This window comes from Setaria italica, chromosome III (assembly GCF_000263155.2).
Source record: "Setaria italica strain Yugu1 chromosome III, Setaria_italica_v2.0, whole genome shotgun sequence".
Lineage (NCBI taxonomy): Eukaryota > Viridiplantae > Streptophyta > Magnoliopsida > Poales > Poaceae > Setaria > Setaria italica.
This window is the reverse complement of record NC_028452.1, coordinates 48,106,952-48,242,807: the sequence shown is the minus strand read 5'-3', so window position 1 is coordinate 48,242,807 and position 135,856 is coordinate 48,106,952. Positions and strand designations below refer to the sequence as shown.

Genomic DNA, 135,856 nt, shown 5'->3' with positions numbered 1-135,856 from the left:
TTACTGTTCTGAGGGTAGGAGATCTCCAAGCAACGCTAAGGAACTCTTCAACCTTAGGCACTCATCCCTCCGCACCACAGTTGAGAGGGCTTTTGGGGCACTTAAGTGCAGATTTCGCATGCTAGATAATAAGACTTATCATTCATATCCCTCACAAATTAAAGTTGTAATTGCTTGTTGCATTCTGCATAACTGGATTTTTGGTTTTGGGGTAGATGAAGTTATTCGGGGGAGGATTTCTCACCACCTCCTACACAATCACAGCCTGCACCCACACAAGCTGCAATGTCACAGGAAGCACGTGCCTGGGCTATTTAGAGGGATGAGTGGGCTTTGGCTATGTGGCAGAACAAGGGGTCATCTAGGGTTTAGTTTCCTGTGTGGTGTAGTGGAACTGTAAGGAACCATGGTGTGGCAGTGATGTGATGAATGCGGCAACTAGCTGAGACAAATATTGTACTAAATATTATTTGCTTTCATCTTGCTTTTCATGTTTCTAGTTGGCTGTTATTTCCTGAACATTTGCTTCCACTGCTGTTTTACTCTACATCTGCTGTTGTTTGCATCCTCGAATCTGCAAATTTAATGATTCCTTGGGAAATAAAGGGCTGCAATGACATAACCCATCATGTGTGCTATAATTAATTGTCGCAATTCCATCTGTGCTATTGGTTACCTAGGCCAATGGCTGAGGAGGACATGTTCTTTGGTTCTACTACTGCTGGGTTGGCAGTGCTGGTCAGGTTGCTGTTGGAGCTGCATCTGGCTTGGGTCAGGGTGTTGGTGGTGTGGTGTGGGTGCTAGTGTTCCTGCTATGGGTGCTGCTGGTGGTGTTGGTGCTCTTGGTGCTGTTGCTCAGGCCCTGGGGGGTGGTGGTGGTGGTGCTCAGGGGCTGGGGGTGGTGCTGGTGCTAGTCGTGGTCTTGGACAGGGGGTGGTGCTGGCGGAGGTCTTCCTTGTCCTTGTATAAGGTGGACCGCTGCCACCTCCAGGTTTGTGCTGCGGCGCATGTGTGAGCTGATTGGCACTGGTGTGAGGCATGAGAAGGGATTCAAGGAGGTTCATGTGAACAAGGTGGCCAAGGCCCTGCGGGACTGGGCTGGGGAGCATGTCACTGCCACTCAGGTGTACAACCACCTGCGTAAGTGGCGGCAGAGGTTGAGTAGGGTGTGCAACCTCAGGGACCTCAGTGGTGCTCTCTGGGATAGTGACACATGTAGCATAATTCTTGAGAAGGAGCACTACCTAGGCCATTGCAAGGTGAGTGGTTTCATCATAAATTATTTTTTGTTAGTACTTGTCATAAATTTCGTTTGCTAACTGCTGTCAATTGTTATTTTTTTGTATCTGTTTTGTAGGATCATCCTAAGGACGTTGAGCTGCTCAACAAGCCTATTGAGCTCTACGCATAGATGGAAATCATCTTTGGGGGGGGGCATGGCAACAGGACGCTGGGCTATGGGTTCTGGAGAGGCGCTAGGGGTGTTCTCTGGGTTTGGGGGGACAACAGAGAAGAAGGTGGACAAGCAGCAGCTGGTAGACCTGACTTTGATTGAGCAGCAGGTGGACCAGAAGATAGTCACTAAGGCTGTTGCCTCTGGAGAGGGTTCAAAGGTCTCTGCATGTTGCGCTGGAAGCAAGAGGAACATGGCTGCTATGTCCAAGGAGGAGGTACTTGTCCTTACCAACATGACATGCTGACCCCTGGCTTCTCCGAGGAGGCCCTCATCGTTACTTTTAACCATCTCCTAGACAACAAGTCCTAGGGCAATGCATTTGTCAAGATGGGCGACAGCCACCGCACCCTCTGGCTTAGGACCTAGCTGGGCAAGCACTACTAATGACCATGTGGTAGCTGCTGGTGCCTTCTAGCTCAAGGAAAACAGTTAAGCATGTCTCCATCCCTGACCACTCCCTTCTCTTTTCACATATCTCTGTATACGTAGGTCTGACCTGTTACGGTGTAGCCTCACTTGCACCTATCCTTTTGTGGTGGTTTTTGATTCACATGTACTAATTAAGTTTTATGGCAGCATGGCAAGGTTAAGAACTTTGGTACTAAGTATTTGCTAAGAAACTGCATGGTAAGTATTGTAATATGATGGATCTAGTACTGCTATATGCCTGTGATGCTTGTGATGTGATGCCATGTATGCCTGTTTACATTACATGCAAGTTTGCTTTACTTAAGTATTTTGCCATGTGGACATGTTGCTATTCTGCTTTAGTCTTAAGTATTTTATTGGTTTGCATTCTGTTGCTGTTCTTTACCTCCTTATTTGCCATGTTGACATGTTCTTCCTATTCTTTATTTTGCTATTTAACTTGTGATCATGTTCTTCCTTGTTACCTCTGTTGATTTCCTGTCTTTTGGTCTGTGATGATTACCCTTGGGTAGGACAATGATGAAGTGGCACTTGTCTTCTGATTCTTATACATGCTGTTCTTTGTTTGGTGTCTTTTCAGCTTAATTGCCTCTGTTCTACTCTTTCTTTCTGCTCTTCTACTGCCACTTTTGAGTCCACCTGTCTGTATGGCAATTGGAGATTTCACTAGTAATCTGAGGCTCAACATACATATTTTCATACCTGTGATGCACTTGTACTAAGGCATTCATGTTGGCTGTTGTGAATTCTTATTTGCATATTTGGGGATGATGAGCTTAGGGGATGCTCAGACCCATCACATTCCTCTTCTAACCTTGTGGTTTTTCTTATCCAAATGCAGTTGGCACAATGCTAGTGTTTGAGGCATGATGAGAGAAAGGTGATGCATCTGATTTCCATGTGTGAGGCCTCTATTTTTCTTGTCTTCTGATTTGAATTTCTCAATTATGTATGCGGATGATGAAAGGGTCGCGAGTGTTGAGCTTAGGTTGTATTCCCCAAGCTTGATGTGGACCTTGATTAAGTTGCTGTATGGTGACATGATGAACATCCACTCGAGCTTGGCAAGTATGACCTTTCAGTAGGACACAAGCAACCCTCTCTGATGCCTTATGTGATTTCAAATGGCGATGATGTAAAGGTGGTAGCATGCATGCCGCAAGATGCTGCCTACATACTGAGGCAAACGAGGTATACCTTGCCTCAATTGCCTCACTATTAGGCAGCTCCTTGGTGCGTGCATCAGCACCTGAGCTGAGCCTAAAGAAGAACCCACTTGTCTCTTATGTTGCTGCCTTCTTCATTTGCTTTACACTAGTCTTGTTTCTGTGGATTGCGATGATGATGACGATGCTCACACCGGCTACCAAACGCACCCCTTAGGACCCTAGCAGATGTTAGCTCCTAGTGATGCGATTAGGGGTTCCTCTGACTGCCTAGGAGGCAACTCCTACCTTTATCCTATTTCTTAGGCAAGTACTACACTTGATCTGAGCCATGCATCAGTTATTTGCCGATGATGACTGATCAAATGGGTTATGTCTGAGGCTTTTGTTCACTCTTATCTGATTTTCCTAACTTGAGTGTACTTTTGTTGCCCATGTTGATGCTTTTCCTTGGTGGCAATGAGGCTTGGGGATGTTATTGGCTGCTAAGGCATATGGGAACCTTCTACGTTCTTCTGCTTATTTAGAGCCTGAGCCATTTTGATGTGATGATTACTTGGTTTTACGCAATTCTGATAAATTGGTTCCCATTTTTTTCTCAATCCTGACCAATTTCTTGTTCACATTGTAGATTTATAGCTTGGTGCTCATGCTTTGATATTAAATTTGTTGTCATTGTGGTTCTCCTTGCTCTCTTGATCCATGTTGGCTTCTGCTAGTGACTATTGTCCTCCCTGCTCCATTTTACTTGCAACTGTCATGCAAGAAAGGCCCTAATTATATTATGTTGGATGCTAATTACCTTATGAAGTTGATGTAAATACGTTCCCATGTAAATCTAGTTTACATTTGTACCGTTGACATCCCTATTTAGTTGTGAATTAATTCAATTTTAAGTGTACATCATTTGTTCAGTATGTTTCTGGGTGCCTGAGGAGGAGGGGTAACTTTCACCAGCGCCTGCGTGTGATGAGGGAACCTCTCCCGCTACCAAACGCCATCTTTAGATGGCAGTTTGGGTTTGTTAGGGAGGGCCCACCTCCTAGCCCAGCTAGCACCATGGGTTGTAGATTTGCCAATTAACATCTCTGCACCTCATGGGCTTAGACCGTCTGGTTGGAGCCTGGCTCACGTGCCCGGCTGAGGCAGCCCAGGCTCCCAAACGCACCCTAAATGTTCTGCTCATACTCTGAGTTCCGAAAGCAAGCTGATGGGTTAATTTTCCTCACACTTCACAAGCTCATTTGATTTGTTTTCCTCCAGTTTCTCACTGTGACATATTGTGTAGTATACCGTAGAGATGGTATAAGTATTCAGTACCACATGACAAAATTTACAGCATTCATGTGGATTTGAGGCTAATACTTGAATTGGATAAATACTTACTCTGATCTTTATATATGATTCCAAGTTCATCTATGATATATGATGGGCATGCCAAGCTTCATGCATGACATATGATGGGCATGCCATATTTCCCCGTTTTCATGCATTTTGTTCAATGCTATACACTGCCTTTCATGCACTTCTCCTTTATTTTATAAATTTGGTAGGTTCGATCAAACTTCCTCCCATACAGCTAAAAAAGCATTAAAGATCAAGATCATTGTTGATCATTTAGACTCTCGAACTACCATTCTTTCTGTGTTTCTTTTTAAATTACTACAGTAGTTTGTGTTGATCAAGAAGACAAGCTGCAGCTGCTTCCACAACTGTTATGAGTATGTACTAGTACAACTGCCATCCTCGTGTAACGTCAGAAGGCTTCCATGCACACTGTGAATAAATTATGAAGTTAAAGCCTTGGATCACTTGTGGTTGCAAACTGCTATTCCGCTATACATAAAAGAATGTTTAGACTTCAAGTGCCTGAAGGCATGCTCAGAACTCTTCTCGTTTTTCAGAGTAAAAACACCCACTGTCAGCCGTGGGAGAGCTCAGCTTGCCTTAATTGTAACCTTAAGGTGAAAACTGGTGATTTATAGAGATACCTAGTATGGATGTATAATAATTAGTGCTTTTACATGTTCCCCCAACATTGGTGCTGTCCAAACATAACATGCTTGATAATTATCCTCACATTTTGCGACCTCATAACATGCTTGATAGTTATCCTCACATTTTGCGACCTCATACTAGGTAGATAGGAGAGCTGCGATTATATTAAACAGAAGAAGAAAAACAAGCGCAGAAACAACAACATTACAACTAATGCAATATCCCCACACTGCAGCACTGCTCAGTGCCGCGCACCACTCAACCACCACAAACTCTACAACTCAAAAGACCCACCATCGGCCGCCACAACAACACAACACTGCCAGCATCCGCTGCCACCCGCACTGCATTCCTCCACCGCCGAGCGATACGTAGGACGGGCCAACCGCCATCACGACAAAGTCGTTGTCGACCTCAGATCACACGCACGTAGTCACCGAAACTTGGGCTTCATGTCGTCAACAAAGGATAGAGAAGCATACCACACCACACCACACCACACCCTTGATAATTCGGTGATGCATGGAAGAACAAGCTAATTAAGGAACCTAATTAAGAACCACTATCCCTCACGACCCACATCCTATGTGATCTTAATTTGGTGTGCAGAAATAACAAGGGAATGTGGCTTATGTTCATCCTTTTTCAAATAACTATCTATATTAATTCCCATGCATGAATACAATAGACTAGAGTACCGCCCTCACAACATTTCAGAGCACTCACTAAGAAATCTAAGGATGGGCTGTTCCGATCCATGACGGCCTTCCGTCCGGCTTGTACATGTGGGTTGCATGTAGTCCTAGTAGAAGAAACGCTAGCTCCGGGTTGGGACACAGGCTGCACTGCACTTTGCCTTTGCCATCCTCCTCCCTGTCCAACGCTCCGTCATCCGACCATTAAGCATATCCACAATATGTGTTTTCATTTTTCAGTCGACACCGCCGTATTCTGCTGATTGATTTCTTTCCTTTTGGTTGCCTTTTCCAGTACTGGAGCGGCACATCACGGCGTGTACGTAATTGCGGCCAAAATTTATGAATCAGGAGGTTTAATTTTGACCGAGGGTGGTCATGCATACATGTAATTAATTGAATATATATGCGTGCATTCAGATTCTTTGTGAGAGCCGTGTTGTGCGTGTTGCTCACCGTGTTGACGAGGCTGTCGCAATGGGCATAGTTGCTCATCGAGATCCGCAACTGCTTGCAGCCCTTCGTGGGCACCGTGTTCACGAGTACCTTGCACACGCCCAGCTCGGCGGCGTTTCACACCATCAGGGATCTCATCGATAACCTTATTGCTCAAGGCCATCATCTGTTGCATATATAGTCGTGGCCACACGAGAAGGCGATGAGCGCTACAAGTCCTCCAGGTCCCGTTCCTTGATCATTTCATGTCTCAACAGCCTCCTCAACTGATCAATTTGGTTGCCGAGTGAAGGTGGTTCAAGTCCCCAAGGTCCACGATAAGTGTAATCGAAGGCTATGGCTGAAAAGGAATCACTAAACACCTCCGACTACCACCAAACCTTCGTCTACTCCATCGATGTTCGGAGCCTTGGAGGTGACACATATGCAGCTTCCGCGATCCCCAACAGAAGAACTAACGGGCTGGCCTGGAGTAAGTAGCACACTTCCATGAAACCTATATGGGCCAAACTGCCTGCATGTTCTATTCTAGCGAAAATCCAAAAACACGGTGTCCTCTCCTTTATCTCTTTTCATTTCAATTAAACTAGCGTATCTGCGCTTGACCATGCTCCATTACTATCCTCACTTTCTGTTGGAACATGCTCCATGCATATACCACAAAGTGCAGGATCAACTGGTCCTATTAACAAAAATTAAGGAACAGATGCGCCCATCATGATGTCGTATCGGTCGACTATTCTGTCCTTGCTGAATTCGTAGCAGCAAGTAATTAGCTACGGTCTGAAGATGCTCCTCCTGAAGTCTATGCACTTTGCGGTTTGCATTTACAAACTTCTTTTAGCAACATATTGCTTTTACAAACCTACAATTTTTATGAACAGGAGGTCAGGGAAGGAGCAAGTATATTGAGAGTTCAGACAAGAGAAATGTGAAACCCTGATTGCAATGCAGAAATTTCATGAGAAATGGTCACATGGGCACAGTCAGAAAGGGAAAACATTGAGGCAGCTCCATTAGATAACTGTGTAAGCCATATAGATGAACAATATTTTCCTATTGGGTTTAACACATTTCATCGGGTCTATTTATTAAGTTGCATGCACTGAGTCAATTCATGCTCCCTCAGGTCTCAACATGGAAATATGAGTTGGTTGCAATTATTTTATTTATCGTGCCAATATTCAAACTCGAGATCTCTAATCCTGCTATGCTATATTGAATTGCATGCACCGAACAATTAATTATTTCAAAGAAAAAACTTAATTTATAGGGAAATGAAGACGGTTCATTTATACTTCAACACAGTCGATCCTGGTGCTATAAGGCAGATTCACCATTGATCATGAATACGAATAGGGGAGTATCTTGCTTATCTTTATGAATGGCATGTCACGACAAATATGCAGCCTCCGTTGAGGACTTTGCCTACTTTCTTCAACTATAACTTTTATTGCCTTTCTTTTTTCAAGGGTTGTTTCTCCTAATTCTTTTCTTTTAAAGTTCTATTTTCTTTTTCAGCACTTACATTGCTTTTCTTTCCAACCATGCATAGTAGTATTTTTGTAGCAGAGGTGCGAAGCAGCACTCACTTGGGTCACTGAAACTGCTTCAGCGCAGATGATCAAAGTTTACGAGGTTTTGACTTGCAACAATTTTAACTGGGTTTATATTTGTGGTATCATATTATAGTAGCAGAATACATGCATGCGCAGGTAACAAACAACGGCTATGGTCATACTCTTTTTAGGCAAAATGGCAGGTGCCCTGCCTTCTCTTTCTTTCTTTCCCTTCCCCCTTTTTTTACGAAACCCTCCCTTCTCATTTCAGAAATGAGATCAGCCTCACTAAGCTAAAGGATATTGCAAAAGGTACTGTACCTACTAACTAGCTTTAGAAAATGGAAGTGTTCCTTCCTATGCAAAAGAGCACACAACGTTCTGGTTTTACAAACTGCAGCTGCGCTCAGCTTATGAAAAATAAGGGGAAAAGAGCACACAAAAATCAGGAAATAAAATTAAAAGCAAAATATATTATTGCTTCTCCATTCATTCTTGGCAAAAATATCCAAAGCAACAATCTCCAATGCCCTGCTTGCCAAAGTGATGGTATCTCTTGTGTCCTCACACTGCAACAGTGCCCAAAGGCACAACCAATACGTCCCCGTGAAGGTAGCCTGCATAAATGAGGTAAAACCGTTTTTTCTCAAATATTAGATCATTGCGAGTGCACCAAATTGCCCATAAAAAAGGCTATTATGGGGCATATGTTCCTTTTTCTAAAGAAAAAGCATATGAGGTATCTATTCCTCTGAGTAGTACTCTAACCAATTCTGTCCACTAGTTTTATTCTCTATTACCTTTATTATGACACCTAGACAAACTATAATATTACAAAGCCACTTTTTCAGTCAAGGTGCAAATATGAGCTTTCTATTAAAAACATATCTAGTGTTATATTCGTGTAAAAAATATATCCATAGTGTTAGGTTCGTGCTGAGTGTGTGTGATGTTACGTGCGTGCTTTCATCATTGCTGTGATAGTAAGAATTGGAATAATAATCGCTTTCTTTGCACATTAGGAGATAATGGGCAGGATAGGTGTCCTTTCTAAATTATGTTTTTGTCTAAGCCGATGGTATTGCATTGTCCTTTTCTCAATCAAATTTTATATCTCAATATAGTTTTGGATGTTGAAACTCTATATATATAGTTGAGAACACCTAAAGACAAAAAAAATAAGAAAAGATGTTATATGTGTGTATGCTTATTCTCTTCAAATTAAAATTTTGTCTGGAATAACAGCCCATTCGGAGATAAAGTGATCTATGAACCAAGCGTAGATTAGTTGCTCATGTTCCTTCGGTGGAAATTGTCCTCCCAGGTTGGAACCTATAACCCATACCATGTTTTTAGGATTGGAGAAAAAAGAAGAAGAAAACAAAGTAGTTTAAACAGAACTGAAAATGGACAATCCCTTACCATATACTCATCTTGTGCTATACGGCGAAATCTTGTGAGTACCATTTGTTTTATCCCTGTACTATATACTCATTAAATTACTTCTTGGTCTCCCAATAACGCATATATACTGGTCAAGGAAGAAATAAAGTATTACTAAATTAGATAGATGCTGTCGTAATTATTTCTTGAAATCTTTCAAGGATAAAAAAATAAACATCTTCAACCAATGCAGAGGATAAACGAAAATAGAAGAATATCACATGGTGCAAGCCTTGGTCTTGTGGGGCCACCTACTCAGAGGAACAGCAAGGGCTATTTATACCAGACGATCCGGAGCCAAGAACCACGCAACCAGAGCTTAGAACAAGCCAAGACGACCAATACCAAATTCAAGCATGCATCCATCAACACTCCTCCTGATTGTGGTGGTTTCCGCCGGCGCCGCCGTGGTGCTCGGTCACCCTGCCACCACTAACACTCTGGCGGCACAGTTCTGGCAGAAGGCCCTCCCGGGCACGACGATGCCAGACGCCATTGCAGATCTTGTCAAGAATGGTATATTGACGTATTGTAATTGGTCGCCATGTGTTGACAAAAGGACATGAAAAAAATTTCCCTAATCATCATTGCTCTAATAATTTGTTTTCCTGAACCTGAAGGCATTGACCACTCGCCACTTGTGGAGCACTACTCTGCACCGCCCAGTATCAGTGTATGCATAATGTTCAACTCCGCTTGCAATCCACTGACCGTCGCGGAGACCGGCATCTTCTTCCACGAGGCGCAGCTGCGTCCTGGCAGCGCCATGACGCTCTCCTTCCCGGCGGAGGCAGAGACAGCTATCCTCCCCCACGGCGTCGCCGAGAAGGTCCCCTTCGGAAACCTAGGCGACGTCCTCGCCACCTTCAACATCCCGGCGGGCTCCGCCGAGGCAACCCAGGTGAGGGACACCCTGAGCAGGTGCCAGGAGCCGCCTGTCGCGGGCGAGGTCAAGTCCTGCACCACGTCCCTGGAGAGCACCGTGCGTAGCGCCATGGACATGCTTGGCACCGTTGTCAACGACGGCGGCCAGCAGGGCGTGTGGGCGGCCACGTCGGAGCTCCCCCGCGGGGGGCTGCCACGTCAGCCCTACGTGGTCCAGGGTGTCGCCCCGCTGGACGGCGAACGCTACGTGTCCTGCCACAAGGTGCCGTTCCCGTACGCCGTCTACCAGTGCCACAGTGCAGGGACGATGGGGTACAGAGCCTACGTGGTCTCGCTTAGCGGCCTCCGCGGCGGCGGCCGGCCGGCGGCTTCCATGCTGGCGTTCTGCCACGTCGACACCTCCAGCTGGAACCCGGCGCACCCGGCTTTCGAGATACTGAACACCCGCCCCGGTGGCTCGCCGGTGTGCCACTTCATGCCGTACGGTGATCTGGCCTTCGTTAAGAAGGCTGGACGAGCCTATTAACTTGCTATGCTCAATCTACGTATTGTCATAAAAGGTATAAAGTATAACGGCAACCTCTATATTATCCTCACGCTTTGGATATCGACATGGTCTTTAATTATTCACGCACTATACAAGTATATATGCATGACCTTGTGCATTTGAGGGTGTGGCGTCCTATAAAATAAAAGGCGTCTAGGTTTATTGTTTGGATCTTAAATGGTTGCTAGTAGTGTTTGTACAAGTCTTGTTTGCTATAACATATTGTATCTTGTTTGTTTGTGTGTGTGTGTGTGTATTATGCCTCTTGAATGTGCAAACAGTCCCTTTCGTCACCATTACTGTGACATACAATGCTATCAATGGCATCATTTTAATTCCACAAGAGATAATGTGAAATGATGCCTTGATAGCATATCAAGAGAGGACTTTATACCTTGTTCATCTATTGTACTACGGTTAGTATAACAAACCTAGAGAGTTGCCTTTACAAACCGATTGTTTAACTGAATCCATTTACACTGTTCATTCTCCATGAAGATACCAACTATATAAATGCCATTTTCCCAGTGTCTTTTAAACTACCAGCATCTTTTGAAGTAGCTAGAGGATGCCCCAGATAAACTACCCACCTTGCAGTGTCCCGCCCCAGATTCAAGCTTGGATGTTGATAAACTACTAAACTATTAGACACATAGTCAAACAAGGTAAAACGAAGTCCTAACTTACACCACACTCACCCTTAATGTAATCAGAGACTGAAATAAGCAGCGAAAAATTGATGGGAGCTTATCCAAGGACGACACACTCCAATAGGCAACTCATGCCTTTGGGCGGGCCTAATTACGCACAACTGAGGGCGCTACAATGACAAAGCACTTTAACGGGCTGGCTTGGGCCTAGTTGAATGCATAATCTTTGTCAAGCAGACACTCACGGATGTGGGATTCCTTTTGCGGGGGTAAGGATTTGGATTTATTATTAAGGTTAAAAAATTAATCCATCTGTCCTAAATTATAGGTTATTCTTGCATTTCTAGGTTCATAGCTAGATGTATATTATGTCTAAATACTAGCTATGAATATAAAAATGCTAAAACGACCTGCAATTTGGGACGGATGGACTATCTCTCAGGCCACGCCTTCTGCATTCTTTGCAAATTAAGCTCATAGTAGTAACGAGATACATCTTGTTTTCATTTTAAAGGATTAAATAACTAGTCATTATTATTTAGTCCTTGCATTATCATGCATGCAGCGGCACTGTTCCAGGTTTTTGCTGGTTTGCTTGAACGTAGCTCTCGCCCGTAGCTGAAGATCTTGCATTTGATCGATATCCATTTGCACGTCCAAGATCGATGATGCCAACTAAAATCAGTGGCTGCCACAATTAATGGGTCGTAGTACTGGCGCCAATGTTTCCAGCGGAAGTTTTGTACACCAGCTGTATGATGGGAGCGTTGAACAAGGAACAGTAGAGATAAACCATACACGCAACTTGGGCGAGCATGGGGCCAGGTTATGCAAGTGGTTGTCCGGCTTCTATGGCCATGCATCTATGTCGCTCCAGCGAGCGAGCAGCAGCACAAGGGACGAAAACCTAGCCGCCGCTGCCGCTTCATTGCCGATCAGTTGGTCGTTTATTTGCAGGTGTTCAGTTCTTCTCGGCGCAGATTATTGGTGTGCATTAACGCTGCCTAATAGTTTTCTTTTCAAATTACTAAAGTACAACTCATTTGGTTAGGTTACTTTCGCGCGGTGGAACGGTTCGAGTCCCTAGCTCCAGCACGAGTGCTCGGACTTTTATATTTCTTTAGAAGTTAGCAATATATTTTTTCAGTGATAGGAGCGGTGTGCTGTTGATGCTTATGATAACTTCGTTAATATTAAGATCTGCCTGTTCCGCTTCTGGGATATGCTCATATGATATATTTGCATGCGTGTATTTTTATAGGGTCAGGTTTGTGCACGTGTACGTGTCTATTCTCTATATATTTTGTGAAAAAATAAGATCGTCAACGGAAAAGAAACATAGCTACATGGGCAGACCGGTCTGCCACCGCCTCAGCTAAGGGTTGTGACTTTGACGGCCACCACCGTCATGGCCGCCGCTCAAGCTTATGCTGGCATGCTTGGGCAGCGGTCGTGATATTTGTAGGTCGCTCGAAGAATGACATTATAGAATGGCCCAAAGTATAGCACGGCATGATAAATTTTAGGCTATGCCGGCACGGCACGAATATGAGGGGCGTGCCGTGCTTAGAATTTTGGCACGACGGGTGGCACGGCACGGCACGAAAATGATCCATTAGCACATCTATAAGTTATATCATCACAACACCATTCGTTCTATGTGTTATATAGCCTAACATAACTACTACTGTTGACGCTGGTTTTTGATCAGTCAACCGCTGTGGATAAGGTTCTATAGCCGATGAAGGGGAGAGAAAGAGACTGTTGGTAACTTCGTGTTGACCAAGACCAGCAGTAGTTGACCAGGGTTCCAGAAGCCGGTAGAAGACTTGATGGGCCCAGTCCGAGACGAAATCGACTCCACCAAATAAGCGAAAACGTTGAGATTTACCTTTAGTAGTTTTTAGAAATAGCTGTAATAATTCATGTCGTATTTGACTAGGATTTTAGGTTGCTCCAGGGTATAAATATTAACCCGTGAGCCTTGTAACAAATAATGATCAATCAATCAATACAACCTTTTGGCGCCATGCCGCAAAAATCCTAGGAGTAGGAGTAGAGTAGATTCGTCGAGTTCCTTCCTGCCCGCACGGCTGCATCGGCTTCAATGTCAAGCAAGCTTGTAAGTACCATCACCCAGTGCCTCTATCATAACTTTCTAAGTTAAGTCTTATATTCTGATATTCAGTTGTGTGGCTAGTTATCAAGTTATCTTAGATTGTAAGTAAAAATTCCTAGGCTTTGTCCAATATTCTGCTTGTCTTCGACGGTTGCTAATAGTTATCGAGTTTGCTTAGATCATCTAGGTTGTCTTTATCAGCTCTTTGGTTGTTCCTAAGCACTTACAGTTATCGAACGCCTTAGATCTGGTTGGTTGCTTTCATCGGCTCCCTTGCCTTGTTTAAATGTTCACAGTTATTAGATCGTATCGGCTGGTAGATCTTGCATGCTTTTACTACTTTATATATGTTTATCTTTACTCTTGCCCCACATATTGCTAACTGTCGGGCTCTTGACGTCCGCATGCTAAGTGGTAGGTAAAAGGTTGTATTAATTGATTGATCATTATTCATTACAAGGCAGATGAGTTTATATTTATACCCTGGAGCAAGGTAAAATCCTAGTCGATACAACATGAACTATTACAACTATTTCTAAAAACTACTAAAGATAAATATTCACGTTTTCCTATATTTGGTGGAGTCGATTTCGCATAGGACTAGCCCTATCAAGTCTTCTATCGGCTTCTGGAACCCTGGTCAACTGTGACCGGTCTTGGTCAACGTGAAGTTACCAACATTTCTTTCTCTCTCCTTCATCGGCTATAGAACCTTATCCACAATGGTTGACTCCGGTAAAAAACCAGCATAACCATATGCCTCCCAATTTTGGAGTATAAATGTATAATATTATGTTCCAAAATTCTCTTCTTTTGCCAGCACCTTCACAGGTCCCGCGCCAATATTCTTCCAACCGAAAAAGTTGTTGCTGCAATTATGATCTCATTCCTCCGGATTTTTATGAAAGCATTTCCTAATTTTTCAAAATTCATCCTGAAAAATCACTATATAACTACACCCTGTAAAGATCGGAAAGAGGACCTCAAAGACATCATCGGAAAGTATTTATAGGTCGGGTTGGAGTTCGGATTTATTTTCCTCCTTTTATAATTTTGGAAATTAATTTCGGATTGGAAAATAATTCCAAAAAATCCGAAAATCGTAATTAAATAAAAAAAATACTCTGAAAACTTCAAAAAATTCAGGAAAATTCCTGGAAATGATTTGAGAAATGAGGAATCCAAATAAAATACTTGGAGCTCCTGGAAGGACTTGTAGAACCATCCAAAAATTGGATTAAGCTCTAGAAAAATGAGAATAAATTCGGGAAAATCTGGAAAAAATCACAGAGAAACCTAATCATCATCTAAATGCAATTTTAAACTTTTTCACACTCAAGGAATAAGAAGTGCAACCAGCATGAATGCAACACACATAATTTGAGAACTGCACAATCAAGGCAAAAGAGCTATGCTGATACCCGTCGTAGGGAATTGACCGTTGAAGTAGGTGATTATGTATATTTGAATGTGTCACCTATAAGAGGATTACGGAGATTCAAGGTCAAAGGCAAGTTGCACCTCACTACATTAGCCCATTCAAGGTATTGGAAAGAAGAGGAGAAGTCGCATATCAGTTAGAGTAATCTCAAAAAATTCTAGAGGAACCTAATCATCGTCTAAATGCAATTTTAAACTTTTCCACACTCAAGGAATAAGAAATGCAACCAACATGAATGCAACACACGTAAACTTATGGTTCATTAAGTTAATTTTAGAAAAAAATTTAATGTCTAATAAATTCACAAAGAAACCATAAGGCCTTAAATGAACTCAAAAAAATTCTAGAGAAATTTTAATTAATTTTTGTTAACTCGCAAATGATGAAAATTAGGGTGTTACACGTCTCCTGATGAAACTGTTCGACTCATCACTCATGTGCGCACGTTAACTGTCCCCGGCGCCCGCCAGCCGCGGCGGCCAATTGGACGTGGGTCTCGACTCTTGACCTTCCGGCGGCGGCCTCTCGCATGTCCCGGCCTGTCTGGAATCTGCCGTCTCGTCCTACTGCATGAACCCGCTGCGAGCTTGCGAGGGTGGGGCGCTTGGGTCGCCCAGCGCCTGTCCGACGAAATGCCTCTGCAGCAATCGTCTGGCAGATCATTGTTGCGATACATAGGAGCTTTAGATAATTTGTTTCTCTTGGTTCTTAGCGTAGCCTTGCTGTGCAGGGCAGGTTCACTTTAGCCTTCTAAAAAGACAGGAGCTTTCTTGAGTCCCTCGTCTTTCCAAAGTGTACATACATAGGGAGGATCGATCTTGGACTCCGGCACAAGCCATCAGAAAACCACGATCCCTTCTTTTCCTTAAAGTGCACTATAATCTATACTTTGCCCAAGGATCTAATTATGCTTGCTGCTTCCCATGATTTAGCGTACTGATGAAGATTCAAGTGCTGCAGAGTAATGCATTCCACTCAAGGTATCGATGCGAAGCCGTTCCCAGGTGGAAAAGACAACCTTAATTACATACATATGCAGGGCGCGCGGGAAATTGAGATCAAGAACACCAGTCATCCACCGAACAAGCGCCCACACAAACTGCAGCGGCCACCACCATCCTGCATCCATTGTGAGTGCATCTGGTTGGCAGCGGCCGCAAGATGGCAACTGCCGTTGCCGAGCTGATCGCCGGCAAGCTTGCCGGGCTTGTCTGGGACGAGGCCACCCTGATGTGGAGCTTCAAGGACGATGTGGACGCCTTGAGTTGGACCATGGTCAAGATGAAAGCACTGATGCGTGATGCCGACCGGAGGGCGAGCCAGGATGAAGGACGGAGAGGACGAGAGATCGTTCAAGTTCTGATGAAGGATTTCAAGTCCGCTGCCTACGACGTTGAGGACTTGCTGGATGAGTTCGAGGCTATTGAACTCATTAAGAAGAGCCAATCCAAGGTACTGATGTTAAACTTTAATACTCTCTTTTTTCCACCAAAGTGAGGGTGGACCCATAGGAATGCAAATAGCCAAATTAGTTCCTTAAATAAATTGAATAGGAAGACCTCGCTAGCCCTAAATTAAAAGCAACGAAATAGATTTTAGGTGAAAAGAAAGGAGCACGACCTAGTAGTACTATATTACAATCGTTTATGTTAACTAAATTTCTTAATTTGCATAACGTACAAGTCTTTAAATGTAGATACCATAATCACATACTGATTCTTTTTTTCGAATCACAACTCACATACACGTACACACACTTGCCTCTATGAACACACGCTCGTAACCTACCCCTATGAGCACAGTCGAGAACTCGAACCTGAACAGGTTCCATCACAAGAAAACTTACCAGTTGAGCTACGCTCAGTTCGTAATCACATACTAATTCTGGCACACTTTTAACCATCTTAATCAATCATCTCAGCTAGTTCTACTCCCTCCGTTCTTAAAACAAGTCATTCCGTGATTCAAAATTTGTCCCACAATTATTATCATTGTTATCCCATTTAATATTCCATGTATACATATACGACATTCAATTAGGTCTAAATATCGCTAATAAATAGGGGCAAATAAAATTGTACATCTTTGTTAATCCGTTCTAAAATTCCTAGAATAACTTTTTTTAGATGGAAGGACTAAGTTAGTCAACACAAGATCTTTGCTCATAAGGTGGAGAGAGAACCACTGGGAGCAATAAACGGTACTATAAAATACTAGATATCACACTCCAGTGTCCTTACACTTTGTTACATGTTGATATATATATATATATATATATATATATATATATATATATATAATGTTATAACCGGACTATTTCAAGATGTTATCCATAGTGCTAACTATATATGACATGTATCACTCGTATAAAATAGCAAGTATATAAAATGGCATTGGTGGCGCGGTCGGTGGGAGACCCCTATCTTCCATCTTCCTCTTTCATCCACCGTTATACTCTCCATTCGAAACCCAATAGAAGCTAGAGAACATCCCATTCTTTCATGATAGAGCCTAATAAGCGGTGGGAGATCAGTGGATGGGCATTGAACCCCAGCATCACAATGGAGGCATACTGCACAACCATTGGGAGAGGAGTGAGAGCGAGAGAGCAAAGAAGCAAGAGACTTCTATTATCTTGTTTAATCAAAGCAAACCAATCACGCACCTATATATAGCCGAATCATTTGAATGTGCTTGTTACCAAACTCAAACAATCCCTAAACCAAGAGGATGCAACTCAGTTACAGAGCTGAGCTTTATCCAGTGTGATCCCAAGCCATTTAAGTGTATCATTATAAGATTTCCATGATTTTCTAAAGTGTTTTTTATGAATGTCCGATAGTTATTACTCTTCATCATTTTCTCAAATATCTAATATTTTTTTCAAATTAACTGAGGGAATCTTAAAGGGTTATTAATAAATTGGCTGATGGTTTTTTTTTGGAAAAATTGTTTCGGGATTCTTGTATTTTAATTTGTCTCCCTCTCAGAAAATGTCCAAATTCAATACGAAGATCCTTGACCACTTGATAACAAAATTGAGAAGGAGAACAATATCCCTCGATAATTTGAAAAGAATACTTTTTTTTTTGACATCACATAATATCTTGGCACATGTTTTGGAAAACAAGGTCAAAAGAACATTTCATGTCTGGTTCCTTGCTCAGTATCTCAACCAGCTTCAGTTTATGTATGTGTGATATTATCTACTATACAAGGAATATCAATGAACCCCATTCTTGTAATTTCGATTTCCTCATTATTGAAAATTCTCTAGTGTTTCAACTTCACTGCAACAAAAGTTTTACATCATCTGTAGGTTCTAATCCTTCAAACTAGATAGTCTTCCTAGAGATGAAGAAATTAAAGGGCAATAAATAAGTCTAGAGTGCGAGAGGTAGATATTTCAAACTCGTTGCTACAACTTTTTTTGGAGGTACCAGAGATTTGATGTAGTTTCCGCTAGCCCGCATCGAAGCCCTTGCAAGGTATACACTCACGTGACAGTTTGACGGGTAGGTTAACACTCCTCTGACAGTTTGATGGTGAGGGCTGGACACACAACTCATAACAAACCAACAATGACATCACTGTGGCAAGCAAGGAAAATCTTGCTCTCACGAGTGAGATAGCTAGGCAAGGGGTTGAAGAGGCTACCGAATGACGCATCCTTTCACAGCAAGCTGAAGTAGTTCCCAACTAAGAATCAAAAGATGCTATAAATTACCCACCTTGGTGGTTGATCGAGTAAATAGATATAGTTCATACACAGTCATGCAATTAGAAAAAAAAACAGGGATAAGGAACAGCGCAAGATTTTAATGATAGAGTGTTGTGGTGAACTTCATTGATTCTCTAGAAGAATATCCCTAAGATCAACAGGTTTGCATGGACAAAAGTCGCTAGCTAGCTAGGCTTATAGTTTTACCAAACTTGAGAGCAAAGCTAGGGCACATCCCTCTCCCCAGACAGTTCTTTCCCAAATTAGAAGCTACTAAATTAGCCATAATAAGAGCATTTAAAATTGCGCATTGTTTAAGCTTACCTCGAAGGTTGAATTTTTTTCTCTATTAAAAATTTCATACAAACATATTCTCAATTGGTTGAACATCAGGTTTTACATAAAATTCTTTGTCTTTTGAATAACTTGTATCAAGCTTGAAGTTGAGTTTCTTAGGTAATAATACTACATAGATTGCACTATCAGTTTCTTTTCTAATTGTCCATGTTAATTTGGTGCAAACCAAATAGTTGATTCCTTGTTGTGGGAGGCCATTACTCTATTTATACTTGTCATATCATAGATACCAACAAACATAATATAATTTATTTCTAACACAAATAGGTTTGTCTTTGCATCCAGATTTGTTTTGTCTAACAGGTAATAAGCATAGGAGTATTGTAAACTACTACAATACATAGTAAAAAATATATAAAACTAAATTTTACTTATGAATTTTCTTTTTCTCTTACAGTTTAAGTTATTATTCTCATCCTACAATCCACTCCTGCTGCGGTTCAAAATAGCTCACAAAATGAAGAAGGTAAAGGAAGCTTTAAACAACATAGAGAAAGGGGGTCAGGCCCTTCATCTGGTGCCTGAAGACACCCCAATGTGGGCTGTGCTGGGTACCAATCAAGCTACCATTGCATCCACCAATGGGGACATAGACATTGGAATGGTCGGAAGAGACACCGAAAAGGAAAAGATAATTAAGATGTTATTGAAAAGTGAAGCTGAGGAGGTTATCTCAATCATTCCTATTGTTGGACTTGGTGGCATGGGGAAGACAACATTGGCCCAAGCTTGTTTTTCAGACAAGAGAACCACAACCTTTGATGTAAGAGTATGGGTATATGTGTCTAAGAAGCTTGATCTGCAAAGAATTGGTGAAATAATCTTAACAACAGTGCATAGAAGTACTAGTAATGAGTCAAATGAAAGGTATATCCCCCCAAAAGATGGTGATCTGCAATCCATTATAGAAATATTGAAAACTATGCTCTCTAACAAAAAGTATCTGATTGTCTTGGACGATATGTGGGAGGATGGTGGTGATAATTTAGAAAAATTGAAGCAAATTCTACGACATGGTAGAAAGGGAAGCAAGATCATATTAACTACACGAATGCAACATGTAGTGGATAAATTGGATGTTGGTGCTCTAGCGGATCAAGGAATAATCCGCCCTGTGTGCAAGAGTGACCAGATCAATTTGAGCCTTTTATCAGAGGATGACTGTTGGAATGTGATGCGACAAATGGCATTCAGGCGAGATGAGGATCAAAGTGGATTAGAAGCAATTGGAAGACAAATCGCCAAGAAGTGTGCTGGTCTACCTCTACTAGCACGATCTCTTGGATATTTGATATCGCAATATAAGTCCACGGAGGCATGGGAAGATATAAGAGACAAGAAGATTGTTTTGGGTTTGGAAGAAGACATTAATCTACAAGAGCCTTTGGAGCGTCTGATGATGAGCTATTACTACATGCCGTTGAAATTCAAGTTGTGCTTCACATATTGTGCAGTTTTTCCAAAGGGCTTTGCAATTGCTATTGACCACCTCATCCATCAATGGAGAGCCCTTGGATACATTCAACCAATTGATGGCCATCATTGTATCAACTATTTGTTGGGAATGTCTTTTCTTCAAATTTCCAAGTCTTCTCAGGTTAGTGTAATCATCTCTGCTGGAATGTTGTTAACCTCCATGATTACGAATGGTTCATTGTTTGGACATAGCTATGAATTGAGTGGTATGGTGGCATGTTCTTCAATCTAACTTTGAACTGTAAAAAATATTGTACATGGTTAAAAATTAACTAACACTCGCTACCAGAAAAACATTCCCATGTTGACTTATCTGTGTCAGTGCAAGTGCCGGCAGGAATAGGTCATCGATGTTGGCTATAATAGAAGCTAGCATGCATGGATAAGTCTCTCGAGTGTTATCACTGGCACAGGTACCTAGGATAAGTCCCCCAAGTAGTCTAGGTGTCAAAAAAAAAATTAAGCATATGCCAACTCTAATTATGTGTCGGCATCAATACTATTTCAGTATTTGTAATTTGAATTCTAGCTTATTTAAAAAAATACTTTTTCATACATATTCTGAGACAAACTTTATATAAAAATTATATATTTTGATGAGATCTGTAACTTTCTCACTACTGGGGATGTTTTGTGCTTTTTCCTATCAGTATTTTGTATTTCCATATCGGTTTTGTCAACCACAAGGGAATTTGAGTTTCCAGTAGTGTCTAATTGTTTTCTCTAATTTGAAGTTATTTCAACATCGTCCACAAAGTTAATCAAAGTTTATGCTACAAGAGTCAAAAGGAACAAAACTCCTGACTGCATTAGCCATGCTCCAACTAACCGTGAGTCACATATTGGAATTGACACGTGCCCGCATTAGCCTTGTTCATCCTTTTTCCTACCATACTATGCCTGATCTCTTACGTTGTAGTCTCCTGCAGCCTTGGCCAACTAGATTACTTCGGTACCACATCACAGTCTATACTTAATTCCACTTTAGCCCTTGAAGCTTCTTCATCCCCTTGATCCAAAGTTTAGAACCCCGCACATGCAATTTGAATTGATCAGCAACCTTACTAATTTGGAAGCATGCAAACTCCTCCCATTCAAACCTGCATCTTGAGCTTGTGTCGCGTGTTGCCATGCTATAGAGAAGAAATCAACCTTCACACTCCTATGTCGCCATCGCTGATCATGTCATCACCTCTTACCCACATTCTGACTAGCTTGTCACCACTGGTCGCTCCGTTGTGCACCATGGTATCTTACCCTCCAAGTAAATTGTCTGCTAGCCATTCTAAATTATGTGCAGTGTGTTTTGAGAACTAGATCACCAATGATCTACTCCACACGTCGACCATGTCAGCCTAACACCTAATTCCGTCGCTCCTAAGCACCTATTGAACAGTCGACTTTCATGGCACCACTGAACACTATTATGGCATCTGCTCGTTGCCAATAAGGTGCAACACCGACCTAAGGTCTAGTCTGCCGAACGATACGTCTCCTCATTCACATGCTACGCCATGTCGCGCTAGTAGCTTCGCTGTGTGCACACCACACTTTCACTATACACCTATATGATCAATGTGACTTGCCAATCTCCACACTATCCACCTTACCGTAGACTATCAGATTCATTGCTCAACTCTCCGTCATCATCGAAACTTTTGCCAATCATCGAACATCTTAGCTAGCCTGCAACTGACTATCCTTGCTGAGCCTACCACATGTGTAAGCTAATTCATTTCCTCGCCACATATGCATTGACAGATCTCTGTGCTTATTTATGCTCCCGTGATCTGACCCTTCTCCATGTCGAGAGGGCACACACCATAAAAATTTTATTATAGCCACCGACACGCTGCCAATCAACATTACCTTGCGCCAAAGAGGAAAGAAAAACCGTAAACAAAAGCAACTTGTGCAGGTCATCTCGACTTGCCATGCATATTTGTATCCTCGTTCCACGTAGAATTGTCTCCATGTTTTTGGGAAGATGAGGATCAACAACTTCATTAGGCCTTGTTTGGTTAATCCCCTTCCTAAGGGATTGAGGGGATTGGAAGGGGAATGAGGGAGATTTTGACTTGCCCTCAAATCCTCTCTAAATCACATTCAACCGAAAAAGTTCTAAGTGGGGTAAGAGAACAAATTGGGATTTGTTTCCATGCTTAGCATAAGTGTGCTTGAGCTTAGCGGGCTGCCTCTATTAAGCCAACAATTGGAGTCAGCTAGTTAAGCCATTAGGATGGATGGGACAAATTATTTCTTTGTTTATTTGTGAATTTGCACGAGGTTTAATACAATTTGATAATGATGGATTTTATTTCACTATTTAGCCGTAAAAGTTGTTTTGTCTGCAGAGTGCCCCAGGGGATGCCGAAGCTCCCATCAAAGTGACCATGCATGACTTGGTGTATGATCTTGCGCAGATAATACTTGACAAAGAGTTAATTTCTATAGATGCTTCAGAACAAATGAGTCAGAGTAACCTTGAAAATCATTATAGCCGACATATGCAGCTCATCAATTATCAGAAGCAGTCTATTAGTCTCAAAGAATTTCCAAAAAAAATTAGATCTCTCCACTTTACAAAGTGCAGTAAATTGCAACTCCAAGATAAGTCATTCTCCAAATCCAAGTATTTGCGTGTCTTGGACATAAGTGGATGTTCCATCAACGGGAAACCTGTCCCAAGCAGCATATTGCTACCATCCTCCATTCAACATCTACTGCTTCTAAGGTACTTGGATGCCACGGGCTTGCCAATCACAGCACTTCCAAAATCTTTACATAAACTTCAAAATATGCAAACTCTACTTCTGTCCAACTGTGAACTTGAAACCTTGCCTGATAGTATAGGCTGCCTTCTTAACCTTTGCTATTTGGACCTATCTAGCAATACCAACCTTAACAAGTTACCCATGTCATTTGGGGAGCTCTCTACACTATCGTTCCTCAAACTATCGAAGTGTTCTAAGCTGAAAGAGTTGCCTAAATCAATTCACAAGCTTAAAAGCTTACGGCACCTAGACATGTCTGGCTGTTGTGCGCTTCAAAATCTCCCTGATGAGTTTGGTAGCCTTCCAAAACTCTTATTCCTAAACTTGTCAAATTGTTCCAAATTAGTCAAACTACCTAACAGTGTTAGCCTCAAGTCTTTAGAACGTCTAAACCTATCAAATTGCCATCAACTACAAAGCCTGCCAGAAGATTTTGGAAATCTTGACAAACTCAAGTTCTTAAACCTTTCTGATTGCTATAAACAACAAGTGTTACCAAAGTCCTTTTGCCAACTGAAGCATTTAAAAGACCTAGATCTTTCAGACTGCCACGATCTCAAAGAACTCCCTGAATGCTTTGGTAGCCTTTCTGAGCTTCATTATCTAAACCTATCAAGTTGTTCTAAGCTGAAAACGTTGCCTGAGTCATTTGGTGATTTGTCAAAGTTGAAGCATCTCAATTTATCTTATTGTATAAGGTTTGAAAAGCATCCTTCCACATTTTGTAACCTGAAGCTTCAAACACTGTACATGAATTCGTTGCAGAGTCTCTGGGACATGCCGGATGGTATTGGCAACATGTCTAGTCTCACTTTATTTGAAGTTAGCACTGCAAGCTACTTTATAAATAATATGAAGGCTCCTTGCATTTTGAGCCGTCTGAAGTTGCAAGAAACGATAGTACACAATGTACATGATGTACAGGAGGAGGATTATGGATGGTGTAGCAGTATAGTGAGTCTTGGGGAGTTGACTTGCCAACGCCTACAAATTGAAGGCCTTCATAATGTCAAGCGTCCAGAAGATGCTGAGGTAGCTAAGCTGCGAGATAATCCAGATCTTCGCGAGCTAATCCTTACCTGGTATGATGCAAGAGGTACAGAGAACAGGAGAGATGCAGAGGTGTTGGAGAACCTTGTACCTCCTCGGACTCTTGAGGGATTTGAACTACGTGGCTATATGAGCAGGAACTTCCCTAATTGGATGGTTGACATTTCCTCATATCTTCCTTATCTCACCTCCATCCATCTCCGTGGTTTAGAAGCATGCGATTCTCTTCCTCCATTGGGGAGGCTGCCAAATGTCAGGTTATTGCATATGGAGCTCATTCCCAACATCAGGAAAATTGGAAAGGAATTCTATGGAGAGGAAGGAACCTGCAAAAAGTTAAGAATTATTCAGTTAAAAGGCTTATCGAACTTGGACGAGTGGTGGACAACACGGTCAGGTGATGAAGACGACGAGTTCTTAATCCCAAATCTGCACCGTTTGGAAGTACACTCCTGCCCAAGGTTGAAGTTCCTGCCATGTCCCCCCAAAAGTATGTATTGGGAATTGCACGGCAGCGATGAGGTGTTGCCAGTACATGGATTTGGATGGATTTCATCTTCCACTCTTCCTTTTCGTGCTGAAATCCAGAGCACCGATTTCTCTCATGATAAATGGGGTCGGCTTCAGCACCTTACCACCCTCGAGGAACTATGGGTCATGGACTCTGGCAGCTTCTCGACCTTCCCGGAGGCCAGTCCATGCTTCCCCTCTCTCAGATATCTGAGGATGTCCTTAGCCAACCTGGAGATGCTGCCGGAATGGTTGGGGCAGCTCACTACCCTTAAACAATTGGTCATCTATGACTGCCCCAACTTGACATCTTTGCCTGCAAGCATACGGAACCTTACCACCTTGAAGACACTGGAAATTTGGAGCTGTCCAAGACTGATTGAGAGGTGCAAGGGGGAGGATGCCCACAAGATTTCTCACATCCCAGATGTCCGACTTGGTCATCCGCTGGAAGCTTACCTTTTTTCCGGACAACCCATAGAAAGATCAGAGGTAAGAAAACTCCCAAAAGCCAAGTAAATCTCTGCTTTATACATCTATAACTACATTGCCTTCAGTTGATCTTGGAACTCATTGATTGGAAAAAAGAAAGAAATTGTTTCTCTTCGATACCTTTGGCGTACATGACCGGTACATTTTTTTTTGTACCTGTACATGCTTTATATATCTCAAGTCTCTTCTTTCTTTACTGTGACACCCGGCCAAATTTGGTTGGCCCAGTATGGCCAATTAGCGTAGGTGCGCATGTTTAGTACCACATTGCTAGTTTAGCAAGGGTGGAGGCAACTTATAAGCCTTCGTCAACCAACCATAGCACCTTCGGGTTAACCCTTTTACACGAAGCGAGGACAAAAGTGTAAGCAGGGTGCTATGTGTACGCGTGCCCGCCCCTCAGAAGGGTTGGGCGGTGCGGCTTTGGAGGACGGGGTGTTACAAATGGTATCAGAGCCGACCCTTACGGTTGCGCGTACGGATCAGTGTGCGGGCATATGGCACATGGCGCATGTGGGCCTGAGATGGGACACGGCATGGCATATTGCGCCGGCACTGGACGTACGGTTGTGCGCTTAGAGGGAACGTTCCTGGACATTTTCCCATGCATGGGTGAGTTGGACCGACGAGGACGTCGGGTTCTTTGAGGGAGGGTGAATGTGACACCCGGCCCAATTTGGTTGGCCCAGTGTGGCCCATTAGCGCAGGTGCGCATGTTTAGTACCACATTGCTAGTTTAGCAAGGATGGAGGCAACTTATAAGCCTTCGTCAACCAGCCATAGCACCTTCGGATTAACCCTTTTACACGAAGCGAGGACGAAAGTGTAAGCAAGGTGCTATGTGTACGCGTGCCCGCCCCTCGGAAGGGTTGGGCGGTGCGGCTTTGGAGGACGGGGTGTTACATTTACTCATTTTGAGTATATACTTTATATATCTCAAGCCTCTGCTTTCTTGATTTATTTGAGTTATGTTTTATCTACAAACTTTCTTAAATATGAGTTCTTAGTTAATTTGATCTCAACTTGTGCCATTTTCAACACAAGAACTGATTAATACGTTGTGCCAAAATTTTTAGAGTGATTCACAAGCAAACTTGAGCGAACCAAAATCAGACTCGCAATCAGAATCAGACTCACAGAGCCAACTGGAACAAGACCTGAAGGAATCAGAGCGCGAATTGCAGAGTGAAAGAGTTGTGTAGAGCAAATCAAACGGACCCAAATTTACCATATATGAACCAAGTCAGCCTCGACAAGAAGTAGGGAAGCAAAATGTTCCGGTCCCTGCAACTACTAAAGGTTTCATCTGAAGACTAAAGGCAAGTCACAATATGTACTTAGTGACTCAGTCTCATCTTATCCCGTGTAAGAAAGGCCTTTCATAATCTCTTCTATTTTATTTGAGGCATATTCTGTATTGTCAACTTCACTTACTATGCCTCAAAAAAGAAAAATAATCATGAGCTAAATGAATGAAAGCTCTACTTAAAATCTTACTTATTTCTTTATTGCAGTGATGTATCATATTAGAAAATTTTCCACCATAGGGATACTAGACAAAATATATGAACCTGATGCAGATTCTTATCTTCCTAAGATGGATTGGCGTGGCTGAGGAGGCTATACATGAACCTTTCTCTTCCCATGAAAAGAACTATAGATGCATAGTTCTGCTTCACTCGATTCTGACGGCTTCTAGGCATTTCATCTCAAGGTAAGTCAAATTATTCACTATCCTTTTCAGTGTTGTGCATTTACGAAGATTTAAGTGCAAATCCAGTATCCATGTGATCCGGTAAAGGATCAACCTGTCGTAGGATGGTGTGTATCCCATTATGAGTGCAGCATGTGGTTAAGTGAGAAAATGAAACCATATAAATATGTTATATAGATTCATTTAGGATTATCTTTGTGTGTATCTGAGGTGACAGTGCCTCTTGCTACGGACTAAAATTGACTCATGAGCCTCTAGGTATCCATCTTCTTCTCCTAATCCAAGTTGAAATAATATTCGCGATTACATAGGAACAATTTCACAAATAAAAATGTCTTTTTGTTCATGCACATCTTCAACTACAGTCTCAACCTATTTTGCTGATACAAATTTAGTCATAGCAAAGAGAGGTAGCAAAACGAGCTCCATGCCAATGTTAACACAAGCCTAAAGAAGTGTGCATTCATGTTTCTTAGCATCAATAAGCCTAAGAAGTGCAAAAGAGTCAAGATTTGCAATTTTAAACGTTACAACTCTGCTCATCATAGAGTTATCTTTACAGATTATGTCACCTATCGGCAGTAGCTTCAGGATATTCGAATGTTGGTGCGGTATCATGTACTAAACCTCCATGGATTCTCTTCTGCAGGTCCTCCAAGCTGCATCAGAAGTGAATCAGATCATGCACAGGAAGCCAAGAGCATGGCACTCCCGGGCTTTTCAGATGCGGTGGATAACAGAAGTGTTGCGCCAGCTAGTCTCCTGACAGCTTCCTCGCTACCTGAAAGCAACGCTTTGTTAACAATATAGGTTACAAGGATATGAGCCAGCTACGTTCAGTCGTGGTCACGTATGACAATTTTGTACAAAGAGTAACCATTTTACATGGAATTTGTTAGGAGACACATTTACTGATACGAAGATAAAGAATCTGCTGTCCTCTTTTCTGCAAGGCAGGCGTAAAACTCGGCTATTGTTTGGTGATGGCCGTTCGCTTTGTTTTGTTCCGTTCTACAAAATACAGCATGCTCACAGAACTCAATGCTCTGCTGGAAAGACCCTCGCCGTCTTGGTTTCGCAAGCCAAGCAGCCAAACCATCCACCTGTGCGCAACTCTCTACCGGCATGTCAAGGTGGCCCTCATGATGCGCATCCAGCGGCGCTCGGCTAGCTACGGGTGTGGGGGAGAAGGTGAGTCTTGCCTCCCTCTCGCGTGTCTACCTCAAATCTGCATGCCTCCAATTGATGCCTGAACCCCTGGCTACCTCGCGACGTGGTGGGCGCTTGCGCTGCCGTTTGGCTCGCTTGCAGATACGATTGATTTTTTTTAATCATTTTCACTTTCTTGCAGATCAAGCCTCGATCAAGCACCTTCTCCGCTACATCGCCGAGACGATTGAGTATGGGATCACCTATCCTAGGCACGAAGGAGCACGGCTAGAGCTGACCGGGTTCAGCGACAGTGACATGGCAGGCAATGTTGACGGGCGGCGCAGCACGACGGGATCATCTTCTTCCTTGGATCGTACCCAATTTCCTGACAATCCTAGAAGCAGAAGGTTGTGGCGCTATCTACCTGCGAGTCAGAGCACATAGCGGTCGCCACTACATGCTGCCGGCACAGCACGACAGGGATCATCTTCTTCCTCGGATAGTGCCCAATTTCCTGACAATCCTAGAAGCAGAAGGTTGTGACGCTATCTACCTACGAGGCAGAGCACATAGCGGCCGCCACCGCATGCTGCCAGGGGATTTGGCTGGGGCGGCTGCTGCGGGAGCTCATGGGAGAGGAGCTCCACATGCCGGTTCTTTTGGTGGATAACAAGTTCGCCATTGCATTGGCAAAGAACCCTATCCTCCATGACCGCAGCAAGCATATCGACACCAAATTCCACTTCATCCGTGACTGTGTCAATGGAGGACACATAAAGCTCGAGTATGTCGAGATTGCTCGAAAGCTCGGGGACATCCTCACTAAGCCACTTGGGCGTCTTCGGCTCCAGGAGCTGAGGAATAAGATTGGGGTTGAAGAGCATCACGATTAGGGGAAGGATTGTTGGATAATTCCTTAGCTCTTGTTTCACTCTTCCTTTTGCTGAAAATCAATGGAGCAGGTAAGCTCCTTGGCCAATAGTGGCCACTGCAGTGCCATGAGTAGTAGGGCAATATGCCCTGTCATATATAGTACTAGTAGTTGGTAGTGTAGTTGGTAGTTTCACCGTACCATTATGTACTCTAGTTTGACTTTGTGCTCTATAAAGAGTAGATGAGCAGCTGCAACTCAAAATCAGTTCAGCAGCACCAATTGAACCTGTGCAAAGTGTTTGTGCGTGTGTGTGCTGTTCTCTCATCCCCTTCTTCTACCTCCAGATAGTGCTGTGTTCTAGGAGTTCTAGGAACTCACCTTGGCTATTGCCAACATTTATCGTATTGTGCAAGGTTGGAAGATCTCCCCTCATCATTTTGTAACCTGAAGCTTCAAGTACTGTACATGAATGCTTTGCATAGTCTTCGTTACTTGCCAACTGGCGTTACCAAAATGACTAGTCTCACCCAGTTTGAAGTTAACACTGAAAAAAGTATTCACCAGCTCGATCCTTCCACTTTGAGGCTTCTGGGGTTGGATGACAGGACAGTACATACTGTATATGATGTACACGAGGTGAATTATGGATCGTGTAGCAGTATAGTGAGTCTTGGGAAACTGACATGTCACCGCCTAGAAATTAGAGACCTTCTTAATGTCAAGCGTCCAGAAGATGCAGAGAGAGCTAAATTGTGAGATAATCCAAAACTTCGGGAGCTAATCCTTACCTGGAACCATCCAGATAGTACAGAGGGTAAGAGAGATGCAGAGGTATTGGAGAATCTTATACCTCCCCGGACTCTTGAAATATTTGAACTACATAGGTATATGAACAGGAACTTCCCTAACTGGATGCTTGACATCTCCTCCTATCTTCCATATCTCATCTCCATTGAACTCAAAAGTTCAGCATGTGATTCTCTCCCTCCTTTTGGGAGACTACAAAATCTCAGGCTATTATCTGTGCAATACATTCCCAACATCAGGAAAATCGGAAAGGAATTCTATGGAGAGGAAGGAAGCTGCGAAAACTTAAGAGTTATTAAGTTAAGCTCATTGGGGAACTTGGATGAGTGGTGGACAACACGGTCAGGTGATGAAGATCATGAGTTCTTAATCCCTAATTTGCACCGGTTGGAAGTAGCATACTGCCCAAAGTTGAAGTTCCTGCCATATCCCCCCATAAGTATGTATTGGCATTTGGACAGAAGCGATGAGGTGCTGCCAGTACATGGATTTGGGCAGCTTTCATCTTCCACTCTTCCTTTTTCTGCTCGAATCACAAGCCACAATTTTTCTCCTGATAAGTGGGATCGACTTCAGCACCTTGCCACCCTCGAAGAATTGACGTTCATTTGCCTCAACAGCCACAATTTTTCTCTGCATTATACATCTAGCTGCATATGGCTTCATTTGATGATCTGGAATTCAATAATTAAAAAATACGATTCTCTTTTGTACATATGTTTGCATGCCACCTCTCTAGATTTTGGGTGGGTAGCTAGATGTTCTTGTATGTCAAAGTCCATGCTTCATTGCCTTATCTGAGTTATTCTTTATGCACAACTAAATTTGTCATGGGTCAATGGATCCCTCCCTATGCATGTTTTAGTTTGTCAAGTTGTTCTTGACTTGTGCCGTTTTCTTCACAAGCGCATGTGGTAATGTTGCAGAGCAAGTCAGGCTGAATCGAAGCAACCATACATAAACAGAGTCCCTGCCAAGGACAAGAACTAGAGAGGCAGTGTTCCAATTCCATGCGACTGCTAAAGATTCTATCTGAAGACTGAAGGCAAGTCGCAACCTGTACTCTGCTTTCCTAGATATGTTTCTCCTCTTCTCATCTACAAAACGAGTCACTCATAATCCCTTCTGTGCTATTCCGTTATAGTATCACGTTTTATTCTCATAGTATCACGTTTTAGCTTAGCAAAAATGAAAGCTCCAATAATTAATTGTCTTATTTCCCCATTGCGATAATGTGTCATCAGGCAACAGGATGGATGATGATAGTACAAGCTTCTCTGAGATACCGCGAGCACCCTTTTTGCACTGACGCGGTCGTCAAGTAAGCCTTTAAAATAGGTCACGCGCTGGTACAGTTTGTTTTATAATTTGTACGGTTAACCATGGAGTCATCTGAAGCAGATGCTTATCAGCTTAATCTGGATTGGTGATCCAGTAAATAAAGGGTCGAGCAATCATAGGCGTGTATCCCATTTTAGGTGCGATCATACGTGACAAAAACAACCATGTGCAAGTAAATATATTGCAGAATTTCATCTAGTATGATGTATTCATATATCTGAGGTTACTACTCCTCCGATTCACAACACATGTCCTTTAACCTTAAGATAGTGTACATGTCGCAGTATGGATCTCACCCAGATGTGGGTGCTGCAAGCTTCATAACACAAAACTTAGCTCGCTAGAACATTAAAAGGCAAGCTCATCAGAGAGCAATCTTTATAACCCATGTTACCTATGAGCAAAAGATTCAGGATCTGATGAGAACGTTGATGCAGTCTCAGAATGTAATGAATCTCCATGCATCCTCTTCTGCAGGTTCTCCAAGCTAGCGACACGTCGCATAGGAGCCAGCTTGGTGCCTATCTCTCCACTGGCCAAAGGAATTTCTGCATTTTGGAGGTCGAGCTTGGTCTGACTGTCTTGAAATGGCGCCCGGAGAAAATGTTCCATGCTGTCTTCAATGGCGACAGAAGCAGAAGCTGCATCAGATGCACATGAAGTCAAGCGCATGCTACTCGCGGGCTTGTCAGATGTGGTGGGTAATAGGAGGGTTGTTCCAGTTAGTCTCCTGACAGCTTCCTCTGCTATGTTCACCTGAAAACAATACTTTGCTATCAAAATAAATTAGAAGGAAACCAATTATGTCTATTTCTACAGCCTTTGGGTAGGGGAATATGAAGGCAGTTGTGGCTCACTCGTAACTCAACTAGAAATCTATTGCAATGGAGTTTTGTACAATGCTTATTAGCAAACATAAAGTTCCATAGACAATAAGTGTATATGTAAAAGGGATAGCAATATAAAATTGTAAAGACATGTTTCTTTTATTATATGATCATGTGCGGTTTTGTTAATTACTTAGATTTTCGTGAAGATTTTTGTTTTATAAAACATGATTGAGACAGATATAGGATAAGACAATTTTGCAGTTAGTTTACATGAATATGTTAAAGCCCTTAAACATGAACACTTTGAAATTCAAAAACACCTTTACTCATGATGCAACAATACAGAGTTGCACATACTCACACACAAGCATTATGAAATGTTTGTATGGTAGTATCCTGTTTGGACTCCTCATGTGCGGTATCGATGTTCTCGAGATAGAACAGCCCTTCCACAAGGGAAACACCGCAGGTCTAATGGGACACACACTTGGAGCACTGCGACATGGTATGGGCACTTTTAATATTTTGTTTCATTTTACAACTCCTCACACCTGTAAGAGAACACTGTTATTCTTAAAAATCAAACTAATACAAGAAAACAAATATCTCAAATAAAACTGCTACAGGAAAAAGAAAGAAACAAAATTATTATATTCTCATATGTAGAAAATCAGAAAATCAAATGGAAATACGGTTGTGCCTATTTGTGGTACAGTTAAAACTCATTGTGAAATAAAGCTGAAGCTACAGATTATCTAAAACAAAGAACTGTTCAATTTCATATTACTTTCTCTCCACCTTTTAGCCATCCAAAGAAATGTAAACATTGATCTAGTCTCTGTGCAGAGCCTTAGTACAAATAGCTGCAACTAATGCTCCCTATGGAGAACAATAGTATGATAATATGCAAATTGATGCAGTTAAAAGTTTACAGCAAACAATAACAAAAATGTGTGATGCAGTTAAGATGAACCAACCTTTCAAGTTTACAGAAAACAATAACAAAAATGTGTGATGCAGTTAAGATGAACCAACCTTTCTCCTCATAGTCTCAACATCAACTATAAGATTTCTATTGTCAAGGGTTGCATCCTTGTATTTCTGAGTCATATCAGCCAAGCGCTTTAGCAAAGATGCATTCTCAGATGTTAACCTGGAAACCTAGAAAATGATGCAGTAATTAGCATGATTATCTTCACTTCAGTTGGATATTAACTTGGGTATTCATCTGTCACAAATTTGAAACCTGTGATTCAAGATCGGTCAGGTGTTCTTGCTTCCTCTTTCTTGATCGCCTAGCTGATTCTCGATTTGAAAGCATTCTGATCACATTGAAACTTAATTGAGTAAGTTCATCAACGAAGTGGTATTTTAAGCTTCCAATACATGACAGGTTTCATGTAGAATCAAGGTAAAGGCAACCAATTTAAACTAAGAGGAAACTAATTGCAAAAAAAGTATGGGATTCCTGGATCCGTTTACGTTGAACTGAATTACTAACTTGTCCATGAATATAAGGATTAAATTTAGTAGTAAAGCAATTTATAAATTTTTTTGTGGGTATGGACAATTGGACAGAGCTTGATGTGATTGGATCCTTCCTGACTTCAAAGGCAGTGAATGGTAGATGAAGGGAACAGGAAAATGGAAGTATGTTGCCTTCTAACAAGGTAAATCAATCTCTCACTTGCAACAAAATCAAGAAATGTTTTCTATTTAGCATGATCTATATATTCTCCTCAAGAAACTTGTGCAACGCAACAATCTATGTTACCTCCTCATCTTCTTTGTATTGGTAGGGTCAGTATTCTCCTCAAGATCGCCATCATCATCTGATTGTTCCTTTGATGTGCCACTGTTAGCTGGCTTGCCTCGAAAATCATCATAGTCTATGATGTTTGAGTTTGTAACTAGATCTGCCCCATCTCCATCATCTGTGTGCGGAAATAAAGAACCAAAACAGTACAGTAAGATATGTAAAATACAATGGCAATGATTCAATATGGTCTATGCTTTCCAAACCACAATGCAGCATATCTGCACACTGCTGTTGGATGCCCAGCGCAACTCACTAACAGAGTTGATGTCAGTGTTCAGTATAACTGAAGCAGATCAGACTATTCATGTCTCAACATTATATCTGACCTCACCAGCATTACTCATAGTTTAAGATCATTTCTCCGGGACAATTAATCAAACACCATATGGACGTCAACCCACCACAAAGCTAATCCAGAATTGACATTTCTACTCACCTCTCTGATTCCTTGGGCATTAGTTAACCTATTGTACTGAAACTTCTGGTGAGATCAGATCTTCATCTTCTGTATGTAATTATCACAGAAGACTATCCTCTAGCTGATGGTTCAGCGTACTTGAACCAAGGCTGAGAATCAAGTGTACTAGGACAACTGAAGTTTGGTATCTAATGTTCTATTAGAATGTTCAACAGGGTGAATGTTGAATTGAATAGGATTCGACTTCTAACACACTTTGGCATTAGACCTCATGGCGGACCACATTTCCTCAACCTAAGGCTCTACTGCCTCCAAAATCTTCCTGCCAGGCCCTTTTGGCATAAACATTTCGCCCTAGTTGCTTCATAGACTGACATGTATGCAATTGTGAAAAGGTCATAAATACCATCAAAGGAAGCTTGAGAAATCAATTGTGAAGTATTTGAAGCTTGTGTGTTGGGGTAGCCCAACGAAGATTCTTGTGATTTAGCTTCCTGAAAAAATGGACTTACATAAACATCACAGCAACAAAGCGGCAAGGGGCTTGGTGCAGCCAGTACACGAGGTTTCTATCACTGCTAAGCTCCGGAAAGCCACTAGTACTGCACATCCTTACCCACATAGTAAGGAAAAATGATATATTTATAGCTTGCAGTTCGGGGGAAACATTGGTTGCAATGGTCATTATTAAAGGGTGCCCAAGGCCACCCCTTTACAATACATACACAGCTTGCAGTTTTTAGGAACCATTGGTTGCAATGTCAATATTAAAGGGTGCCAAGACCACCCCTTAACTATATTACCAAAATGGGAAATAAGCGTGCGATTTGTGCGCGAGTTTGAGGACCATAGAAAAAGACATGCATCATGTTCTTTTACAATATCCAAATAAAAGTGGATACTTCTGGAAAAAAAAAAGGAAACCGCTCGACTTGCTTCTGGTACTAATTATTGAATAACTTACTCAAGAAAAGCAATGTACAAATTCATTCTCATAAAACATATAATGCTTCCTATCCCTTTCAGACAGAAAAAACAAAGAGGACATGCTCTTTAAAAAAAATCTAAAAAGAAACAAAAGGAAAGATCCTATCGGCTCATGTCCGACACATCAGACTCATCAATCATTTTTGGTAAATGACTTTCCATCAGAATATCCCAACGCTGTGTATGTAGAGTGTCCAAGACAGACACCCTCCTAGCACATTCCCCATAGACCAAATCTATTATCCTACATGTCAGTGTCAGCACTACAAGACTCCTTTATTACCTTTAGATCAGATCGGAAACTAATATCTGATACAGTTTCCATGTGAAGTGGCAACGTTTGCATTTCGCCATTGCACAGTACTACGAATCTACTATGACAATGGCGGTGCTCCGATCTTGGTCAGATTGTTCACCACAAGCCATAAGAAATGGGCATGCGCAGTGCCTCCTCTGTTTCTCATAGGCAGAGGATTTTTTTTAAAAAAACATATGTTACGAGTACTCCTAGGTGCCATAAGCTACTGAGAATTTCTAATGTGGCCCCGGCGTATCACTGACAGTGTAGGATTGCGTTGACAAGTATGCCGACCAACCAAGCTAAGATCTTTTTCAAGTCCTCGAATGAAGCAACCGATTTTATTTTTCTTTGTAAGATTTCCCAAAAGTTAGAATTTACAATGAAATTCCTATCCCTGAAACGGAGGTGGGAAATAACTGAAATGCTAGAACTTGCAGATTCTACCATACTGACTCCAAATCAGACTACAGCTGAAATTGAAACGCCAAACACACAAGCAGAAGACCAAAGGGAGCCAATCTTTAGCAGAGTAGAAACCGTACCATGGATTTGGCGACGGCGGCGCAGTACAGGTCGAGCCTCCTCTTGAGCACCGCCGCGTAGGCGCCGGGGTCGCGGCCGCCCCCGCCGCAGCTCACCTCCACCACGTCGTCTTCGGCGCAGCCGCCCGCCATGCTCGGAGGAAAGTCGCTTTCTTTCTCGCACCTCGTACCTCGGTGAGGGCCTGAGGGGGAAGGAAGGGAGCTGGGAGCAACCTGAGCAATGGTGGACACCGGAGGGGAGGCCGCGTTTATACCGGCAGCGTTGCTGGGGCGCCAGTGGGCGAGTGGCGACACTGTGGGACTTTTCCGGAAATGCCCTTTGGTTTTGATTCTCATTTTGTACCAGTCGAGGAAGAGAAAGCATCTGCTGTGATCCGAGGAGATAGAAGCAGGTTTTCATCTAGAGGTTTGTACTCATCCCCTGCTCTGCTTTTAGAACCACACAACCAAATGCATCCTCAAAAGTCTCTCACCTAAAAAGGCTTCTTTCAGCAGTACGCAGATTCCAGGCTTGCAAAGTCGAGGTGTCTCTGTCATACCTTGGCAGAGTAGCAAACTACAACCTTAACCCGAAACTTGTCTAGAATTTTGGTAAATTTTAATCAAACTTAGCTTTATGCATGCCCCTCCTTTTAGATTTAGACAACCACACAAGAAAAAATGCATTCTCAACAGCCTCTCACCTAAAACGGCCTCTTTCAGTCACCAGTTCATCCACAGATTTTTCAGGCTGACAAGTCAAGCAGACCACCTCTCAACATCAGTTCCTTTATTTCATTCTCCAAGTAGCATAATTGCAGGCCAGCCACTGGGCCGGGGGGGGCCAAGGGGCTAGGGGCGTTTCGGTCCACGAAATGTGGATTTTTTGCGCGGGCCCCGCCGTATCTTTCTCTTGGCTACCAAGCCTACCAGGTCAGCAGCAGACAGCAGACAGGGAGACGCTGTGGGGAAAAATAGTGGTCGGATTGAGGGCTGATATTTTCGTGGACACGTCGGCCGCCCCTATCCCGCTATCAAAAGATCCCATGGACGTTGTTGTGGCCGCCGGGTTCATGCATCTGCTCTCTGCCATTTGTCCTCGGAATTTCAGTGATGCTGATGCCTGGGAGTAGCTAGGTTTATCAGGAATCCTGGATTCGGACGTGCTAGTGGCGTACCTGTTGTGGATGCATGAGGCAAAATCGCGGCGCCAATGTACAATGCGTCAATGCCCGGTGTGGGTCGACAATTTGACGAGTCGGATTAACCTTTATTGATAATGTTAAAAAGGAATGTTTTACCAATTTTATCTTATCTGGATGCAATAGCAAATTCAAGAATCAAATTTTACCTTATTATAGGGGTGTTAAAATTTCAAAATTTATTTAGAATTTAAAATTTTTAACGAAAATTTGCATGGCTTGTGGAGGAGGGGGGGGGCTTGGCCCCTATGCCCTCCGGCTACGCCACTGATTAATGGTTGCCACGACTTTGTACGGGTCTTAGTCAAGTGTGGGTCAAAATGAACTTTCTTTTATTTCAATTTAATGAGAGGAAACCCAAACTTGATTTAAAGCAACCGAGCTTTGTGCGTTGGCAAGGAACCATGTTTCTATCATGTGGAAAAGCCATGTTTCTATCTTGTGGAAGAGATCGTAACATGTATTGGTTGTTTTTATTTTTATTTTTATTTTATCATTTACCTTTTTCTATTCCAAATTCTACTCTAGTACTGTTTTACCAGATTACGATATTATATATTTGCACACATATTTGTATCTGCTATATTTGTTCTAAACAACATGGCGGTTTATTATCCAAATTGAACTCAAGATTTGGGAGAGACATGCATTTCAAGGTTTAGATAAATCACGATAATTGAGCGCATACCCAATTAAATTGTGTCACATGTCATACATGTGGCTAATTGGCTTGTTCCCCGACTCATTCATATCAACTATATCATCAATATCATACTACAAATTTCCAGCTCAAATCTTGTAATTCTGCAAAGGCGGGGAAGGCCTCAAACCAAGCAGGCCATTACACAGACGCAGATCTCTCTCATTTGTTCACTGGGCCGCCAAGACAGAGCCCGAAAAACTAAAGAGGCCCACTCACCCCTGCCCGCCGCATCCTCTCTCTCTCTCTCGTCGACGGCGCCTTCGACCTCGCCGCAGCCGCCACCAACTCCGCGTCGTTGCGCCTGCCGCTCGCGACTTCGGCGGGATACAAGTAGCTGCTCTTTCCGTCCGCTCTGGAGATGAGGGCTTCCGGAAGGTACGCACGCACGTGATCGCTCGCTCGGATTGTATCCACCGGGTTTCGAATTTTCGTGCTCATCCTGTTGCATTTCAAGCATGCTACAAGTATGAGATCCAGCTGTGAATTGATGATTTGAGATAGGCTTAGAATTCCGGTGGGTGCTCGGTTACAATAATTGATGCGGAATTGATGATTTAAGATCGAGCAAATGGCATGGTTAATTGTTTATTTCTTCAACTGCATTGTTTTTAACCCCTTCTTATGCAGTTCTCGTAATGCCCATTGAATCCATGGAGGGGCACATTTGCACTACTAGGTGCTGAAAGCTTTGGTTACGTTAGCGTTCAGTGATGGGAATTCCATGCCTTGCCCGTTTCAGTTGGTCTCCTTTGGGTGATCCATGCTTTTCACTTCCATTCACAGATTAGAATATTCGGAATTGGAGGAATCCCAGCACAACCACCTAGATGGTTAGGCCCATCACAAATTTGGGCACGGCGTCAAAACTACGTTTGCCACAAGTTTAGTGCCTTTTTTTATGGATGGTCCATATGAATACCTTTTGGAGATAATGTAGACCTTTTGAATTGGTCTAATGGTCTGTACTCTGTCTTGCACATATATAGCTCTTGGGATATTATTGATTCGGTAGCCCAAAATAGCCGGTTGCCAAAATGGTTGTGCTGGGACTGGGAGTTCTGTTTGGTTGGTGATGGAATTCTGGTGGCGCAACGGAGTCTAGTCAGTTTTAAACTCATTTGCTCATGAGCAAATTTGTTAGAGTTGGGCAAGTCTTTGCTGTTCAACATTTTACCATGTCAGTGGCTATGTATCAAAGAGCTCTTCAAGTGGACCCACTTCACGTCAAAATCGTAACAAAATGGTGTACCATTTAATTTTTTTAGGGAGATCATAAAGATCTTGCGGTGCTAGTTGTCAGGTTTGTGGCTTTGTTTCTTGTCTTCCCCACGGTCATGGCCTACAAATTAGATTTTAAACTTGTACTTTTACACAGTATACTATTACGTCGACATTAGTAATTGGCAAATGGATTCATATACGAATTAGTCATCCTGCAGGCAATGAAATAAGCACGGTGCTCTTTTTCCTAATTTGCATATGTGCTGTTTCATATACTGGAGATTAGCAGTCTGACCGTCTCTTAAAGCAGCCAATTTCAAATTGTGTCTTCATATATCTACCATTTTTCTGTGTGACCAAGTTATTCTGGTATATGTGCCATCCCTAAATTCAGACAGAATTTGAAACTGAACTGAAGAAAGAGCCGGGAGATGGTGGCCACTTGAAGCTCTGATGGCAGCATAGGAGTAAAAAATCATCCTTTAGCAAGGAGAACATATGAGAACTCTGATCAAGACAAGCCCTGTACTCAGAACAGTATGTTTTCCTTCTTTATAAGTCCCCTATTATTTGCTTATAAATATACCTGTATTCTATAGATAACCCCCAATGTTCAAATTTTTAAGGCTTTTCAACTAGAACAATTCCTTCTGCTACTTCACCTGTTATTGTTACCCATTTATATATAGTTACGATTTGAAATCAGGGGCCCAGGGCCCGTGTTGTTTAGTCTGATCTTATGGTAGAATCAATTTGAACGATACAAAGCGCGCTAAAAACTTAAAAGAGATGTTGGGTAGACTTCAGTACTTCAAGATGTCTGCGGATCTGAATTTCCTTTGTCTTCAGAAGTTGCATGGTCAGTTCAGGGCTTCAGGCTCATCAGAGCCATGCATCCCTGAGTCAGCAAGTCGCCCAGAACATATCCTATTTGCCACACCCAGCAACACCACACACAAATAGAGGCGATCGAGACCGAAAAGCCTCTCGCATCAACCAGCCAGGCCAGCCTGTTCTTGCACACATACACACAGACACTATCCCTGAAGCACAATGAATGAATGCACTAGCACCAAGCTCTGGTTGGACCTAACAGAAGACTGACTGACTGACCCCAATCATGCAACCTCATTGCAGGGGAAACGCAAAGGAAAATCTTCAGCAGACAGGGACCCTGCATCCCTCCATTCATTTCGCCGATGCTGCTCCGTCATGGGGGGCCCACCGCATCGATCTCCAGGCGCTATGCTCTCCGGTGGCCGGCCGGCCGGCTGGCAAGCCGGCTGAACCGGCGTCCCAGAAGATTAGGCAAGCTAGCCGTGAAAACGCCCTGGAGCTGGAAGGCCCAACTCATCTCTGTGCTGCTGCCTTGGATGCCCTCCTCGTCTGGTCTTGGCCGCAATCGTCGCGCTCATGTGCGCCACATGTACCCTGTCGGCGAGGCCATGGACAGCCGCATGTTACCGCTGAAATCTGGATGAATTGGGCGCTGCAAGTGTGCAAGGGCAAGGCGCCCAGATTCAGCTCTTGCCAGAGCTGGGGTTTCTGTTTGAGGCTTGACCGGCCAGCTCTGGCTGTGCCGGCCAACTTGGTGGCTTATTTTGCCACTTGACAGGTGCCAAGTGGAATGGTGAAGCAAGACTGGACTGGATCTTGTGTTGCTGCCCATCCTTGAGCATGCATATAAGCATGTAAAATCTTCCTTGCACATGCTCCCAAAAGGTTGCTAGCTGAATGAGGAGGAAGAACTAGTGTGTTTGTGTTGCAAGTTGCATAGTTTTTTTGTTCACACTTCTAGTAACATTAGCAAAGGGGTTAACTTTGTGGTTGAGATTGATGTCTATGAAAGGATTATTGGATTGAGAATATAGTGAACTGATGGACTGAATCTATGGTTTCTTGCATTCAACAAGCAAAGGCTGTTGTTCTTGCATTGCACAACCAAAAGGGAAATATTGTCGATAGATAAACTCATCAGAGAGGGGAAAACAGAAAACAGCCCTGTTTTCCCCTGCGCTTACAGTAGTAGTAACCAAGCACTGGTAGATATAACTTAAAAGTGATGATCTTTGGCTTTGTACAAACACACATGGAGATGTCAACTCGAACCTCCACTCCTTTTGTGTTGCTAACACCTAGTAGTAGTGAAAAAGAAGAAGAAAATAGAAACAAAGTGACCACACATCCACGCATGCATGCTCTTTGATGCACAAAGCTCCCTCTCCTCCTTCCATGCTCCCACTTCTCTTCTCGATGTTGCAATCTTTTGCCTCTCTTCATCCCATGATATGATGTTGTGTTAGTTGAAGATCGAGCCAGACAAGGGGAGATGCATGGTAAAACACTTGTCCATGCCTTGGAGATTCCAACCCAAAAAGAACAAAAGAATCTGCTCACGCACAAGACACATGCATCTTGCAACCTCAGTTGTTCTTCACTGACCCCAGGCCTCTTGCCTCGGATCCCTTCATGATCCTCAACCTCTTGCAGGTGCTGATGAACATGCTGCAGAGACACAAAAGAACCAAACATCATCAGACACAATTTCGAAATACCTTGAAAATCTTAATCATCTGCATATGAAATCTGAGCAGCAGATGGAGGAGAACAGAGGAGCGAGGTGTGTCGATTTGCAAGAGCACTTACTCGAAGGGCACGTCTCCGACGAGCATGAGGTCGCCGTCCTTGTCCTCGTAGGTGACGGCGAAGTCGGAGGGGTTGACGGCCGGCGCGTCGGCGGCGCCGCCGGAGAAGCCGAGGAACATGGCCTCCAGGGCCTCCCTGAGCTCGCGGTAGCCCTTGTACATCTTGAGGTCCACCTTCCTCAGGTAAGGGGCTCCGTCCATGCTCACCTTGACAAACAGCGCGCTGCCAGCACCGGCGGCGGGCGGGGCCTTCTCCTCCGGCGCCGGCGCCGGCTTGGTCTTGGTGGCGCTGCTGCTTGACTGCTGGAAGCAGCTCTTCCTGTAGGACCTCACCGGCGGCCATCCCACCACCTGAGCCCTGCACACGACGAGTTAATTTCAAAGCACGTTAGAACACTGGCCGGCCGAAGAAGAAGACGAAGAAGAAGCGTGTATGGTCAGTCACTCACTTGGCGGCCGGCGGCGCGGTCTCGCCATCGCGCTTCTTGGCGGCCTCCTCGGCGCCGGTGTTCCCCTCGCGCTTCTTGCCTCTGGGAGTCGACGGCGGCGTCGGCAGCGCCTTCTCCTCGGTGCCCGGCAGGCCGAGCCTCAGCTCCGTCGCCTTCAGGCAGCTGTCGACGTCGGCGGCCACGACCTCCATCTCTTCCTAGTTCCTCCTCGACCGTAAACCTCCCTCCCTCCTCCAACAAGCTTTCGACGATGGATGAAGACGAAGCTGTGTGAGCTGCGCCCTTATCTTTTTCTAGCTCGATGAGTCGTTGAAGCTGAGCTGTGTGAACTGATGCTGTGACTTGAGATGGGCTCGTGTGTGGGGGTGGTGTGAAGCTTTATAGAGGAGCGGCCATGGCGGGGGGGCGTGTGGCCGTGCGAGCCAGGCCACATCGGTCGCACGGGCAGGGGTGTGAAGCACACGTACGTGCCAGAGGAGGAGGAGGGTTCAAGAAACAGCTGGGGTGGTTGCGGGGCAGGGTGCAGCCATGGGCGGCCTGCCGGGCCGACCCGCGACAGCCCGGGCCGACCCAGTGCCCACACCACACCACAGATTGATTCGTCGGGTCACGGGTCTCGCTCCCATGCCACAACCAACACGTCTAGTCCATCATCCATGTACTGCTACCGGGTTACCGGGTTCTGGTTCGTCTGCATCGCAGGATCCGATCCGTTAAACTATCAGTAGCTAATATGTAATGCACTGCACTGCACTGAAGCTTATCCCTCATGCCCTCTTCTTCAATTGAGGAGCTATTAGCAGTCTGGATGCTGCTACTGAGCCAGTGGTAGATGGAGAACCCTAGCCAGCTAGAGTCCGGGCGCGGGCGGGCGGGCCGAGGACCGCGAGCGGCGCAGCCCGGATCCATGTACTAGAAGGATGATTATTAACTAGCACCAAAGAATTATATTAGGAACCAAATCAAAGTAAACAAGGTGTGCGGTTTGCCATGATTAGGATGCATGCTATCATGAGAGATCTCGGGGGAGCATCTTTTGGCGCATACAATACTGCCATCTCCCAATAAGATATGCAAAGGAACAATGTAACATGGAGCGTGTAGTAGCATATGCATGCTTGTCTATCCCATTTCTTGTTCAATCCTTCCCTCTCTCATCTCTCTCCCTCTCATATCTCCCCCCCAATCTCTATCCCTCTCCACTACTCCCTGTTCCTCCTTTCTTGAGCCTCTTGCTTGCTTCTTTTGGTTGGTGGTGGGGCCCGCGGGCAGGCCTAGTGGAGTGGTGGTTTGTTTAGTTTAGCCCGAAACCCGACCTCGCGAAAGCATCGTTAAGCGGTTAGCGATGCTTTTTATTTTCTTTGGAAACTGTTTGGGAAAGCGTTGTTAAGTTTGCAAGCTGGTAGTGCTGTTCCTTTAGCTAACCACCAGATTATAAAGCTGCTCTCTTTTTTTTCTCTCTGGTAGGGGCATGATGGTCCCCCTCCTTTTGGGTAAACTATGTGTATGCTGCTTAGTCTGGTGATGGGATATCATACTACGGTGTGGTCCGATCCAGACCCGGAAAACTCTGGAAATATTGTCTGCTTTCCAGTAGTTTATTGTTCATCTTTGTCTTGTTGGACTGGACCAAGATCATTTCATTACATTACATTACATCTCATCTGTGCAATTCAAATCCATTTTCAAATAAGTTTAAACATGTGTACATTACGTCTTCTGTGCAAATACAATATGCTCGGTATCCCTAGCTAAATGTGCCGCAGTAGTAGAACCAAAATTGGATTCCCTGCCATACCGCTACGCCACCCATGATCAGATCAATTGCACCGAAATTTCGACCACCATTGCATGCATTGTCCGTTTGACTATCGCGATCAGAAGATACCTTGTGTTCCTGCAACCTCCTACACTGACGACCGAGTTAGAATAATGCTCCAGCAAAGAATCTTTTTGGATCGAATTCGCGGCGAAAAAACGAGAGTGTGCCGGTGCCTGATTCTGAACCAAACAACACACTAGTTGTAGTTGTTGTAGGTGGGTTTGAGCTTTGAGCCTCTGCCTCAGACGCCAAAAAGTATTTGATCAATCAATATAATGATGGCAAGTACCGGCCATGTCGCCCACTCATCGATCATCAAGTTTCTTGGATTCCGGAGTGGAGGTCGATCGCATTGGTGTAGAGAGAGAGAGAGAGAGAGAGAGAGAGAGAGAGATGATGATGATGCTTAATTGTTGATTATTAGCAGTGGTTAAGTACAATGGGTTGGGGGTTTTAAAATGTGGCAGAATCTTTTTAGTTTGATCGAGTTTTGAGGCGGGGAATTAGGGCGGTGGCAGCATGTTTGACTGTTTGCTGCCGCTGCATGCTCGCTTGACCTGACCTGATGCACATACACATATGCGTTGCATGATGCACTGCACCGACTAAATATTCGTGCTCAGCGGTGTTGGTGCAAAACCTCATTAGAAAACTTCTCGTGCATGTACTTGATGTCTTCCTTCTTACATGTACTTAAACCAATTGTTTTCTTCATGGTCTGGTTTGCTCAGTGTCGTGCTGTAACAGAGTGATGCTTTGTGTTGTAACAACCACCCACATCCGGAGAATGCATGGTAGTGTACTTGAAAATCTCACATCCTTTGACTACATACATATCTAAAGTTCTCTATAAATCGTCAACAATTACTAGATTCAGTTTAAAAAATATTTGACATAACATATGGAAATTATTTTCATTTAAGACAATATATTTTATAAATATTGGTCGTTAAAATGGCTATTATATTATAGAGACCCGTGTCAATATCCTAACTAACAGACTTGTATCACCGATCGGATGATCTCTATATACACAGTTCAAGGAAGCATCCAAGATTAGTCGGTAATCCGAAAACATGGCACTGCTGAGACAGACTCTGAACCAGTAGACATGGCGAACAGTGGCTTGAAAGGTACAGATCGATCGATCGATGGATCCATGGTCGTCACTCCAACGCACGCGCACCCCCACACTGTGCTGCTGGGATCGGAAAGCATTGACGACGGCGATCCGAACTAGACGACAGGTGAAGATGGGCGTGGTACACGTATACGTGCCAACAACAACGATGCACGGGATCGTGTCATCCGCACATCTGCAATAGATGCGTCCATGCACGTCGCTATCCATCCATCGATCGGCCAATGGAGAAGGAAGCAATGCAAAGCGTGCATGGTGAGACGTCGCAAGAATGTACATGTACTGTACGTAGCTAGGGGGGCTAGGGCTAGCTATAGCTACTCGATCGTATATACTATAAGCTAGCTAGGTAGCTCGTGCTTGCGTCTATGTTGCGCTATGAGTCCGCATGAAAATGGATCAGAACGGATGCAAATATATTTTTTTTTTCTCGGATCGAGTTTGGATACGAATAGTGCCAAGATGTATCGAACATTAATATTCATCCTATTCGCATACTAAGATATCCGACTTTGAGCATCCGGATTCAGATGTACTATTCAGATGCAGTACAATTCCGAATACGAACCACTGCTTATTTAGTATCTAAACCTCTTAGATCGGACGAACGAACGGATATATTCCACTTTCGTACTGCTCAGGAGTTCCTGTCGATATGGACGGAGTGCTGGACTCCTGTTACAGCTAGCTATGTGTAGCCAGCTAGCTTGTAGCTTGGCGTCAGTGTCAGTGCGCACGATTGCACGTAAGTGTCGCAATTACTTGGAAATTAAAGGCAGTTGCTAGGATACAACGACGACACAGACATTGGGTGAGCGTGTGTGTGCACGGCTGGATGCCCACACACACGCGTACAGGAAATTAAAGAAGTTCTCCGTGTGCACGGAGACTTGAACGACGTTGAGTTGGAACCACACGGAGAAGATTAGCGTGACAATGACATAAGATGACACCTGTACGTAAAATGATATAAGATGACAATGACATAATGCAAAGATAAAACAATGAAGGAAAAAACATTATTTGAGAAATGATATTTTTCTGTCGACGGATTTTGTGTTTTTTTTTCCAAAACTCTATCACATATGTTTGCCATGTTTGAGCCTAAGGAAGATAAGTGTTCTGGCGGGTGAAGGAAAAATACTCCAAGCAGAGATCGAAGTAGATGTTGTCAAGAACTCAGCAGGGGTGACAGATCAGGGACGGAAGAGAAATGAATGTTCCAATTTCATTTCAATTTTTGTAGCAAATGTACACAGCTAACTAACAGACTTGATCGGGTGTATATTGGGTCGGTTCCAGTGTTGCCATGGAGTATACGTACGCCATTCCAGGCGGGCAAACTCCCGAGATCGTCCATTATCGAACTATGGCTGCTGGGCCCAGGACCGTACTCCTGCTTCTAGAATCTAGACCAGCACCCACGAGCCAGCTAGCTCAGGCACGTACACGGACGACACGTGGCGTTCATTCTCACTGCACGCTGGCATGCATGCATGCATGTGGAGGTGGCAAGGCTGCAGAGAGCGAGATTAACAATGCACGCGCGCGCGCGCATGCATGCATGCACTCGCGTAGGGAGCAGGAACCGTGCTTGCATTAACAGGTTTTTTTTTTCAGGCGCACATTTGCATGCGTGGTTACAGACTTACAGTACGTTTTCTTCGGACAGGTGAGAGAATTGAAGAGGTGAGACTATCAGAGAGGGTGGCCAGGTGCAGTGCACCGGGGCCTTTCCCTGACCTCTCGCAGCAAGTAATTGAGCGCGGCCTCCTCGGCTCCTGCCGTGGCGCCGGGTGACACGGGTTCAAACGCCAGCTAAAACAAATTGAAAGCCCAGCCGGCCGGCGAACTCATCATGCATCATGGTGTAGATGTACCTACGCATTACGTGTCCATCGGCCGGTGACGGTTCATCGCACTTGGCCAGACAGTGACTGAATGCATTCGTGAGTGACAGAGTGAGGCCCGTGCACAGCTGGGGCGTGTCGATCGTCGACGTACATGCACGTTGTACGGACGTGTGTGCCCACACGTACGTACAGGCAGCGTACGTGCTCGTAGCGCTAGCTTTTGAGGCCGGCCAGCGGGCGTTACGTGGTGCCTGGTGCTGGTGCGCACGCATGGTGTGCGTGAATCTCCAAGCTGAGATGTTTCAGTAGATCGAAGCGCACACAGCTATCGACCCATCTGCTGGATCTTTCGTCTGACCTGCAAATTCCGGCCGGGGAAAAACAGCTCCACGCGTACTTATGGTTGCAAGAAAAATAAGAACTTGATAACCCATAGGCCTTCCACCTCCATTCTACAATTCCACTGTCAAGGCTCTCGCCCAATTGTAGAAAATTCCCCATTTGCCAAGTGCTTCAGTTATTTTTTTTCCCCTCACTAGCCAAGTTGCCGTGGTTTTTCCGTAGCTCTCTACATTGCCTCGATTCTTTATGTAGTATGAGATTTATATATAGACATCTTTCTGGATAATACGTACTGTCTCCCATGACAAATGCAAATCTTGTGGTGCCGCCATGCATGTCAGAACCGGAGATCTGGGAGGCAACAACAAGTGGCAGCAGGTTCTAGAAAAGATGGGCCACTTCATGGGCTGGCAGGAGACCCATGCATATGCATGCATCGCCAGCATGGACTGACCGGTCGTTCTCGTCACGCAGGTCAGCGGCGGAGACACGCTGGAGCTTCAGCTGACACGGATGCGTGGCCGTACGTACGTGACAGGTGCATGAACGGGTTCATCGATCAGCAACGACACTTCTTCAACCTCTCGCCATTTCCATGGTCCCCCCGGCCTGCCTGCTCACTGTTCTCAACTTCTGATCACTGCTCAAATCTTGATTCTGGCACTGGCGTGTAGAGTACATGCTAACATGCATGCATGGGCCATGGATTTGTTGTAAATTTGTTGGCCATAATTGATGCATGGTTGTTGGTTAATAATTGGTCTGCCTCTGTCTGTGTAACCACTAGTGTAGTGTATTTCTTGCTTCCTCGGCGCTCTCCATTTTTGTAGCCAGCAACAAGGTCAAAAGACTCAAAACCCAACGGTCAAAGTGCTTCTTCAACCTCCGGCCGGCCTGTTTTCCTTCTCGATCCGCCCTAGTTCGTCAGAGGCAACGAGTTCAAGCATTCCGGCATCCTTTAATTTCCTCCAAGAATACGCTCTCTTGCATGGAGATATTTTTGCATAATAAGGTTTGCTATTAAAAGTCCCAATTAACACACTAACAGTTCGCATATACGTGGCACACACTATAAAGAACGGTTTCGACGGGTGGTTGAAATAGCATTTGCAAGGGCGGCCACGCTACTCGCTCTTAGCTTTCGCAGCTACAAATAACTGTTTGCAGGAGCAGGTAAAAGGCCCACCCCTATAAAGCCGTTTCCAGAGGCGGGTGACGCCATCACCCGCCCCTGCAAATACATTTCTAAAGGCGGGTAACACCATCATCCGCTCCTAGTAACGGTGTCTTCAGGGGCGGGTGAAATGTCGTTCCCGTCAAAAAAATCAGCGATTGAATTTGAATTTGTCGAAACTGTTGCCCGTCAGTTTTTAAAACTTTTGGTTCCGCTAATTTCACTCTAATAGTCTAGTGTGCGACCGAATAGAAGAAGCTATAGTGATCGACATAGAATATATGTTACGTAAATTCAATTTAAGCATACGAAATAATAATAAGGAAATAGAACCATATATACACATCATTAGAGTGCATATTGACAACATGATTTTCTGCCACTCACGAAGGCCGGTCTTGGCGGTACTCTTGATTCTCCCACTCATGGAGGCTAACTCATGGAGGCTAACGTATTTATCTTCTTGTGCTAATTCCCACGGCGCCTCTTTCCGCGTGGGCACAACGCCGCCACAACGCCAAGCTTCCACTGTCGCCGCACACCGCCATAGCTTCCGCCGCCGTAGAGGAGGACAAGGGAGGCAAGGCAAGCTGTCGACCTTCTCGTCGTCCTCTAGCTCCTCCACATCCATCGAGAACAAGCAAGTGAAGGTCATGTTGAGCAGCTGCCTATCGTCGGTACCAAGCCGCAACTAGTTCATGCCACTCCCCCTCGTCGACTGCCATAAGTGCAAAATCAGGGTGATTTGGCTCAGGAGCAATGGAGGATACATCTTCTACGAGTGCCCCAACAACATTAAGGTAAGATTGCAACCCTAACATCATGGAATCAACCGTGTTGGAACCATAGGGTTGACTTGCATTTGTGTTGTTGATGTAGGGAGATCCTAGAACATGTGACTAATACTAGTTTGAGCCTCAGTACTCAAACTATTTGAAGGAAAAATTTCCCCATTTGGTGCCTCAAAACTATCAATTGGCAAGAACTGCTCTAGGAACAACAGTAACTCAATCAAGTGCTGGATTTTAGCCTCCTCAACCGTCAGCAAGCACTGGTTTGTTGAATGAGATAAGTCAGATAAAGCTGGCAAATTGTGATATGAAGATGGAGATGTGTGAATTGAAAATCCAGTGTGGAGAAATGAAAGGGTATATTAATGAACTGAAGTTGGAAGTGGGAGAGTTGAAGCATCTTCTGGGGAAGAAAAACAAGGCTGTTGTGGCCAAGAAAAACAAGGCTGCTAGGGATGGATACAATATGGCTGCCATTAATGCTGTTGTGACCTTGATTATAGGTGTCATGCTTGGGATCTTTACCTCAGGAGTAGCTAATGCTAAGTGAAGAAATGGATAGTGTAGTAGTGCTATTTGTCAATGAAACTTGGTTCTATTTCTGTTGTGTGGAATTTGTCATTTGGTTATGTTGAGTTGTGATCTATGAACTTCATATGTAATATGACATGTCTTATCTGTTATGTGGGATCTATCATTTGGTTGTGGTTATGTTTAGTCGTGACATGACTTATCTGTTAGTTTATAATGACACTTATTTCGTGAGTTACGGTTTATATTTTTGTGAGCTTATTTTCTACCATAGTCATATTCAGGAAGGCAGTGAGACACTATGCCAAATGTTCTGCTGAGGATGTCCATGGCGCATTCATGCATCAAGGATTGTACCCATTTATAGGGATGGGTCACGTCATCACCCGCCCCTAAAAAATAATTTTCGAGAGCGGATGATGCCGTCACCCACTCTTGAAAATGGGGGCTATTTCCAGGATGGTGATGGGATTACCCGCCCCTGCAAATTGTGATTTTAAGGGGCCAGTCACCCCATCGCCCACCCCTGGAAATCGCCCCCATTTCAAGGGGCGGGTCGTTCCGTGGCCTGCCCCTACAAATGGTTTTTCAGGAACGGGCTGTATGCTACAGTAACAACCCTATTTTATAGGTACGGGTGGCAATTTCGTCCACCCCTGTAAAGAAACGGGGCGCCCCTGCAAATCGATTTAATGACATCAAATGTGCGTCATTAATTAGGGCTGTAGTTGGGTAGCTAGTAGCTAGCGCTCGTTCGACGACAAGATTGGTCGAACGTGGAGTATGGCACACTCCAGGGGAGCGCCACTGTAGCACATTCAAGTTAGAGCAGCCAAGCTAATTAAGCTAGCTGCTCGAACTCGATCAGAGCTTGAACCTCGAACTCGGATAGGCAGTTTTATCATCGTAAGAAAACTAAGCAATACCCAATCCTCAGTAATAAACATTATACTATATGTGTGTCCTGTACGGTATACGTACGTGGTTAAGGTACCATCGCCGTCAGATCGAGTAGTTCGCCGATCAGCTATCTAATACACATGCATGACGCACTAGCTTAGCTGGGTTAGCAACGAACTAAAAGGTGTAGGTGTCACATCAAGCTCGCACGTGTGGTGTCCTCGATTTGATCTCATGCATGTGCACGGTCCGTGCATGCTGCTGACCTGCACGTACAATTCCTTCCTTTCGATTTCACCGACCCTACCACAGATTTTCCCATGAGCCAGCTCATTCCATGTCGTTTCGCCACGAAGGCACGCGTACGAGCATGGAAGATGGAAGCTGCGTGTCAATGGCGGCGCAGTGGTCGACGGCACTCCGCCGCCGCCGGCAGTCTGATCACACGTTGAGATTCGTGCACGTTTGCGGCTGGACGGCGGTAACGAACTCGGGTCCACTTGGCATGGAGACAGGGCCTCGGACGTTGGTGGGCGTACGTGCGCGCTGCCATAGCGGAGAAGGAAAGCTGGAGCGCCGGAGCTGGGGGAGGACGGGGGACACGCCGGCAGGCTCACATGGCCGCCGTCCGTGGGGGCCCACCGGCCAGAGCATCGTCACATGTGTACATGAAAACCCGGCCCCACCCACCCGTGAGAACAATTCATAGCGTATCTATTTCTAATATCTTAGCAAAACAAGGTTAAGAAATACATCAACATCGCGAATTAAGCGTAACTTAGTCGATTAGGTCCTTTATAGTAAAATATATTGATCCGAGTTTAAGTTTCTAACTCAGTATGAACGTTCGTTCGTATTTTTAGAAAATTATTTGATAAATTATTGGAACTATTTTTAGCAATAAGCGACACTTCCATTGGCATGTCTATGGTTCATCCTATCTGTCTAGCATTTTGGAAGTACTTAAAATATATATAGCATCTATTTCTGTAGTGTGTTTCGCAAGGGAAAAATACATCTTGCAAAATATGGTAATCTTTGTTCTTGCGAAAAGAAATAATTGGAGAAGAAAATCAATAGCTAGCATTGATCGTTACCAACTATACAGTAGTCTACAACTAAAAGTATTTTTAAAATGTAAGGCAAATACATAATTAAAGAGTTTGTTTAAGTATATTTAGTATCTGAAGAGAACATTTTAAAAATTGAACGGCATTGATCTCTCACAAACGGACCATGGTTGCATCGTCATTGGTGCCATGGACCATCGCACCATCGCATTACTATCTATGGCACTATTAGTCCCACAATGCACTCATCGTGTAGCTGTAGTTCGCGGCATTTTTATGTTGCAAAATACAAAGGATTAATTAATAATGTGTGTATCAAAAAGTGGAGGGGCACATGCCCCTCGGTCCATCTAAGAGTCGTTGTGCATCTAATAGTCGTTGGGACATAATAGTGCCTAGTGCAGTTCTAGATTCTCCCTTTAGTTTTGGTTCAATGTTATCTCTAATAACTCGGTACAGAGAGCACTGGAAGCATATTTCAAGGTGGCTATAGTCTGCTATATAACTGTCAACAGGGTGAATGCCGGTGGAAAGATCTCTAGTTTAATGGTTAGAGCACCTAAATAGCATCTAGCAGGTCCATGTTCAACTTCACATGGGAGCGAATTAAATAGGTTTGAAATTAAAAAAGTATAAAAATAGGTTGGGGCTTTTCAAAAACAAATAAGGTGAATGCTAGTGAATGAAGAGAAGCTAATGCATTGTGTCAGTGAAAACTGAAAAGGTTCATAATTTCTGTAAAATTAAAGTTGATAAAAATTTCATGAATTTTGATAAGAAAAATCATAAATTTTGAATTAGGAGGTGGAAATCTTTCTTTTTGTGATAGGAGGTCAATGGTGGAAATCTTTCTTTTTATGGTAGGTGGTCACGACAAGTATTGTGCTTAACTTTGTGAACTCTCCGTCATCTCGTAACAACCAAACCATTGTGCTATTGAGCAATTTGCGAATACCAATTGTGTAACATACTTAACATATAATCTTTCTAAATACTAAAATCTTCCAACATTGAGAGAACATTTGATCAAAAAAATTTAAGTTTCATAAAATTTTACAAACTTTGATGATTTCGATGATGAAAGTGCATTTAGACCTCTAGTAAATTTTGGTGGAGTAATGACAAAACAATTTACGAACTAACCAAGTTGACAAGGCTACGTGTAGGTGCTATTCCCATACAAAATGAATGGACGCTTTTTGGCAACCCCTCAAAAAGGAAAGAGAAGCAGCATGCTGTGGATGCATATGCCTATGTGTGCGTGTTAAAAGAAAATTAAAGGAAAAAATCATGTGGAACCAGCCGGCCAATTGGACCCACCCGGGGTAAGTTGGGCCCCACCGCATGGTCATTTTCACGCGTGTGGCTTCCAGCTGGTGACTGGACCGGACCAGACTCCCTTTTCATGTCCTCTCGCGGCTGCATGCCCCCAGGATCGCAATGATTTGGACCAAATTGCACACATCCCTCTCACGACCAATTATCCAACTGTTTAGTGCTCCAGTGCTGTGAAAAAGAAAATAGCAAACTGATTGGGATGCATGTCGTGATATTTTTCTTTTAAAAATTAGAAATGGCTAGGGTTTTTTAACGTGTTTTACCGTACTTCATTAAAAATTATCAATGCGTTTTAGTGACTTATGCCACCGCTCAAAACTGGTGATGCGAAGAAAAATTGGAAGTGGGTTAAGCATAGAAGAACTCATTGGTTGGTGTGGCTGGATAAAGCTCAAAGTGTAGCTATATGCATGCCTAGGAACTAGGGAGAAATGTGCCACAACCCACAAGTGGATTCACAATGTGTTTTATGTCTAAAGCAACAATAATTTCCTTTTGTGTGTATGTTGGACTCTAAAAAAAACTAAGTAGATTCAAATGGACATTTTTTTGACATGGATAATACAGTAGCGGCTTTATATATTAGAGAGAAAAAATTGGATAAGCATATTTATTGATGGTAATGCAAAAGATATAGGCTAAAATGGAGTGGAATTATTTGGTCTGAATTCGCAACCATCAGTTCGTTTCTTGAGAAAGCAAGATCAACTGTTTGGAGGGGAAAAAAAATGCTAGTGCAAATTGTAATGCTCAATCGCTGCTTTTTTTACAAAGTGGTCCACACATACTCATCAATGCCCGCAAAAAAAAATGCCTAAACCCGTGTTGTAAACTAAACAAGCAACTAACTCTAGAACCCCTCTCGAAATTGCCCTACGCCCCCTATCCATTAAGATTTATTACATTCTTAAGCCCATCTTTTACACGCATGCAGGTATATTCAGCACTGCTAGATAATACACTACTACCCGTCTTTATCAGGGAAGAACTATATAACTGCTTTAATAGCCTCTGTCTACTAAGGTTATATACCGGTCATATTGCTTTTTATCTTAATGCAATACATGGTAAAGCACGTTCGTGAAAAATATTATGGAAAGAATACGAGTGACCTTACCACCACAAAACACAAACCACCCTACAAGGTTCACAAATAATTTTTTTTTGTTTTTTGCAGGTGGTATTTGCAAAATTTTGCAGCCATGCATTATGATGGCCCTATTATTCTACACACCCACACCCTGCTGGCATTATTACTCGTGGCCCCTCGTTAGCTCCCTTCCTCTTTATCTACTTCCCTTCCATTGCATTTGCATGCCTTTACATTGCAATTGAAAAGCAGCCTCCTACCACCCTCTCAAAGCAACCAACAAGCAAGAAGCCAGCCAGCCAGCCACAGCCAGCAAGCAAGAAGCCGGGAGCTAGCCGAGGAAGAAACTAGCAAGCAAGCAAGGTGGCTACGGCAACAATGGCGGCGGACCTGGGGTTCGAGGAGACGGAGCTCCGGCTAGGCCTGCCCGGCGGCGGCGGAGGCGGCGGAGGGGGAGACGGCGAGGGGACAAGGAGCGCCTCCGGCAAGAGGGGCTTCGCCGAGACCATCGACCTCAAGCTGAAGCTGGAGCCGGCGGCCGCGGCCGTCGTGGCGGAGGACGAGGAGGTCGATGCGGCGGCGGAGGAGTCCTCGCCTGCCGGGAAGATGAAGAGGTCCCCAAGCCAGAGCAGCGTCGTCACCGCCGCCGCCCAGCCCGACCCCGCCGAGAAGCCGCGCGCCCCCAAGTACGTCGTGTCACTCACTCACTCCTCGAGCTTAGCTTCCTTCTTCCCTGCTTGATCTCCGTACGTGCATGCTTAGCTTAACGATCTCCATGCCATGATGTAGAGCTAACTAGCTTTTGAGCAAATTTAACCCTAGCTAATCTCGTAGTCAACCAGACTCTCTCTGGGGGATTACATGAAGCAACAGCCTGAATCATCACACGACTCTTTTTTCTGCCGTCATGATTGTCTCATATGTCCGTGCAAGGCCATGTCGTAAATGCAAACATTTTTCATGTCCTTGAACAAGGAAATGCTTCAACCTTTACGAGAAAAGATAATAGATATTTGTTATAGTTACAAATCATGCAAAAATCAAACTTTTGAAACAGTAGATGCTCCATTTGCTGAGATCTAAAACAAAAACATGCAGTAGTCTAGTGATGCTCTAAAAATGCATCAAGAGCTAGCAAACTCTAAAGATCTTTGCACAGCAAAAAAACACAAACTTTGCATGGAAATTTAGAGGGGGAAAACTAGCTGGATCTAGGGCAGATTTGTTTATAGTTGATCGAAGAACACGATGCACCGGCTGGACATGAACTAGGAGCGAGGGACAGCGGCATGTTACGTGTGGGGCACCGGGAGACAGCGCCTAGTGCCGACACGATAAAAGAAAGCCACGCCTGCCTTTCTCTCTTTAGTTTCTCTCTCTCTCTCTCTCTTTCTGGCACAGTGTCATTTTTGTCCACATCAACATCATTTTCCACATCACTCGCCTGTTGATCCTGATCGGTCGAGGCTTAGAATTGATGGCACGGTAGAAACAAAGTTTTCTTTTGTTATTTTATTGCCCATACTGCCCTTGCATTGCCTGCCAAGGACTATACATCCATGCAGCATGGTCCTAAGCTACATTGGGTTCACCGTTCACGGATCACCATTCTAGATCTGCCTGACTCCTGCCCCTTTCTTTGTTATTATCATTTTTCAAATATATTTTATGTTACCATTTTTCAAATATATGTGTTGAGTAACAAAGTGATTAAGGACGGTATATTAATTTCAGAACTATATACGTCTATGTGAAAATATATAAATGTACAAATTTTACATGAACACGTTTAAGATTTTTTTTTTAAAAAAGGGAGAAAGGTAGCAAATTGGAAGGTGGTAGTACACACACCATGTGCCCCTACAAAAGGTTCCCCCTTTTCCATGAAAACAATTGACACCTCTCCTCCCAATAGTACCATGGACCACTGGATGAGCTGATGATCTATAGTTCTATACACATGTAAATGTTTGCTCCAAAGTAGAAAACAAAATGGGTGCAGTGAAAAGTAGAAGGCAAAAAGGGAGAGAATATTTCGGTTGCATATGCAATTTGCAGTAGATTAATGGACTGGGAATCTAGTGCGTGTCAGTGTGTGTTTTAAGATTTTAACCTCCATGACAAAGTTATTAGCGTTGTTTTTGACAGAAATTAAGCAGATGTTCACTTGGTAATTTGACTGCGTGCAGGGCTCAGGTGGTTGGATGGCCGCCGGTGCGCTCGTTCCGGAAGAACATCATGTCCGTGCAGTCCGAGAAGGGCGCCGGCAGCAAGGACGCCACCGACGGCGACAAGTCCTCGCCGGCAGCCAGCGGCGGCGCCGCGTTCGTGAAGGTGAGCTTGGACGGCGCGCCGTACCTGCGCAAGGTTGACCTCAAGATGTACAAGAGCTACCAGGAGCTGTCCAAGGCGCTCGAGAAGATGTTCAGCTCCTTCACCATTGGTACATACCACATCAGTACTCATCATGCATGGATTCATTCATTTTCTCTTCTTTTTTTCTAAAGTTCACCATAAAAAAAGAGTACCAAACCATAACAGAGTCTTTGCTAGAAAATACATTAAAGTAAGTAAATCTTTCTTGTTTATGCAACATGTTGAAGTATCATGTATTGCCCGCCTTTTCTCGCCAGCTTACTTATTTCTACGCGAACAATGTTGTTGGCTCATGAATGAAACTCTACACATACAGGAAAGTAACTTATGATCACCAATGCACTCCATAATTTTGCACGGTTGGGTTGGAACTTTGGGTGTATGATTGCATTGGCATTCGCATGTGTGGTGGTGGTCACCATGTGGTTTCGCCAGTGGTGCACTCCATGATTTGCATCCTCGGTAGGTGTCTGCCCTGGCTGGCATAATGCCCTTGTCCCTCCCAACACACAGATCACCAATTGATCCAGAATCTCTTCTCATCTCCAACCATCTAGCTGCTAGCTGCCTGCTGTACATGTAGCTCATGATCATGTGTGCACGCTTCAGTAGTTTAGCTCTCCAGGAGCAGTTGGCCCATCATTGCCATGTGCTGTTCTTGGACCTCCATGTCTAAACTAATCCACGTGTTCATCGGCGTGCATATATCTTAGAGAGAAAAGGATCAAATAGACACTTATGATGTGGCTCAGCAACAACCACAGATTTCTCTTCCCTGAAAAACCATTAATAGTTGCAATAAAATTTAGTGTCCAAAGTGTAGACTCGTCAGTTGGTTGCAGTTACAGATCATCAGTATTTAATTTGTGATTCTTTTTTTTCTCTCTTGCGATGTTGATTCAGGAAGCTGTGGGTCTCAAGGGATGAACGGCATGAACGAGAGCAAGCTGGTGGATCTGCTCAACGGCTCCGAGTACGTGCCAACCTACGAGGACAAGGACGGCGACTGGATGCTCGTCGGCGACGTCCCATGGGAGTAAGCACTAAACTACTTCTCCATCCATGCATTAATTCTTCCCTGTTCTGAAAATTCTGTGATGTGTTCGCCTCTAAGCTTCCTCGTTATTCTGGAAATTCCATTTCATTTCAGGATGTTCGTCGAATCGTGCAAGCGCCTTCGGATCATGAAGGGATCAGAAGCCATTGGCCTCGGTTAGTCCTAGTACTGCATATTAATCTGATTTTTTTTTCATCTTTTTCTTGGCTTGATTTGTAGTTCTGGGCTTAGTAGCAACTTTGGAAGGTGAAATCACAGTGCAGCAACTCATTGGTTATCTTTTTTTCAGCACCAAGGGCCATGGAGAAATGCAAGAACAGAAGCTGAACACATGGGTCACCAGATGCAAGAACCAAAGTCTCTGTAGCTTTGCAGCTCTGCTCGTCTCTGTATCATACTCGTCCCTGTTCTCCAAGCCTGTACCTCCTGATCAGTGAAGTCATTTTGGTGTGTCAACTGTGCTATCAGTTCCAGTGAGTCAGTCAGCCAGCCAGTCAGTCAGTCAGTGTTCAAGTCTCATCTTGTCATATACAAAAGAGAGAAGCCATGAACATGTACCTGTCCTATAACAATGTCTTTTTGCTCTACCTGTTCTTTTTTTTTCCTTTTTGGGCACAAAATGCAAAGGCACCCTGCTTCTAATGAATGGGCCCTTTTGCATCTTGTCCACCAAAAGTTGTTTAATTATATTGCCATGGTGTGTCAATGGAACAAATAATTGTTGCAAGCTGTTAAAAAATGTATTGTATGAGCCTATCTTTCTTTCTTTCTTTTTTTGCTATTCTTTAGTTATCTTGGTGACTTGGTGTCAATGGAATCACAAGAGGATAGATAAATTCCATGGTCAGAGATTTGGAGATGCTTTGCTTTGTGGTGGATAGACATTGCACAGTTGTGCATACCTGTCCCTGTGTGTTTTTATATGTTGAGCCAACTATGAGACAGGAGCATGGCATGTGCACAGTGATGGGGCACTGTGTTTTTATATGTACACATATGCATCAACCACTGCAAAATTTCCCAGCTTCTCACTACTATTATAAGGCATCACACTTTGGCTGCATCTTTTGCTGTCTGCTGGGAGTGCTATTCTGTACATGCCAGTGTTTGGTACATTGTGCCCCATGTCCTGAATGATAAAGGATGCAAATGCAAGGTTGGCTGCTGCCCAAAGTTGAGCTGTTGTTTTCTCTGTTTTTCTAGAGAGAGAGAGAGAGAGAGAGAGAGAGAGAGAGAGAGAGAGAGAGAGAGAGAGAGAGAGAGAGAGAGAGAGAGGCCTTGCATTGAAGTGCTGGAAGTTGTTGCCATGATTTTTGGGAACTTTCAGCTGCACCTTCCTAGTAGCAATGAGTGTCTCCCAACTAAAGGTGCTTTTGCATGTGTTTAATTAAGCAAAACATATTTGGCTTTGGAGATCATGTCCCCTAACAATGATGGCAGGCCAGCTTTGAGTCTTTTCAAGTGCCTGCTCCTTGTCCAGCTTTATTTCAAGACAATCTGAGCTGCTGCTTGTACCAAGAAATTGTCCACTACACAGATGTTGATAGCTACGGATAAACATTCTTTTTTTCTGCCGAAAATCGATGCAGCATCTTTTGATGGACTACTGGTAACTTGTCTCCCAAGGTTACAGCATGTTTTGTACATGGAGTGTTCACCATGGAATTGCGAATATAACTTTCAGAACAATGGTCATTTGTAAACTAAAATTTTAACGAATATTTACCCCTCGTTTTATTTTATTAGAACATTAATATCTACAAGCATTTTTACTCCCAGGTGGAATTAAAACATAAAGTGGAAACACGGATGTTAAATTTTGAAATGATGAGTGACTAGCTTAGGCCTGTAATTCTGGACATTTCGCTCATTCAATGCAATAACAGAACTCATTCTCTTATAAAAGGATAACAAAATGATATTGGACATAAATTTGAAGAGTGGTTCTGTTAAAAAGAATGCCAAATAAATTATTCAATAATCCTTCGACTGTACATCATGAAGGAATATCTTATTGCATGCACATAATCACCATGGAAAGTTGGAAATGAACATTCAGCTTATTTATATGTACAAGAATTTCCATTCTCCACGGAAAGAACCTATTGGTGCCTTCATCTCAACATTACTAGAGCCATAATCCTATTTCCTATCAAAGAAATGGAGTCTAGCTTGAGAAGTCCACCGATCTGATTACAAGATCAGCATCCTTTCTTGATTCCATGATAAGCTCTGCATTCGGCCGGTCGTTGTATGAGATCTGATTCACAAGACAAATAAGACAATAAGAACTAGCAATATACAGAAACTGTGCATGGAGAAAATTGATAGTGTATCAGTGTTTAAATCTTTTCTGGAAAAACCATATGACCGTGCAATTCCAGGCAAATGGTGACAGAAGTCAAAATAAAGAAAAAGTTCAAAGGACGTAAGACAGCCTTCTTGAAAGGAACTGCAGTGAGGTTTTATTTGAATTCATGTATGCATGTACATGTGGTTAGGACAAATGGTTCATGTGAAAGAAAATTACCCGCCATGCTGCTACATCTGGCTCTTTTCCTGGCAAGAGAAACGAAACAAAAAATGAATAGGATGCATAATAAAATCCAGCTGGAAATACTGGAATGGTAAGGAGGAAACGGCAAGCAATAAGGCGGACCTGTTGCTATATGTCTCTTGAGCACTCTTTGCATGGAGATATCAATGTCAATGTCAATGAACCTAAGAGTATAAAAAAAATGTCAATGAACATAAGAACGTAATTTTGGCCATTAGAATCCACTATTTTTCATTCCAAAGTCTAAAATACTGTTTCTTCTTCTTTGAGATGGCGAAGGGAGATAAAAAAGAAATGTATTAGTGCGACTTATCCTGCATACTCACCATTTCTCGTCAAACAAGCCTCTAATTTCCCTCCAGACATCTTCTTCCAATAATAGATAATTCCCTTCTACAATCACTATTTTGTGCCTGCCAAAATCATGGTAATTAGCAACCAGCATGTGTAACACCTGTACTTAAAGTAACTGGAGCATTTAAGGAAGACGGGTTTTATGCAGGACAGCAGGAATGCAGCCATTACACATGGAAGAATTAACATGACAGACAGGGTACAATCTGACAGGAAGCTATACACAGGAACAGGGGGAAGAAAACTACAACAAGGAGCTTAGCATAACCATTCATGAGTAAAATGGGAAATTAGCAGTAGTTAATATGATCATGTGATAAAGAATGGCTATTGCATAAACTCCAATGTTAGGAGATGCTAATATTAAGTTGATCGAAAATATTTTAGAAAAGTGTGTCCAGCACCTTTGACCAAATGTATGAACAGCTCAAGCAGAGTGCACATTTGAGTCTGTGAAGTTAACTTACTGTGGCTTTACAAATATGTCGTTCTCAACTGGGTCACCAACACCATGATCAAATGATGGAGCATAAACTGAACCCTACAAAGCAAGATGTTAAGGATCAGACCAAATACTATGTGCACTCAAGAACTCATATTGCAGGATGTTGGTAGATACCTCTGTTCTTAGGGTCTGTAGACATTTCAGAAAAAGTGATGGATTGAACGTCCACGGAGCTAAAATTAATAACTATAATGTTAGTATTTATGTAAATAAAGTTTAATGAAACGACCAAACAGAGAACATTACACACCTCCTCTTCTTGCATGTGCTTCTTTTGGATTCTGCAGGCACAAGAGTGTTAACAATTTGAGAAAGCAACTGAAATTAAGGCATGGGTTACCTAAAAGATAACAAACCTCCATTGCATCAAGCTGTGCACGATAAAGGTGGAAACCATCCATTGGAAGCATTGCAGCAATTTCCTCGGTAGGAAGCAGTGCTCCGCTGCCCTTTGCATGGGACCAAAGCATATTAACACGTCGAACAACTTCAGAGGCAACTGTGGACTTGCCTGCACCAGGTGGGCCAGCTAGACCAACAATGTATCTGCCAAGAGAGGTAGAATCATGTGGTTTAGCAGAATATTAATAAAGAAAATTTCTTAATAAAATGCGCAAGCAATGTCTAAAAATTCATTAACATGTCAATTTCCAAATGTAGCACTGGGTGAAAAGATAAGAAAGAAAAAAAGAAAAGACCCAAAAAAATCTATGATGAGAAAGCTCCTTTCTATGCTTTAAATAGCCATTAAATAAATGTATTATTTTAATGTTCTTCTTATGCTAAACAGATCTATTTGTTCCCAAGCTAGGTGACTGAAGGATCTCTGACAGAAAAAGGCTATAAAATTCTATTGGAAGTAAATTAACAGTTTACTATTCCTGACCAAAAAAAAGGTTGGACCACAGAAGCCATTGCTTGTTTGTAACTTATTTATTATTTTCCCAAAAAAAATCAAGAGCGAATAGTAAATAGATTATAAAGTCGGCTGACGATGTTCAAGAACTAACATGTCCAATACATTCAAAACCAACAGCATAAACCAGCTTTGATCGTTGCACATTTGCGATAGAAGAACATGATTGCCTGATAATTAATGTCCCAAAACAGCACCAATAGGAAAAGGCTTACTTTGAGTCAAGGTGTTCAATATTCTTCAAGACAGAAAGAAGGTGTTCAGCCAAAGTGTCATATACCTCCTCCATCGACCTTCAAGTTTAGAATCAACATAGATCAGTATGCTAATTACCGAAGAGTATAGTTCACCTACTAATGATCAAAGTTGAGAAGATCAAGCAATTGGCGATATAATCCTTAAGACAAGTTTCCCCAAAACAGGCCTAACCAAAGAAACTAATGACAAGAAACAATTTGCAAGCTTATCATGGAAACAGAGACATGTCCAAAGCATTGCTAGTCTGCTAGATATGATCCAGTTTGAATCACTGGTCCAAAAGAAAAGAATAAATTTGCAGGGGCTGATGAAAAAAAATAAAGAAACCATTTATTTATTTTTCATAGCATCAGCTAATTTTCTAGCATTTTATAAATATCACTTCTTCTGAAAAGTCAGCTATTCAGCATATTCTTCTGGGAATTTCTGCATCGAAACAAAATGATCAAATTCGCTGGAACATGGGTGAAATATGGCATTACCAACTCAAAAGTGAGGAGGCTATTCCGTCAACTAATAGGATACTGAACTACTGTGACAAAAGTTAGAATCACTTATGCTATTGTGCAGAAGACAATGGTAAACTAACAATCCTAAGTTTTATTTCATGCTGCGACAAATTTTCCCAGTTCACCTGGAGTGGTCCAATATTTCATCGTAAATGACTAGTGTTATAGCTGAATTAGTAATGACTAATGAGAGAACGATTTTCACACAACATCTAGCAAAACCCCCAGAGCACCAAGAAAAGTGCAAGGCCAGGGCCACCATTGTACGTTAGTAAACAAGTAGACTAATAATGCAGTGGCAATGAACATTTTTCCCCATTACAAAATCAGCTTACCTGGCTTCGATCTGTGGAGCTTTCTGTCTCTGATAGCAAGGAACCTGAAATGCAATGCTAGAGTCAGGCATAATGAACAAACATGATAGCAAACTGCACACAGGACGAAAAAAAGCAGCTCACATATCGTTTCTTCATGTTTGCGTCTTGAAAGCTTGGCTGCTGAAGAAATGCAGGCTGGAAACTGGCACGGATTGGAGGCACAGCCCTCATCTTCAGTTTGCTTCTGACAACATAACTCCTACAAGTCACGAAGCCTGCAGAGGCAGCAAGATCATGCTTTTAAGCTAAGCGGCGCAACCACAAAAGAAGATAAGGTAAGCGCGCCGGAGCTCAGCTTTGGGGAATACTCCACAAGGAGAAGACATTCAACTAGGAGCAAGAAACTTGCATTGAACGCTAGGAGGTACTACGGGCACTTGGAGAAAGGAGACGCAATCACGCAATCCCAATAAAATCAGAGGTCGACATGCTGCAGGATTCAGCATGTCAGGAATTCCGAATCTGTTCAATTCCAGCCCACAGGCCACACTTGCAAATTCCTCGGATGAAGTCGAAGCAGAGGCGGATTGCGAAGGCAGTAAAATTACCCTACAGTCCTACTAGTAGGGGGATTGGAGCGAGAGAGATGGCGGCGGGGATCGACAGATCTCTTACCCGCCGCGCCAGGGCCAGGCCGGCAACACGACGGCGGCCGGAGCAGCCTCTGCTGCACCTGCGCCTGCGCCGCCGTGGACGCCATGGAACTCGACAGCAACTCCATGGCTGCTCCGGTGCTCCCTCCCTTCTCTGGCTCCCTCGATCTAGCAGGATCAACTGATAAGGACGTGCAGGGTGCGCCGCCGCCGAAACCGAATCGGAGTGTGAAATTTCCTTTCTTTTTATTTTAGACGGAATCGAAGGGTGATTGGCAACGCAATTACAGAGAAACCGAAGCTCCCGCAGGAACTGAATCCGTGCAGATTAGCCCTCTTGCTTGCAGCATATTGACTAACGCGTACTCTGACAAAAAAACACAGTTTAGGAGGGCCTGACTGTAAATCTGTTCTAGCTCAGACACAAACAGGCCAGGATTGCAAGCAATCTGGTGATGGAAAGCATAGCAATTATTGTCCTGGATGGACAAAATGGTTTGAGAGTACAGCAGGGCCTGCTTGCACACAGTTATTGTTCTACAGACTCCACAGGTTTAACACGCGAGAGAATTCGACAGCATGAATAATAGTACTACAACTACAAATACACACTAGATGGAACATACAAAGTCTAGGGAGGCAGAGGCTTGCTCTACACTGCTTCTCCCACGGAGACGACCGCCGGCGAGGATCGCCGGCTGGCTGAACCACCTAGGTGAGGTGAACGGTGCACTGGCTCTTCCGCGGCCTGCCCCATTTCTCCTGCTCCTCCAACTGCAGACAGAAAAAACAGAGTGGTGGTGAATTTCTAGCTGAAGGTTTGGTCAGATCAGAGGGTCTCTGCAAGTGCAGTGAGTGACAATTACCTGTTCTATCATGAAGTGGGGGACGTGCACGCGCTTCGACCCATCCGCCAGCCGCTTGCAGGGCAGCCGGGGCTCTGCCGCAGCGAACTCGTTCAGGACCTGGTTCCTGATCGCGCCGATCAGCATGTCACGGCACCCATTGACGTGCACGTCTTTCAGCTTCGGGCACTGGATCAGGAGCCGTTCTGAAACAGGGTTTTCAGAAGGATGTTAATGCTTGGTACAGCTGATTGGTACTTCTTGTACCAGCTACTGCCTGCATTTCAAAACCCTGAAAGAAAGAAACAAGGGGAGCATCACATCCTGAACGCACCTGGATGGAGATTCGTGCAGGAGTTGAGGTTCAGATCAACCAGCTCCGGGCAATTCACATACAGGGCCTGTCACACATGAAAGTGGTAATGAGCACACTGCTTTACTACACGCATGAACCAGAACAACGATGCATTAACAATCATGTACAGCTTTTTGACAATTACCTCGATCGCTGAGCAGCCCCAGAGGCTGAGTTTCTTCAGACTGCTGTGCTTTATGATCAGCTTCTGGTAACTAGGCTGCTGCTTTTTCTGGGTAGGCAATTTAGAGCAGAATTTGATCCCCCCAGTTAGATCGCCGAAGTATGATCTCCCATCTTCAGGCTGGGGTTTAGCACATATGCTCCTGCCACAGTCCATGAGTCGAAGGAGTGGCAATTGTGCTGCAGCCACCTGGACCCCAGCTGCACATTCAGAGAACAGTTAGCATATTTGCTGTTACGAGCATTGAAATAATGAATTTTGAAATAACTGAGTCCAAAGAACACAGCTATGTGGAAAGCTTACATGAAGTGATGTTTGGGCACAAAGCCATGAGGAGGCGGGTTAGGGTGTTAGGGAATGCATTGCAGATCATCCCAAGCCCATTGTCAGTAATGCTAGACCTGGACATGTAAGCATGCCAAATCAGATACATGAAGTAACTTTCCAACAGAATACAAAATGAGCAGTTTGGTCGTGCAAACATTTGGTCATCAAACATTGGTTCTTACCCGCTTAAATCAAGCAACTCCAAGCTTGCATAAGAACGAACAATAGATGCAACAGCTGCATCTGTTATTTTTGAACCGAGAACCAAAGACAGCATGCACAGGCCCCTGGTGAAATGATAAAAAAAGAAGGATTAATAGGTCATTAAACTGGAGTCACATCAAGATCTATATATCATAGGTTCAAAAAACAAGGATCATGGCAACATGTTAAGAAATTTGGGTACCTGAGATTAGCACTCTCTAGAGCAAACACAGCTTCATTGCATAAGCGAATCGATGAGATGTGCATGTTTCTCAAGTTTGGGCAGGTCCGGCCCAGACTATCCATTAGAGCAACCAGATCGGTAGAATCATTATTTTGTTTGGGAAAGTCCAGTGAGAGCTCATTCAAATTAGGGCAGTTCATGACCTGACAAGTGAATAACCCAATGAATTTATGCAAGATAAGATCAGAGAATTGCACAGACAATAATTGCAGGAGTGCCTCTACTTACCGCTTTGGTAAGGGAACAAAGACCTGATAGCCAAAGGGTTGAAAGGCTTGAAGAGCTAATATTCAGAAAACCGAGACTGCTACAGCCATCTAATTTAAGAACTGAGAGCGATCGCTTCTCTGAAACAAACCTAGATAGCTCATCCCTGCACAGAATAGCACATGTCAGTTAGATCGCCCAAACCTCAACTGTTAATTTAACATTACTGATATGCAGATGGTTTTTCAGATGACTTATGGTGACAATAAACAGCAAACACACTTAAAGCAACAAGAAGCAACACTCTGAAATTACATATCTCCAGGCAGTAGCACAAAGCTTGGTACTGCACATCGGCAAAGGCGTATATACTAGATACTAATCATAAACTCTCATATTCCATTCAAGGTGCAGCTGTGCAAATCATACAGAATTATGTGCAAGAGAACAAAATATATAGAAAGATGAAACTCAAAACAGATTTAGTATCAGGAGTTTTCAGCATACCCAGATATCCTGTTGACTGCACTATTAGCCATGCTAATATCCAGGGTTTGTAAATTAGGGCAGGAAAATGCCACGCATGCGATCATTGTGGCATCAACATCGCTGCAAAAAATGTACAAACAGAACAACTGGTTTAGAGCATAACTCTCACAATCAAGAGACTGAAACATAGAACAACTGGTTAGAGCATAACTCTCACAATCAAGAGACTGAAACATAGAACAACTGGTTTAGAGCATAACTCTCACAATCAAGAGACTGAAACATAGAACAACTGGTTAGAGCATAACTCTCACAATCAAGAGACTGAAACATAGAATTTCTAAGCTTAGTCAAGCACCAAAAGAACTAGATCTAGACTACCTATTCACTGTCAAAAGGCCCAAAGCAAAGTTAGGATTTCACTTTTGCTTGAATTGTAATCGAGCAAGCAGGCACACATCTGCATTTTGGTCAACCCTAACAGATAGAATACTAGATCTGCCAAATGATGCTCTTGATTTGCATAAAGCCGCAAAGTTCCTCTTAAATCACCAGATCAAGAAAATTGTCCCTAATGCTAAACTAAATTCTGCATCTCCTGGCCATACAATCTATTCAGGTCCCTTTTACCGTCACTACTGATTTTTCAGCCTTATTTCCTAGCTGCTCAAAAGACCAAGTGGCATTTCTGCATCAACCACGCACTAATTCTGCATCAAAGCTACACGAGCTAACAGATCTGTGCTTCCTACTCTCAGATCAAACCGGATCTCACAGCACCATGGCTAGAATTAGAAACTGCCCCAAGAAAACCGCATCCAGCAAGAATGAAGTTTATATAGTCAGATCAGATCGATACTTAGATCGCTCTCAGCAAGCATAGATAGATTTCCATTAACGACTTGATCTTGCTGCACGATGTGTATTCAGAATCTAACCAAGCACCCATCAAGGATCTAGAGAGATCTCACGGCACCAGATCAGATCACACATCTGCAATCAGAAACCACCCCAGTGGAACACTGAGCAATTCCACTTCCACTACTTCAGTCAGTCAGGCTAAGGTGAATTCAGTGAGAATTTCCGTGTTCGTTCGTTAGCCTCCCTCCCATTTCGATCGAGCAAGGTTATCAGCATCAAGTTCCATGCCGTCATGTGCCCCGATCCAGGATAGCGAGCACCATCCGGAGATCAACTCATCGATCTCGGAGGCGCCGCCGATCGGGCGGATCCGTCAGTGTCATCGTTCGTGTTGGTCATCCGTTTCCTCACCTGTCCATTCGGAGCACGAGCCTCGCCAGCGACGGGCACCGCGCCATGAGCGCGCCGACGGGCCTGACGGAGGCGGCGCGGAGCCGGACCTCCTCGGCCCCTCGCCACACGCGTCGCGCGCACTCCCGCCAGCCGCGGCTGACCCCGGCCGCCGCCGCCACGCCGCGGGGGGCCATCCGACGCAGCACCTCCAGCACCACCTCCCCGGGCGCGCGCCGCCCCGCGCCGAGCTCGACCCACCCAGAGTCCGAGTCCGCCGCCTCCTCCCCTTCCCCCTCCACGTCCACCGCCGCCGCCGCCTCCACCCTCGGCCTCTTCCTCCCCGCCGCCGGCGGCGGAGGCGGGAGCAGCGGCGCCGCCGCCATCGCTACCGGCGCCGCGTCCAGCACCACCACCACCGCCTCCGCCTCCCCCTCCGCCGCCGGGTCGTCGAACTGCAAAGCGCGCCGGGGCTTGTTCTGCTGCTGCTGCGGCGGCGGCGGCGGGGGGGCCTCCCCCGCCTTGCCGCCGGCCCCGGGGACGGAGCAGACGTGGCCCTTCTTGGGGAGCCCGCACCGGCCGCAGTTGTAGCTGCCGCGGCGCTTGGGCACGGCTGCGGCGGCGGCGGGGACGGGGACGGGGGCGGAGGCGTCGGAGGCCATGGGGGTAGGCAGATCTGGCGCTGGTGGCTGAGCCGAGGTAGGCTAGGGTAGGGTTGGATGGGGGGGACTGGGAGGATTGGGGGGGCGGAGGAGCGCGGGGTGGGGAAATAGAGGGAGAAGAAGGCGGGAGATTGGCGCGCGCGAGCTTGGCGCCATTTCCTCCTGCGCGCGAGTTCCTTTCGCTCCCTTGGCTCTCCCTTTTTTTTTCCCTTTTTGGAGTTTTCGCGCCGGCGGGCTCCGGTTGGTTTCGTTTTCGTGGTCGGGCGGGGCGGGTGCACGGGCCGCCCGTGGACGCGGTCCACCGCGCTGGCGGCAGGGGAGGGCTTTGTGCTGAGTTGGCTGAGAGAGTGCCTGAGAGGTGAGAGGGTTTTGGAAGGTTGGTGAGCCATCATGGACCTAGCTCTCGTGTGGCAGCCAGCCAGCCAGCAATGGAGCTGGACTTGTAGCGTGTCGAGGACTTGACTCCTGAGAGGTTGGGCTGGTCATGGCGGCGTTCCTTTTTCCAGAATGCTGGGCGTACGCGCACTGTACCAACATGGTAAGTATAGTATCCGTGGAGGTTGTTGAAAGAATTCCATTGCAGGTATATCTTCTTTTGTACTTCCTCCATCCTAAATTACTAGGTGTATGTCAAAAACTATGTATCTAGAAAAGTCAAAACGAATAGTAATTTCGGACAGATAGAGTAGTTCTTATTCGATGTCATTTTGTGTAAACCATAAACTATTTTTGTGCCTCCTATTCTCACACTGGTCATTTTCTTTTTTTCATGGAAGGAAATACGTCCACATTGGGCTAGTTCTCTATTGATCCGGAAGGAGGGGCATTACACGGTATCGAATATTATATTTCTTATCAAGTAGTTGAGGGTTTCACTCTAAATACCATTAATATCATGATCGAAGTAGAAGTGCTCAAATATTTTCTCATGATAGCGTAATCAATTGTTTCGCACCAAATCTAAATTAATGTTACCATTGTGGATGGCACCCCTAATAAGAGATGGCAGCATCAAAATCAATCGAAATGAATAGCATGTACACCCAGAATAGGCCGCGCCATAATAAGTGGTTAGCTCAAGTTATCCAAAATGTGATTTCAAGTATAGACATCCGTGATAATCAGATTAACTTCTAATCTATGTATCCAAAATGAGCTTTTTTGAGCCAAAAGTATGAATACCTTGTATCGTGTACCTTGATTGCCTGCGAAGTACCATGCTATCCTGCTTATTAGGCATTTTGCCATGGGACTATGGGAGAACGAGGAGCAAGAGCCAAACTTGCGGGTAAGTGTGGTGGTGTGATAGGATTAGTTTTGAGATAATTTCCTATATAGTATTGGAAAAAAATACTTGGTTCCTATATGGTATTGAAAAATTTTGTCTTCCCCAATTGATACCTAATTTTTTCATTGTTTCCTTTCTTGGCACTTATGTTACCTTTGATATTAAGTCTGACTCAAAAAGACATTTTTGCCCCTTATTTTATCTAGTGGAATATGATGAATTCCAAGCAGTCACGTTCCGATTCTAGTAATATATTGCATGTCCCATACGGTACACATAATTTAAACGGTACATTAGATTCCAGCATGAACAGTGCAAAAAAGGTGATAGGTTCAAATAGTACATTAGGCTCATATGCTTACCTTACAATCAAGTTCACGGATACACACAACCAAGTCAACATTACAATAGGTTCAGATACATTAAATTTGATTCAAAAGAAAGGCATACGCTAATCATAAGCTAAGCCTTCTTCTTCTACTTCTTGTGCTCATTGTAGGGCTAGCTGGGTCTTCCCATTTTTTGCTTCTTGTGCACATTGCTCGACTGTCAAATGATTGCTCCGGTTGCTTCCTTTTCCTTTTGACTTTTGCCTTCACCAGAGCAATTTTTTGCTCACTAAGCATAGGAACGAGCTCAAGCTGATTTGAACCACTTCTTGACCTTAAAAAAGCCACTTTAATACAATAAAATTCAAAAATAGCATGATATTGTACTAGAAATTAGGAAATAAATACAAATGTCCAAATATTACCTTTTGGATCATGCAGTGGATGATTTGGTACTTTTTTCCTATTTCTTGGTTGTGGATTCTAAGCTTTGGCTGCCGCGCCCAAGCTTGGCCCATCTAGAGGCAAGGCTGCCCTTGTGACGGCCTCGGGCACGCCTTGCATGCTGCCTCGAGCCTCCAATGACCCTGGGGTAGGTACCCTTCCCTGTTGCTCCCCATGCCAATGGGGAGGAGGGCAAACGGGATGCACCTCGAGCTAGGCCTGCTAATGGGGGTGGACCCACCCCTCATCGCAATTAACAGGAATCGACGCGGACCCACCCCTACCCAAAAATGCCATTTAATTAATCCGCCCCTCCCCGCCCCATTTTATGCGGGTAAACCGTGGGTTCAACGTGAGAACATAATATAATACTACATGTACCAAATTTGTACTGCTAAGGATAAACTTACAATAAGAATCATGCACACAGTAATTAAGGGTTGTGATTATACACCTAGTCAAGGTGATTATGGTGGGAATTTACAAACTCATTAACACAAATCCAAAAATCCAATCCATCTTGACAAAAGAACTTTTGGTACTAGGATGTCACTTCTTCAGTAGCAGTGCATCACTCCTAATTAATTGACAGATAATTATATGATCGAAAAGGAATTAGATGAAGCAATCTTCAAAAAGATGGGTGCACACAGATAAGGATCATTATGTCAGGTGGGTGCAGATGCAAAGATATGACTGAAACAAGAACTAAGGAAATCTCAATTAGTAAAAATTACCTTCAGTAGTGATATATTTATACAACCAATCTTTGCAGCAGACCAAAGCTTCAAGAGTTTCTAGCGTCATTGAGCTTCGATTGTCACTAAGAATCCGACCACTCAAGCTGAATGTTGATTCAGAAGAAACTGTGCTGAGTAGAATTGCTAAGAAATCGCATGCCATTGTTGACAGCACAGGGTACTTGTTGGAGTTTGTCTTTCACCAAGTCAAAATTTCAAAATTTTCATCTATCCTCACTGGTGGCTCTTCTAGATATGCATCAAGTTCTGATTTTTCAATCCAAGTCCCTCTCCTCTGATGCCTATATTTAGCAAATTCTTGTTCCAGTCTTCTTTTTCCAAGCGCTAGCACTGGAGAATGGTTCACCATGCTTCTGGACGCCACCAGTTTATGATACTACATTTGTATCATTTTGTCTAATAACATCTTCATACTTTCTGAAATACTTACGAAGTCACTCTTTAGTCCAATTTTTGCTCAAGTCAATGTCAATAAAGCTCCTGCATACCTTCTCATAAAAGAAGTCTAGGAAGTCAACTTTTGTTCTTGGATCAAGTATGCTGCAAATAACAAGGACCATATTGTAATTTCCATCCCAATACTTATCAGATTTCCTCTCCGTTGCTTTTGCCAAATCTGTGATAACCCGATCCTTGTGCCATTTTGGACTATTTAGAGTTTGGTGGATACAAAGCACATTATCCAGGAACATGTGGGAAGTAGCATATCTATTGGCTGAGAACGTCCTGGTAGTTTCTTCAAAAACTCCAAGGAACTCACCAATGGACTCAACTTTGCTAAACTCATCTTCAGTTGGAAATGGTTGTTGATTTGCTTTAGCATATCGCTTCAAGACAATCTTATACTTTACTGCCTCTATAATCATGGCATGGGTTGAGTTCCAATGGTTAGGAACATCAAAGACTAAACCAGCCTTTCCAGCAAGACATTCCCTTTGAGCTATCTCATTGAAATCCTGGATGCGCGATGGTGATGAGTTAATGTGCCTAATCAGGTCTCTTATCAACTCTATCACAGCACTAGCAATGTTCATACCATCTTGGACAAGAATGTTGAGTATATGAGCACAACATATAACAAGAAGATGCTCACCACCAAATAACATGTCACGCTTTCCGCTTTCTTACAGAAGATCACAAGCTGCCTTGTTATTTGCAGAAGATCACAAGCTGTCTTGATCACCAAATAACATTCATTACGAATCATTTGTCACCCTATGCAGCTAAATGCAGGTTGCAATGACTCCATCCAAGGCTCAAAGCCTTCATCATCAAACTTATTGAATGCTACATCAGCTTTAACACACCATGCAATCATCAAGTCACGACTTCTCTGCTGATTAAAGGTGAATGAACCATCTACATGCTTTTTCTTCATTGTAGCGACAAATTTGTTCCTACCATCACTAGGGACTTTGGGGCAATACTCTACAATGTGAGTTTGAAAGCTGTTTGTACATGATTTCCTGTTCACAGTCAACTTTATTCCATAATACTTGCAAATTGCTTTTAGGACACCATCTATCTTAATTGCTTTTAGGACACCATCTATATCGACCAATTCCGGCTCATAATACTCCCAGACTGGTGCCCTTCTATTTGGTGTTTGCGACGAATTGTTGTTGGTGCTCTCACTAGTACCAGAGGCCTCCGATGAGAAGACATTTGTTTCAAAAAGGTATAAATGATAATCAGCAGCAATATCATACATATGAAATGCAATAACAGAAGCTAATGGTGATTAAATATATATTCTGATGAAAATAGAGTGCATGCACCAATCTCTAGTTTTTTTCTTTATGTATGCAGGCAACATGTTGTGCAACATGAACTAGGAGGAATATTGCTTAGCATCAATATTAGCAAGGTCTGATCTGTGTGTTTTGAATACTTTCCACCAGCACATCAAGCATCCACGTTCAAATACCTTTCATTCTAAATACTCTTCTAATTGATGTTGTAATGCTACATGAACTAGAGCCGATTGTACGAATAAAAACAATAAGCTTCAGCAGGGGATCTGATTCCAGAGAACACACTATTAAATAAACAAGCTAAGAACAGCTATGCACGCAAGAATGAACAGGAATACGAGATTAGGAAATAGATCGTTAAGGAATCGGAGAGAAAAGCGAAGAGCACCTTGATCTCTCGAAGGGATCCGATACTGGTGTGGTTCTTGAAACAGGAACTGTTGGCGTGCTAGTTGGAGGCGGACGGATCCAGGGTGTCGTCAACAGGAGCGCCAGCGGCCGGCGGCGGTAGTGTCACCTTTCTTGGTGGAGCGTGGCACCCTTAGCTCCTTCACGCGGGAGCGGATGCGGCGGCGGTGGCCGACGGCATCTCCCCCGCAGATCTGGCAAGAAGAAGAGGAAGGTGAAGATGTGATGCGGAGGAGATTGAGAAGGGGACTGGAAGGGGAGTACCTAAATATGCCGTTTTTGTTGGAGGAGAGCGGCGGGGCAGCGGTCAACGGTGGCGGCGCGTCGCCTTTCTTGCAGGAGTGCAGTAACCCGCCTTGCGGGATTGGTGTGCAGAGGCGCACGGCACCCCCATTTTGCGAGGTCAACAAGGACCGGTTCCAACCCACCCCCGACCTGCGCTTTCACTAGACCCGCCCCGCCCCACCCCGCTAGCCTTTAAAACCCATTCTCACCCATCCTAACGAAACCCGCATAAACACCCACCCCAAAATACCCATTTCGCCCCGCCCCATTAGCAGGCCTACCTTGAGCCCTCTTCAAGGCTGCACCGCCTGCAGCTCCGACCACTAGCTGTCACCACCTCACGTAGATCCAGGGTTGGGGAGGGAAATGAACAGAACGAGAAGGGGAGGGAACAACTGAGAGAGAGGGAAGGGGTTCGGGGACGGGCGAGAGGGGGTCGGGTATCAGGTTGGGAGGGGTCTCTTTTCCATTAGAGGTTTGGTCTACAAAACATGTTCAACAGTATTTTAATGGAATTGGCTAACAAATGTAACAGGAACCAAAGAAAATTTTGGATGGCAATTACGGAAGACAATATTTTTTATATAGCGCTATATAGGGAATTATCTTATTAATTTCTACTCCATCCGTTCCAAATTACAGGTTGTTTTACCTTTTTTTTTTATATTCATAGCAAAAACTATGCACCTAGATATATATACTATATTTAGATACGTAGAAAAATCTATGAACTTAGAAAAGTCAACATGACATACAATTTGTAGGGGGATTAGTTTCTAGTTTATAGGTTGAAATCAGCTTTTTTTATAAACTCTCATGACCCAAAAGGTAATATATATATATTTGAGTTAGCCTAATTATTAATTACATTAAACGTGGCCGAAATAGAATGTATCACAATTCACAAAATGCTATGCGACGTGCAGGCTGACGGAGGCTCTCCCATACAGGCGACTAGCACTGAAATGCGAATGAATTACAGCTAATAGATCATAGGAGAATGGATTAGAGCTATCACGTGTGTTGGGTTGATTAGAGAGCATAGCAAGGCATGTGGTCTTGGTTTTGCTGGCGGAGGGAGCCCAAGCAAATTCTCACGGCCTGTACAACTTGTGGCCCATGTTGAAGTCCATCCGACACCTAGCTGAAGCCCCTAAGAAACTTGGTCACAAGTCGAGAGATAATAACGGGCCAGTTTACTCTCCCAAGTGGGTCGACCGAGAGACCAAGCAAATTCTTGCGGCCCGTATTAGTTGGCACCGGCCCTTTGCTTAGGCCCAAATATCTCTTTTCTCTTACACTATCGCGAGTAGACCCATGTAGATCCATGACATGACACACTGGCACCGTACGAAGCTTCGCACCGAATTTGAAAACCCCTGCAAATCCTGCCACACGGAAAAGAATTCGCGCGTATTTTATTCGAATCATGCAGCAGATGACCTGCGCGCGAGCCTCTGCAACCGCAACGTGACATGTTGAGCTGCAGCGATGGTGGCAGGGGACAGGAACAAAACATGAGCGGGTCGTCTCGTCCGAGTGAGCTCCCGAGATGCTCCGATTATTTTTAGATGCTTCTGATTATTTTTCTGTCCCCGTGATGCTCCATCATTTTGTCATAACCAATGCGGGCTTTACGATGTACTCCATCTACTCCATGCGTGTGTTTTAACTTTTTACGAGGTGCAGTATTACTGTTACGCTGTGCGCGTGGAATTGAGTGGAGTTTTAGGCTTTCCTTGTTTGCCCGGATGGGTGCTGGACGGCCCGTAGAGCTCGGGAGCCGTCCCCCTCGCCTTCGCCGCCGTCGCCGTTGTTGCCGCCTTCATCTTCGTCGGCCACGGCGGTGAGGTGAGTCTCAATAAAATAAAGCTCTGCTTCCCTTTCTCCCCCTTCTTGCATCACTTCCGGGCGGATCCTACCACTCGGTGTTCTCCCCTTCCGGTGGATCTGTTTTGCTGGTTCCTTGGTGGCCTTGCCGGATCTGCTGTTGTCGTGCTCTGGATCATCGATGAGGTGCAGCTCCATGGGGGCGTCTGGTGGGCGGGTGGCCGGATTTCGAAGTCTGGCGGCCGATGTTCTCGTACCGAGGATCTCTTGTGGTGTACCAATGCTTGGAGTCCGCTTCTTGGTCCGGAGGGAAGTGGAAGATGGAGGATCGATGCTCCGGCGCACGATGACGAAGTTCGGTGACAGTGAGCCACAGGCAGATGGGGAAGAAGAAGAGGGCCCGAGTTCTAATTTCTACTTTCTGTAGGGGCCCTTTTGCAAAAAAGGGACGCACTGTACTTGTTCTTTATCCTTTAATATGATATGTTTTCCCTCTTCGCAAAAAAAAAAATTCAAAAAAGGTTTGCCCTTTGCCCCCACACATTTTGAAAACGAGCAACTTGGTAACGGTTGTACAGTACTCCCCGTAAAGAAAAGTTGGCACCCTGGTCCCTGGGATGCGTGCAACCAGATGAAGTTTTAAAATCATCCGAGTAGATATGTTACAAATACCCAAAATCTTGCTTCATTTAGACAAATCCGAGTGGAGACTAGAACTAATGCCCAAACAAAGTTGTTGGTTTCATGAAATGGCTGCTTTTGGACAAATCCTTTTCCTTTTTCGTATCGAATTCGAGTCATCAACAACGAATTTTTTAAACAAGCAAGGCGTTGGTACGAAATGCACAAAACAAGCAGACGGCCATCACCTTTACCATGAGCGCTCCGAGCCAGTGGACGACGGATGGATCATGCCATCATGGCAGTGGGAAGCATGCCATAAACATGGCTGGCCCCCACCCACACAGCAATCGCGGCAGGTAAAGTAGTAGCAGGCCGTTGGAGGCGACAACCGCACGGCATGCAGGTCGGCGGCAGCCCCACCGCCGTAATCAAGACCACGCACGGCTCCGCCCGGCCGGCCGGCCAGACTCCGGCTGACGATGAACACGGCGAGGAAGACATGGCTATCTACTATACTACCTCATCGGTTCTCCTAGCTCTCGCCACGCCATGGTTGGTTGCGGGTTGCAGCGCCTCTAACCCTAAACCTAACCCCAGCCTGATTGAGCTGCTGGACCAGCGATCCACGTGCCCATGCATGGCATCGTTCGCACATCCTGAGATCGTTTGCAGGGCAGAGGGTGAGCAACGGTGGGTGAGCCGGAAACAGATCGGAGGCACATCACGTGGTGTTTTTATTCCGCGCAAGCGCAAGCGTGTGTGCGGTGTGCCGACTGAGTTTTGTTGTGCTGTCCTGCCGACGGGTGGCAGGTTCCGATGGTACGCGGCACACGTGTCCTCCGTCTAACCTCTGTTCTGAGTATAATTAGGACGTGGATTTGAGTTAACAAAGGTCTTCGAATTACACTGTGAATTATTATGTTTTCTCTTGAATTAGAAGCATGTTTACTTTCAAGCACGGATGCGACAACACCGCTGTTACGTCCGTAGACGTAATAATCTAGAAATTTGAAACGGATGGAGTACATGAAGATTACAAAATTTTGAATTATTAAAAAAAGTACGTGTGGTTTGTTAAAAAAAAATTGTTCGTTCAAAAAAAGTACGCGTCTTGTAAAAGAAACGGAGGGGATATTAAGTCCATTGCAGTTTTTAAGTCATCGTTGACTTTGAAAACTTACAGGATTCCATTACTACTGTTTCTAAAGAAAGTTTTGCAAAATTTGTCGAAGCTCGCTCTTTGCACGTACATTTACCCATTTACGGTCGGAATCTCACCGACTACGCAACAACAACGTACTGGATCCCATCCCATCAGTGTTGAAAAACTGACGACCTGTGTGGGGAGGAACCGTGATGATGAACAACGGCAGCCTTTGACAGGCCCGGAAAGAAAGCTAGCTAAGTACGTGATTAAAGTGCTTAACCACTACTGCCTCCCTGCTCACCTTTCCGTTTAATAAAACGAGGTAGCAGGGTGCGTGGGCAACAGACGCCGTTGATTGCTCGGCCACGATCTCCCAGAGATCCTTCCTGCCTGCACCCTAGCCGTAATCAACGAGGCCGGGCCGGTCCTCGATGGCCTCACATGGCCACTAGCGACGTTAGGTCCCTTTCCCTCTCGCTCGCTCGCCAGCGGGATCGCATCGACGACGACGACGACGCGCGCCCGGTAGGAAGATGCCGTTCTCGTACATTTATTTATTTATTTATATGTGTGTGTGTATAAATATTTGCCCACTAACTTTATATATTTCCTCTGGGCTCGCTCGATCGTTGCAATTGCAACCCTGGTGGTCAAACTTGCTTATTAGACTACTTCTGGCCTACGTGCGAACAAATGCTAGATTATTTGTTAATTGGTAGAATACGGGCTCTTAAATCGTCGTCGCAGCATCTAGCTGATGCTGGGGTTTGGAGAAAAAAAAACCTTGGAGTTTAGTTCATGGACCTGGTAGCACGTGCACGCCACGCCTTTGTTGCGCACAGCTCACAGGGTGGGATCATGGCTGGCAGAAGAATATCAACGAGATATTTGCGCAAGCTCCTGTTAGTACAAGGGCTTATTATATGAGAACTCAAGCTTAATTAGGGGGAAATTCAATGTGCTGGATCAAAATCAACTCAATTTTGCTACGTAGAGGGAGCTATCGAGTATCATACCGACCAATCATGGATCAAAACCATATACATGCCCATATAAAAAAAGGTAAAAATAAACAAACATATCCATTATGTGTTCGATATATGGTCTTGACTTATATAAATAATTCTAAATAAATCTCAAACGTCTAAGAGGAGTACACCATCTATTAGTCCTGTATTGCTAGTAGAGGAGGGTGTCACGGGTTTCCTTCCTAGAAATACGGACCACCCTCCTTATAGAAAAACATATCATAGACTACTATACGGGAAGTCCACAGGTTAGGATATCCCTAGGGTGGTCTATACGAGTTAAGTTTTGCCTCTTCTACACTGCTGCGCCGCCACTGTAGTCTTCTCCATTCTGTTGCATCATCGTGCACCGACGTACGGGAGAGCAGGTTTCTAGAACTGGTTGTCCTTGTGAGCCTGCATCGGGAGAGGGTGAATAAGGTTTTTGGGAAGCGCTTCGCGCGACTGCTCAAATTTGTCGCCATGGCTCGTCCTCCGTCCAATTTTCGTGTCATGGCGTCCCGTCGTCTTCAACGCCGGCTGCTGCGATCCGTCCGCAACACCGTCATCGTTTCATCAGCGCCGCTCGTCATCACGACTTCCCGGTACGTGCACCGTGCTCTGATCTGATTGTTAATCATATTTTCTGAGATAATGATTATATTGTTCCTGTTGTCTAGTATGTTAGAGTTTTGCACGCTAGGATTATCTCTTGTCATGATTTATTTATTTTGGAAATTAATACAACAATTACCTAATTATCCAACAATCCAAAAACCTTATAATAGGCAATCTGCTGATTCTACCATGGCTGGTTTTGCTGAGTCGTTGAGGCCAGAAAAGTTTTCCGGTGTAAACTTTAAGAGATGGCAATCATAGGTCCGTCTGTGGCTTAATGCGGTGCACATCTGAGACACGAGAAAAAGCAAACCAGAAGGCGAACTGACTGCTGAGCAACAGCAAAAGTTCACAGATGCCAATAATCTTTTCGAGGGATGTATCCTTAGCGTGCTCTCTGACCGTCTAGTTGATATCTAAGTGGACTCGACATATGCGAAAGAGTTGTGGGATGCTTTGGTTACAAAGTATGGTGCAACAGATGCATGCAGTGAACTCTACCTCATGGAGAGCTTCCATGACTACAGGATGGTGAACAACCGTTCTGTGGTACAGCAAGGGCATGAGGTGCAGTGCATTGTGAAGGACCTTGAGCAGCTCAAGTGTGAGATACCCGACAAATTTGTGGCTGGATGAAAATTTTCCTTCCACGTGGAGAAATTTCTCCACAACTCTGAAACATAGAATATAGGAGATATCATTTGAAAAACTGATAGCGTTTCTTGATGTTGAGGAAAAGGCTTGGATGAAAGATGCTACTGATAAAGGAGATCGAGGCCAATCTAACACCAACATGGTGCAGAAGTTCTCACGCAACAAGAATAAAGGGAAAAACAAGGTCATTAAGACTACTATCTTCAAGAAGAAGAAAATGAACAAAGCCGAGCTGTTTTGCTATAATGCGATGAACTGGGACATTTCTCAAAGGATTGTCCAGATCGTAAGGATAAAAGGGCTAATCATGGATCTGGATCCAAGCATGTCAACACAGTGACCATAGGAAACACTGGAGACGGGTATGGTAATTTATTACCTACTGTTGTTTCAGTTTTTCAATCTACCGGTTGGTGGCTTTGATACGGGTGCCAATGTTCATGTATGTGTTGACATATCTATGTTCTCTTCTTACCATGTCGCTTAGGATTCCTTCGTCCTGATGGGGAATGGGTCACATGCTTCTGTTCATGGTGTTGGCACGGTAGATCTAAAGTTTACTTTGGGAAAGATCGTGCAACTGAGGAACATGCAGCATGTCCCTATTATCAACAAGAATCTTTTGAGTGGCTCGGTCCTATGCAAGGATGGGTTTAAGGTAGTGTTAGAGTCCAATAAATTAGTCGTATCAAAATATGGATAATTTGTTGGTAAAGACTATAATTGCGGAGGTTTGCTTCGCTTTTTCCTTGCATATTTTTTAATAAGTCAGTGAATCATATTTGTGGCAATGTTAGTGATGATGCGATTACTTGGCATTCACATCTATGTCACGTTAATTTTGGTTTGATGTCTCAGCTTTCCAGCATGTGTTTAATTCCGAACTTCACCATTGCCAAAGGTTCTAAGTGCCATAGCTGCGTGCAATCGAAGCAACCTCGGAAGTCTCACAAGGCGGCTGAGGAGAAAAACTTGGCACCTCTAGAACTCATACATTCTGATCTCTGTGAGGTGAATGGTGTGTTGACAAAAGGTGGAAAGAGATACTTCATGACATTGATTGATGCTGCGACTAGATTTTGCTATGTTTATTTGTTGCAAACTAAGGATGAAGTGTTAGACTACTTTAAAATTTATAAGGCAGAAGTTGAGAATCAACTTGAGAGAAAGATCAAGCGTCTAAGGTCAGATCATGGTGGTGAATATTTCCCTAAAATCTTTGATGAATTAAGTGGGGAATATGGTATTATTCATAAGAGGACGCCTCCCTATTCACCCGAATCAAACAGGGTTGCTGAGATAGAAAAAAGCGCACGCTAACTGATCTGGTTAACACCAAGTTAGACACTATTGGTTTATCTAAGGCATGGTGAGCGGAGGCTTTACTGACTTCATGTCATGTTCTGAATAGAGTTCCGAACAAGAATAAAGAGCAAACTCCATACGTGATGTGGGTTGGGAGAAAACCATCACTTTCTTATTTGCGTACTTGGTGGTGCTTAGCGAAAGTCAATGTACCAATCTCTAAGAAGTGCAAGTTGAGACCTAAGACAGTGGATTGTGTCTTTCTAGGATATGCTCAGAGGAGTATTGCTTATAGATTTTTAGTAGTTAAATCAGAGGTACCTGATATACATGTTGATACTATTATGGAATCTCGTGATGCAACTTTTTTTAGGATATTTTTCCTATGAAAGATATGCATAGCACTTCTAGATTTTCCTCTGAGATAATTCCTGAACCTTTTGCATCTATTGAGTTTTCTGAACAATCTGATGAGCATAAGGAGGTCATTTAGAAAGATGACAGTGAAGCTCCTAGAAGGAGTAAGAGATAGAGGATTGCAAAATCTTTTAGCGATGATTTCACTTTGTACCTTGTGGATGATACACCCACATCCATTGCCGAGGCATTTGCATCTCCAGATGTAGATGATTGGAAACAAGAGGTCTATTATGAGATGGACTCGATTATTTCTAATGGAACCTGGGAGCTCACTGAACGACCCTATGACTGCAAACCAGTGGGTTGTAAATGGGTGTTCAAAAAGAAGCTTAGGCCTGATGGTACTATTGAGAAGTAGAAGGCACGGCTTGTGGCCAAAGACTACACACAAAAGGAGGGTGAAGATTTCTTTGATACTTACTCACCCGTCGCTAGATTGACCATAATTCGAGCACTACTTTCTTTGGCTACCTCATATGGTCTTATTGTTCATCAGATGGACGTAAAGACAACTTTCCTAAATGGAGAGTTGAATGAGGAGATCTATATGGATCAGCCTGACGGATTTGTGGTGAAGGGTGTGAAGGGTGAAGAAAGTAAGGTGTGTAAGTTATTGAAGTCTTTGTATGGTCTGAAACAGGTGCCTAAGCAATGGCATGAGAAGTTTGACAGAACTTTAACTTCTGCGGGCTTTGTCATAAATGAGGCTGATAGATATGTGTATTATCACCATGGTGGGGGTGAAGGAGTCATATTATGCTTGTATGTGGATGTCATACTAAACTTTGGCACAAATATTGATGTGATCAATGAGGTGAAGTGTTTTCTATCAAAGAGTTTGATATGAAAGGTCTAGGAGAAGCTGATGTTATTCTGAACATTAAGTTGATTAAGCATGAGAATGGGATTACTCTTTCGCAATACCATTATGTGGAGAAGATCTTGAGTCGCTTTTGCTACATGGATATCAAGCCTTCTCCAACTCCTTATGATCCTAGTGTGATACTTCGAAAGAATAAGAAAATTGTGAAAGATCAACTGAGATACTCTCAGATTATCGGTTCACTTATGTACTTATCTAGCGCAACGAGACCCGACATATCTTTTGTTGTGAGCAAATACGGCAGGTTCATGTCAAACGCGGGTATTGATCATTGGCATGCACTTGAAAGGGTTATGCGCTACTTGGTAGGTACTATGAGTTATTGGATGCACTATTCTAGGCACCCTGCTGTGCTTGAGGGATATAGTGACTTGAACCGGATTTCCGATGGTGATGAGTTTTATACCACGAGTGGGTATGTGTTTACCCTTGAAGGTGGTGCAATATCATGGAGGTCTTGTAAACTGACTATTTTGATAAGGTCAACTATGGAGGCAGAACTTACTGCTTTAGATACAACTACTGTTGAGGTAGAGTCGCTGTGTGAGCTCTTGATGGACTTGCCTGTGGTTGAAAAACTAGTGCCGGCCATCCTTATGAACTGTGACAATCAAACTGTAATAGTCAAAGTGAACAGTGCTAAGGATAATATGAAATCACCAAGACATGTCAAGAGACGACTGAAGTTTGTTAGGAAATTGAGAAACTCCAGAGAAATGAGTGTAACTTATATTCAAACAGATAAAAATCTAGTGGATCCCTTTACAAAAGGACTATCATGGAATGTGATAGAAAGTGCATCGAGAAAGATAGGTATGAGATCCATTTGAGTTGCCATAGTGGTAAGCCAACTTATGTGATCGGAGATCCCATGAATTAGGATTTGGGGAAAACAAGCTTTTCGTTAACTGAGGAGAGTAATTATTCAACCCTAGCTAAGTGAAGATTCAATACTCTCAAATGCTGTAAGGCAGGTATGCTGTAAGACAGGTTGGCTATATGCCTTAATGTGGTTTTGTTGACTTTAATAAGCGAAGATGCTGTCTTATAGAGCATTCTTGAAAGAACACACCTATATGAGTCCGGTTGTTAAACGTTGCAACCTATGAGACTTGGATGATCTCTAGTAAGCTCATGAAAGAGATCAGGGAGTACGACGTATATGCTCCACCCGCAGGGTAGGCTACTAGGAGCCAAAGTACTGGTTATGACTTTGAGTGAAACTTGTCCGCACAAAGCTAGCAATTTAAGGCGTCGTCCATTGTCGAGTCGTGGATGAGTGTAGCTTGAAACTCTAGGAAAGAGTTTACTTAACAGTCCTCGCTGAAACACTAGTATATCAAACAGTAGTGAGAAACATGCAAAACACTTAAACAGGTATTTGAGATCTGGTGGAGGATTGTTAGATATATGGGCTTAACCCATATAAATAATTCTGAATAAATCTCAAAGGCCCATTAGCGTAAGAGGGGGTACACCATCTATTAGTCTTGTATTACTAATAGACGAGGGTGTTGGAGGCTTTCCTCTCTATAAATACAGACCACCCCCTCATGGAAAAAACGTACCATAGACTACTATATGGGAAGGTCCCGATATCCCTAAGGTGGTCTATGCGAGTTAGGTTTTGCCTCTTCTACACTGTTGCGTTGCCATTGTAGTCTTCTCCATTCCGTTGCGTCGGCATGCACCGGCGAACGGGAGAGCAGGTCTCCGGAACTAGTCGTCTATGTGATTTTGCACCGGGAGAGGGCGAATAAGATTTTTAGGAAGCGCTCCGCACGACTGCTCAAGTTCGTCGCCACGGCTTGTCCTCCGTCCAATCTTCGTGCCGCGGCGTACCGTCGTCTCCAACGTCGGCTGCTGCGATCCGTTCGCAACACCGTCGTCGTTCCATCAGCACCGCTCGTCATCACGGCTTCCCGGTATATGCGCTGTGATCTGATCTGGTTGTTAATCATGTTTTTAAGATCATGATTATGTTGTTCATGTTGTCTAGTATGTTAGAGTTGTACATGCTAAGATTGTCTGTTGCCATTATTTATTTATTTTGAAAATTAATACAATAATTGTCTAATTATCCAACATTATGTAAATCATAAGCTAGATTTTTCTTAATCCGTTATTCCTCGAGTTTGCCATGCCGCTGTACTGCAAATGGTGTATCCACGACCTTCCCACCTTCGCAATCTTGGTCCATCTCAATAAAGCCTCCATCAGCCATCAAGTGTTGGTAGGCTTAATTTTGACATTGTGTCAAATGGCTCTAATGGTTGTAACGAAATTCAATTTAACGTTAATGGCTAGCATGGCGATAATGACCTCCTTTCATGGAGTGATTCAATAGTTGAGATGCCGCCAAACTTTAACTCATCATCTACACTTCTCGCCCTTTCTCAAAAACAAAAACTTCTCGCATTGGCTCACTATCTTAGTCCATCCTCGGATAGTTGTGACCTTTATATCTCTCCTCATTTAAGATAACGATAATACTGGTGTTTTTGTTCTATTGTTTTCCGCGGTAGTAAAAAATTACGTGACGACTAGTAACATCTGCCTATTGCATAATCCATTTTGTCAACTTGATGTGGATATATCAATAATGCTCCAATATATTTATTAAGTCAGTGCCACTAAATGTTCATGTGTCATGTCAAATCATGGGAACCATGTGTTACGCAGACATTGAGAAGTCGTGAGAATAATGCAACCCTACGTAAAATAGATGTGCACGATTATTGGAAAAAGAATGATGGTAACCTCACCGATAACTTTTTATTTTAAAAATGTTTTGACTCAACGGATTTATATTTATGTGAAACTCATGTTGCAAATTGTAAACATATAGTGGTACGTATAGGAACCCAAGTTGCACGGCACGGTTGCCAACAACTGAAACAAAAATACAACCTCTTAAGCTAAGCCAAGTTAGCGTGAGCTGTCCACTGTGAGTTGATCCGATAGTATTACCATACCACTCATGATTCATGAAGTCATATGGTGGTGATTAGTTACAAAACCATTTTGTGGCATATGAAACATGGAACCTGATAAGTTTTGACACATAATATTTTAAGCACGGTAATTTACCACTCATTGATAAGGTTATAAATTCGTAAATGATTTGATTTGCTATATAAATATTCTCACTAGACATTTATTTTCTGAAAAATATAAAGATCCAAGTCTGATAGTAAAAAAGATCTAAGTACAGATGAAAAATGCAAAGAAAAAACATCCCTGGATTTTATTGTAAGATTATCATGGGGGAATTCGAACTTAGTTAGATATTTAAATTGTTGTGCATGGAAAAATAGTTGAGTCTGGGGCAGAAACGTTCTCCAACTACAACATTTATTTTCTCATGTTTGTTTGCGTGTTGCATTTTGAGCTTTAGTTTAAGAACGGGATGTGCGCTGCCCCATTTTTGGTATGCCAACTCCTTGGTTTGTACATCCATGTCTCCTAAGTTACCAAAGAACACACATAAACATTAGTAGTTTCCTTTTACTACTAGTTGCCAAGACATAATTGGTAGGTTCCAATATTTTTTATTGAAAATACCACTAGTAATCAACGCTATTTTAAAAGAGAAAACAAATAATTATAATCTAAATAGAAAAATACAGTACGCGGCAACTGTGCAAGAGGACTGTATGCACATGCAGCACAAATAATTTCGAAATCATTGGCTCCAGTCTGAATTCTAGAACACTGCACAATGCAAGAAACAGAGAGTGGGTGGAGTGGAGTACAAATTCTCCAAAATTTAAATACCAGCACTGTATCTCATGACCAGATCCTCTAAGAAAAACAATTTGGAAAATAAAAAGGGTACTACTACGAGTCTATGACCAAGCACAGAAGATGAAAAGGACCCCATTGTTAAACTCCTTAATCAAGCCACAAGTTTTGCCGTGCAGGCCGAAAATAAAATCAATAATTTCCTCCTGTCCTGTCCCCCACCGGCTTCTGCTCAATCTGTTCCCCATATGCATCACTGATTAAATATACGTACACACTAAAAAGAATATCTTTACCTTTTAGCTTTGAAAAATAAACGAATAAAATAATGTCCCATGCCTCTTCCCTGCGGGTAAGCTGTCTCTCCTGTGTGGTTTGTGGCGCCCCATCATTTTCGGCCTATTTAAGGCACCCATTCCCCTCCATTCCTCTCCTTCCTCCTCATCCCGCAGCTCCACTCAAAGCTTGAGCTTTCTTTTTTCTTGTTTTGTTTTATTTTCTTGGTAGGAGTAACAATAGTTCCTGGCCTTCCTCATCCTCTCTCTATATCCTAGGAGAGAGAAATCCAGAGGCAAAAGCTTCAGGTAAGCATCTGTCTCGCTTTCCCTTCTGTTCTTGTTCCTGTTCCTGCACCCAGTTCATCTTTGCTAGTAACCTACCTTGCAACTCTCTGGAAAGATGTGTTTTTGTGAGGCTAGTGGCCACGAATCTGTACACGCACTCGTTTCATCTGCAAAGAACACACTTCCCTGCACAAATCTGTTTGAAGATTTGAATTTTATGAGCAAAACTCTCACAAATCCTTCTCAAAGCTTCACCCCACCCTATAGTCCCCCCTCGAAACTCAGATCTGTCGAAATATTTCGACTTTTTGTTAGCTAACGATTACTTGTCATGTTCTTGTTCTTGCAGGATTTGTGTAAATTCTAGATCCACTAACCAGAAAACCAAAAGAAAAAAAAAGGAAGAGAAGATGAGTCACTTCGCCGCCATGAAGAGCCCCCTTCCCGTCGCCGCGTCCGCCGCCGCCGGCGACGCCAAGAGCCCGCTCTTCTGCCCCAAGCCGCGGCGCCCCGTGGCGCCCCTGCGGTGCCACCAGAGCGGCGGCTACTCGGACGCCGGCGTGGATCTGCTCGACCTCCTCCTCTCAAAGGTGGGATCTTTTTGCCTCCTCACCTTCAGATCCGCGAGTTCTTGCGTGATTTTTGTCACCTACAAGGCGCTGACGGGTTCGTGTCCGGTTCTTGGCAGGGCGAGGAGAGCGGCCTCATGGCGGCGTCCCCGCAGCCGCCGCTGTTCTGCGGCTCGCCGCCGCGGCGAGCTTCGAACCCGGTGGTCCACGACAGCCGGTTCGGCATGGACTACCCGCCCATGCCGGTGCCCCTGCCGGGGCTGCCGGCGGTGGTGGCCGCCCCGGTGGCGGTGGCCCGGCCCAACCCGCGCCCGTCGGTGGCGCCTTCCATGTCGCCGCGCGGCGCGTCGTGCGCCCGCGCCCGGTTCGCGTTCCAGCCAGCCGCGGTCCGCGTCGAGGGTTTTGACTGCCTCGACCGCAGCCGCGGCGGCCGTGGCCATGGCATCACCGCCATGGCCTAGATGTGCATACAACACCAAGTAACCCTGAGAACCCCCCCTCCTCTTCCTCCATGGTGCAAGAAGCTTTCTTTTGCTACCACAAGCTCCTGGAGAGAAAGGGAGAGAGAGGAGGGGAGAAAATCGAGAGGATCAATTTGTCCTAAATTTAACCCCTAAAAATTATATAATCCATCCAATCCACCCCACAATTATAATGAGTTTAGGTAATTTTACCACAGATCTTTTTGTATGTAAATAAAGTTCAGGTTCAGGTTCCTCATGTAAATTTGGGAGCAACTAGAAATCCGGAGAGAGGAGCAGGGACAAGGGCAAATCAAAAAAAGAAGAGGGCCCTCTTGGATTAATCAAGATTTCCTGATCTGTCCCTGCCATCTCTCTGGGGAGGAGAGGATTTATTAGTCATTGGATTAGGTGGGAGGGAGGTTGGGATTAGTTAGGTAATCTGTCCTAGTTCATCAATGATGCCCTTCTTTTTTATTTTTGGTTTTTGATGGAATTGTTTTTGTCCGTCCGTCCGTCCATGCAACCAAGAAATTCCAAGGCCATGGAGAATCTGTACAAAAGAGTGAGTGGCTACAGTCAGAGAGCAGCAGCAGCAGCAGCAGCAGCTAGGTTAAGTCCCCAGTCAGTCGATGAGCTGAGTGAGAGAGAGGAGAGACAGGCCATGATGAGTATGATGAGTATTGTTTGTGATCTTTTTTCTTTTGGATTTTTGTATATTGTAATATCCTGCTGGATTTATTTCCAACGAAGCAATCTGTATAATATAATATTATTATGATTATCATCACCATCAGCACCACCCTGGATTTCAGAATTTCTGCTGTTTGATTATGGTGGTTGAATGGTCCAATGTCAGTGCCATGACCCATGCGATGAGAGCAACACATGGTTTCCATGTGCTGAAGCCAAACGCGCAAGTGATAACGACGGTGACGTGTCAATGCCTCTTCTTCTCTTAACAATAAACCAGCTGCAGCTGCCCGCTCGCTTTCATGTGTAGCTGCCTCATCTGCAGCTGGGCTGACTCATGGAGATTAGTGGGTGATGGCCACGTTAAGCAGGCGAGATTACCATTCTGACCTCTTTCCCGGCGTCGTTTTCCTCTGAATTTTCTTTCCTTGTCTGTCTATGTCGTTTTCTCTTAAGATCTCGAGGCCTCACTGATTTGTTTCCGAGCTGAAAATTTTCTCCTTCTAGGGTTAGTCAATCGGGCAATCAGTGTGCTGTGGTCTGTGGAGAATGGAGATGAGGTCGATGGCTGGTTTGAAAAGAAAGTTGAGAGCTGGGAAATTGCGAGGACAAAAGGACATGGTGTGTGGCTGTCTGCCAGAACGTGTGATCTTTCTTTCTATCTCTTTGGGCGGCCCATGCCTGGAAAGAAAGAGGTTAAAACCTGGAAAAAGGAAGCGGGCATGGAAAGGTGCAAACCGCAGAGGAATACTGCAACGGCTTGCCCATGTACCTTTCGTGCTCGAACGCTAGCGTCACTGAGGGGGCGTTTGGATGTCAGGGGCTAAACTTTAGCCCTGTCACATCACACGTTCAGATGCTAATTAGGAGGACTAAATATGAGCTAATTAAAAAACCAATAGCAGAACCCATAGGCTAAATCGCGAGACGAATCTATTAAGCCTAATTAATCCATCATTAGCGAATGGTTACTGTAGCACCACATTGTCAAATCATGTACTAATTAGGGATAATAGAATTCGTTCTCGCGATTTTAGCCTATGGGTTGTGCACTTGGTTTTTGTAATTAGACAATGTTTACTACGTCCCAAATAAGTGCAAACATCCGATGTGACAGGGCTAAAATTTAGCCCTCCTGCCAAACACCCATTAAAAACTCCAACACCTTGCCTCTAGACAAATTCGAAAGGCCAGAACGCGGGAATCCTGTATCAGATCCTGCCAAGCAAGCAAAGGACTAAAGGAGAATTCGTACATGTACTGTATAGCTGTGGCTGTATCCGTAGAGTATCCGTATCCTCAGCGAACTCGTCTTCTCCATGGAGCTGGAGCGTGTGGGCAGCTCAGGCTCAGCTCAGCACCCAGCAGCTGGGGCCAAGTGGTGGTTGACACGTACCGGCAGCCGGCTACCCGGGCACCAGCACCAGCACCGGCACGGGGGATCGACGGCGACCCCGGGCGCGGGTGGGGCCCACGCGTGACTGGATCCCATCTCATCCCATGCGGCTGTGGGTGCGTGACTGTGCGTGCAGAATAAATTAAGGTTTCTTGGACGGCTGGGGGCTGCAGGCGCCGTGAATTCAAAACGGCTATGCCCACGCGGCTACTCCGTAAAGATTCTCAGGCCACTACCGAGTTTTTCTTTTCCATAGGATCGTTTTTTCTTTACCTTTCAAAAAAAAGGATCGCTTTTTTAACCTTATTACAGTATTAGGTAACTTCTGACTTTCCTTTTATTGGATTGATTTTCTTTTAAAATACAGACGTTGGAGTGCAAGTACGCACGCAAGTTTAGTTCTATATTAAACTTGAACCAAGGGGGTGTTTGGTTACTCCTCCTACCCCTAAACTTTAGCTCCTGTCACATCGAATGTTTAGATACTAATTAAAAGTATTAAATATAAACTATTTATAAACCCATTACACAGATGGAGGCTAAACGGCAAGACGAATCTATTAAACCTAGGCCTGTTTAGTTCCTCCCAAAATCCCAACTTTGGCACTATGCAAAAAGAAGATTCTCCATCACATCAAACTTGCGGTACATGCATGGAGTACTGAATGTAGACGAAATTAAAAACTAATTGCACAGTTTTGTTGTACTTTACGAGACGAATCTTTTGAGCCTAATTAGTCAATATTTGGACAATAATTCACAAATACAAATGAAACGCTACAGTATTGCTACAGTATTTTTAGTTGTTCAAAGTTGGGCAACTAAACAAGGCCCTAATTAGTCCATGGACGAATCTATTAAACCTAATTAATCCATGATTTGACAATGTGCTGGTACAGTAACCATTTGCTAATTATGGATTAATTAGGCTTAATAGATTCGTGTCGCCGTTTAGCCTCCATCTGTGTAATTAGTTTTATAATTAACTCATATTTAGTCCTCCTAATTAGCCTCTGAATATTCGATGTGACACGGACGAGGAACCAAACGCCCCCTAAGATGGGCCGTTTCTACCACAACAAGTAACCAAGCTAGTGTTTGGTATTCGAGTAGGCTAAAGAAGGCTAAATTCAATAGTTCTTCTGGGAGAAATCGTGGGTTTCTGTAGGTTTTTCCCCAAGATTATGAATACATACTCGTGCAATACAGTGCAAACCAAAATTGCCATTCGCATTGCATTTGAATTGGTTTTCCAAGCACCCTGAGTCGAGCATGTCCTTTGCATTGCGGAGCAGTACATCTGTAAGTGCAAGCCACAAGGGCGTGCAGGCTCGTTGACCAGACAACGTGCCAGAGAGAACCGAAGCAACTTGCCTTTTTTAATATCATTTTCCTTGTTATTCTATGTCCTTGGGTTCGTGTGAATAAAGGCTGTCTCCACGGCGTTGAGATCCCAAGGAATTACATTCCAAGTGAAAAAGGAAAAAAAATAAGCAAAGGAAAAAAAAAGGAGCTCCAATCGTGTCGACCGGAGAGTGCACATGATCTATTTCCATATATTCTATATAGCAACCGGATAGACGTCTCATGTTTGCATTTTGCTACTTTCTATAATCTCGCTATTCTGGATAAAAACAGTGTATCATGGAAAAACTAAATACCTTTTTTTTTATAAATCACTGGAAATCATCAACTTAAAAAACGACCCAAAGCGCTATAGTTATCGGTGCTGTGAGTAGAGGAGCTGATCCGAGCAGAATTAAACATGGGAGTTCATCAACAAAGTTACAGAACAAACCTCAACTCAGTGCCAAAACAACAAGAATGCTGTTTTTTTCATTGTATCCAAAGGATGCATCTGCCATTTGTACAATCTCAGTCTCTAGGCCACAGCATCCTGACAAACTGTAACGAAAGCAACCTGCCCGTTATTTCTTTCTCCCTCTCCTCAAACTTGATTATTTCTGGGTTTCGAGCTATAGCATAACAGACACTGTACTCCAAAATTGAAGCCAACAATTCATGGAAGTCGGGGCAGGCGCTCGTTGGAAGTCCGGGCGGCATACTTGCAGAAGAGTGAAGACCAAATTGGTTTAACAGTACTTCTTCAGGCACCTGTCATTATTGACTACTCATGAGCGCTATGGATTCAGCTGCCAAATTTCACTGCCTTGCATGTAACAACTGGGTTTCGGATGTCGTCTTGGCTTTGAATCAACCGGATCTCTAAGCTGCTGGTTGATGGGTCAAAGCCAGCCCTTTTGTAGTCTTCCACAGTTCTTTTTAGGAGTGCCTGCCACAAGGTTTAATGTTTTTAGGACTACGAATAGCTATACATATAATAGTGGCAGTGCCACAAAGAAATAACAGTCCTAGAAAGCAAATTGGTACATTATTATCCCTAAAGGATCCTAAATATCAGGTGCAACAGTTAACTGGTCAACACTGACTTATCGTTTTAAATTTGAAGCCTTTTATACAGAACATGCGTATGGGCACCTAAATATCCAGGTCTAGTGTCTGTCAGAGGAGGAAGAGCACCTGTGGTGCCGGGCTGGTATTAGCAACAGTTAGGAGTTAGAGCGGTCATGCTTTAGGCTGTAAATTTGAAAAGGGTGTGAATGTAACTATCAAAACCAAAACTTTGTAAACTCATTTCTTCTTAATGCAATGACACGCAGTTCTTTTGCGTGTTCGAGAGAGCACCTGAACTAAACCAGACACTGCAACAATTTAAACCTGGCGTGAGGGATATATAGGATGAAGGGTAGGCCAGAAACATACAACTAGCAGGAGGCTATCGGTAGCTAACCAATGAGAACTTTGCCCTACCTTTGAATTGAGATTCCTGTCTTATCTAGGGAAAATCCATGAAATAAATAAACCAATACCTAATACATCATGCTGCCTAAATTCAGCATACAGAAGGCATAAGAAACAGTGCTAAATGTCTGATCATAGTATGGAGCAGCATGACAGATACCTGCAAACTGGATACTGCCAGTTCTGCCGCTGTCTCCAGGCTATCAGGATATTTCTGTATTCATAAAAAGCAGACAACCATGCATTAGGAAAAAAAAAACATGATAAGATAAGGAAAATCCATAAGAACATCAGAAAACTTTCCCCAAGGCTTACATTACTCCACCCTAGTAGAAGAGCAGTCGTTAAATCTCCAGTTCCCTGCAAAGTATTATGAAGCCAGGTGAAAATTTATACAAGTGATGACTACTACTAATGCTAGAAACACCAAACTTGCAGTGCAGAACATGTTGAAAGGTCAACCCACTTCTCTCCTGTAATTAGGAGAAACTTCACAAGCACACAACTCTTTGTGCACTTGACATTTCATCTGAAATATTAGTTCACATGATCATGCGATTGTCTCCCTAGTCTCCACCATCCTTAATGACACCAGCTTTAATGGCAAAACGTACCCTAAGTATCTCATATTTGAAGCTTGTAACCCACTTTGTGTGCTAATATATTTTGTAATTCCCATTTGTGACATACGTCCAACTTCCACATGCCCACTAACATTCTCAGTTTAAATGGACTAATATAGAAAACTCCTACATGAACTGGTCTACACTAAATCAAACAATCATATTCCTTACTCCACACTCCAATCTACAAGTGGACAATAAAAAATAGAGATATATCAATATACCGCGAAATATGCAGGTATCTTCGGTATCTCAATCTTAAATTGTTCTGGCGGTTGTTCCTGAAAAAAAAAAGGGTTAAAAGTACATCTCCTGTATACATATGATATTATCATACCAAATAAATCACATTGTAAATTTCGAACCAAATTTACCCATCTGCACAAGTAATCATGAGCTAGACCCAGCTTCCGTGTCAACCTATTATTATGATAACTACAAGGTAGAACTGGCTTGCATGTCAATCTGAGAACTATTCAATATAGTGCACCTGGCCTAGTTGACCACTATTCGACATGAATATATCACAGCTATGAGACATCCTATTGCATGGACTGGTCAGTAGTTCATAGCCAACCAAAAAAAAAAAAGAATCCCAGTAGATGACTTGAATAAGTTGTGTGTATGCAAGTTCTGTTGGCTCTTGATTTTCTCCTGTGTACACATATCTGTGCATTCTGCTTAGAAGCCTCATGTGGATGCCTAGGTAAGCTCAATATTTTTTGTATCCTACATACTTTGTTGAATAAACAATTTTTCCATTTGTAACTCAAGTACATTGCTAGTAGCATGTAGATAGATGCCGATTGCATAATTCTGTTGAAAGTTTACCTGTGTTTTTTTATGACTTCCAATAAGGAGCAGCTTGCCTCCAATAAGTGCGCTAGTTATAACCACCTGCAAGATGATAGCAACCAAACACATGCATACACACTACTTCATTACCGACCCTTTGAAAGGGTGAAAAATAGAACAAAAGAAGGGAACCATAGAGGTCATCCTATGTAGCGCATTAAAGACATTTCATGGTTTGTTTATCTATTAGATAAGAGGCACACCTTCCGTGGTCCAGCGCTATGGAGGGTATTGCAAGCTGTCAAGCCATCTTGTTCGGAGGTGATCCTGTAAGTATACATTAAATCAAGAAAAAAGGGATGACCACAAGCTAACAATATGAATATATCATAAATATGGCATGGAATCACTCTACTTTTTTTTTTCATTTTCAGAAGAAAGCATGGCTACCTCAATCCAGTAAGTAGTTCAACCTCGAATTGGTTAGGTGTAAGCATTGAAGCAACTGGAACAACCTACAGATGGTTTCATGATAGAGTGAATAGATTAGGATGGTAAAATATACGGGGCCCTGCAAAGCATTATGAACATTCCGTAAGAATTAGCCCACAGAAATAGCACATTTGAAATGAGATGCCCTGGCCTATCGCATAACTTTCACTCCATATCTCAGTAACAATGGGGAAAATAAGCTAACAAGACTAAGTTCTGGTCTGAATAAAAGGTTAGGCACATAACTGGCTCTAATCAGTTCTACAGGAGATATAGTATAAATACAGTGTTCTGTAATATCAACTGATAGTTTAGTCTATGGAAGGGTCAAAAGGGAAAGTATGGAACCCGAGAGCACCGCATGTTGGCATAAAGTGCAAGCATTTCATGACACTAGTATTTGCGATTAATAACATCCTTGACATGCTAAAAGATCTTAAGGACAAGCAACTCCCATAATTTAGTACCATATGATGAGATAATCATAGAAGAATAAAATGGAATAATTTACCTTCTGTTGATAAACAGATATTAGCTCCTGAGGAACGTACAGTTTTCCTTCATCACCTAGAACCGGGTCACAAACTGCAGCATGTTTGCAATTAGCAAACAGGAATTAACCATTTCTAGTCAGTCTCTAGTTATGACAAGAATTTGTCACTATTAAATTTGTTAAAGAAGAAATAAGCATACAAATAATGAAAGGTGAAAAAGATTACCATATACAAGATCAGGATTGACTGATCGTAATTTATCAACAACTTGTAGCACAGTATCTAAAAAGGAAACTGAGCCTATATAACCTGAGAACCATAAACAGCATGTCATTCTGTGCGTAAGGAAACACATTATTTCCTCAGTCAAAAGATACTGATATTTGCTTGCAATCATGATTACATCTAATTAATGACCAAGCAAGTAATCAAACTGCTCTATCCTTGGCGTCAAGGATGGGTAAGTCTAGTTAGAAGAAGTCATGACAGCTTCACCTGTTAATAAATGTGTATAATGGAGTAACTGGTTTTCCTCCAGTCCTTCAATAAGGTCCCAGAGCTGTTTGCCATCGAGAACCTGACCTCTAAATGTTGGGTATCCTGAGATAACACGTAATGGGAATTATTTAGGTGACCCAAGCAGATTGCACATGCGATGCTAGACGATGTACCTGTACCTGTATGATTAGAAAACTGTACAGAGTTTATTGGATCCACATCAAAGCCAAGGAGTTGCAGGGGAAAGACAGCTGATTTGTTGCCAACATACCCCTGAATCAGTGCAATGAGAGCTTGAGCCGACAGCCGAGCATACATATGAAATCGGAAAGTGAAAAAGCTCAATAATTTCCTACTTTGAAACAAAATCTCATGCAGATTATTCTGTCTAAACAAATCCCCAACGAAAGAATCGGACGCAACCAGAAGTCCTGGAGGGGAACCAAACTCGTGGTCGCCCGTCACACAAAAGACGAAGCAGTCATAACCACCGATCCCTCACGCAACAATTGTGCCACCGCTTAGCAGGTGACAGTCACACCAATGACATAAGTGCACACGGCGTGCATTGGGTGCATCATGTATATATATATGGCATCAGCTCATCAAGGGAATATTGCAAGGGCCCAACCTAAACCTATGCATCCAAAAATCATCCAGTGAGGTGGGGCAATATGTACTCCAGATTCCACAGAACAGTGTTCTTAGCCTAGCCTACATGTAGCAGTAGCGTCCACAAAACCATAGCTTGCCTCCCAAATCCATCCACCATTCATGCCGGCCATATGCACACGAGGCCACAACAATATGCCAACACACGTAGGTATAGACATAGGCGAAGAAGTCCTGAACCCATCAGGTGACTGAGGGGAGCAAGCAGCAAGGCGACCAACATGTGGATGAGGGAGGCAGGGAAGGTGCCGGACCTGGACGGTGTGGGACTGGATGCTGAGCACGCGGCCGGTGTCGGACGGCAGCGCGACGGACAGGATCGGCGGCCGCGCCATCTTCGGCTGCACCGCCGCCGCCCTCCTCCTCCTCTCCCTCCGCCCCTGCAGCAGCGACGCCCACCCGAACGCCTCCCTGCAGCACACCACAGCAACACGGCCCGAGCACGGATCAATCACCCCCGATCAAAAAACTCAACCACGACGAGTCGGAGAAGAGACGCAACCGAATCCGCAAGGCCTCCCCTTCTAATCCTCCACTGTGACCTCACCTAATCAGGTTTGGTTTGACCAGTGAGCAGCGAGGCGATTGCTTGTCGGATTTTTGCTCTCTGATGAAATTGTTTTATTATTGCTAGTACAGCGGAGCAGCGGGTCTGCCACGCACCTGTGGGAGGGAAGGGAGGAGGGGGAGCGGGGCGCGGGGCCCACCACCCCCACGAGGAGCACGCGGGAGGGGGGAGGAGCGGTGGCGGTAGGCGGCGGGTGGGGCGCGGCGACGGCGGCAGTCATGCGACGGCGCGGGGGGGCGGAGGAGGTGGAGGGATGCGGGGGAGCGTGTGCACCGGTGGATGGCGATCCGATCGTACGGTTCGGACAGCTTGGCGCGATCTGGGCCGTCCGTTACGAAAGGGACGGAGCGGATTCCGTCGGTGGGCCTCCTCGGATTACGACGGAACGGAACGACGGCGGCCTTGACGAGGGAGGTGGGCTGGTCTGGTCCCAAGTTTCCAGTTGGGCCCAACAGGTTGGGGGCCTGCCGTTGGCCCAAAGCCATACTTCTTGTCCCATAGAAAAAGAACCTTGATTCTTCTTCTTCCCTTACAGCCCACCCAAGGGCCGTGTCGGCGAATGAGGTATTGGGCCCACGTGGGACTGTTCAATAATGTCCTCGGCCCAGTAGCATACTGCTCACGTGGCCAGACGTCGCCGACGCTGCTCAGTCGCTGACCCCACTCCTGTAGCCGCAAACATGGTCGTCGCTGACCGTGACGACAGAGGGCGGTCTTGCGTGTGGCAGCGCACTGCACCATGTCCTCTCTGTCTTCTTGAGAATTGAGATCATGGAGCAGGCGTATCAAAAACCTGTGACTGTGAGAACAAACCAAATGTTTTTACCTTTTTCCTTTTTTAAAAAATGCGGGGTACAGAAATGTTTTTACCTTTTTCCTTTTTTTTTAAAATGCGGGTACAGAAATGTGACGTGGTTGTCGCATGAGAACATACAAATAGCGTGTAAAAACACATAAATAATATCAATATGTGCTTTGTTACGCCGCGGGTGTTTTGTTTTTAATGTGTGGTTTAGAAGTGTAAGGTCCTTATTAATGAAAAGATGTAAATAACGCGTCGCTCAAATTTATTTTCTTCAAATGATGGGTGTTTGTTTACATATTAGGATATGGACGTCCATAGTTTCTAGCTCATGTCTTCACATATCATATGAGAATGGAGATACCGTACTTTATGATTTTTCGTAAATTAAACTTATGATCCTAGATTTCTTTCTTACTAAGAAATCTTGTGTTAGAGGGGCCGCTTATGACTTGTCCTCAAAATAAATGTCTATTGCAATAATCCTAGATTGAGAATGGAATTTTTTTTTTGGAAAATTACATACATAGAAGGTAAAACCATCTTTGCCAACAACGCAACTCGTTAAATAAATGATGCTATTGGTGTTCAACCAAGATCAAATTTGTAACTTCACTTGAACAATGCATGGCATTATTCATATAATGTGATAGGAGTTAAATTTGTAAATTCACTTGGAAGCACAAACAAAGGCAATACAAAACAATGCATGACATTATTCATATAATGTGACAGGAGACTGGCAGGAGATATGGCTATGTTAGACATTTCATGCGAAAAGAAAAAGGCCAAAGCAAAATAAAATACAACTTTAATAAGGGTATGTTGTTTTGACGCACCGCAGCTATTCACACTGTGCCAGTTTATTACTTAACTTCACGGCTACGAATTGGTTCACTGCCACACTTACGGTGCGTCGCGGTTTGACGTGTTTTGCTCGCCGCACCTTTGGCACAACGAATGTAATCGCCGTGAAAACAAGCCCAACCTTCCAAGTTGCTAAATAATGCTACATGTTGCCATATCGCATATGCCGACCTTTACTTTTAAATCGTGGTTTTGCCCTATCCTTAGCCATGCAAGTCCGTTACTAGAACCAATAATAGCTGCCAAAAACTCTTGCGGGAGTTAGCGTAGTATGTCTGGCGTTTCATCTAATATATTATTTATCTTTTTAATTTTTTTACTCAGGTTATCTTTTTAGTATACAAGATTAGAGTTGCACAATTATCATGATTTTTATTGCAATCTTTTAACCATCTTTGTAATTTCAACATGGGCATCGAAGAAATATGAAGCAAAAATGTCTTTATGAAAAAGAAGGAAACGAACCACACCAACAACAAAACTACAAGAAAAGAAAAAGTTCATGCAAGATGCGAATGTAGATTCAACAAAACCATCACGTACAAGGAAAAGTTGATGACAACAATACGTAAATCCAAACACGTTGGTTTTATTCTTCACACGAAAAGCAGCACAGAAAAGAAAAAAAAAAGGAAAAGAAGAAGAAGAGCAGCGAATAAAACCACCCCTGTTCCTTCATTGCCTTTCGTCCTTCGGCTTCTCGTCCCTCGATAAGCACGTAAATAAATTTCATTTTTTTCCCCTTCATCCTCTCTGCTTCAACTCCCGTCTCCGCCTCCACCTCGGCGTCGTCGTCCTCCCCTTCGATCTCTCCTCCCATTTCCACGCGGAGGAGAGGCGTCGGCGCAATAAAGGCGGCGCCTTTGCTCTTGCCCCTCCCCGGCATGCGGAGCTAGCCTCGCGGCTGTGGCCCACGCCATGCAGACTACCGGGCCCGCATCGCCGGAGCAGCCGCCGGCCGTGGAGCCGGCCAAGGCCGAGGTGAAGGTGGAGAAGGGGGCGGGGGTGAAGGATGAGGAGGTGGTGAAAGCGGATGGCGCGGGTGAGGAGGGGGAGCAGGAGGAGGAGAAGGGAGGGAGGGGAGGCGGGCGGCAGCGGCGCCGGCGCGGCGGCGCGTCGGGTGACGGCGCCGTGGTGATGGTGAAGCGGGAGCTGCTCGCGCGCTGCATGACGTGCCAGCTCTGCCGCCGCCTGCTCCGCGACGCCACCACCATCTCCGAGTGCCTCCACACCTGTGAGTCCTTCCTGCTCCGCCCCCCCGCCGATCCCGGCATCTCTACGACGGTTCCGCGCGTTTCTATGGGAGCTTCCCGCGACGGCGATTCGATTCGACGCACGCCTCGTTCTTGGGGCTGCTCCGGATTTGGCCGCCCGGGGTCCGGGGACGTGGGTTGGTGCCGTCGGCGTCGATTCGTTTCCAGCGATCCGGCAGCGCTGTACGGCCTTCCGAGCGTTCATGCGCGATTGCGATTCTCGATGTGCGTGACTTCCGAGTTGTGCTGCGGTTTCGCCTCTGGATTCTACGTAAATCTAGTTTGAGTTGACCATGTTTGGAAATTGGTAGCTTCCTTGCTTTCCATTCTTACCTTATCAGGCTGAGCTGCTATTCGGTTTATTCAATCTTGATGCAATGTTGCATCAATGCTGGGCCTCAGCATGCTGATTTTACGTAGGCTTTGAATCCTGGGTTGTTGATTGGCCATCTTTGCCCCAATCCGTGGAATGCTTTGGCTCCTGTTGAGATAATGTTCAGGTGATACTGTTCACAACGTCATGCAAGCTTCCAATGCTGTGATTTGAGTTGCCAGTCAGTTTGTCTGAATCATTCACATTAGCCCCCCTCTCTGTGTTCAATGCAAGTTCAACAGATGTAGGCCTGTAATTAGTGGAACTGTATACAAATTTGTTGATGCCACAATGTAGAATCATAGACTGTAAATAGCTGCAAACTATTTGATTACTCTGCATGCATGAGTCGATTGCTGTATCTGTTGATTCTGTGTGTGCTCTTGAAATATTAAGAGCTATGTTTTGATTCTAGCATTTGAGAATTTAAGGTTTACTTTGTGTTTTGACCCTCCGGATCTAGTTCTAAATGGATCTGGGCATTTCATGTTATGTGATCCATGCTAGTGCAAATGCCAATCTCTTTTGTTCATTTGCATGCATCATTTTACTTCTCATGATATGGATATATTGCTGTATGGAACATTCTTGATGTTTTTAATGGAAGGGACTTCTGTGTGGACCGCAAATTCCTTTTTTATGTGAAATGAAGCATTGCATTGTGCCCTGTACAATTTCTCTATATTGTGAAACCTGACCTCTGTGTTCTTTGCATTATGCAGTTTGTAGAAAGTGTATCTATAAGAAGCTAAATGATGAGGATCTAGATCATTGCCCAGTATGCAAAATTGATCTGGGCTGCACTCCAGTTGAGAAGCTGAGGTATTCTTCTTGTGACCTTTCTCTTTAAGAAATTATTGTGAAAAACTATGTTTTTAGTTGTAGACACAAATGGATTGCTTCACTAAATGTTCTTGTACTTTTTCTTCGGAAATACACATTTATCAGCACTACTTTGACTTCACAGCTAAGTTTCTTGGATTTTATACTGATAGCATATATTTCCATTGGATAGCAAGATGGCACAACAAAACTTAATTACAAAACCATTGTAATAGATAGCTGCTCTGAATTACAAATAGTAACAAACAAAATTAGATTACAAAACTACAAATTCTACAGTTCAAAGCATTCATGTTGCTTTTTTGTGGATAAAGCTTGAACATTACTGTGTTGCTCCTGCGTATAATTTAGAGCTACCTTTAGGAATTGCCGCACTCCAGAGAATAGTATGTGTTCTTCTGCTATTTTGAATCCTCTGAGATTGATGCCAAAAATGCATAGTTTACCATGAAGCTCTTACACAATAATTCCTGTGAGTTCCCTCTAAATATGCATTCTGTGGTTAACCCCTGGCGTTCATTCTCATCCGTCATAATTTTGTTTCTAGTAGTTATCTGATATAATTTTGAGCTTTACTAATACGAAACATAGCTATTATTGCACTGCTGTAGAAGTTAGTATAAGCTTGTATCGGTGAGACTTCACTCTGTGTTATTAGATCAAAGAAATGCTTGTCTTTTGAAACCTGGTTTGGCTATTTGACCCAGAGAACTTCTATTTCTTGATCATGCTGCTTTTCTTAGTTAGGGGGGAAATTTTCAGCGGATGCTACTTTCTTTTTTAGCTTGTATCTTACCCCTCCCCCCTCTCCTTTCTAACTTTTTGGTACAATGATTTCAGACCTGATCACAATATACAAGATGTGAGGTCAAAAGTTTTTCCATTCAAAAGAAAGAAGGTTAATGCCGAAGAAGCTGAATCTCCCATTACGCTACCTGTTAAAAGGAAAGAGAGGTCTATCTCCTCGTTGGTGGTCAATACACCTAGAATAACACCAGCGGGTTCAACTGGGCGGCGAACAAGAGCGGTTACCAGGAAGGCTGCTGCATTACGTGGCCTTGGTCCTATCATTGCGGACCCTTTGAAAAAGGATAAGGATAACTCAAATAAGCAAACTGATAATTCAAGCTTGCTAGATAGTTTGAGCAAAGTGCCCCAAACAAGAAGACAGGTAATAAAATACTCCTATTACTTGTGTATCTTTGGAGCATGTTGCATGAATGTGCACCAAAATGAATCAATGGAAGAATGAAGACAATAGGAAGCAGTGATTTGACGCTAACATTTGCAGGTATTGTCAAATGGGGATACATCAAGTCATCCCTCTGGTAAAGATAAAGCAAGTGATAATAAGGACCTGGATAAGGCAGAGCTCTGGAAACCTTTGAACTGTCTTGTAGAGGCTGCAAGCAAAACAAAGCCTCGAACAAGTGCACAGAGTTCAGCTTTTAAGGGAGATAAGCCCAGTGAATCTCCCAGTACTGAACAATCTAGCAGAGCAAAGGCTAGGGAGCCTCCTCAGAAGTCCAAAGTTGAAGATGACAAGAAGGATGATCCTGAGCCAATAGTCCTGCTTAGAAAGAAAGGGCCTGGCCGGAAGAAGAAACACCCCCTACCTTCAGCAAATGCTGCTTCCAGTGCTGCAGCTATCCAGAAGGGGAAGAAATTCATCCCAATATGGTTTTCATTAATTGCCTCATTTGACCAGTAAGTCGCATCATAGTATCAGTTATCATAACTTTAGTCAAAGCAATATATTAGATACGTTCCATCCCTGATCTTCTGTTATCTTATTGTTTCCAGGAAAGGCGACCCTCCCTTGCCTCAGATACCTGCACATTATTTGAGAATAAAGTGAGCTTACTCTGTTCTGCTACTAATGCACTAATAGTTCTGATCTTATATTAATTACTTTCTAACACGCATCCAAAATTGAAGTTCTTGGCATTGAATCATTATGATATATATTTATAATAGATCAGCATCAAGCAGGGAAAAAGAAAATATAACTTATAATTTCATTGGTCATAGGTGATGATGTCATACATCTTGGCCTAACCGAAGAAAATGCATAATGCTCATAAGCTAAAAATATAACCTGTGTGGTGCATGCGACTACATTCCTTACTCTCAGTTTAGCTATCCAGTTTCATATTGTTGGTCCCTGGAACAAATAGCATGGTTAACCTATTAGTCAGGGGCATTTCCTGTGTAGGCATCTTTTAGTTGCCATAAGCTTCTCAACTGCTATCACTTTAGTCATGCATTATATGCAAATACATTAGTTATCCCAGCTCAGAGTTGTCTTAGTAAGTCTACAAAGATCTCATAGTTTGATCTTGACCATGACATGATCTCCTACTCTGACCATGACATGATCTCCTACTCTTAGTTAGTTTGTCACAGTTGTGTTGGCAGAGCTGTTAATTCAATGGGCAGCTATTTGTTTTATTTAAATGAACTATCTTGAAGTTATGTCAACTGTGGCTAATGCATCGCCAAATGTAGGGATGGAAGCATACCTGCATCATCCATCCAAAAGTACATTATGCAGAAGCTCAGTCTTCCAAGCGAATCTGAGGTAAAATTCCTACCAATCTATACTGTTTAGTGACTTTTTTGCTGTGCTTAATTTTTCTTACTGCAGTCTTGAAATATGTAAGCAGTCCGTAGTGTTTGTAGTGAAAATGCTGCTTACATTGCTGTTGGAACAGTACATCTTGGCATGTTCCAGAATAGAGTACACTCATCTTAGAAACCTAGGTGTATGGGGGTGGATATGCTGTCTGTTCTTCTGTTGCAATTAGAAGGCTACATGCTTTTCAGTTTCGATTTCTTAATGTCGCAACTTGCCTCAACAGTCTCAATCCTGCTGTTCCCAGGTTGAAATAAGCTGCTGTGGGCAGTCAGTGAACCCTGCTCAACCTGTGCGCAACTTGGTGGAGCGGTGGCTGAGGGTTGGCCCGGTGCGCCCTCTGCAAACGGTGATAGGCTCCTCTGGGGGAGATTATGTGATGGTGATAAGCTACGGGCGGCCAAAGTCTGCATAATCGTAGATCGTACCGTGGTCGACCTGCTGATCTCCTATAGTTTGAACAAGGTTCTCCTGGGAAGAGGCAACCAAAGATCAAGGGTTTGAGCGTCAACATATATACTCATCAATACCTGCACTCTGCAGACAGCCCTCACTGTTGTATTCATCCTCTCGCTGATGCTGCTAGATGATGTCCTGTTCTAAGAATTTGTTTGTTCTTTTGTTGTTATTATTATACAGATGTGATTAAAGTCGTTATGCTTTAGAGTTCGTTATGTAGGCTGTGAGAAATGACTTTTAGGTTGGGTAAACAGAGCTCAGATCGTTAACCTGCACTTGGAAGCTGGGAGCGATGGATGAATGGCTACATGGACTGTAGCTTCTTCAGTTTTCTCTCCTTTTTACTTTTTTTTTCCTTAAAACAAAATGTAATGTAGTTTCGTTAGTTGTCCTGATCTGAAACTGCTGTAATACCCAGCTGTGATTTATTAGTGACTGTCGGAACTGCAGCTGTTCTGCTGTATTATGTGCATCCTTTATACCCTCTACAATGACATTTTTGGGCTTGAAGGTTTGTCATCTGATGCAGTAACTTGTAGTACCATCTTGGGCTTGTCCAAATGTGATTGTAACATCCTGTTCATTCATGCCCAATATAAGTTATTTTCAGAAAAAGCCGTAGCAGATCTTTCGAATTGATGACCAGGCCACCCTTTCTGACTGCCCGGCGATACGCCACTGCACACGAACCGCCCAGTGAGCCGGAGGGCATTTTTTGTCCAGATTGATCAGTCGCATTTCAAATTGGATCAAACGGTTTGCATTGGTACCCGATTAGAGCATCAGCTTGAAACAAGTTCAAATTGGAATGGTTTGGGAGGGGGAGTCCAACGGCGGGAGGAAAACGAAGCCGGAGGGCGGGCAGGTGGCCGTGTTTATTGCCGGAGGAGGGGCGGCGCCGTCGATGGGACGCATCGTCAGGACTGTCAGCGTGGAGCGACGAGACGAACAGCCGCTAAATTTTTTTTTGAAATCCTGGAGCGGAAATTAGGAATAAATTTGGGGCTGTTTGGAAGGAGGAGGCTAAACTTTAGCCCTGTCACATCGGATGTTCGGATACTAATTAAGAGGACTAAACATAAGCTAATTACAAAACTAATTGCAGAACCCCTAGGCTAAATCGCGAGACGAATCTATTGAGCCTAATTAATCCATCATTAGTGAATGGTTACTGTAGCACCACATTGTCAAATCATGCACTAATTAGGCTTAATAGATTCGTCTCGCGATTTAGCCTAGGGGTTGTGTAATTAGTTTTGTAATTAATCTAAGTTTAATACTCCTAATTAGTGTCCAAACATTCGATGTGACGGGGGCTAAAATTTAGCCCCCTCCTCCCAAACACCCCCAAAATAAGGCCTCGTTCACACGCATCAGGTTGAATCCACGTAAACTTATTCATCTTTTTTAATCGCTAAATTCAAATGCACAGATCAATTTCAGTATCCTTAGCACCGGATTTTCGATTCTCTAGGCGGCCAGACTCTAGCACCGCCTTCATAATTTCATATCTCTGCGCCAGTGCACTCCAAAGTTCATGGCCGTCTTGTCACATCACACCCAAGCAGTAGCAGCAGGGCCATGGGCCAACAACACTAGCAAATAGGGCCACCATTTCTGCATCGGCCCATCCCTGATGCTCAATAATGGACTAGGCCTGGTAGGCTAGCACCATGTAGATATAGGCCTTCAAACAGATCGATATCCAGTCCAGCCCAGCACCTAAGCCTAGTAGAGCCATAAGAAGTCTTTGGCGTGATGTTGTTCCCCATGTAATCCTTTCAAATATGTGTGACAGTTGTAAACTAAATCACGCCATTCTCAATGCAATTATTCAGTTAGGGAATCCTTCTCATTGTTTCTTTCGATGAATACTAACTCGTTTGGCAATATTTTCCCAAATCCTTCCCAAACAGGGCCCAAAATAAGTGTTTGTTTGCTTGCTATAAATCCTACTTAACTGATGTATCTTATTTTGGTAATTGGCTAAAAAACCTCAAACACCCCGTGTTAATTAGAGAGAGAAACACAAAGACATTTATTTTCAATAGTGGGATGGGTTACATACAAATATTACACTATATCGAGATATGGACTCTTATGCTTTTAAATATATGATGTCGGGGACAAACTAATTAGTTAAAAAATGAATTAACTAGTTGTTCATATAATTAAAAATGGATGGATTATCTAAGCAGTGCAGCGAGCAATTTTTATTTTTTCAAGTTTATAGTAATTTCCGCATGGGGATCAAAATACTACCGGGACACGTACTCCATGAGTAGCACATTTTACGTTATACGATTCTTGGTTTCACAATAAAACTGGTAACTTAATTGAAGACCAAAACTGATGCCATGATACGAGAGAACCGTAGCAAAGTTGGGACCGGTAAATGGATAACTAGGCAATCTCTTTCAACTGACATGTACTCATAAGTAATCCACGTTCAAGGCCGCAGCTAATAGGGTTGAGATACAGGGAATATGCTTCGAGATTTCCGTGCCAAAAAATAGCCTACCGCGCAATGGAATTTTTCAGTGAAAACTCCACTGGTGGCTGCGAGGGGGGCATGGCCGCAACTGCCGATTGGCCCCAAGTGCCGGCGACGGGCGAGCGAGAGGCCTTCTTCCCTCCATTGCTGCCCGCTAGACGCTGGAGGCGACTGGACGGTGAACATTCTTGGACGGAACGTGCATTATAGCTGGGACAATCAAGTCAGCCACAACCACAACAAGGTAATCTCTTTTATCTTCCATCGATCAATTCTAATTAATCTAATAATCATTCATTCATTCATTCATATGGACTAGTCGTCAGTGATCGAGCTGTTTGCGGTATGATTCGTATCCCTTAACTTTTTTTTCTTCCTTTGTATTTGTGTGCATCATCAATTGGTCAAGACGTTTAGTGTTCCAGGATCGAAGCCATGTCTTCTGCAAATATAGGTATGCAAATAAGATTAAATAGGTATGATTCTTGATATATTTCATCACTATGTAATACTACATTACACTAGATATTTCATTACCATGTAGTATATAATTAATAGTTCATTTTTGAGTAAAGCTTGCTGTTTTTTATAAGTCGAAAACTATCCAACATATGTTTTTCGAATGTCATTATGCAAAATTTCTATGGCGTGCAATTACCATTGTGCTATGTATATCACAACTGGTAAACTCAGACCATCTAGTTGGTCTAAGCAGGGGGACACAAGCACAATGAAATGTTATTGGTAGGAACCACCGTTATATGTTGGGCAATTTGGCTCACAAAGAATGATACCGTGTTTAACAATTGCAGAACAAAAACTTTTTTGCAGGTGCTTTTTAGGGGGACACATTGGCTTCGGTTCTAGGCTCTGTTGCAGCACATTGACAACCGAAGTGAGCGGCTTGTCGAGGCATGCCAGCTTCTAGAGTCTAGAGCCATGCTGTTTTTCGCATCCCACGGATGACTTCATTTTGCGTATTGGTTACTTATGTTAAATACAGTGTGGTTTAAACTCTGAGTGTACTTGTAATAATTACGGACTGATGCCTCTTTCTGAGGGGTTTGAAGTCGGAACATTTTCCATTATCTAAAAAAATATATATTATTTTATTATCTGTTTCACTCACGTAATAGGCTCCAATTTAGATTTTTTTACGGGCAACATGAAAGAACATACAATGAGCCTCACGGTATTGAATAGAACAGCCGAGATACAGGCCGTGCGGCGGCCGCGGCGTTCGTCGGAAAAATAGCATTTACTGTTCATCGTCTTCTACCTCCATCCGGCGAGAGAGAGAGAGAGAGAGCGATCCTCGGACTAGAGTTCCAACAATTGCTATCAGAGCTAGTGTTTGTGCACCACCCCGCAGAAGTCCAGCGACGACTTGAAGGCCCGCGGCAGCAACTCGCCATGTTCGGTCATGGTCGAGCGCATCGTCAGGGAGTCGAGCTTGTCGCTGGTGTTCCCGATGCTGTCGCGCACGAATTATCATGAGTGGGCGCTTGTGATGCAGGTGAATTTGGGGGCGATAGGGCTCTAGGGCTGCGTGGAGTCGAGCAAGGTCGAGCGCCGCGAGGATCGATTGGCATTGGCAGCCATGCTTCGCGCGGTGCCGGCGGACATGCACTCAGGGCTCGCCAAGAAGAGTGCGAAGGAGGCATGGGAGGCAATGGAGAAGATAAGGCTCAGCGTCAAGCGTGTGAAGGAGGCAAACACGCAGAAGCTGATGAAGGAGTTCGAGCTCGTCGCATTCAAGGAGGGCGAATCGATCGACGACTTCGCCAACCACCTGAACACCCTCGTCGCCAAGCTGCGCGACCTGGGGGAGTCGATGGAGGACGTGCGCGTCGTCAAGAAGTTCCTATGCGTTGTGCCGCCGAGGTACCACCAGATCGCATTGTCGATCGAGACACTACTCGATCTCAACACAATGTCGATCGAGGAACTCGTTGGGCGACTCAGTGCGGCGGAGGATCGAGCCAGCATGGAGGAGATCGTGGACCGCGCGGGGCAGCTGCTGCTCACTCAAGAGCAGTGGGAGGCGCGCCGGCGTCAACATCGCGGGAAGGAGCGTGCACGCAGTGGCGAGATGCGCCACGGCGACAGCGACAACGACAGGAAGGGAGGCTGTAGCGGCGGCTGTGGTGACGACGACGATGATGATGGAGGGAGCAGCGTCAGTTCGGGAGTAACTAGGCGCCGACGCAGCTCCAGCAAGGGCTGGTGCTACAACTGTGGCGTCCGTGGCCATTTCTCGAAGGAGTGCACCAAGCCAAGGAAGGAGGCGGCGTTGTCCGCAGACACCGACGATGAGCCGGCGCTCCTGTAGGGCAGGACGCGCGACAGTGTCATGGTTTAGGGGGAGTTTGTTCGAATAAACCATGCCATGGGGCATGCGTGTGAGCCGGCGCCATGGACGTGAGCGTACGTGTGTCTATGTGTTTGACGGCGCGTGAGTTGTGCTCGCGTTCGAGTCCGTCGGTTCGGTTGATGGCCAAGTCTTTGGCGTGTGGCGATGGAGGCGGGATGCGACATGCAAGCTGGAGACTGAGTCCCGTGGAGAGTAGCGGCTCAGTGAGGAGTTCGGGGGGTGGCGTCCAGAAGAAGCGTTCGTGCGCTAGTGACTGCATGTGCGGGAGAGAGTGGCCGGTCGTGCGTCCGAGATTGGTGGAGCACAGCTCTTGTGTGCGTGAGGCTATAAAGCTGGGTGTAATCGTTGTGTTCTGTGTTCCATGCCTTTGAGTTGAATAGAACAGCCGAGATACAACCCGTGCGGTGGCTGCAGCGTTAGTCGGAAAAATTGCATCTACTGTTCATCGTCTTCTACCTCTGTCCGGCGCGAGAGAGAGAGAGAGAGAGAGAGAGAGAGAGCGATCCTCGGGCTAGAGTTCCAACAGGGTCAAGTTCCAATGCTTCCTCAAACGCTTCGACTGCTTTTTTGTGGATCTGTGTGGAGCAAGAAATGCCAGTACAGTGAGGTACATACCAGATCATAGGTGCAGAGATAAGAGTAGGTTCATTGTAGGGCTGAATCCGGTGTGATAATAACGGTGAGCTATACCTTGAGCATGCTGAGAGCCGCGCCCTCGCGGTACCATGCCTTAACCCACTAAGGAGCCAATGCAGTGCATCGCCTAGCATCTGACAGAGCTAGCTCCCCTTCTCCCAGCCGCAGCCAGCATAGGCTCCGGTTGGCGAACGAGGTGGTGTCATGCGGGTCGATCTCTATTGCCTTCATTAACAATCAACGAGAACTGAGTATCTCGGGGTTTGATTGAGCAACAGTAAATCGATTCAACAGGTTCCGTTAGCATTACTTTGATAACTCTGCTATCTCATGTCAAGGCAAAATGAAAGCCCATCTTCCATGTGTTCCTGAGCATGATGTTTCAGAACTACATTGCGTATAATGCCAACAAGTACACGGTATTTTTTGGTTCAAGGAAATACCAGAGTATAAGAATAGACTGCAGCAACATAGTCTCCCTTTGCAAACGCTTCCTTTCCTTCTAACTTGGCATCGACTATTTATTCTGCAACTGATTCATAAACACAGTAGCACATGTTCAGTTAATTCATGAGGTTCAAACAATACAGTTACCAAAATTTGCTCCTATATTCAAATTCATAGAATCGTAATCATGTAAGTTTTCCTCTATTAACTTAGCTTTGGAAAAGTGTGTAACATACCTGAGGCTCAAGCCATAAATATTTCATAGTTCTAATAATCCCATCAATATTCCAGTCTGGAATAGATGGAATTGGTTTTGTCCAAGGAAGCAGAATATTGACAAGCTCACGTTGCTCATGAGCAGCTGCTAGCATGATTGGTAATTTCCTGCACTGCATTATAATAATAAACATGGAGTGCAGGAAAAAAGGTGACAGTGATATCAACAGTAGAAATTTCTCTCTTAACAAAAAAGAATGAAAATTTGAAAGTTAAGACATTCGCTGAATTCATATAGATGGCATAGATAGCCCCATATATTGTTAAATACATATAGCTGAATTTGAAGGCAAACTAGCAAAATTGCTCTCAGCTTGGGTTTATTTACCACTCACCGGGAATCGGATATGCAAAGGGCAATGGAATTATACATATTATACTATACCATCAAAGTAAACGAACAGCATAGACTAAGAAAGAGTCATTATTACCCCATCATGAATATTAGGGTCAGCTCCAGCCTCTAGCAAAAACTTGACAATGTCAGTTAACCCCTCTTCAACTGCACTGAATAACACAGGTCGGCCAGTTGGACCTTTCAAATTCACATCAGCACCAACCTACAGGATTGAGAATACAAGTAGCTTTAGTGAACATAGCGTGATTTACAAACATCAACATGCCATCAAGAAGTTAAGCCGACAAGTTACTGAACCTCAACCAGTAGCTTCACGCATTTGAAGGAGTGGCCATAGCATGCGTGCGCGAGTGGTGAAAGAATACGACTGGCAACTCTATTGGGCTGCAAAGGAGGTGAATAACAGTTATAAGAGCTAGTCAGATCACTGAATAATGATAAAAATGCAAGCATCAAGTATTCTGCTAAAGTTGCTACAACAAACGAGAAATTCATCACTCATCAAGCCAGACAAAAAAAATTTAGCAGGTGCCTTTCTGAGGTGTTACTATGTGCCAAATTGTCAATGCAACAAGGCAAATGTGATACTTGTAACTTACATCAGCACCATGCTCCAGCAGGATATTCACAGCCTGGTCGTGGTCTTTTGCTGGAGCCAAGTGCAGCGGCGTCCCACGACGGTTGATAGGATCCACAGGAACACCCTTGGATAGAAGCACCCTTACAGCCTCGTGGTGCCCTGGAGGCACAAAAAAAGATATATAGCATGCAGAAACTCTAAATCAAACACAACCAGAGCACCACCACAGAGCATTGATAGTTTGTGTGCATATTAGTGCCCCCTATATATCATTCCAAAGAAATTCATGAGACACAGGGTGAGGAACGCACCGTGCTCCGCGGCGTCGTGCAGCGGCGTGTACCCCTTGTCGTCGGGCACCAGTGGGTCGCTGCCACGGTCAAGGAGTTACCTCAGAACAGGGATGACGTTGTCCGTCCTGTCCTCCATGGCATCGGTGGCAAGAAGGATTGGCGTCTCGCCTGCAAGTGGAGAGCTTAGCTACCTCCCTACTGCCCAATCGATAAGACAGGATTCAGCGACAGGTGGAGTATCAGTCCATCGGATTACCTTCCGCGGAAGTGTAGTTGGAGGAACGCAGTAACTAAGATTAAAGGGGAGGAACGCACCGCTATCCGCCGCAACCTGCAGCGGCATGGTACCCATGGCGTCGGGCATCGCCGGGTCGCCGCCGTGGTCGAGAAGGTACCTCAGGACGCTCACCTCGCCGGCTGCCGCAGCGTGGTTAACCGGAGTAGTCCCTCCAACAAGGGAAGAAAAGAATAGGCAGCAGCACAAAAGTACACGACACTACTGAATAATACTGATGCGCAAGATTCAGTAACGGGGTACCCAAAGCTCACCATCGGCGGTGGTGGAGTTGACATCGAGCCCTGATCCCTCCACCAGGAACCTTCAGACCTCCAGGCGACCCCTGACCGCGGCGAAGTGCAGCGCGTTCCAACCACTACTGGGGTCATTGGCTTCCCGCAGGTCGATCTTGCTCGCCATTTCTAACAAAGATAAAGCAGGGGGATTTTAAGAAGAAACTTGCGTGAGATCGCGAGTAAAAGAATCATGCAGCGGATCATCCGCAACATTGATGAGGAGGAATGGCGGCGACGGTGGTGGGCGCTGCTTACTCTTGAGGAGGCGAAGGTTGCCATCGACGGCGGCCTGGATGGCGACGGCAGAGGAGTTCATGGCCATGGCGTCGGTGTTGCAAGGGGATTCAGTAAGGACAAGGGTTCCGCAAGGCTCGAGAAGGGCCTAGGCTTGTGCGCGGCGTGGTGTTCTGTAGAGGAGGGAGAGGGGAAGCCGAGGGGACGACGGGCTTGGTACGAGCGGAGAGGAGGGGTGGTGCTTTAATTATGGCGACGACGAGAGACGTGAGGAGTCGCGCACTACTCCTACTGCCTCTTCGTCTTCGCGTAACTGTGGCCAGCAGCGTATGATTCTGCAAGTCCACAACTGCACGCTGCTAGGGGAATAATGGAAAATACAAATCAGTTTTTTTATTTTAATTTTCTCTTAACATTGTGTTGGAGTAAGTAATACCTGCTACGCCATTCTCTATGAGAAATGTACAAGGCTATTTCTAGTGGAGAGTTTCACACTTTACAAGAGTGCCACGCTATCTAAAAATATTTGAGTCATATCAATGAAACAAAACCTCCAATGCGCAGTTTTATTTCACGGTTTCATAAGTTAGCCGTAGCATTTAATTATGAGGCACGCGATTGGATATTGTTGGATTAAATAAAACTCTTTAGCACCCAATTGAAGATTTCAACAGTTTTTGTAGTCTTGAAAATAACATAAAACCTGTAGAAATTCCTTCCCTCTTTATAATTATCTTATTATATCATCAAAGATGCTGATTTAATATGCATAAAACTCCTTTAAAATTTGCATTGGAAATGGCTTAAGAACAATATCTACTCTCTTTTAACTAACATAGACACAACTCCCTCCATATTTAGATGGTTTTGGCACATGTTTGAATTTGTAGATTTGTATTTGAACGTGCTTCTATATGACGTCGATTCTATAGTCGTGAACAATACCATGTAAAAAAGTTATTAACGGTCAAAGCCTAGTGAGAGACTAATACTAGATCAAAACGTGTCTTATATTCTTTAAAGAAAGAAAGTAGAATAGAAACAATGTCTCCAACTTGGTGTCTTTCGATACTCTCTATGGTCACTGTCGAATCTTTGTAATTGCTCCTGTATAATAAGATGAGTGGAACCTGTATAATGCAGGCAGCTTTTGTGTTGCCTCGGTATACCTGTATAATCGGTCTTCCTCGCGACTTCTTGTCTTCCTCGGCTCCTCGCGACTTCCTGGCGGCGTCGCGGCTTCCTGGCGTCGGGCGCAGGGCGGTTGCTTGGCCGGCCGCCAGTGGGGGACGGCCGGATCGCCGGCTCCTCTAGCCCTCCCTCCAGCGGTCCACCTCGATTCGGCCTCCCTTCTTCCCAAATCCCCAGCGTCCGACCGACGCGGCGACGCCCTTCTTCCCAAATCCTGATGGCCCTACCTCGATTCGGCCTCCTCCGACCTCTTGCCTTGACGTCCACACCTCCTCTGCGCCCTCCTACTTCAACCTTTCCTTCCACGCCCGTGGATCCAAAGGTATTTCAAACCCTAGCTGGCTAATGCTCTAATATGAAATTGTGTAGATGTGTTCTTGGTTGCTTGTGTTGGTATGCTGTACTAATTAGTGCATTGCTCAATTGCTTATGCCTATGTTAGTTATCGCAGAAATTTATTGTTGATACATTGCATCTTTTTTTAGAATTATTGAATTATGAAGAGGGATGGAGACATTGCATCACTTTTTAGGAGACATGCTGCAAAGAAGCTTGCTGCTTTTGCATCGCATTCCTCGGTTCCGGTTCCAATTGTGCAAGAAGTGCATACTCAAGAGGAAGAGAGTATAATAGAGGAGGTTGTGAATCCTATTCCATTTGGTCCTTCTGAAGTAATTGAAGATGTCTAAGCACAGCCACAACCATTGCCACAGCCAGAGACACCTCCACAGCCAGAGCCGCTGGTTTATGATGTCAATCGGCTTCCACATGATCCAGGTGAAAGGTTGCCCATTGCAAGTTATCATGTTAATGATCAAGATGCAATTAGAAGAACATATACTCTTAGAGGTCCATTCCAACCATTTTCACGTACTTTTCTAAAAAGAAAAATTGCAAACAGAAATCGTTGTTGCACTCCTGTCTGGTTTTATAACTTCAAATGGGTTGAATATAGCATCAAGAAGGATGCATTGTTTTGCTTTCTATGCTACCTGTTCAAGAACAAAAAAATCCAAGGGCAAAGGGACAGATGCATTTATTGTGTATGGCTGGAGAAATTGGAATGTAGGAGACAGAGCGCTTATCGAACATATGAAATCTAGTGCACACAAGGTAGCTGAAGAGAGATATATTATCTTTACGAATCCAAATGCAGCAATTGATGATAAAATTGAGAAGTGGAGTGATGAGGATCGTCGTCTTTATAAAACCAGATTGACTTATTCACTTCGTTGTTTGAAGTTTCTTTTGCACTAGGGATTAGCACTCCGTGGATATGATGAAAGTGAGGAGTCAAGCAATAGAGGGAACTTCATTGAACTTTTGAAATTCTTGCAGCCAACTGTGAAGATGTGAATAAGTGTGTCCTCAACAATGCTCCAGGTAACTCCCGCTTAACCAGCCCAGAAATTCAAAAGCAAATTATTTAATGTTGTGCTATAAAGACTAGAAAGAAAATAATTGAAAAACTTGGTGAGGAGCCCTTTTCAATTCTAGCTGATGAGTCTAGCGACATATCACATAAAGAACAGCTAGCTCTTTGTTTGCGTTATGTTGATAATTTGGGAAGACCATGTGAGCATTTTTTGGAGTTGTTCATGTAGATGATACTACCTCTTTGTCACTTAAGAAAGCAATTGAAACATTACTTGTTAGTCATGGCTTGACAATAACTCAAATCCGGAGCCAAGGTTATGATGGGGCTAGCAATACGAAAGGAGAGATTAAAGGGCTGAAAACATTGATCATGCAAGAGTCACCTTCAGCTTATTATATCCATTGCTTTGCACATCAGCTCCAACTTGTTCTTGTTGCTGTTGTTAAGGGAAATGATGATTGTGTGTGGTTTTTTGATCAAGTATATATGTTGCTGAATATTATTGGAAGTTCTTGTAAACGTCATGGCATGCTTCGAGATGCTAGACTTCAAAATATCATGAAAGCAATTGAGTGTGATGAACTAGAAACCGGTCGTGGATTAAACCAAGAATGGGGTTGGCTAGGCCTGGTGACACTCGATGGGGGTCTCATTTCAAAACTGTTTTGAACATTATAGCTATGTATCCCACAATCCATGATGTACTAATCACCCTTAGACAAGATACTACACAAAGGAGTGACTGGTCAAAATTGCATACTATGCTTGGAGCATTTGAATCATTTGAGTTTGTCTTTAGTGCACACTTAATGCTTGTTATTCTTGGATACACAAATGAATTGTCTCAATGTTTGCAAAGAAGAGAACAAGATATCATGAATGCAATATCTCTTGTTATTCTTGGATAAACAAATGAATTGTCTCAATGTTTGCAAAGAAGAGAACAAGATATCATGAATGCAATGTCTCTTGTTATTCTTGGAATACACAATGAATTGTCTCCGTGGCAGCCATCCTATCACTTTATTAATGTACGGATATATGGAAGAAGAGGTGACTTTTGCTTGGCTGGTGTACAGTCACGTGTGGTTGTCTTCATCAAACACGAACTTCAACTTATCTCAATGCTACTGGGACTACATGTATTTCACGCGAAATATATGAATGCGCAGTGTGTAGGATTCGAACCCGCAACCTCTTATCTCACGTGTAGTTTTCTTACCATCTCACCTACACAGCACAGTGATGGAGTTAGATATTCTTTCCTTTTTAAAGTAACCTGTGGAGGATCCTTTAATCCCAATTTGTAACCCAAACTATTTAGTTGTTAGTTTAGGTTTTTGTTACGAACCGGAAATAAATGATCCTTCACGGACTACGAAATTTATCCGGGACTAATGCCTCTTTAGTTCCGGGTTCAATTCATTCCAAGATTTTTATTGAGGATCGAAAGTCAATTTTGCACTAGTAAAAATCTCTGACCTTCAATTGTTTATTCATCTTGAATCGATACGCAAGGAGGAATCGTGCATACGGGGGACAAACTATGGGTTGAGAGAACAAGCTATGCTTGAATTAAAGCTATGTGTTGCAACTACTAAAATGATGTTAGATGCACCTGGTTTTTATGTAGGGGCGGACTAAAAGTTTCACCTGTCTAAAAATTCTGAGCAACACAGTAGCATCAGGACCACACCTGAAAATGGGTTTCCCCATCCCTAAAAATCATGCTATTTGCATGGGTGGATGTCGTTGTACGAACCATCCCTATAAATTGATTTCTAGGGGGGAGGAGGGATTCTTAGGGTCTACTGCCACTAAAAGGCATGCATAAAACCCCCTTCTTCTTCCTCAGGTAGACCAACGCAGTGCCAACCCAAAAATAGGAGAATTGTTGCCAAAATTCTAAAAAAATAAGTAAATGGGGAACGTTTTTCTCTTGATTTCCTTAGCGTTGGAGGCTATAAGGGGTAAGTCTATACTAATCTTGTGTCTATTTTAAGTTTGTTCCGTAGATTAAAGCTCAATTAGGATTTGGTTACAATAGCTAGATCCGTGGTGTGGCTTAGGTATTTGGATCTCAATTTTGCCCATCCTTTTAGGTAATGTTTCTTTAATTAGTTGAGTCGGAGCTTAAGATTCTCCCAACATTATGGCTCAATTTCTAGTATTCTACAACCTTCAAAGTCTGTTTACTCTTTTTCTCGAGGGATAGCAAAATTATCCAGTAGATGATTAGTAACATCCATCTGAATATTCAGGTGGGTGCTATATAGTTAATTTTTTGAGGTTGATGACATACAAAGTGTGCAAACTTGTTAACTAGATGAATAATAACATCAATCTGAATATTCATCCACTGATCAATCACAATTGGCTAGTTCAATAGAAACTCATATGCCCGCTGTCATCCTGGACAGTGGCTTGGGGTGGCAAATTTTGACATGGCGAAGAATGGGACAAAACAAGAGCAAAAAAAGGCTGGAAGTAATCCCATTATAGCTTAAAAGAATTGGCAAGCCTGCAAGTGTCATACCCAACCAAATTCGTCAAAGCCAAATTTAGTTTACTAGCAATGCAACTTTACTAGGAATAATGATAAGACCATTACGAAATATATAGTATGATATAAATAGCCCTAGTTCACTATGATTCATCCATATGCTTCCTGTTTAAACTTACAGGCAGCCATAAAACATTTTAAAGCTCATTGCAAAAGAGTAAAACAGTCAAGCATAGCTCGGAACAAGTCTTTGCGGCGGTTCATTGTCACTGGATATATTATAAGCCCTACAGTGCTATATAGGATCGTTAATCTGAGGCATACGAACAGATGCAACAGTTCAAGGGTTCTGTTCTTCGGGACGAGCAGTGCACCCCAGAGCCTCAACGGCCTCCCTGCAAGTTTCATGAACAAATGCCTAATAAGAATACCCCAACACATAATATTCTAAATTAGGGAGATAACTGAAAAGTAGCATTAGATGGAAACATTCAAACAAAATCATTGCCTTAATGCTGTCTTGATCTCGTCATTTGCAGGGTCAAGATTCAGCGCTTCCACAAATGCATTAGCTGCTCCTTTGTAGTTCTAGGCATATAGAGAAACAACAAGGGTAAGATACAAATGGAATGATTAGATTAGATTGCGAGGATAAATTTGACACAGCTGCTACACTGCCTAGTATATACGTACTTTCAACAAGCTGAGAGCTGCCCCGTCACGGTACCATGCCTTTCGAGGACGCATCATTTTGCATTTTTGAGCATCTAACAGAGCTAGCTCTCCATCTCTGAAACGCTACCAGCATAGGCTTCAGTTGGAAAACAAGGTAGCATCAAGTGGATCTATGGCCATCGCCTGCATTAACAAACAGCATGACCCAATTTCTCAGGATACGTGGTGCCATTGTAAATCAGCATTAACAAAAAAAAAATAGGTCACTCCAGTTGTAGTGGAGCATAAAGTGCTCTGTGACATAGATGCTAGGGATTACAGAAGTCAAGATACACAGGCAAGAGGAAAACAACTGTCTCCCAAGCATGATACATGTCACAGAACTAACAATTATCCATCACGTAGTTAACATTTTTATTATTTAAAACAAGTATCTGCTTCAGATTGGTTTATACGTTTACCATGCCATAGAAGTAGCTTGCTCCAAGGTAGTCTCCCTTTGCAAAGGTTTCATTTCCTCGTAGCTTTCGCATCAGCTACTACCTGTTCTTTCTCCTCAATCTATAAACATGGAAGAATCATTAAGCAACAGTAAATACAGGTTATCATGAAAGAGAGACCAGTTAAGTGTATACCTTAGCATTGGAAGGCATATGTTTTATAGTAGTAATTATCCCATCAACATTCCAGTTGGGCAGAGATGAGATTGGTTTAGTATGAGGAAAGATAACTTTGACAAGATCACGTCGTCCTTCATGTGCTGCGTGCATGATTGGAATTTCACCAAACTGCATTGTAAAGACAAAAGGTAATAACATCCACAACAACGGTAAAGATGCCCTTGATTACAGACCTAAAGGACACTAGTAGAATGCACGTCCAAAGGACCTACATATACTTACCATGTCAGGAGTATTAGGGTTAGCTCCAGCCTCTAGCAGGAACTTGACAATGTCAGTTGAGCCATCGACAACTGCCTTCAATAAAGGGCTTGCTCCACAGGGACTTTTAAAGTTCACATCAGCACCAGCCTATGTATAGAATTGACAACAATGCAAAAATTTAGCTTTAAACAGGTTTTCAACATGTAAACATGCATGGATGACACGTTCAACCAAACTAATAATTGAAGTAACAAACACAAGACAAACACGAAGTTTAAGTGAATAAATAATTCTACCTCAACCAATAGCTTGATGCATTTCAAGGTCGCATCATTTTGCATTGTTGAGCATCTGACAGAGCACTCTTTCCATCTCCCAGACTCAACCAACATAGGCTTCTGTTGGAGAACAAGGTAGCATCAAGTGGATCCATGTGCATTGCCTGCATTAACAATCAGCACAACCCAATTGCTCAGGATCCGTGGTGCCATGGTAAATCAGTATAGCTTATAACATGGCTTGTTTTTGCTTTAATTTGACATCTAGTGTGAATAAACCGCATATTTGTCCTGTAGTCTTTTTTAATGAAAAAAGAGGCCACTTGATGACTTGAAGATAAACTATTGGACATTGGTCCATCATATGTAAGTGAGCGTAAGTGCTATATATGCAGCTTATACACGGGATTACAGAAAAGTTAACATACATGTACGGGCAACCGGAAAATAACTGCCTCCCAAACATGATGTTCGGGAACCAATAAACATCCATTACACAACACTTTTATTGTTTCAAAAAGTAAACAATTCAAATTTGGTTGAAGCATTTACCATGATATATAAGTAGCTTGCTCCAAGGTAGTCCCCCTTTGCAAGTGCTTCGTTTCCTCGTTGCTTCGCATCAGCTGGTATATGTTCTTTCATTGAACCTGCATCCTAAAAACATGGAACAATAATTAATTAAGCGCCAGTAATATAGGTTTCACAGACCAACTAATTACTCTCTCTCTCTCTCTCAAATATAAGCATTTCTAGTTTGTCTTAAGTCAAACATTTATTACTTAGACCGTCAATAGCAAAAAAAATCGATAAAGATTACCAATGTAAAATGATGTTACTAGATTCATCATTAAACCAACTATCTTAATATATATGTAACTCTTTCTATTTTAAGTAATTTATTTTTATTGATATTATTGGTTAAAGTAGCATATTGAAGACCACATCGATGCCCTAAACTTATATTTGTGGACAGAGGGAGTATACACCTTAGGTTGAGCCATCGGCGACTGTGTTCATTAAAAGGCTTGGTCCATAGGGACTTTTAAAGTTGACATCAGCACCAGCCTACATATAGAATTGACAATGCAAAGCTTAGGTAGCTTTAGAAAGGTTTTGAACATGTAAACATTGCTGGCATGTTCAAGCATTCTACCAAACTAACAAAGCTAATTTAGTTATTAGCATGTTCCGAACAAGTTTTCATTTAAAAACCAGTGTACATTCAAGCAAAGAACATGGGTAATAATGGGGGACCTACAACTGCCACCCCATGGGTAATAATGGGGGAATTCAACCTCATCTACAAAGCTAGCGATAAAAATAATGTGAGGCTGGATCATTGACTAATGAGCCTGTTTAGAGGCTCGCTTATCCGATGTGAACTATTGGAGATCCCTCTACGGAACCGTAGATTCACTTGGAGCAATGAACAAGAAAACTCAATGCTTGTGAAGCTGGACCGTGTATTCTGCAACGGAAGGCCATGACCTTTTTGCGTCACATGTCTTGCACGCCCTCTCCACGTCCCACTCAGATCAATGTCCACTCTTGCTGTCTAACCAAAGCGGCCCAAGACGTCCACGCACCTTCCGATTCGAGGACTTCTTGACGAAGCTGCCTCGCTTCAAGGAGGCCATAGCCGAAGTATGGAACAAGCCTTGCGATCATCATGAGCCTTTTCATCACCTTTACTGCAAGCTCATGCAAACAGCCTCTGCATTGAAAGCCTGGAGCCAAAACTTCTACCCAGATGCCAAGATGCAACTTCTTGTGATACTCAGGCTTGACATGGCCCAAGAGCAGAGACCCCTCACCACCGGGGAAATCACACTACGATAGAAACTAAAGCGGCGAATGCTTGGCCTTGCGGTCATCAAGAGGGTAAGGAAGAAACAAGCCTCGCGCATAAAAAACCTAAAACTAGGAGATGCGAACACTAGGTATTTTCATAGGAAAATAAATGGCTGAAGGAAAAAGAATTACATTCAGAAGATTAGACAACACACACGCTGGGCTTTCAACCATGATGACAAAGCAAAATTGATACAAGAACAGTTTAGTAAAATGATGGGCCATCCGGGCCACAGATCACAGGATATCAATTGGGCGTGTCTAAACTTGCCCACATTGGATCTTCACGGCATCGACGACTCCTTCTCCGAGATAGAGATTAAGCGTGCAATCGATGAACTACCTCCCAATAAGGAGCCAGGCCCACATGGGTTCACAGGTGTGTTCTTCAAGGCCTGCTGGGACATAACAAAGGCCGATCTCATTGAGGCAGCTAACGTTTTTCACAATCTGCGCTGCACAAGTCTCCCGTTAATCAATACGGCCAATATCGTACTTATACCAAAGAAGGAAGGGGCTGAAGTAGTGTCAGACTTTAGGCCTATAAGCCTAATCCACTCATTTGTCAAGATAATTACCAAGGTTCTGGCCATGCGCCTAGCTCCTCGTATGAAAGCCCTCATATCGCATTCACAATCGGCCTTCATCAAAAAAAGAAGCATCCATGACAACTTCTTGACGGTCCGCAATATGGCATGACGCTTCCACTAGCTCAAAATACCAACACTCCTCAAACTAGACATCGCGAAAGCTTTTGACTCGGTGCGATGGGACTATCTGCTCTCCCTCCTGGAGCGCATAGGATTCCCCCCTCTGTGGCGCGATTGGATGGCATCCCTGTTCTACACATCATCGTCAAGGGTCCTCTTGAATGGGATACCAAACAGCCCCATCAAGCACAACCGAGGACTACGACAAGGTGACCCCCTGTCACCGTTCCTGTTTGTCATAGCCATTGAGCCGCTTCGTGCCCTCCTAGAAGTCGCCACAGAGCGAGGCTTACTCACCAAACTTAGAGGGAAATGCTTAAACCTGCGAACTTCCATGTATGCAGGTGACACAACAATTTTCCTAAATCCATCCAATGATGACATCAGAGCGCTTGCTGACTTACTCACCAGGTTTGGAGAGGCGACAGGTTTGAGAACAAACTTTGAAAAATCGAGTGTGGTGCCTATAAGTTGCGAAGGTATCAATTTAGAGGATGTGATGGGGGATCTGCCGGTCACAACGGCAACCTTCCCATTCAGATATTTGGGGTTGCCGCTAATGACGATGAGGCTGAAAAGAGTTCATTTCCAGTATATTGTTGACAAGGCCATCAGCAAGCTTGCCGTGTGGAATGCGAGAAAAATATGTCCATGACGGCACGTCTGACGCTCACCAAATCAGTGCTAACCTCACAGGCGGTGTACCTTCTATCAGCGCTCGACGCCCCAAAACAAGTGCTCAAGGACATTGACCATAGACAGAAGAAATTTTTCAGGTCAGGGGCTGCAGATATAACAGGCGGAAAATGCAAAGTCAATTGGGTGAGATCCGCAAGACCAACCAGGCTTAGGGGTGTGGGGATCCTAAACCTCACAAGGTTTGCAAGAGGATTGAGACTAAGATGGTTATGGCAAGAGTGAAAAAAGGACCATAAACTCTGGGTGGGATCCGAACTTCCATGTAACAACACAGATAGGAAGCTCTTTGCCACATGTACAACTATTGGCATAGGCGATGGATCAAGGACATCCTTTTGGAACAGCGGATGGGCACAGGGACAACGACCAAGAGATGTGACTCCGCGCATTTACTCTGTATCCAGAAAAAAAGAATAGATGCCTGCGGAAGCGCTATACAATAACAATTGGATTCATGACATCAACCTTCAGCACCGAGACTTCTCTGCACAACACTTCCGGGAGTATGTCCTTTTATGACATATTGTACAGAATGTGCAGCTTCAACCAGGGTCGATGGATGACATCAAATGGAAGTTAAGTGCGGACGGGAACTACTCAGCCAAATCCGCATACAATGCGCAGTTCATCGGCTCTACATACACAAACTTCAATGCTCTAATATGGAAGATATGGGCTCCCAGAAGCTTCAAGATCTTCTCCTGGCTTGCGATCCAAAACAGGCTATGGACAGCAGATAGGCTGCAAAAATGGGGGTTGCCAAATCAACTTAACTGCCCACTGTGCCGTAACAACCAAGAATCAGCAATGTACCTATTCACTCAATGCAGGGTGACGCGCAGACTGTGGGACATGGTGGCAAATTGGATATCTTGTATGGCGATTCAGCCGATGCTATGGGAGCATGAGGAGAGTTTAGACCACTAGTGGTCGGCGAGGGCAACAACGCAGTGCTGCTCGAGGAAAGGCATGCGCTTCTTGATCATGCTTGTCTCATGGACTGTATGGAGGGAGAGGAACTCAAGGATTTTTGAGCGGAAGGAATCTACAATCAACATGATGTTCGACAGGATTAGAGATGAGTCTGCCTTGTGGATCGCGACCGGAGCAAAGCACCTTTCCATTTTACTAACCCGGTGTTAATACTTTACTTCCGAGCGTTTGTATAGGTTTTTCAAGCCTTTTTTTCTTTGCTCTTTGCACCACTTGGTGTTTTTGTACTTGTCCAGTCTGGACCCTCTTCTTTTTAATATAATCGGCAGCTCTTCTGCTTGGTTCGTTTCGGAAAAAAAAAAGCAAAGAACATAAGAGAATACACGAGGTTTAAGCGAATAGGTAACTGTACCTCAACCAATAGCTTGATGCATTTCAAGGAGCCTGAAGTGCATGCCATCATGAGCGGTGAAAATATATTATGAGCACCTCTGTTGGGCTGCAAAAAATAACAGCTTTGGTACTAATCGGATGCCAGATCACTGAAATCATTTGCATTAAAAGTGCCTGCCATGTATTCTGCAGGATCTCACACAGAGAACTAGCTCGTCTTCAAGTGCAGTGAAATCTTTGACGAATACCTATCCAATTGAGCTACCAATGCAACAAGGTCACAGGGGAAGTGACTACTCACATCAGCACTGTGCTCCAGCAGGACTTTCAGAGCCTGATCATGGCCCTTCCCTGAAGCAATGTTCAGTGGCGTTACACAACGATTGTTGAGGGGATCCACATCAACACCCCTGGACAGCAGCAGTCTTACAGCCTCTTCGTGCCCTGAATCAGAGACACAAAGAGATTGTGAGTCAGATGATAAGTATGTAAGCTAGTGATCATACATCACACAGGAACCATGCAGATCCCCCGAGCAACGCACCGTTCTCCGCCGCAATGTGCAGCGGCGTGCCACCGGCGGCGTCGGGCATCGCCGGGTCGCTGCCGTGGTCGAGGAGGTACCTCAGGACGCCCACCTCTCCGCCTGTGGCGGCGACGGCTACAGGCGTCTCACCTATTCCGCACAGAGGGAAGAAGCATCAGGCTCTCAGTGGAAGCACACCACTCGATCGATGCGCAAGATTCAGCTAGCAACGCGGCACTCACCATCGGGGTTGGTGCAGTTCACATCGAGCCCCGATTCCTCCACCAGCAACCTGCAGATCTCCACGTGACCCCTGGCTGCGGCGAGATGCAGCAAGCTCCCCACATTGGGGTCCTTGGCTTCCCGCAGGTCCATCCTGCTCGCCATTTCTAATGAAAGGGAGATTCAAGAAGAAATTTGCGTTGAAGAAGCACGGAGGGGAGCATCTATCCGCAATCTTGAGGAGTAACAATGGCAGCGACTGCCGTGCGCTTACTCTTGAGGAGGCGGAGCTTGCCGTCGATGGCGGCCTTGATGGCGACGGCGGAGGAGTTGGTGGCCATGGCCATGGCGCCAGCGTTGTAAGGGGCTTCAGGGAGGGCTTCCGCAAGGTTGGTGGATGTTTGGATACAAGGTGCTAAACTTTAGGAGTGTCACATCGGATGTCCGGATGCTAATTAGATGGACGTTAGAGCAACTCCAAGAGGTTGTTAATCTTACCCCAGTACTTTTTCAGGGAAAAAAAAAGAGAAAAAACGAACTCCAACAGTTCACCCAAACCTTCCCCAATTTTTTAGCAACGCTAAAAAATAGCCTACCACCACGTATATTTTAGCGTTGGTATTCCTCACCCAATCCTGATTCCCGCACGCTCGCGCGTCCCTTCCGATGGGCCCAATACGATGACGTGGCCTGTTTTAAAATATTGGGGGCTATTTATTAGCGATCTGCTGTAAATTGATATGTTTTTAGGGGAAATTTTTTTGGAAGAACCTCCAATACATAGTTTTGGGGAAGAATTTTTTGGAGTTCTTAGAGTTGCTCTAAACGTGAGCTAATTATAAAACTAATTGCAGAACCCCTATACTAATTCGCAAGACGAATCTATTGAGCCTAATTAATCCATGATTAGCACATGTTTACTGTAGCAACATATTGTCAAATCAAGGACTAATTAGGCTTAATAGATTCGTCTCGCGAATTAGACTCCATCTATGCATTGGATTTTGTAAATAGTCTATGTTTAATACTCATAATTAAAATCCAAATATCCGATGTGACAGATAAATTTAGATATGTCCACACACCCGCTCAAGAACATCCGCGAGGGGTTTGTAGAGGAAGGAAGAAGAGGGCAGACGGGCTCCGTACTGGCGCGCGTGGGCGGTGGAGTCTTTGATGCCACATCGCGTGCGCGCGATGTGACAGATAAATTTAGATATGTCCACACACCCGCTCAAGAACATCCGCGAGGGGTTTGTAGAGGAAGGAAGAAGAGGGCAGACGGGCTCCGTACTGGCGCGCGTGGGCGGTGGAGTCTTTGATGCCGGGAAGTGTGCTCGACGGGACGGGACGGGGCAGTAGGTAGGAGCAGAAGCGTGCGCATTACTCGCGGTTGCTTTCACACATGGGAGAATGGAAACCGATTTTTGTTAGGGTCTGTGTGTTTAGATTGTCGGCTAAAATTTAATTTTAACCCTTATCACGTCAGAACTAATTATAAAACTGATTGCAGAAGCTCTGTGCAATTTGCAAGATGAATCTATTAAATCTAATTAATTCATCATTAGCAAATGGTTACTGTAGCACCATATTGTCAAATCATGGACTAATTAGGCTTAATAGATTCGTCTTACGAATTAGCCTCCATCTGTGAAATTAGTTTTGTAATTAGTTTATATTTAATACTCTTAATTAGTATCCAAATATATAATGTGATAGGGACTAAAGTTTAACCCCTAGTATCCAAACAGGACCTTAATAACGATATAGTTTTGTAAGAAGACTTTCCTCTGTTAGCCCATCAAAATGGAAGAACTAAAATTTAGTCCTTCCAAAAATTGCAAAAACATTGGCGGGTAAAGATGGGTTAATAGGTGCTATTTTTTAGAAAATACTAATGTATGCTAATAGCGTGTGAAAAGACCAAAAGAGGGAGAGAGAAAGAAGAGATAAGGAGATAAGGGGTAAAAATGGCACTCGATGAACTTTAGCTCTATCCATTAGTCATGTTTCCAAACGGGAGTGCTAAGGGGTGGAAATGCTAAACTTTAGCTAGGCTAAACTTTAACAATAACCCATCCAAACACACTCGTAGTATCTACACTCCCTGTATACATATGTCCAGGAGCAATACCACTTATCACCTATGCTCTTCGACAACAGTACATCACGTAGATACAACTTTCTCATTTATTTTATGTAAGGCGTGCACATGTCTTAAAATTCAAACTTCATGATTTTTAGACCAACCACTAATCCCTTGAGTTTCCAAATATGTCATATCCTCTAATTAATGGTCAAAGCCAAGTAATAGCAACTCTAACCTGCTATTAGAAATGATCTCTCCAACTTCGATTTCTCGCACGTTAAATGCAGCCTTCTTGCTAGCTTTAAACATGCCATGCCACAAGCCAAAAAAACCTTAAGGTGCACCCTCCTTGTTAGGAGTAGCCACTAGTAGCATAGGAGTATCTTTTAGGAAGATGCTGATTGGCACTTTTCTTTGATTTTTTTAAAATTATTTATTTAATTTTTTGTCACCTTGTAAAAAAATCCTAGATAGTTCATCAGACAACAGTGCCCACCGCCATGCTGGACGGTGGCTTGTGGTGGCATATTCTGAAATGCTGAAATGGCAGAGAATGGAGACTCGGTAGAAGGAACAAGTAACAAATCAGAGAGAAGGCAAAGTATAGGCTGAAATTAATCACATTAAAGCTTAGATGAATGGGTGGGCCTGCAAGTGTGCTACACAATCGAATTCCAGAGAATGAACATTAGCGTATTAACGCTGAAACTTTACTAGGTAAAATATGGCCATGTAGGTACTAGAAGATGTACAATACTAGTTCAATCCAGTTCATTGATATGCTTCCTATACCTATTACCTAATATACAGGCAGCCACCATATATTTCACAATTCATTGCAAAAGGGCAAATCTATCGAGCATAACTCATAACTAATCTTTGCAGCAGCATGCCATTACTACATATGGTATAAACCATATAATGCTTAGATGGGATCTTTAATCTGAGATATGCGAACCAATGCACCAGGTCAAGGTTTCTGTTCTTCAGAGCTAGTGGTGCTCGCAGTCTCAATGGCCTCCCTGAAAAGATCGTTGAAAAAAATGAATAATCAAAGGCCTAGGAACTGTTGATAGCTAATAAAGTTGTATGGAAAGAGTTTGACTTTATAAGTTCATGCCCCCCATGGTTAATAGGCTCAATTAGGAGATCTGAAAAATAGTAGTAGAAGGAAACTAGAGCATTGCCTTAACGATTTCTTGATTTCATCACTTGCAGGGTCCAACTTCAGCGCTTCCGCAAACGCATGGACTGCTCCTTTGTAGTTCTAAGAAGAGGTGCCACCAGGGTGAGACAAAAGTGACGAGATTATATTAGGTTGGATTGCGAGGCTAAATTTGACACAACTGTTACACTGCCTACTATACCTTCAGCAAGCTGAGAGCTGCACCCTAACGGTACCATGCTTTCGACCAGCGAGGACGGATATTTTTGCACAGTTGAGCATCTAACAGAGCTCTGTTCCCGTCTCTGAGCCGCAGCCAGCAGAGGCTCCGGTTGGCAAACAAGGTAGCATCAAAGGGGTCTCTGCTCATTGCCTACACAAACAAATCAGCAAGGGCTTATTTTCTCAGGATTTGTGGTAAAACTGCAAGCAAGTTTATTGCCATCTGATCTTACAAAAACAAAGAACACTCCATAATACACTCTTGGTCACTCATATGGAATGGGGAATACATAATTGTGCTGCAACTTATGCAAAGGATTATAGAGACATCAACATACACTACAGGCCAGCCTATCTCATGAACCATCATGCAACATGTTTTACTGTTTCAAACAAGTATACACTTCAGATTGGTTCGAGCATGTATTACCACATCATATAAGTAGATTGCTGCACGATAGTCACCCTTTGCAAACGCTTCATTTCCTCGTAGCTTTGCATCAGCTAGTACATATATGCTCTTTCATCAAACCCGCATCCTAGACACAATATCCAAATTTGAAAACATGGAACAATGATTAAGCCTCAGCAATACAGGCTATGATATATACCTTAAAACATTTCATAGCATTAATTATCCCATCAACACTCCAGTCAGGCAGAAACACGATTGATTTTGTCCAAGGAAAGAGAATTTCGACAACATCACCTAGGCCGCCTTCTGCTGCGTATATGATTGCATTTTTCCCAAGCTGCATTATACAGACAAAAATGGAAGAGGTAATACAACCCGGTGTGAAACATGAACATGTTGTAAACTACCGAGAGTCTTTTTTTTCTTTTACCAAGCAGAGAAAATGCGCGACAGCCGACAATGAGACATTTCGGAATTCATTTATATGGTAGTAATAGTCCTCGAATTTTTTAACTAAATAAAGCAGGATTTGAAGGTAAGATAACAAATTACTCCCTCTTTAATTCTAGTTAGAACAAGTGCTGGAAATCTTACTAGGTACAGTGTACCTAAACTAACACTTAAACAGTAGAATATCAATGTTTTCTCAGGACTGGTACCATGATTCTGAGATGCAAAACCTCCTAACACACAATAACGAATCTTGGAACATCTTACCAGATCACTGCAGTGAATTCTGAAACAAACCCAAAAAGATGCACCTGAATACGGACCTACTTTATGGTATGTGCTTGATTCACACATGAACAATGACCTTCTGATCTCAACAAAGCTTGGTTTTATATCGCTACCGAGCCATCAGATATACAAGGGGGCAAGCAATTGAACCTCAATGCAATAAAATACAGAAGCAGAAAAAAAGTCATACTTACCTCATCAGAAATGTTAGGGTTAGCACCAGCCTCTAGCAAAAACTTGACAATGCCGGTTAAGCCAGCGGCAGCTGCCTTCGTTAAAGCAGTTGGTACATAGGGATTTCTAAAATTCACATCAGCACCAGCCTGTAGAATTGACATTGCAAAATTTAGGTAACTTTAGAGGGGTTTTCGACACGTAATCATGATATAAATTAACCAAAGTAACAAGGGCTCTTTAACTATTAGTCAGGGTCTTCCTCCCAACAAGTTTTCCTTCAAAAACAGGGTACATTCATGCATAAAAAAACATAAAGAGATAACAACAGGTTCAAGGTAAATAAGAAACTGTACATCTGTACCTCAACCAATAGCTTCACGCATTCCAAGGAGCACTCACAGCACGCCAACATGAGTGGTGAAAAAACGGAATTGAAAACTCTGTTCGGCTGAGAAGGGAAACGGATTAATATCAATAACTAGTCAGAAAACTGAAAAAACAATTCTGAAATTTTGGTTGCTAAAATTGTGACGGCCAAGCATTCTTCTGAGCCATTCTTATATAACTATCCACATGGTAAAAGGCATTCTGCTGATGCTCATACAGCAAACTACTTCATCGCTACTGGAAATAAAATATATCACATACATATGCCCAACTTATAACTGCAAAGTCACTGTGGAAGTAACGTCTTACATCAGCACAGTGCTCCAAGAGGACCTTCACAACCTGATCATGGGCCTTCCCAGCAGCCAAGTGCAGCGGCGTTCCACGAAAGTCGATTGGATCCACATCAACACCCCTGGACAGCAGCAGTCTTGCAGCCTCGTGGTGCCCTGGAGACACAAAGAGATAGCACACGTTCAATCACAATAAGTCCTCTAATAAGCCTCGTAGTGCCCTGGATCAGACATTCGGACTCCATGACGAACGCATCGTGATCCGCGGCATCGTGCAGCGGCGTGGCGCCCATGGAGTCGGGCATCGCCGGGTCGCCGCCGCGGTCGAGCAGGTACCTCAGGACGTCCACCTTCCCGGCGATGGCGGCGTGGGCGACCGGCGTCTCGCCTGCAAGGGAAGAGGCGTGTCTCGGTGAGCAATAGCACACACCACGACGAGCCGGATCGATTCAGCGACGCGGCGGCGGCGCTCGCGCACCTTGCGCGGTGGTGGAGTTGACGTCGAGCCCGGATTCCTCGACCAGGAAGGCGCAGACGTCGACGCGGCCCTTGGCGGCGGCGAAGTGCAGCACGTTGCCGCCGTTGCGGTCCGAGACCTCCCGCAGGTCCACCTTGCCGGCCATCTCTAACCAAGAGGAAGGGGGGATTTAATTTAACGAGCAATTTGCATGGAGCTAGCGAATCCGGGAGGTCGATCGAGTCGAGAAGGAGCAATGGCGAGCGCTTACTCTTGAGGAGGCGGAGGTTGCCGTCGAAGGCGGCCTGGATGGCGATGCCGCAGGGGTTGAGGGCCATGGCGCCGCCGGCCGACTGGCCGTCCGTGCCCTGGGGCTTTAGGGCTCCGGAAGGTTCTTCGGCGACCGTGGCGCAGGGTTCTTTGAGAGCTGGTAGGGGGAGAAGCGGAGGGGACGGCGTTTTGAGGCAAACAAGTATCGCTACGGCTATTTGCCTCTTCGCCTTCGATCACGTTTGCAGTTTGCTCGGAACGAAATGCACTGCACGTGCTTATATTAGAACTATTTCATGTAACCGATTTCTATGCCACACCAAAAATATGAGAAACTTCCAATGATTTGAGCCGTACATAGACTGTCGCAAAACAACGAGAGTCCAGACGAGAGCATGCTTTGGCTCAGCCCGGCCAGCCTGATTCTTGCCACTAGTGCTGTCATAATGCGATTGCTAAATGCATCTGAATACTAGAATCAGAAAGACGGAGCCATGGACACTTTCCACAACAATTACCAGGAGCTTGGACAGAATTAAGGGCGCTTCTTTTACTTTCTGAAAAATACACATAAGGCCTCGACAATACCCACATATTACGTTTGTCTCTCCAAGGAAGACAAAAGGAGCAAGCATCTATTTGTAACAGTACTGGCTAAGTCAAATACACTGCTATGCTTTCCTGCCTAACAAGCACACAGACAGGCACAAAACACCTTAAAGTTCGTCACGAAAGAGCCAACACTCAGAGCCACACACCGCTATGTACAGTCTATGCAGTGGCATGGTTGGTGCTATATATTCTACAAAGCCCCAATAAGTGCTCTGGAGGAATATTAACGGTTGCGAGCAGCAGCACTCTTCATAGCATCAATGGCTTCCCTGCGGAAAGAGTGGGATTTAGGTGCTCATGTTCCCGCAGATAATTGGATCGATTTAGGTATTAATCGAAAGTAGAAATAGAAGGGAGCGAGAGCATTTGCCTCAACGCTTTCTTGATCTCATCGCTCGCAGGGTCAAGTTTGAGTGCTTGCACGAACGCATCGACTGCTCCTTTGTAGTCCTGCAGATAAGGGGAACAGATTGTGTTAGGTTGCAATATTAAATTTGATGTGGCAGCTAACGGCCTACTATACCTTCAGCAAGCTGAGAGCGGCACCCTCACGGTACCATGCCTTGGACCAACGAGGCCTCATCATTCTGCACTGTTGAGCATCTAACAGAGCTCGGTCCCCTTCTCCTTGCCGTAGCCAGCACAAGCTCCGATTGGCTAACAAGGTGGCGTCAAATGGGTCTTTCTCCATTGCCTGCATAAACAATCAGAAAGAGTCCTGTTTCTTTGGATTCATTTGGTTTCATACTTCATAGGACAGGTTCCATAGGAGCATAGCCTTCTCCCTTACATCAGTTTTAGAAAAAAAAAGTTCACTTCTGATACCTGCACTAGTTAGGGTGTGTTTGGTTGAATTGTGACTTCTGAAAAAGCTGTTGTGAGTTGTGAGCTGTGAAAAAGCTGTTGTGAGTTGTGGGCTGTGGAGAAGCCGAAAGCCGTTTGGTTGGATAACTGTGGCTTTTGAAGAAACTGCTGTTAGTGGGCCCCACATGTCAATCTCACATACATATTTCTCTTTTTTTTCTGCACACGTCATCATCTTTCTCATGCCAACGGAGGAGAGCCGCCGGGGGCTGGCCGGCTGCCGGTGGGCGGAGGAGCAGGCAGCGAAGGATGGTGAGACGACAAGCGGAGCTCGCGCGTGCCCCGACAAGGCCGCGGCAGCAAAGCTCGCGCACACTCGCGGGGCCACGGCAGCGTAGCTCACGCGCGCCCTGGCGAGGCCGCGGTGGCGGAGCTCGCACTCGCTCGCGGGGCCACTGCGGCGGAGCTTGTGCATACCCCGGCCCCGTTTCTCCTCCCTCGCGCCCGCACCTCCTCAACCTCCCCCCTCCGCCTTTGACCCACCTCCGACAAGCCTCGGCGACCGGACCGCCAGGAATCTTGGTTTCCGCGGCCGCCCGTGCGCCCTGCCGCCTGAAGCTCCGCCCACCAGCATCTTGGAGAAGTCGAACGCTGCGGGCACTTTCAATTCGCCCAGCGGTGGAGGGGGGGGTAACAGCATTAGGGGGGAGCCGCCCACCCAGGAGCTGCGGGGAGGGGCGGCTACCCGGGACCCGTGGGGAAGGTGTTGCGGCCCAAGGCAGGTGGAGCCCCAGCGGGTGGGGGGGGGGGGGGACGGGGCAGTCGGAAGGGAATGACAGTACACATAACCAGTGGCGGGTGGGTAAATTTCGTGAAAATACGGATCCACAGCCGGCCAAAGCCCTTCCGACGGTGTTGTGAAAAATGAACTTGCGAGAAGCAGCTTTCTTCAAAGCAGTTGAGAGGAAGCCGGTCCCTTTGGTTGGCTTTCAACTTTTTTTGAAGCCAAAGCACTTCAAAAGCCCAACCAAAGGGACCCTTAGATTCCACACGTTCTCTCAAAATTGGTTCAAATGGGGGCCAAAATTGACCGCATGGATTTATTGTAGTTTAATAGTTTCAATTCATCTATTTAAGGGAAAAAACATCAGATCTCCAAAAATTGTAATATTCTTATGTTCCTGTTCTGGCACTTCTCACCCACTTGTTAATTTCTAATCTTTCTAAAAAACATGTTACTTTCCTACTATTCTGTTGCTATTAGAAATTCCAAAGGTAACCAATAGTGGGATGGGCCAAAAAAGTGTTATATTTTTTAAATATTTTCAGGAGTGTTCCAATTTTTCCATAACTTTAAAGTAGTCTCTATTTTTATCAAATTTAAAATGAACCCAGTATACCTTCTAAGCTGGAGTAAATCCATGCTCCCATAGCAAAACTGCCCTCAGGGTACTTTTGGACCTTAATTGAACTAGTACTGAAGTGCAGGCTACTAACCAGATTTATAGTATAGGGGTAAATTGGACAAACTTATAGTACAGGGACCAAAAGTGGAGGTTTCAGTGGTCTAATAAAACATAAAAATAAGCGTAGCATCAGATTTATGCCAACAGTTGGTAATAATCCAATGCAGTAAAAGTGCTCCACCACCTAATGTAATGGAATATGGAGAAATCAACATCAACTATTGGCCTCCATCATTCAGGACTTGAGGAAACAACTTAAAAGTCTACTCCTATTACATTTTGTATTATTCCAATTTCCAAAAAAAATATAGTTTAGATTGGTTCGAGCATTACTTGGCAATAGAAGTAAATGGCTGCAAGGTACTCCCCTTTTGCGAAAGCTTCCTTTCCTTGTGACTTGGCATCAGCTATCCGTTCTTCCACCAGAGCTGCATCCTAAATACAATAGCATGTGCAGTTACACAAAAGGACATGGCATTCAAGGGGGTCAGATATCATAAATGTTACGGATGACAAATTGGGCTACTGCAAGCTTGACTGAGAAAGCAGTGCCCATAAGAAACTACTTACATACCTGAGCCTCAAAACGCAGATATTTCATACTTCTAATTATCCCATCAACGCTCCAGTCTGGCACAGATGGAATTGATCTTGTCTTAGGTAACAGAATTTCGACAAGCTCACGATGCCCACAAACTGCTGCACACATGATTGGGATTTTCCCATCCTGCATTTTAAAGAAAAAGCAAACGCAGTAATGCAATCTGGCATGAAACATGAAAAAGATATCAACAATACAAGTATTTTTGCCAAAAAGAAAGAAAGAGAAAAATGAGATATTCCCTAATTTATCACAATGCAAGTAGTAGATCTAGATAACGCTAAAATAAGTAAAGCAGACTCTAAATGAAAGCTAGCAAAATTACTCCCTGCAAAATTCTAATTGGTGATCAAGTCCTGCAAATAGTTTTAGGTGTGCCTTGATTAACACTTCAACAATAGAATTTCAGTGGTCTGTTCTAACTTCTAAACAATCTGGTACCATGATTCATAGGTGCAGAACCTGATCTAAATGAACTATGAAGATATTCATAAATGTATGCACAGGTAACTTATCACTAGAGAAACAAATAACAGTATGACCGGACCACTGCAGTCTGAAGCTAAAAAGATGGACCAGAATACACAACAAGTGTACCAAAATTGCCTGACATGAACAACTTAAATTATACAATGCACCCCTTGTCTCAAGAAACCTTGATTTTAAATTACCACCAAAAGCCATCTGATGTGCAAATGCCAAGATATTGTAGTCCTCAAAAGTATGAAACTAAATAAAAAGCAAAGTCAAAACCAGAGTCATAATTACCTCGTCAGCAATGTTAGGATCAGCTCCAGACTCTAGCAAGAACTTGACAATGTCAGTTAAGTCATCGTCAACTGCCTCCATTAAAATGGATGGTCCAGAGGGAGTTATAAAGTTCACATCAGCACCAGCCTATAGAATTGACAATACAAAGTTTAGGTAGCAACAGCGAGAACACCCACATGTAATCATGACAGCAAATTCAATGGAAATAGAAAGGCTATTGAGTTAGGACACATCAAGTTAAGTCAAGAAATAACTGGACCTGAACCAGCAGCTTAATGCATTTCAAGGAATGCCCGCAACATGCCATCATGAGCGGTGAGAAGACATGATTGACAACTTTGTTGGGCTGCAGAATAAAAGGAATCACAGTTTCCATAACTAGTCAAGATCATCAAAAATACTTCAAAAGATAAGGCCACCAAGTATTCTCTATTCTGCGGCCCATCGGAAAAACAGAACAATTTGACAATAAGGAATGAAGAATTTGTCACGGACGCCTGTCCAATCTAGCCAGTAGAGTAATGAGGCAACAGTAAAACTAACAGCTTACATCAGCACCATGTTCCAGCAGGATCTTGACAACCTGATCCTTGTCCTTAGCGGCGGCCAGGTGCAGCGGCGTCCCACGGTAATTGACCGGATCCACATCAACACCCTTGGACAGCAACAACCTTACAGCCTCGCAGTGCCCTGAGGCACAAAGAGGTATTAGCGCGCAAACTCCAATTCAAGTACAACATGGGCTCCTAGTTAGAGAGCAAAGACAGACAATTTAGGCCCTCCTCAGAGCGGCACCTTGCTCTGCTGCATCGTGCAGCGGGGTGGAGCCCTTGGAGTCAGGCACCCCTGGGTTGCCGCCACGGTCGAGCAGGTATCCCAGGACACTCTCATCCCCTCCGGCCGCGGCGAAGTGGACCGGCATCCCACCTACAGCGGAAACTGGTCGAATATATCTATAGGAGTGTTTC

The 135,856-nt window shown here is 44.0% G+C and overlaps 11 protein-coding genes and 3 pseudogenes across 19 annotated transcripts in view; 5 read left to right on the top strand and 9 right to left on the bottom strand.

The window, feature by feature from the left end:
• The first annotated feature begins 9,514 nt into the window (after window positions 1-9,514).
• On the top strand, window positions 9,515-10,927 carry LOC101769319 (BURP domain-containing protein 13). The gene is made up of 2 exons (XM_004963051.4): window positions 9,515-9,718; window positions 9,823-10,927. The coding sequence occupies exons 1-2, from the start codon at window positions 9,559-9,561 to the stop codon at window positions 10,611-10,613; spliced, it is 951 nt and encodes a 316-aa protein (XP_004963108.1). The 5' UTR covers window positions 9,515-9,558; the 3' UTR covers window positions 10,614-10,927.
• Window positions 10,928-15,897: 4,970 nt separating this feature from the next.
• On the top strand, window positions 15,898-29,243 carry LOC101768648 (putative disease resistance protein RGA3). Of its 3 annotated transcripts, none has more exons than XM_022824827.1 (7): window positions 15,898-16,296; window positions 19,320-20,519; window positions 23,938-25,224; window positions 26,301-26,589; window positions 26,739-26,938; window positions 27,588-28,129; window positions 28,290-29,243. In XM_022824827.1, the coding sequence occupies exons 1-4, from the start codon at window positions 16,006-16,008 to the stop codon at window positions 26,424-26,426; spliced, it is 2,904 nt and encodes a 967-aa protein (XP_022680562.1). In that variant the 5' UTR covers window positions 15,898-16,005; the 3' UTR covers window positions 26,427-26,589; window positions 26,739-26,938; window positions 27,588-28,129; window positions 28,290-29,243. The 3 variants fall into 3 exon arrangements, with proteins under 3 accessions (XP_022680562.1, XP_012699822.1, XP_022680561.1); XM_012844368.2 differs by having other exon boundaries at window positions 22,753-25,224; window positions 26,822-26,938; XM_022824826.1 differs by having other exon boundaries at window positions 22,753-25,224.
• A 2,034-nt stretch (window positions 29,244-31,277) lies between these two features.
• Window positions 31,278-36,424, bottom strand: LOC101767302 (light-inducible protein CPRF2). 5 transcript variants are annotated; one of them, XM_004963045.3, is made up of 6 exons: window positions 36,010-36,278; window positions 34,586-34,673; window positions 33,717-33,876; window positions 33,189-33,264; window positions 32,978-33,103; window positions 31,278-31,868 (listed from the first exon to the last, which is right to left on the bottom strand). In XM_004963045.3, the coding sequence occupies exons 1-6, from the start codon at window positions 36,139-36,141 to the stop codon at window positions 31,503-31,505; spliced, it is 948 nt and encodes a 315-aa protein (XP_004963102.2). In that variant the 5' UTR covers window positions 36,142-36,278; the 3' UTR covers window positions 31,278-31,502. The 5 variants fall into 5 exon arrangements, 3 of the variants coding, with proteins under 3 accessions (XP_004963102.2, XP_022681084.1, XP_014660454.1); XM_022825349.1 differs by lacking the exon at window positions 34,586-34,673 and having other exon boundaries at window positions 31,278-32,493; window positions 36,010-36,424; XM_014804968.2 differs by lacking the exon at window positions 34,586-34,673 and having other exon boundaries at window positions 36,010-36,424.
• A 4,623-nt stretch (window positions 36,425-41,047) lies between these two features.
• Window positions 41,048-42,656, bottom strand: LOC101766894 (auxin-responsive protein IAA31). The gene is made up of 3 exons (XM_004963044.4): window positions 42,209-42,656; window positions 41,761-42,117; window positions 41,048-41,619 (listed from the first exon to the last, which is right to left on the bottom strand). Exons 1-3 carry the CDS (start codon window positions 42,397-42,399, stop codon window positions 41,538-41,540), a joined length of 630 nt encoding a protein of 209 aa, XP_004963101.1. The 5' UTR covers window positions 42,400-42,656; the 3' UTR covers window positions 41,048-41,537.
• Window positions 42,657-54,425: 11,769 nt separating this feature from the next.
• Window positions 54,426-58,463, top strand: LOC101766475 (auxin-responsive protein IAA30). The gene is made up of 5 exons (XM_004963043.3): window positions 54,426-54,946; window positions 56,450-56,703; window positions 57,540-57,672; window positions 57,787-57,848; window positions 57,983-58,463. Exons 1-5 carry the CDS (start codon window positions 54,639-54,641, stop codon window positions 58,018-58,020), a joined length of 795 nt encoding a protein of 264 aa, XP_004963100.1. The 5' UTR covers window positions 54,426-54,638; the 3' UTR covers window positions 58,021-58,463.
• Window positions 58,464-59,614: 1,151 nt separating this feature from the next.
• Window positions 59,615-64,029, bottom strand: LOC101765654 (putative uridine kinase C227.14). Its single transcript, XM_004963041.3, has 12 exons — window positions 63,785-64,029; window positions 63,251-63,384; window positions 63,128-63,171; window positions 62,241-62,318; window positions 61,466-61,655; window positions 61,360-61,390; window positions 61,224-61,282; window positions 61,072-61,145; window positions 60,577-60,663; window positions 60,353-60,414; window positions 60,224-60,252; window positions 59,615-59,953 (listed from the first exon to the last, which is right to left on the bottom strand). Exons 1-12 carry the CDS (start codon window positions 63,888-63,890, stop codon window positions 59,861-59,863), a joined length of 987 nt encoding a protein of 328 aa, XP_004963098.1. The 5' UTR covers window positions 63,891-64,029; the 3' UTR covers window positions 59,615-59,860.
• Window positions 64,030-64,200: 171 nt separating this feature from the next.
• LOC101766070 (F-box/LRR-repeat protein 17) lies at window positions 64,201-68,730 on the bottom strand. Its single transcript, XM_022825395.1, has 10 exons — window positions 67,890-68,730; window positions 66,636-66,737; window positions 66,150-66,294; window positions 65,880-66,064; window positions 65,656-65,760; window positions 65,450-65,547; window positions 65,108-65,346; window positions 64,942-65,008; window positions 64,629-64,813; window positions 64,201-64,536 (listed from the first exon to the last, which is right to left on the bottom strand). Exons 1-10 carry the CDS (start codon window positions 68,528-68,530, stop codon window positions 64,474-64,476), a joined length of 1,830 nt encoding a protein of 609 aa, XP_022681130.1. The 5' UTR covers window positions 68,531-68,730; the 3' UTR covers window positions 64,201-64,473.
• A 17,712-nt stretch (window positions 68,731-86,442) lies between these two features.
• On the top strand, window positions 86,443-88,426 carry LOC101764987. Its single transcript, XM_004963040.4, has 3 exons — window positions 86,443-86,615; window positions 86,944-87,184; window positions 87,283-88,426. The coding sequence occupies exons 2-3, from the start codon at window positions 87,005-87,007 to the stop codon at window positions 87,622-87,624; spliced, it is 522 nt and encodes a 173-aa protein (XP_004963097.1). The 5' UTR covers window positions 86,443-86,615; window positions 86,944-87,004; the 3' UTR covers window positions 87,625-88,426.
• A 3,023-nt stretch (window positions 88,427-91,449) lies between these two features.
• Window positions 91,450-96,913, bottom strand: LOC101764038 (pyridoxal kinase). Of its 3 annotated transcripts, none has more exons than XM_004963037.3 (13): window positions 96,774-96,913; window positions 96,365-96,521; window positions 95,618-95,711; window positions 95,436-95,540; window positions 95,166-95,249; window positions 94,958-95,031; window positions 94,405-94,469; window positions 94,218-94,281; window positions 93,991-94,056; window positions 93,384-93,440; window positions 92,852-92,896; window positions 92,697-92,750; window positions 91,450-92,006 (listed from the first exon to the last, which is right to left on the bottom strand). In XM_004963037.3, the coding sequence occupies exons 1-13, from the start codon at window positions 96,896-96,898 to the stop codon at window positions 91,863-91,865; spliced, it is 1,134 nt and encodes a 377-aa protein (XP_004963094.2). In that variant the 5' UTR covers window positions 96,899-96,913; the 3' UTR covers window positions 91,450-91,862. The 3 variants fall into 3 exon arrangements, with proteins under 3 accessions (XP_004963094.2, XP_004963093.1, XP_004963095.1); XM_004963036.4 differs by having other exon boundaries at window positions 96,613-96,883; XM_004963038.4 differs by having other exon boundaries at window positions 96,658-96,883.
• Window positions 96,914-99,025: 2,112 nt separating this feature from the next.
• On the top strand, window positions 99,026-104,429 carry LOC101763639 (E3 ubiquitin protein ligase DRIP2). The gene is made up of 7 exons (XM_004963035.4): window positions 99,026-99,581; window positions 100,696-100,795; window positions 101,657-101,987; window positions 102,108-102,523; window positions 102,620-102,670; window positions 103,325-103,397; window positions 103,699-104,429. The coding sequence occupies exons 1-7, from the start codon at window positions 99,266-99,268 to the stop codon at window positions 103,864-103,866; spliced, it is 1,455 nt and encodes a 484-aa protein (XP_004963092.1). The 5' UTR covers window positions 99,026-99,265; the 3' UTR covers window positions 103,867-104,429.
• Window positions 104,430-109,102: 4,673 nt separating this feature from the next.
• Window positions 109,103-112,370, bottom strand: LOC101762156 (annotated as a pseudogene).
• A 5,217-nt stretch (window positions 112,371-117,587) lies between these two features.
• Window positions 117,588-124,762, bottom strand: LOC101761742 (annotated as a pseudogene).
• Window positions 124,763-127,480: 2,718 nt separating this feature from the next.
• LOC101761351 lies at window positions 127,481-130,702 on the bottom strand (annotated as a pseudogene).
• A 546-nt stretch (window positions 130,703-131,248) lies between these two features.
• Window positions 131,249-135,856, bottom strand: part of LOC101760950 (ankyrin repeat and protein kinase domain-containing protein 1) — a 5,480-nt gene continuing 872 nt past the window's right edge. The window contains exons 2-9 of the mRNA XM_022825321.1: window positions 135,684-135,827; window positions 135,439-135,578; window positions 135,148-135,234; window positions 134,886-135,014; window positions 134,091-134,243; window positions 133,850-133,951; window positions 131,770-131,940; window positions 131,249-131,696 (exon numbers count right to left, since the gene is read on the bottom strand). Coding sequence (XP_022681056.1) covers window positions 131,577-131,696; window positions 131,770-131,940; window positions 133,850-133,951; window positions 134,091-134,243; window positions 134,886-135,014; window positions 135,148-135,234; window positions 135,439-135,578; window positions 135,684-135,827 — 1,046 coding nt within the window. The 3' untranslated portion in view covers window positions 131,249-131,576. The remainder of the gene's footprint in view (window positions 131,697-131,769; window positions 131,941-133,849; window positions 133,952-134,090; window positions 134,244-134,885; window positions 135,015-135,147; window positions 135,235-135,438; window positions 135,579-135,683; window positions 135,828-135,856) is intronic.

Bases quoted from the DNA above. Each gene is read 5' to 3' on its own strand.
- LOC101769319 (XM_004963051.4), top strand. From the start codon at position 9,559: ATGCATCCATCAACACTCCTCCTGATTGTGGTGGTTTCCGCCGGCGCC. The intron at 9,719-9,822 runs GTATATTGACGT...CTGAACCTGAAG, and splicing joins TGCAGATCTTGTCAAGAATG to GCATTGACCACTCGCCACTT.
- LOC101768648 (XM_012844368.2), top strand. From the start codon at position 16,006: ATGGCAACTGCCGTTGCCGAGCTGATCGCCGGCAAGCTTGCCGGGCTT. The intron at 20,520-22,752 runs GTTAGTGTAATC...TTTTGTCTGCAG, and splicing joins AAATTTCCAAGTCTTCTCAG to AGTGCCCCAGGGGATGCCGA. The intron at 25,225-26,300 runs GTAAGAAAACTC...CAAAATTTTTAG, and splicing joins AACCCATAGAAAGATCAGAG to AGTGATTCACAAGCAAACTT.
- LOC101767302 (XM_014804968.2), bottom strand. From the start codon at position 36,409: ATGAAAACCTGCTTCTATCTCCTCGGATCACAGCAGATGCTTTCTCTT. The intron at 33,265-33,716 runs GTAACATAGATT...CAATGTGATCAG, and splicing joins AATACAAAGAAGATGAGGAG to AATGCTTTCAAATCGAGAAT. The intron at 33,104-33,188 runs GTTTCAAATTTG...ATCATTTTCTAG, and splicing joins TGACCGATCTTGAATCACAG to GTTTCCAGGTTAACATCTGA.
- LOC101766894 (XM_004963044.4), bottom strand. From the start codon at position 42,399: ATGGAGGTCGTGGCCGCCGACGTCGACAGCTGCCTGAAGGCGACGGAG. The intron at 42,118-42,208 runs GTGAGTGACTGA...CGTCGTGTGCAG, and splicing joins ACCGCGCCGCCGGCCGCCAA to GGCTCAGGTGGTGGGATGGC. The intron at 41,620-41,760 runs GTAAGTGCTCTT...GTGTCTCTGCAG, and splicing joins GTCGGAGACGTGCCCTTCGA to CATGTTCATCAGCACCTGCA.
- LOC101766475 (XM_004963043.3), top strand. From the start codon at position 54,639: ATGGCGGCGGACCTGGGGTTCGAGGAGACGGAGCTCCGGCTAGGCCTG. The intron at 56,704-57,539 runs GTACATACCACA...ATGTTGATTCAG, and splicing joins GTTCAGCTCCTTCACCATTG to GAAGCTGTGGGTCTCAAGGG. The intron at 57,849-57,982 runs GTTAGTCCTAGT...TCTTTTTTTCAG, and splicing joins ATCAGAAGCCATTGGCCTCG to CACCAAGGGCCATGGAGAAA.
- LOC101765654 (XM_004963041.3), bottom strand. From the start codon at position 63,890: ATGGAGTTGCTGTCGAGTTCCATGGCGTCCACGGCGGCGCAGGCGCAG. The intron at 63,172-63,250 runs GTGAGCTGCTTT...ATTGCATTTCAG, and splicing joins CAAACATGAAGAAACGATAT to GTTCCTTGCTATCAGAGACA. The intron at 62,319-63,127 runs GTAAGCTGATTT...CTAAACTTGAAG, and splicing joins GCTCCACAGATCGAAGCCAG to GTCGATGGAGGAGGTATATG.
- LOC101766070 (XM_022825395.1), bottom strand. From the start codon at position 68,530: ATGGCCTCCGACGCCTCCGCCCCCGTCCCCGTCCCCGCCGCCGCCGCA. The intron at 66,295-66,635 runs GTATGCTGAAAA...TATTCTGTGCAG, and splicing joins GCAGTCAACAGGATATCTGG to GGATGAGCTATCTAGGTTTG. The intron at 65,548-65,655 runs GTAAGAACCAAT...TTACATGTCCAG, and splicing joins GAGTTGCTTGATTTAAGCGG to GTCTAGCATTACTGACAATG.
- LOC101764987 (XM_004963040.4), top strand. From the start codon at position 87,005: ATGAGTCACTTCGCCGCCATGAAGAGCCCCCTTCCCGTCGCCGCGTCC. The intron at 87,185-87,282 runs GTGGGATCTTTT...GGTTCTTGGCAG, and splicing joins TCGACCTCCTCCTCTCAAAG to GGCGAGGAGAGCGGCCTCAT.
- LOC101764038 (XM_004963037.3), bottom strand. From the start codon at position 96,898: ATGACTGCCGCCGTCGCCGCGCCCCACCCGCCGCCTACCGCCACCGCT. The intron at 95,712-96,364 runs GTCCGGCACCTT...GCACTGATTCAG, and splicing joins TCCAGTCCCACACCGTCCAG to GGGTATGTTGGCAACAAATC. The intron at 94,470-94,957 runs GTAAATTATTCC...AACCATCTGTAG, and splicing joins TATCTGTTTATCAACAGAAG to GTTGTTCCAGTTGCTTCAAT.
- LOC101763639 (XM_004963035.4), top strand. From the start codon at position 99,266: ATGCAGACTACCGGGCCCGCATCGCCGGAGCAGCCGCCGGCCGTGGAG. The intron at 102,524-102,619 runs GTAAGTCGCATC...TATTGTTTCCAG, and splicing joins TTAATTGCCTCATTTGACCA to GAAAGGCGACCCTCCCTTGC. The intron at 103,398-103,698 runs GTAAAATTCCTA...TGCTGTTCCCAG, and splicing joins GTCTTCCAAGCGAATCTGAG to GTTGAAATAAGCTGCTGTGG.